The sequence below is a fragment of the Poeciliopsis prolifica genome, unplaced genomic scaffold (assembly GCF_027474105.1).
Source record: "Poeciliopsis prolifica strain line A6 unplaced genomic scaffold, Auburn_PproV2 SCAFFOLD059, whole genome shotgun sequence".
In the NCBI taxonomy this organism is placed as follows: Eukaryota; Metazoa; Chordata; class Actinopteri; order Cyprinodontiformes; family Poeciliidae; genus Poeciliopsis; species Poeciliopsis prolifica.
The window spans coordinates 2729919-2874097 of record NW_026562434.1 but is presented as its reverse complement, the minus strand read 5'-3'; the positions used below and the strand labels follow the sequence as shown (position 1 = coordinate 2874097).

At 40.1% G+C, this 144179-nt stretch overlaps 1 protein-coding gene and 1 long non-coding RNA gene across 2 annotated transcripts; both read right to left on the bottom strand.

Annotated features, from left to right (window-relative positions):
• Window positions 1-30668: 30668 nt before the first annotated feature.
• LOC129379652 (NACHT, LRR and PYD domains-containing protein 12-like) lies at window positions 30669-125115 on the bottom strand (the record flags this gene model as incomplete). The annotated part of the gene is made up of 11 exons (XM_055060448.1): window positions 30669-30879; window positions 30967-31467; window positions 53713-53759; window positions 55104-55277; window positions 60098-60193; window positions 83265-83345; window positions 117751-117924; window positions 121501-121674; window positions 122780-124571; window positions 124693-124918; window positions 125080-125115. Coding segments are annotated over 11 exons (3342 nt in total), but the record flags the coding sequence as incomplete, so codon positions are not given.
• A 5266-nt stretch (window positions 125116-130381) lies between these two features.
• LOC129379655 (uncharacterized) lies at window positions 130382-131501 on the bottom strand. Its single transcript, XR_008608221.1, has 3 exons — window positions 131351-131501; window positions 131158-131272; window positions 130382-130507 (listed from the first exon to the last, which is right to left on the bottom strand). It is a non-coding gene; the product is annotated as an uncharacterized LOC129379655 (long non-coding RNA).
• Between the last annotated feature and the right edge of the window lie 12678 nt (window positions 131502-144179).

The following is a 144179-nucleotide window of genomic DNA, read 5'->3' as shown; positions in this document are numbered from 1 at the left end:
AGATACAGCTCACCTCTCTGATGGTGAAGATCCAGGGGATTTAAAGTTAAAGGGAGGACCCATTGACACATCGCTGCTGGTTCCTGATTCTTCCTCTTGTGTGAATCTCTGATGGATTCTGCCAAAAAAAGAAACTCATTAAAATCTTTCCTTGGAGTTTTGCTTTGAATATATTTTTAATGTGGTTCATTGTAAAATAAAAAGCTGTAAACCAAAATCAGAACCAGACAGATCATCGACCTGATGTTCTAAATGATTCCTATCAGAACCGGTCCAATCCTCCAACATGTTCCTGATCATTGATCCTCCTGAATAATGTCCAGCCTTCTTTAAAGAGCAGAAAGATTTGTTTCTGAGACCAACATATTGGTTTGAAATGACTGAGAGAACAGTTTGGTGATCTTAGTGTTGAGCTCTGACATGGAGCAGAACCAGGAATCATTTCCACTTTGACCATCCAAGGAGGATCTGATGGAGCTTCAATCAGAACCAGATGGTCCATTAGAGACACTGAAGCCCACTGCTCAATCAGATCCTCTAAATATTTAGTTTCACTGTAGAAATGGTTGATAATCTGCCATGTTGGATGATGTTTGAACTTCAGATGTGGAATCATGAAAATAATTCATAGAAAATGTTTTATTTCAGAATGAATCTGTTTTTTGTCAGATTTTAGAGAAAGATGCAAATATCATCCTAGAAATAAAATTAATTTCTATTTGTTCTTGTGTTGATATTAATATCAGACTAAATAAATGAGTGTTTCATCTGGAAAAATTAGGCTTAAACAAAACAGAATAAAGCAGAGTTAAATGTTTCTGGTCCAAATGTCATGTCAACATAATAGTTTATAAGAGTGAGTCCTGACTGAGGACTTATAAGATTCTTTCTGTATGGAGTCAATAACTGTCCAATGAATGATGGTTAAATTGATGTCAGGTAAACATCAGATCAGATTTAGAGATTCTGTTAACTAGTGAAGCTCTGGGTAGAGACTGTGGATCCAAACGGACCTGTTTGATTTTTATACAAAGGATCCAGTTGAACTTTATTGTTTTCATAGTAACATGTTCATTATTGGAACATGTTTCCATGGAGACATCATACGTATTACATCTTTGACGTATGAAAAGAAAAATAACCTGAAATTCAGTCCAATGTTTTCATGACAACAGAACCCAACAGAACTTATCATCACATGGCCACAACAAAAGATATAAACAGAAGTTACAGCAGTTAGAAACAGCTCACCTCTCTGATGGTGGAGATCCAGGAGATTTAAAGTGAATGGGTTTTTCCTTTGACCTGTCGCTGTTAAAGGACACACAGCTGGGTTCTGGTCCTGGTTCTGGTTTGAGTCTCTGATGGATCCTGACAGAAACATGATGATTAAAACTTAATCATCAAAGAGGAGCAGCAGAAGCTTCATCACCACGTCTGTTCTGGCCTGATATAGTGAACGCTGTGTGAAAAGGGCTGTGGACAGTTAGAGATGGTGACCTCACCTCTGACCTTTGCTCTGGCTCTCATCTTCCCCACAAAGAGTGGTTTTAGAGGGAGGGACTCCCTCCTCTCTGTCCTCACACTGATCCATGCTGCTGAATCCACATCAGCTCACACACACTTTCTAGCTTCACCTGCAGAGGAAACACACATCATTCATCTGCACATCAACTCTGATCATCCTTTACATCATTAGTGCTGGAAAAAGATCAGCTGCTCCTCCTCTGATTGGCTCTTCTTCTCTGCTTCATATCAGTGTCAGGTGAATGCAGTCAGACAGCAGAGAGGCAGAGGAAGCTGCCATCAGCTGCTGCACTTCTACTATCAGTCCACTAGATGGAGACATGGAGCAACATTTACATTCACTGATTCAACCTGAACAGGAAGGATTTTAGTTAATTATTAAACTGTACAAGTGGATTAAATGTGCCACTAACAATAAACTATTTAGTAATTTGACTGAATTGAACACATTTTACTGTTACAGCATTTATTTCTGAAAGAAAGCAGGACAAACTTGTTGTGTCTGACTTTAATGGTGTCAGACATATAGACCAGAATTTGATAAAAGGAAATAAAAATCATGAATCAATTTGTTCAGAGAAGAAAAAAACATCACGTTCATCGCATTTGATTCTAGTTCATCAATAATCCTGTAGATTAACCTTCAAACAGCAGAGATTAAAGGTTGATCTGAAATTAGAGGTGAACATTTTCTCCAAACTTTTGAGTGAAAAAAACCCCCCAGATATTAATATTCTTGAAGACAATGTTTGAGTAGAAAACAAAGCAAACTTACAGTTTGTTCAAATGATCCAAGGAGTTGAACAAGAATATGTGATCAACAAACTGAGACCCAGCAGAACCAGACTGGTGCCAAACCTGAACAGGTGAGTTTAATCAGAAACTATTCTGAGTAGAAATGAGGCCAAACTGGTTTGACTGGTTTACTGAGAACTGTCAGATGAAAGTTTATCTCTTGACGTCTGAGGACATAAATCTACTCATAACTCTCAGTTTGAACACAAATGTTCTGCTGCTGTTATTCTACTGATCCAGGTTCTGTTCACCTCCAATGGAACCAGAATCTGTTTTGACTTGGAACCAACTGGACTCTTCATTGGTGGGGAAACTACAACCTGAATGACGTCTGATTATTAATTATTGATGAAGGGTTTTAAATGATCCAAATAATTTTTTAAAAAAAGTGACCAGAACCAGAACCAGTTCTGCTGTTCATTGACCAGCACATGAATAAAATATCATTTGTTCCTCAGCAGGTCTTAAAATGAAGTTAAAACAACAGCAGTAAAGATTATATTGAGTTATTATTAATTGACCTTGAACCAAAAGACTGAGTGAAAAACTAAGTCCATTCTTTCTGCTTCCACAGCAGGTCAAAGGTCAGCATCTGCTGATCTGATAGAATATCAACTTTAACAACTTTTCTCCTTAGCACTAAAAATCAATTATTATCGGGTTTGTGGAATTATGGCAAACAAAAGAAAAACTAAGAAACAAGAACAAGGGTTGGCAGCTTGTTGGATGTTTGGAGGAGAGAAGCTGAAAGTTCAACCTCCAGGTTTTACAGCTGGATTCTGACATCAGCAGCAGAAACAACGACACACATGAAACCAGTGACTCCTGGAAAATGGGATTTTGGATCTGAGCAGGTCTGCAGATTCCATTGCAAATCAAGGTAGAAACTTTACACTGATGATGTAAAATCTGATCATCTTTACATCAGTAGTGATTAGTGAAAGATCAGCTGCTCCTCCTCTGATTGGCTCTTCTTCTCTGCTTCATATCAGTGTCAGGTGAATGCAGTCAGACAGCAGAGAGGCAGAGGAAGCTGCCATCAGCTGCTGCACTTCTACTATCAGTCCACTAGATGGAGACATGGAGCAACATTTACATTCACTGATTCAACCTGAACAACAGGAAGTATTTTGGTTTATATTTATTGATCTTCCAACTCCATCAAAGATTAATTATTTATAATCTGACTGAATTAAACACATATTTAGAAAAATATTTTACTTTTAAACTTGTTTGTTTAACTTTAATGATGAAGACTAGAATTTGACTCCAGGAAATAAAAACACAAAACAATTTTTTCAGAGAAGAACATTCAGCTCTTCATCAAGAGCTGTTGGATTCCAGTTTATCAGTAATCTAATAATCCCTTAGATTAACCTTCAAACAGCAGAGATTAAACTTTGAGTTCTAGTCACTAGCTTTCTGTTCTCTAAACATCAGAGATAAAAATAAGAAACAGTAAAATTCCTGAAGTCAAAGTTCAAGTAAAAATCAAATAAAACTTACAGTTTGTTCAAATGATCCAAACAGCTGAATGAGAATTTATGAACAACAATTAGAGACCCAACAGAACCGCAGTAGAACCAGACTGGTACCACATCTGAACAGGTGAGTTTAAACTGAAAGTCTTAAGAGGAGAAATGAACCCAAACTGGTTTAACTGGTCAGACTGGGAGTCAGAGGAAAGTTTACCTGCAGACGACTGAAGACATGAATTCTTCTCATAACTCCCAGTTTGAACACAAACACTTTGCTCCTCTTATTTTTCTGATCCAGGTTCTGTTCAGCTCTAATGGAACCAGAACTTTTTTAAACTTGGAACCAACTGGACTCTTCAATGGTGGGAAATTTATCTCCCTCTGGTGGTGAAACTACAACCTGCATGATGTCTGATTATTAAACCCAGAAGCAGCATTTTTAAATGATCCAAACATGTCAGTGATGGTAAAAACGGATCAGAACCAGAACCAGTTCTAATGTTTCAATGATCAGGATGTGAATAAAAGATCATCTGTTCCTCTGCAGCTTTTGAAATGAGCTCAATGCAACAGCAGTAAACATGATATTCAATCATAATTTATTGAAATGAATCAGAACCAAAGTTCTGAAGCATTGAGAGAAAAACTAAGTCCATCCTTTCTGCTTCCACAGCAGGTCAAAGGTCATCAGCTTCAAGAAGCTGCTGGTCAGATGGAAATCTAACTATTTTTATCCCTTTGACACTAAATAACTAAAAGTTTATGGTTTAATGCAATTATGGCATCAAAAAAATAATCTAAACAAAAATAAGAAACAAGAATCTATTAAAAATATAAACTAACAGAAAATAATCTGAAAACTGGAACAAAGGAATAAACTCAACTGTATCCTTAATATCACCACACGACTGCTGCTGGACCCACAGAAAAGAACCGTCGCCTAGCAACCGCTCAGCCAATAGGATCCAAGCGTTACATTAGATTCTATAACTCTTGGATTATAGACGTGTTATAGACGGGCTGAAAGAAAACCCATTGTTTCCTTCTAGTGAGTGTGTCTGTGTGGTGATGAATCTGTCTAGATAGAGAGATTCTGTCTATTCTAACAATACAGGAACAATCTAGATAGATAAATGTTAGAAAAGCTGATAAAAATCAACATCCATTCTTTTGATAGAATCCTGTGACTCTTTAAAGTGTAACTAACCTCTGAAATCTAAACCAACCCATTGCAAATATTCTGTTCCATGATGGATCCGAAAATGATTCGCAGGAAGGCAGAGAGTTTTGCAAGGGGAGATTTGATCCAAGGAGAGAAACGTTTTGAGGGTAAGAAAAACGATTTAAGGATAAAAGAGCAAATACTTCAAAGAGAGCAGAAGTTTTGAGTTCAAGCATTAAAAGTTTTGAGAGGAAAGACACGACTTCCTGCTGTCAAACTGAATATTTCATCATAGACTGGAACAGAATGTCCCTGAGTCATAACCTGGACATTCAGACTGGATGAACCGGTCGCTGTTTTAGTTTATATTTCCTTGTTTCTTCTTTTCTCCTCAGCTGTCATGTCTGGTGAATAGCCAGTAGGTGGCGCTAGAGTCAGGAGGAGCAGCCTGGAGAAAAGGCTGTTCCTCCTGATCTGTTTCCAAGCAGTCAGAGTAGAAGTTGAGATCTGGAGAAGTTTCCTCCTGTTGCTGCAGCAGCAGAGATGTTCTGCTTCATGGACTAAATCAGGTTGGAAAGAGGAGAGATCTTTACTGAGCTGCTGGATAAAAGCTTCTGAAACATTTCAACTTTTTCTGGAAACTAATGAGACAGAAAAACAATGGATGTTTTTACCATCCAGACCTTTAGAACCAGTTCAGCTCAATAATTCAGTTGTATCTGTGGAAGATGAACAGATTTGATGTGAAATGATGAAATTCTTCATTTCTATCTGATGTTCCAGCAGATCTGTAGAAATGGAGCTGCAGCTCTCAGATATTTCAGTCGTCATGTTTTCTATCAATGAATCCACTGATTAAAGCAGGAATCTCATCTCCATGTTCTCCTCCAGAGGTTCCCAAGGTTTGTCTGTCAAGTATCTGAGGAAACGCCTGTGAAAGAACATGAACAAGAATCATCTGTAGTTCATACTGACCATAATCTTTCTCCAACTGAACCAATTTCACAACAGCAAAAGAAAAACCAATCTGCAGATGCAATAGAAATGGAAAAATGACACATTTTGCAGCAGATGTCCTCGACTTTACAGGCATGTAGAAGCAGACATGATGCAGATAGTGATGCTGCTTTGAAGATCAGGAAGCTGAGGAGCTGCAATCCTTTACAAACCCTTTGGTAAAAACAAGACAAGAGGAAAATAATGAATTCCATATATGAAGCTCAGGAACAAGACAATTTAAACACACACACACATCTTGGCCACTGCCAGCCACATTCCCTGCACATATGCCAAACATACACCCAGCTCCATTACACACATCTTCACAAGCTGCACCTCATAATGTTCCTGCACCTTTAGCAGAGACACAGATGCAACTAATTCAATAGCATCTTCAAAATAACAGCCACAGATTAGCCTGCAGCAGAATGTATGAAGAAAATAATAAAACATATTGATAAGGGCTGATCATCATCATCAGTCGTGTTCCTACAATGTCACTGCTAGTGTTTTTGTGCTCAAATAAAGCTGAGGACAACAATATCTGTTTAGGTAAATACATTTTAATATCTTACAGGATGCAGCATTTATTTTTGATCAATTATTCTCCAACAATCATTTTTACAAATACATGTAACCCATTTAGAAAGGAAAGAGAAGAAAAATGTTGATCTTGAAATGTTTCTATGCAGATGATGGAGAGAGAGAGGAGCAGAGCTGCAGAGAGGGTTGAGACGAGGCTTTATTCACAAGATCCATCTAATGGCCTTTACCACACAAAATGGGGAACATTTAGGCATCATGGCTGAAAATGGCCCACAGAAAGTTTCTGATGGCCCAAATCCAAGACCAGAGGAGAGTAACAGGTGTTTTCCCAAAGCTTACTGTTTTGGTTTACTGTCTAATGGAGAGAAAGTTGAAGGAGATTGGTTACTGTATTCCAGAAATACTAACAAAGTCTATTGTTTTGCATAAAAGCTCTTTGGAGAAGCTAAAGTTCCTGCCACGTGGCTTGTGGAGGGTATAATAACTGGCCATGTCTTTCAAAAACACTGAAGCCCCATGAAACCAGTAGTTGTCACATAAACGCTTCTCTGATGTGGAAAATACATTTTAATATCTTACAGTGTGCAGCATTTATTTTTCATCAATTTCATCTCCAACAATCATTTTTACAAATACATGTAACCCATTTAGAAAGAAAAGAGAACATTTTTTTTATTTAAAACATATGAAGAAAAACTGCAGCAAATTTACAAAAGATTTAATATTCAAATCTGACATGTTGAGAAAAATAGGAGCCGATAGAAACAGAAAATGATCAGATTGAGAAAAACTGATCAATATTTCAATGAAATCTGATGAATGAAAGAAAAAATAAGAGAAACAACATCTTGATATTCAGTGTGAAGCTTTGACTGGAAACAGACAGAAAAACATGAGGATCCTGGAATAATCCTGGAATAATCCCAGCTTCCATCTTTAAAGGACTGGAAGAAGAAAAAGTTTCCAAGGACTCAATCAGAATCGTTTCACCAAGAAATATATTGTAGAGACTGAACTATCTGTTCAACAGTGAGAGAGTTTTCTCTGACAGGAGGAAAAACTTTAGACTCTTTAGACTCAAATCAGCTCAGAAACACTGAAGAGGAACCAGAACTGAACCAGAACCCAAACCCAGGAATCAGAGGTTCAGTGAATGTGGTGTTGAAGGTGTGGAGGAGGATCAGTGAGTCGAGGAGACTCTGTAGAAGGACAGAATGCCAGCAGGACAGTCCACATACACTGCTACTCTGTTAGAGACAAAGGAGGAGGAGAGAGGAGTTTCTATGTTATTGTGCCAGACAGAGTAACCACCAATATCAGAGCATCTCAGACTCCAGGAATGATCATTATATCCAAACATAGAGTCTATACTGTTTCCGTTCCTCCTGATTCTTCTGTAACTCACTGATATATAAACTCCTACTCTCCACTCGACCTCCCAGTAACAGCGACCAGTCAGACCAGTTCTACACAGCAGCTGAAGATAATTATCAAATCTGTCTGGATGATCAGGATATGACTGAAGCTCCTCCACAAGTGTCACCTTCCAGTTGTCTTCAGACAGTTTGAGTTTTCTGTTCACTGTGTTTGTGTCGATGGTGAGTTGACAGGAATCTGATGGAGAGAACAAACACAATCCAGCTGCAGTTATTGATCATTTATTGACACTTTGACTCCTGAATGAGTGATGTGACAGTTTGAAGATGGTTGAATGTGAGCTGCTTTGTTGTGATGAATCAGATGAAAAACACACTTACATTTCCTCACACCTAGAGTCAAGAATCGGCCTCCAGCAGGCTCCACCCTGAAAGGAGGAGGGGGGTCAGACCATCAGTCTCTTTCAGCAGCAAACATGGACATTACATGTCTCTCAGACACACATTGTCCTCCACTGAGACAGGAACAGTCCAACATCTGGATTACAAACTGCAGTGGATGTAGGAAGGACAGTTGGTGCTGCTGCAGCACAACTCATTTCTCCAAACACAGGAAAAGCTCCAACAGAGAGGAGAAAGGAAATCCCTCAGTAACAACCTGAAGAAACTCACTGAAGCCTAAAAGGACATCAGGAAAATAAGGAACATTTCTGGAAGCTCAACCTGATTTAATAATCAGCATTAAAATACAATCAATCTAAACTCTGATCAACACCTGGATAGATACCTGATCCATCCACACTCCCACACACAGATGAAGGAATGAAACACTAAACAGCCCTGCTGCTGAAAACCTGCTGTGGCCTCACTGTAATATCCAGAAATACAAACATTAAAAAGGAGAAGCTGCATCACATTCAACAAAGATTCAACAAGAATCAAAGATTTGATCTCTGAGCTCAGACTCACAAACCAGGGAGAGGCTTCCATCATCACACACCTCTGACAAACACCTCCAACCTTTCAGCACTTCCTCTACCAACCAGCACCACCAGGTGGCGCTGCACACATTTACAATGAGCCCAAGAAGAAGAAGCAGCATCCTGAATCCAGCAGCTGCAGTAATGGCTTGTGAAAGTGTCCAAGGAGCATCTGGAACCAGAACCAGCAGATCCAACAGTCCAGAGAGTTTTTGTTTGCATCTTTCCTCTCAGATTTCCAAGCTGCTCTGAGAGGGAAATGACATCATCACTCTACTGATGATGTCACATTCTGATGTCACTGATCAGGAGCTGCTGGACTTCTACATTTCCAGCATGGAGGGCAGAGAAGATCTCAGCTCTGATGAGGAGCTGGCCTGCCTTCACACTGATTGAGGGTCAAAGAAATATTTCCAGATGAAGTCAGACTAAAATTTTGGATTGTCCTGCTGTTGCAATCAGAGGCCAAGAAGAAGCTTCAAGTTCTTCTCTTGTTCAGCTCCACGTTCCTGTCAGAGACTTCAGCTCCTCATGAGGAGAACAACTAAAGCCTGGAACAGACTGACACCAACATCCTGACATCTCATCCCTGAACAAAGCTTTGCAGCATCAAGGTGACTCTTAGCGCCATATATGGACAGATTTCCTCTAAAGGGGCGGAGCCTGAATTTGAGGAACCAGCAGCAGCTTCCAGGAACAAACCTTGAGAAAACCAGCAGACTGACTAAAGACATTTTTCCCTCTTCCTCCTCTATCAGACCTTCTCTGCTCCTGCAGCAGGTTCCTCCATACCTGAGAGCTTCCAGTCTCCAGTGTGGATCCTTCAGTCCAGCCGACAGCAGCTTCACTCCTGAGTCTCCTGGATGATTGTAGCTCAGGTCCAACTCTTTCAGATGGGAGGGGTTGGAGGTCAGAGCTGAGGCCAGAGAAGCACAGCCTTCCTCTGAGACCAAACAGCCTGATAAGCTGCAGACACACAATTCATCACATGATGAGAAAATGAGAACATTGAGGTAGAGACCAAGGTCTGAACTGGTGGGTGGGTGGGTGGGTGGATGGATGGTTGGATGGATGGATGGATGGATGGATGGATGGATGGATGGATCTGTAATTATGCTTCTTTTCGCACCCCAGATGCAGCAATTTGTCAAGAGCCCAGAGTTACCTGAGAGTTTCCAGGTTGCAGTTTGGACTCTTCAGTCCAGCAGAGAGAATCTTCACTGAATCCTGCAGGTTGTTGTTACTCAGGTCCAGTTCTCTGAGACTGGAGGACTGGGAGCTGAGAACTGAGGACAGAGCTTTACAGCTTCTCTTTGAGAGGTTACAGCCACTCAGTCTGAGGAGACAGGGAGGAAAATCTGTCATTAAATAATTCATAAAAATATTTTACTTTCCAATCAATTATATATATATTTGGAAAGATTGAAGGAACTATCTATTGTTGCACATATTTATGTTGCATTTTGTTGTGAATTGATTTAGTCAATGGTTGAGTCACAATCTTTGAAGGTCTGATGTAAAAAACAAGGAGGCTGGAAACAAAACTTTTGAATTCCACAATAAAACTAAATTCATCCAGTCTCAGTTTTTTAGCAGAAATCTGAGGTTTGCGTCTTTAATAATGTATAATGATGAAGGGGTTGTTATGGTTATAATGTTACATATTAATAGACTTTCTTCCCAATGTATCCCTGTGGGCAACATCTGGGAGACAATGGATCAATAAATAAACTAAAACCACATGAATCAATATTTAGCACAACATTAAATGTTTTCACTTGATCAACAATAACTGCAGTAACAATCTATGTCCTTACAGAGCTTTGTTGGAGGCTTTAACCACTGGCAGCAGCCTCAGAAGAACCTCCTCTGAAGCAGAGTATTTCTTCAGGTCAAACACATCCAGATCTTTTCCTGATGACTCTAAGATGAAACCCAGAGCTGACCACTGAGAGCAGGAGACAGTATATCTGTGGGGAGACTTCCTGAACTCAGAGACTGTTGGATCTCCTCCACTAGAGAACGATCATTCAGTTCATTCAGACAGTGGAACAGATTGATGCTTTTCTCTGCAGACACATTTTCACTGATCTTCTCCTTGATGTACTGAACTGTTTCCTGATTGGTCTGTGAGCTACTTCCTGTCTTTGTCAGCAGACCTTGTAGGAGTCTCTGATTGGTCTGCAGTGAAAGTCCCAGGAGGAAACGGAGGAACAAGTCCAGGTGTCCATTTGGACTCTGTAAGGCCTGGTCAACAGCTCTCTGATGGAGAGACTTTAGGTCAGATTTATTAAATGATGAAGATTTCTTAGATCTTTGTGTTTTTTCCATCAGGTTGACCCCAGAGTTGATGAAGGTCAGATGAACATGAAGAGCAGCCAGAAACTCCTGAACACTCAGATGGACGAAGCAGAACCATGTCCTGGTACAGACCTCTCTCCTCTTTAAAGATCTGTGTGAACACTCCTGAGTACACTGAGGCTGCTCTGATATCGATGCCACACTCTGTCAGGTCTGATTCATAGAAGATCAGGTTCCTTTCTGCAGCTGATCAAAAGCCAGTTTTCCCAGAGACTTGATAATCTTTCTGCTCTCTGGACTCCAGTGTGGATCTGTTTCAGCTCCTCCATCATACTTGACCTTCTTCACTTTGGTCTGAACCACCAGGAAGTGGATGTACATCTCAGTCAGGGTTCTGGGCAGCTCTCCTCCCTCTCTGGTCTCCAACACATCCTCCAGAACTGTAGCAGTGATCCAGCAGAAGACTGGGATGTGGCACATGATGTGGAGGCTTCGTGATGTCTTCATGTGGGAGATGATCCTGCTGAACTGTTCCTCATCTCTGAATCTCTTCCTGAAGTACTCCTCCTTCTGAGGGTCATTGAACCCTCTGACCTCTGTCACCATGCCAACACACTGAGGAGGGATCTGATTGGCTGCTGCAGGTCGTGTGGTTATCCAGAGGAGAGCAGAGGGAAGCAGTTTCCCCCTGATGAGGTTTGTCAGCAGAACATCCACTGAGCTGGACTGTGTAGCATCAGGCAGGATCTCCTTGTTGTGGAAGTTCAGTGGAAGTCGACTCTAATACAAGCCATCAAAGATGAACAGAACCTGGAAGTGTTCAAAGCTGCAGATTTCTTTGGTTTCACTAAAGAAATGATGAACAAGTTCCACCAAGCTGAACCTTTTCTCTTTCAGCATTCAGCTCTCTGAACGTGAATGGAAATATGAACTGGATGTTCTGGTGGGCTTTGTCTTCAGCCCAGTCCAGAGTGAACTTCTGTGTTAGGACTGTCTTCCCAATGCCAGCCACTCCCTTTGTCATCACTGTTCTGATTGGTTGATCTCTTCCAGGTGGGACTTTAAAGATGTCTTCTTGTCTGATTATTGTTTCTGGTCTGTGTGGTTTCCTGGATGCTGTTTCAATCTGTCTGACCTCATGTTCATCATTGACCTCTCCAGTCCCTCCCTCTGTGATGTAGAGCTCTGTAGATCTGGTTCAGAAGGGTTGGACTTCCTGCTTTAGCAATTCCCTCAACACAGACTGGAACTTCTTCTTCAGACCAGATTTAAGTTTATGTTCACAAACTGGAGCAAAATGTCCTAAAATAACAATATAAATAAGAAGTGAAAGAAAATCATCTTTTGAATTTTATTACATCACTTCAGCAACTGTGTAATTTATCTATCATTTCAAATCTCTTTAGAAATCCTCTTACTGGTCTGCAGACGGTCAGCCAGCTTTTCCTGCTTCATCTTCCTCAGGAAGTTCAGTGTGATCTTCATCACTGCCTCTCTGCTCCTCCTCTGCTCTTCATCATCACCTTCCAACACCTCATCATCTCTCTGACTCTCTAAATGCTCTGGGTAATCTGGACTCAGAACTTTCTGGATCTTCTTCAATTCTTTCTTCACAAAAGTAACAATGTTGTCCTCCAGCAGCTGGAACAGAATAATAGATGAAGGAAACATCAGAGACACCAAACATCAGATGGATGTTGGACAGACTGACAGACCTCTGGTCTACAAAGTGCAGCATGAAGGTAATTTTGAACAGAACTCATGGAAAAGTAGTTGTTGTTCATATACAGACCATAAATATGGAGTCCAGCTGTGTTTGATGCTGCTGGGCAGATGGACCCCTGGGAACCTCTGAGCTCTGCTGGTCCACTCTGTGGAGGAACCAGGAACAATTAGGAAGTCAGGAAATATTCATCCAGCAGTGAGCTCACATTGTATCTGTCCTCACAGAGACAATCTGAAGGTAAAGGTCCATGAAGTGATATCTGGATGTGAGCAGTGAACCAGGTGATCTAAGTAGTTGTAAAGATTTAATGTTCCTGCTGATCCCATTCAGAACCAGCAGAACCTCTGATGGTCCACATCAGCTCAGTTTGGTTGAGTTCCAGCAGATCTCACCAACCACATCATGAAGCTTTCCTTCCCTGCTGAACTGCTCTCACAATGCACACAGGAACCAAGTCCTGATGGACCAGAATGGCTTTACCAGGTATTTCCCAGTGGAAATGTGATCCACTGTTAGCTGACATGGAGCCAGGAAGCAACAGAACATCATCATCAACATCCAGAGATAAAGATATGAAGGTGTTTTCATGAGAACAGAGCAGCTGATTTCTGTAGATAATGGATCAAACCTCTGGAAATATAACTGGAAACATCTGAGTTCTTACTGGTTCAGTTTCCAAAGTTACAGCAATTAGATACAGCTCACCTCTCTGATGGTGGAGATCCAGGAGATTTAAAGTTAGTGAGATATTCCATTGACCTTTTGATCTTAAAGGACACACAGCTGGGTTCTGGTTCTGGTTCTGGTTTGAATCCCTGATGAATCCTGAAAGACAAACTCTCATTAGAAACTTTCTGTAATTTGTTTTCAAGATAATTTTTTATGTGACTGTAAACCAAAATCAGAACCAGACAGATCATCAACCTGATGTTCTAAATGATTCCTATCAGAACTGGTCCAATCCTCCAACATGTTCCTGATCATTGATCCTTCTGAATAATGTCCAGCCTTCTTTAAAGAGCAGAAAGATTTGTTTCTGAGACCAACATGTTGGTTTGGAATGACTGAGAGAACAGTTTGGTGACCTTAGTGTTGAGCTCTGACATGGAGCAGAACCAGGAATCATTTCCACTCTGACCATCCAAGGAGGATCTGATGGAGCTTCAATCAGAACTGAATGTTAAGTTGGAGAACATCTCATTCTGAGTTTGATTCACAGGAGACATTATTTAGAAGATAATCCACCATGTTCAATGATGCTTTAATCTCAGAGATGCAACATGAATCATAAAATTCAGTCATAGAAACTTTTTCTTTCAGCATTAATATGTTTAATCGGACTAAGTTGAGCTCTCCCTTTGAGATAGGGTGAGAAGCTCAGTCATCCAGGAGGGGCTCAGATTAGAGCCGCTGCTCCTTCATGTCGAGAGGAGCCAGTGGAGGCTCGGGCATCTGGACAGGAAGCCTCCTGGACGCCTCTCTGGTGAGCTGTTTCGGGCACCTCCCACTGGGAGGAGGCCCTGGGTAAGACCCAGGACATGCTGGAGGAGTATGTTTCCCGGCTGGCCTGGGAACGCCTTGGGATTCCCACGGAAGAGCTGGAAGAACTGGCTGAGGAAAGGGAAGTCTGGGCCTCCCTTCTGAAGCTGCTACCCCAGCGAGCTGACCCCAGATAAGCAGCAATTAATGGATGGATGAGTGGATAATCAACTTAAACACTAATCCAAATTTAAACCAAGAAATGAAATTGGTACAATTCTGTTTTGTTATCACTCTTACATTAGTAGTTTGCTAAATTGTTTAACATTTAAATGTTTACTGGTCTCACTCCCGAGAGGAGGAATTTTTTAAACTGTGTGAAAGACAAAATTTGCTTTTTTGCCTTAACCTTGAACATGTTTTCTGCAGCTGTTTTCCTATCTACCAGTAAACTCCTTACTTTTGAAACTGCCTGTGTGTAGAATGTAGTTTCTGTGTTCCTCCTTCTTTGTTATCAGAATAGATTCCTCCTGTTAAGATCACTCTCCCACATTGCATTCGCTTCTTCCCTGTGCTAATAAAAAGACTAGCGGTGAAGCAGCACAGAGAGCGGCTTAAAGAAGCAGTTTGCTGTGATTTTACCCCTTTTGAAAAAGCTTGGTTGAAAACTAATAAACTCTCTTTTATGTAGGTTGAGAAAATACCCATCAGAAATTTACTTCTGTCTTTTTGTTTCTGTATTAATATTAATATTTTATTAAATAAATTAGTCTGTTTCGTTTGGAAAAATTAATTTGATGCTAAAAAGAAGAAAATGCAGTTAAATGTTTGTGACTCAATAGTTATATCAACATGATAGTTTATATGTCTTGATTGAAAAGTGAGTTCATTATGGGTCATTTTTGTCCCTGTTATTCATCAGCAGTAATTGGGTGATTCTCTGAATTTGGTACATTTTGGGGTCTCAGGTTACTTACAAATATGCCACAAAAAATGTGTTTTGAACACTGAATCTACTGAAGGACTCTTTAAACCTCCAAGAAAATACGTCTTTCCACCTTATTCATAAAATCCCAAACAGTCTTACAAATTTCTTTGTTACTTAAGTTGCTATAAATTCAACACTGTAACGGGACAATTTCATTCCTCTGTGAGTATAACGCTATAATATAATTAAACTAATTCTCTTAGATGACCTTTCCCTAGATTAAAATATCTAAATGTAAGTATATTTTTATTTGATTCTGAGTCATAATAATTAGATTGAAAAGTAGATAATGGCAATTTGATGTAAAACCGCTTTTCATAAATCATGCAAACATACTTTAAAATAGACATTATATCAGACTTTTTATGTATTTGAATCATTCTTTAAACTTTGCATACAGTCCAACAAATAGTCTAATATTTGCTGTTACTATAAAAATATGTAACAAGTAAAGTGTTTGAACTCATTGTAACAGTTGACCAGACTGTAATGGGGTTGAAGATTTTCACTAAACAAGAAATTAATGTGTTTCAAAGGCGATTCTTTACTTTTCCTAAACAATAATTAATATCATTTACATGCCTAATGTTGAAAGGTTGAGCTTGACGATAACAATGTTTGGATAAAAAAATAATCAAATATAGGTAAGAAATTATATTAACACTTTAATCTCTTTACAGTGTGAGCAGGAAAAGACTGAAGTGATGTCACTTCCAGGATGCTGAGGAAATTGGACCGAGCCATTATTTATAAATAAAGGAGGGATTGGTTTACTGTTACAGGGTTAAACAAAACTGGAGGGACATGATTAAAAATTTATATAAATAATTTATGTATTTTTCATCATATTACTTTTATTTACATTTAAGTAAACCTAAAATGTTTAAAATGGTACAAATAACTTGCAGTTACTGGATATTTTCATTTGTTTTATATTTAGTGAAAACGTAACATTGGTCAGTGGGGACATGTTCACTTGGCTGACCTCTACGCTTCAAAAACCATCAAATCTTTCAAAATGTAACTTTTAAAATATATTTGTAGGTTATATCACCAAGACATGGATATTTCCATTACTTGATTTTTGTCAAAAAATGTGGGTTTATCTAATATAAAAATATTTTAGATAAACTTGAATGGTGTCAGTTAGAGATGATCTGGTTCTGAAAAATATCCCCATGAGATATTTATTTAGCTTAACTGTAAAAATGGTCAATAATCCACCATGTTAGATGATGTTTGAACCACAGGAATGAAACTGGAATCATAAAATTAATTCATAAAAGCTTTTTTCTTTCAGCATTACTCTGGAAAATAAATTAAATTTAGATTTAGAGAACAATCCAAATACCAATTTATAAATTAAAGTCATTTCTGCCTTTTGTGTTTGTGTGTTAAATTAATATTGGATGGCAAAAATAACAGATATAAACAGAAGTTACAGCAGTTAGAAACAGCTCACCTCTCTGATGGTGGAGATCCAGGAGATTTAAAGTCAATGAACTCATCCTTTGACTTGTTGCTCTTAAAGGACACACAGCTGGGTTCTGGTTCTGGTTCTGGTTTACGTTTCTGATGGATCCTGACAGAAACATGATGATTAAAACTTAATCAGCAAAGAGGAGCAGCAGCAGCTTCATCACCACGTCTGTTCTGGCCTGATATAGTGAACGCTGTGTGAAAAGGGCTGTGGACAGTTAGAGATGGTGACCTCACCTCTGACCTTTGCTCTGGCTCTCATCTTCCCCACACAGAGTGGTTTTAGAGGGAGGGACTCCCTCCTCTCTGTCCTCACACTGATCCATGCTGCTGAATCCACATCAGCTCACACACACTTTCTAGCTTCACCTGCAGAGGAAACACACATCATTCATCTGCACATCAACTCTGATCATCCTTTACATCATTAGTGCTGGAAAAAGATCAGCTGCTCCTCCTCTGATTGGCTCTTCTTCTCTGCTTCATATCAGTGTCAGGTGAATGCAGTCAGACAGCAGAGAGGCAGAGGAAGCTGCCATCAGCTGCTGCACTTCTACTATCAGTCCACTAGATGGAGACATGGAGCTACATTTACATTCACTGATTCAACCTGAACAGGAAGGATTTTAGATAATTAATTATTAAACTCTACAAGTGGATTATCTGCTCCATCAAAGTTCAACTATTTAATAATCTGACTGAATTAAACACATATTAAAAAATATTTTACTTTAAAACTTGTTTGTTTAACTTTAATGATGGAGACTAGAATTTGACTCCAGAAAATAAAAACACAAAACAATTTGTTCAGAGAAGAACATTCAGCTCTTCATCAAGAGCTGTTGGATTTCAGTTTATCAGTAATCTAATAATCCCTTAGATTAACCTTCAAACAGCAGAGATTAACCTTTGAGTTCTTGTCACTAGTTTTCTGTTCTCTAAACATCAGAGAGAAAAATAAGAAACAGTAAAATTCCTGAAGACAAAGTTCAAGTAAAAATCAAATAAAACTTACAGTTTGTTCAAATGATCCAAACAGCTGAATAAGAATTTATGAACAACAATCAGAGACCCAACATAACATCAGTAGAACCAGACTGGTGCCAAACCTGAACAGGTGAGTTTAAACTGAAAGTCTTAAGAGGAGAAACAAACCCAAACTGGTTTAACTGGTCAGACTGGGAGTCAGAGGAAAGTTTACCTGCTGATGACTGAAGACATGAACCCTTCTCATAACTCTCAGTTTGAACACAAAGACTTTGCTCCTCTTATTTTGCTGATCCAGGTTCTGTTCAGCTCTAATGGAACCAGAACCAGTTTAAACTTGGAACCAACTGGACTCTTCAATGGTGGGAAATTTATCTCCCTCTGGTGGTGAAACTACAACCTGCATGATGTCTGATTATTAAACCCAGAAGCAGCATTTTTAAATGATCCAAACATGTCAGTGATGGTAAAAACGGATCAGAACCAGAACCAGTTCTAATGTTTCAATGATCAGGATGTGAATAAAAGATCATCTGTTCCTCTGCAGCTTTTGAAATGAACTCAATGCAACAGCAGTAAACATGATATTCAATCATAATTTATTTAAATGAATCAGAACCAAAGTTCTGAAGCATTGAGAGAAAAACTAAGTCCATTCTTTCTGCTTCCACAGCAGGTCAAAGGTCATCAGCTTCAAGAAGCTGCTGGTCAGATGGAAATCTAACTATTTTTATCCCTTTGACACTAAATAACTAAAGGTTTATAGTTTAATGCAATTATGGCAAAACAAACAAACTTCAAAACAAAAATAAGAAACAAGAATCTATTAAAAATATAAACTAACAGAAAATAATCTGAAAACTGAAACAAAGGAACAAACTCAACTGTATCCTTAATATCACCACACGACTGCTGCTGGACCCACAGAAAAGAACCGTCGCCTTGCAACCGCTCAGCCAATAGGATCCAAGCGTTACATTAGATTCTATAACTCTTGGATTATAGACGTGTTATAGACGGGCTGAAAGAAAACCCATTGTTTCCTTCTAGTGAGTGTGTCTGTGTGGTGATGAATCTGTCTAGATAGAGAGATTCTGTCTATTCTAACAATACAGGAACAATCTAGATAGATAAATGTTAGAAAAGCTGATAAAAATCAACATCCATTCTTTTGATAGAATCCTGTGACTCTTTAAAGTGTAACTAACCTCTGAAATCTAAACCAACCCATTGCAAATATTCTGTTCCATGATGGATCCGAAAATGATTCGCAGGAAGGCAGAGAGTTTTGCAAGGGGAGATTTGATCCAAGGAGAGAAAAGTTTTGAGCGTAAGAAAAACGGTTTGAGGAAAAAACAGTAAATACTTGAAAGAGAGCAGAAGTTTTGAGTTCAAGCATTAAAAGTTTTGAGAGGAAAGACACGACTTCCTGCTTTCAAACTGAATATTCCCTCATAGACTGGAACAGAATGTCCCTGAGTCATAACCTGGACATTCAGACTGGATGAACCGGTCGCTGTTTTAGTTTTTATTTCCTTGTTTCTTCTTTTCTCCTCAGCTGTCATGTCTGGTGAACAGCCAGTAGGTGGCGCTAGAGTCAGGAGGAGCAGCCTGGAGAAAAGGCTGTTCCTCCCTGATCTGTTTCCAAGCAGTCAGAGTGTAGAAGTTGAGAGCTGGAGAAGTTTCCTCCTGTTGCTGCAGCAGCAGAGATGTTCTGCTTCATGGACTAAATCAGGTTGGAAAGAGGAGAGATCTTTACTGAGCTGCTGGATAAAAGCTTCTGAAACATTTCAACTCTTTCTGGAAACTAATGAGACACAAAAACAATGGATGCTTTTACCATCCAGACCTTTAGATCCAGTTCACCTCAATAATTCAGTTGTATCTGTGGAAGATGAACAGATTTGATGTGAAATGATGAAATTCTTCATTTCTATCTGATGTTCCAGCAGATCTGTAGAAAATGGAGCTGCAGCTCTCAGATATTTCAGTCGTCATGTTTTCTATCAATGAATCCACTGATTAAAGCAGGAATCTCATCTCCATGTTCTCCTCCAGAGGTTCCCAAGGTTTGTCTGTCAAGTATCTGAGGAAACGCCTGTGAAAGAACATGAACAAGAATCATCTGTAGTTCATACTGACCATAATCTTTCTCCAACTGAACCAATTTCACAACAACAAAAGAAAAACCAATCTGCAGATGCAGTAGAAATGGAAAAACGAAACATTTTGCAGCAGATGTCCTCGACTTTACAGGCAGGTAGAAGCAGACATGATGCAGATAGTGATGCTGCTTTGGAGATCAGGAAGCTGAGGAGCTGCAATCCTTTACAAACCCTTTGGTAAAAGCAAGACTTAAGAGGAAAATAAAGAATGCCATATATGAAGCTCAGGAACAAGACAATTTAAACACACACACATACATCTTAGCCGCTGCCAGCCACAATCCTGCACATATGCCAAACATACACCCAGCCCCATTACACACATCTTCACAAGCTGCACCTCATAATGTTCCTGCACCTTTAGCAGAGACACAGATGCAACCAATTCAATAGCATCTTCAAAATAACAGCCACAGATTCACCTGCAGAAAATAATCAAACATATTGATAAGGGCTGATCATGATCATCAGTCGTGTTCCTACAATGTCACTGCTAGTGCATGTTTTTGTGCTCAAATAAAGCTGAGGACAATAATATCTGTTTATACATTTTAATATCTTACAGGATGCAGCATTTATTTTTGATCAATTATTCTCCAACAATCATGTTTACAAATACATGTAACCCATTTAGAAAGGAAAGAGAAGAAAAATGTTGATCTTGAAATGTTTCTATGCAGATGATGGAGAGAGAGAGGAGCAAAGCTGCAGAGAGGGTTGAGACGAGGCTTTATTCACAAGATCCATCTAATGGCCTTTACCACACAAAACGGGCCACATTTAGGCATCATGGCTGAAAATGGCCCACAGAAAGTTTCTGATGGCCCAAATCCAAGACCAGAGGAGAGTAACAGGTGTTTTCCCAAAGCTTACTGTTTTGATTTACTCTCTAATGGAGAGAAAGTTGAAGGAGATTGGTTACTGTATTCCAGAAATACTAACAAAGTCTATTGTTTTGCATGAAAGCTCTTTGGAGAAGCTAAAGTTCCTGCCACGTGGCTTGTGGAGGGAATAATAACTGGCCATGTCTTTCAAAAACACTGAAGCCCCATGAAACCAGTAGTTGTCACATAAACGCTTCTCTGATGTGGAAAGAAATGTGGCTTACGCCTCGGTAAGACTATTGATAGTGAACTGCAGAGAACCAGCAGCTGGAAAAGCAACTGGAGAAGTGTGTTGGCTCCAGTTATTGACTACATCCTCTTCCTTGCAGAGAGAAACTTGCCACTAAAGGGGAAAATTGTCAGCTAGGAAATCCTAAAACTGGAGCTTTTCTGTGAATCCTAGAGCTCAGAGCACGATCTGATGTCACACTGGCAGAACATGTTAGAAAGGCTGCAAACTCCAAACAAACCCCTGGATATCTGACATGGTGCTCAGAATGAACTGCTGGATTCAATATCAGAGAGTTTGGGCTAAATATCTGCCCAGACCAAAGCCTCCAAGGACTTTGCAGTGGAACTGGAATATTTCAAAGCAAGAGCAGGCCTCAGTCATCATTCCATATATTGATACAGATGAGAAGAAAAAGTCACTATTGCAGAGTCTTTTGTGGGTTTCACTGCTGTGATGGACACAACTGGGAAAGGCCTCACACTAACAGGGTACTGGAGAGTTTGGGCTTGGATTTGGCTGATTGTAGAGGGCAAAGTTACCATAATGGCTCTAATATGAGGGCAATAAACAAGGTTGCTGAAGCTTTAATACAACAAAGATGTCCAGAGGCTCCATTCATCCCCTGCTGTAGCCACAGCCTGAACCTTTTGTTATGTGATGCAGCCTCATCTAGCAGAGAGTCTAACTGTCTTTGGCACTGTCCAAAGATTGGACACCATCTTTGGGTCTTCTGTGAAGAGGCGGGACGTTCTCTCAGAGTTTGTCGCCGTCACACTGAAGCCTCTGAGTGACACCCGGTGGGAAGCAAAGCTAGACTGTCAAAGCTCCACGTTTCCAGATGGGGAGAGTTTTAGATGCACTGCAAACACTTGGAGAAGTGGCAGGAGACAGCAAAACTGTCTCAGAGGCAAAGTCACTGTCTGATCACATTGTTAGGATGGAGCTCCTTGTGTGCCTCACAGTTTGCTATGACTTATTATGTGAGATCAAGTTTGCAAGCAAGGCACTACAAGAAGCAGATGTGTGTGAATGGACACAGCCATTAGGCTGATGGAGTCTCTGAAAGAGGTTTTGCTCCAGTATAGAGAAGAGGGCTTTCAGAAGACACTTGGCATTGCAGGCAAGATGGCCGTGGAAATGGATGCTTCTCCTGAACTCAAAGAGAAACGAGTCAGGAAGCAAAACAAGTTCCCAGATGGCAATTCATGCACTGCTCATCATGAAAAGGAGCCACAAGCCACTTCAGGTTTTCAATGTTGTTGTTGACACACTCCTGCAAGAGCTGTCTGAGAGCTTTTCCAACTGGTGTCTGAGGAATTGAAATTCACCATTAAAATGGAGCAAAAGCTGAGCTGCAGGAATCAGTGACCACATTTGCCCTGACCAGCTGTGATGTGTCAAGAGATATCATTCAAGAAATCCAGCCAGCAAGCCGTCTACTGACAGGTTCAAGGCTCTAGAAAAGGGACATTTCCTCATGACTCAGCAGAATCTGGATTTGGTATTTCCCAATGTGACAGTAGCCCTAAGAGTATTTTAACCAGGCCTCTGACAGCGGCATCTGCAGAGAGATCATTTAGCTGAAGCTCATCCAAACACACCTTGGTTCAAACATGAGCAACGACGGCCTGTCTCAGTTAGCATGGACCTCTATTGGACCCAGTGTGGCCCGGTCCATTTCATCTGATGCTGCACTTGACAAATGGGCGAGTGCAAAGTCACGGGTTGTAACGGTTCAAAGGTCATACATGTTAAAACTCTGACATGGAGTCCAGACAGTTAAGATTTCATATTTCCGCTGCAGGAAATGTTGAGCACTGAGTTCCATCACTGTTATATATTTGTTCTTTGTTAAACTTCTGATTGGATCCAATTGATCACCAGATATAATATGGAGCATTAAAAAAGGTTCCATAATATGTATTTTCTAAGTGCATGACAAAAGGAGGAAAGCTGCATGAGACAGCAGGTGGCGCTGTTCTTCAGTTTATGTCCGGGGGGAGGGATGTTGGCACCCACCTCAAAAACCTGTAGTTGCGCCCCTGATCCCTGGTGGCAGCGAGAGCCGCCAGGCATCATGGCTGCCGGCTGCCGTCCATCACCACCTTATCGTTCCTCCTTAAAATAAAAGCAGCAGCTTGGTTTGGACCAGAAGCTGCAGGAAGAGCAGCGACGTTCTGGATCCTGCTGCTGCAGGTTCTGTCCTGCAGGGCGGCACCGCTGGAGGCGTTTGGAGCTGATCACCAGGTTTGTTGGTCATGAAGTATTTGGAGGGCAGAGTCCAAACCGTCGTCCATCTGATACCAGAACAAAGTGTCTCCAGTAGTGGGACACATAAGGTGCAGCAGCAACGTCCTTCTGAAATCAGGATCTTATATTCCTGGTTCTGCTGGAGGGTTTAGAGGAGAAACTCATTTCACCCACAGCAGATTCACAAGCAGAATAATGTCTGTCTGCAGCTCTGTCCTCCCCAGAACCACGACGCCCTTAAAGAAAGGAGAACGTCTTTGGGAACGGTGTCCAGAACAAGAGCAAATTCCCTGGAGGGAACTGGGATCCAGTAGCTGGATAGAAATTCCCAGTAAGGCTTTAGGCAGCGTCAGAGTTTAGTCATTGTTTTACTAAAGTTCTCTGATTGTAAAACCAGTTGGGGACAAACAGAGTTTGGTTTTTGTCAAGAATATTCTGGTTATTCCAGAGAAATGTGTGAGGAGAGAAATAATGTTTATAAATTAGAGACCAAGCAGAAGCATCTGATAATGGGCTGGTTTTAGTTAGACTAACTAGTACTATAGGTTAGTTAACTATATTATAGTCAGACTTTAGTAACAATGAAAGGCCACCCAGTTTAAATCTAATTATTGATCAAATTCCACAAAGAGTGGAGGTTCAATAAAAACCTTCTGGTCCAGTTGATTTGAAATGTTTGATTCAAAGATGATAAATGTAAAAAGTTTAGAGCTCCTAGTCTCCAGGGTTCAGGAGCTCAGAGTCTTTGATGTCATGAGTTTTATTCTCCAGGTAAAACTGTGGAGCATTTTATCAATAGTTTGACTGATATGGACATTTAATGCTAGTGCAGCACAAGTTAGTCTGGATCTCCCTGCAGCTTTAGATCACAGTTTTCTTCCTCTTAAATCTCAACTAAAAATGCACCTGTTTAGAATTGTATTTGAAACATAATATGTAACAATGTATTATTTATTCTGTGTTGCATGACTTTGTGTTTTATTTTTATGATTTAAAGCACTTCTGAATGCCTTGCTGCTGAAATGTGCTACAAATAAAATTTTATTGATTGATTGATCTGAAAATTGTTGTCAAGTCAGGTTTATTTGTATAACACATGTTGGCTGCAAGACAATTGAAAGTGCTTTACATAAAAAACCCACAGAACTAAAGTCATAAATTAACACATTTACCTTAAAATAGAAAAACAAAGAAATTTAATTCAAAGTAAAATCAAAATTAAAATCAAACATTAAATATCTTGATACATGTGCCATTGATTAAATTTCAGAAACAACTGTAAATAGGTGTGTTTTTAGTCTTGAGTCTGGAAGTTTATTCAAGATTTTGTGTGCATTGAAGCTAAATTCTGGTTTAAAATGCTTGGTTCTGGCTCTGCGGATGCAGAGGAGACCAGAATCAACTAGATGTTAATAGTGGAGTGCAAAACTAGATTGGTGAAAAATGGCTTTCTTCAAGTTTATATTTCTTTTAATCCATGCTCATATTCCACACATTTATTATTCATAATATTTCAAATTAACAATATTTGATCAAAATATATATTAATTTCTGCATATTTTTATGTGCCACATATATTCCAAGGTTGGTCAAAAGGTTGGGTTTAGCAATCCAACTACCTTTTATAAAATATTCAGCCTTACACCACAAAGTAATCATATTGCCAACTCATCCCCAGTGTAATGAGCAAACACATGAAATAGAAGGACATTGTAATAATTAGGAGGACCTTCTGGTATACAACTAATCAGAATAAGACCTTGTGTGAATATTCATGAGGTCTTGCTATTACACAAACCTGCCAAAGGGGGCACTGTGGTGATACACAGATTATACACAAAATCAGGTTAATCTGAATTAGACGTACATCAAATTTTTTGTCATTTTTGGGATTAATGGATCAATAGAAACCTTTCTACGTTTTTCGATTTTTGTCAAAATTAGCAGCACACGGCTCATGTCCTGTTAATTCAAAATGTCCTTTTAGTGTTGGCTGTATTCTAACGAAATGTCCTTCTAAACAACATTTACCAACACTTACACACACACACACTGCGTCTGCATGAAGACTGCTGGCTTATTAACCCCGTTCATATTTATAAATTCCTTAGTGAGAAAAGAATCCCTTCAATAGATTTTATGCTCAATAAAAAGAGAAACTTTTTCAATAGATCCTGTTAATTGTAAGTCCTGATCAGAAGGACCAACACTAATGATCGTCTAAGGGTCAATGAACCACTGATTGAGAAACTGTGAAGGGAAAATGCAATCACTTTAGTTCTGCAATAAAATAACAAAATTGACCCTCAGATGGTTGAGATTTATTTTTGTTTTCCTTGTTGAAGATCTATGCTGTAGTTACATATTAGTATGGGAATAAACAAAACATCTTTCAGGGTTAAGAATCAGAGATCATTAATACTGCAGTGTTTATAACATTTTGGTAAACCAGATAATATTTGTGGCATTTAAATTGAATAGAAGAAAATTCTTATAAAATAGAGCTGTGATACATTTGAACTAAGATGTGAAAAAGACCTTCGGTTTTCCTGGAACTATTTGTTATAACAAAACCTAAAATTAGTGAAGCTTCAGCAGAAACTTGATCAATTTTTTCTGTAATCCTAAATTATATTGAGATTTCTGCTTTGACTGTGAAAACATCACTTAAAAAAATATCCTGTAGATTAGAGTTCAGTACAAACATTAAAATATATTGTTAAAAGGAGAAAAATCAGACAATCTTGAAGCTTCAGTCAATTTGATAATTACAATCTGAGAAAATAGACAAAATGAGGACTGATTGGAAATTATTGACTGGGATTAAATTTTGACTGATTTCAAATTCTGACTATTTGTTTGTCTGTTTCATGTTGGAGTGAATGTTTGTGTGTTTTGTGTTTGATAACTATTGTTCACTAAACTAAAATTAGTTAGTGTTTGATTAAGCAGCTTAAGTGTCTAAAGGAATATTGCATGAGATGATCTGAGATCTTAGTTTGTCTTCAGGATGGTAATTTTTATTTTTCATACTTTGTCAACCAAAATTATATTTTGCTCTGTTTATTCTAACAGTGTAAGGAGGAAGTAGGATTGCCTACATTCGACCTTTGACCTGTCTGAGACTGACACCTCCTAGCTCCTCCCACCTGCTGGATTTGTTCCCGCCTTCAGTTTCCATAGCAATGCTCATCGTTATCACCCCTCCCTTTGAGTTTCACAGAGTTTAGGAAGAAAGAAAAAACCTGCCATGCTTGATAGAATAAATGGATGTTTATATAATAACAGAGCATTAATTTTTATTGTTAGTATTTACATATTAAAGATTAATAAAACAGTTTAAATGGGTTTTAAATATTTTATTTACTTTGTAGAATAATAAGGGATTTATTTGTAGAAATTACTTTTCATATTGACATAAAACATTTTGAATAAAACCAACAATTTAGCTGCTTTACATTCCATTCCTTGCTCTTTACTTAAAAAACAAAACTATCAAACTCAAATCTTCTGAAGCTTTTAAATTCTTTCTTTGGAAATTACTGAATAGAAATAGCAAATGGCGTCTATTATGACATAATGCACAATATAATGTATGAACATTTTGATGAAATGCATCATGGGATGCTTTGCTGATTGATTCGCAATGTCACATAATATGTTACACAATGTTTTGGATTAATTAAATCCATTGGAAACAGATTTTAAACTAAACTTAAAATTGGACTTTACAATAAACTTAAACATTTACTAGGCTTCCTTTAATTGGAGTTTTACCACAAAAATAAATCTGGACCAAATTCAGTTGATTCACCATCATTCTCACATATCTTAGACTTAGACTTAGACTTAGACTTGACTTTATTGATCCCTTGGGAAGACTCCCTCAGGAAATTATAGTTACCAGCAGCTCACAGGCAAAAATGTGGCACACAGTAAGCATACACAAAAGAATACAAAAAAATACAAATTAAATACAAAACAAAGAATATAAATACAACACAAAAGGAAATTATAGCAATTTGGTGGATAGATTGACCAATGATATGGTGATATGGTATTGCACTATGTTATAATTTATAGTGTAGATGGGTAAAATAATGAATGGAGGTTCTGTTTGGTAATAGGATGCTGGATGACTCGGTTGCCAATGGCGATGCAAGAGCTGATGCTGCTGCTAAGCTAGCTGCCCAGAGGCCTCAGGCAGTAACTGCCCCTTCTTTCACACATGCTGACGTTGAGATGCTTCAATCCTTTGCACTTTCTCTACCTGACTCACATTTTGACCACTTAATGTTGGATTTTTGTCAAATCTCACCAACTAAGGTTGAAAATGAAAGTAGATAAAAGATAGTTCCTGTGTTGTCGTGTGTGTGTATGTTGGTAAATATGGATTACAAGGACATTTTGTCAGAATACAGACCACACTAGAAGGACATTTTGAATTAACAGGACATGAGCCGTGTCCTGCTAATTTTGACAAAAATCTAAAAACGTAGAAAGGTTTCTATTGGTCCATTAAGCCCAAAAATGCAAAAAATAAAAATACAAAATGAGATGTCCGTTTAATTCACATAAACCTGATTTTGTGTATAATCTGTGTATCACCACATTGCCCACTTTGGCAGGTTTGTGTAATAGCAAGACCTCATGAATATTCATACAAGGTCTCATTCTGATATAGTTGTTTCTGAATCTTAATTAATGGCACATGTATCAATATATTTAATGTATGATTTTATATTTGATTTTACTTTGAATTTAATTTCTTTGTTTTTCCTTTTTAAGTAAATGTGTTATTTTATGACTTTAGTTGTGTTTTGTTATGTAAAGCCCTTTTAATTGCTTTGCAGCTGAAATGTGCTATACAAATAAACTTGACTTGATAGCAGTTTTCAGATCAATCAATCAATCAAAGTTCATTTGTATAGCACATTTCAGCAGCAAGGCATTTCAAAGTGCTTTCCATCATGAACACAAAACACAAAACCATGCAACATTGAATAAATAATACATTGTTACATATTATGTTTCAAATATAATTCTAAACAGGTGCGTTTTTAGTTGAGATTTAAAGGAAGTCGGGGGTTCCGCTGTTTTACAGTTTTCTGGAAGTTTGTTCCAAATTTTTGGTGCATAGATGCTTTGGTTCTGGTTGGGTTTGGTTCTAGGGATGCAGAGCAGACCAGAACCAGAAGACCTGCGAGGTTGGGAAGGTTGATACAACAGCAGATCTTTGATGTATTGTTTCAAATATAAACCGTTCAGTGATGTGTAAACTAACAACAGTATTTTAAAGTCTATTCTTTGAGCTACAGGGAGCCAGTGGAGGGACTTTAAAACTGGTGTTATTTTCCTGGTTTTAATGAGAACGCGAGCAGCAGCGTTCTGGATCAGCTGCAGCAGTTTGATTGATTTGTTGGACAGGCCTGTGAAGATGCTGTTGATCCAGAACGCTGCTGCTCGTGTTCTCATTAAAACTAGAAAGATAGAGCACATAACACCAGTTTTAAAGTCCCTCCACTGGCTCCCTGTAGCTCAAAGAATAGACTTTAAAATACTGTTAAAATATTGTGGTGCTAAATCACTGAACGGTTTAGCACCACAATACATCAAAGATCTGCTGTTGTATCAACCTTCCCAACCTCTCAGGTCTTCTGGTTCTGGTCTGCTCTGCATTTCCAGTTTGGTTCCTGTTGATTAAACAGAGTTAATCTGTTTAATCTGAGAGATTAGCTCCAGTCTAACACTGCAGTGAGGATTAAAAGAGGTCAGATAAGCTGAGGGACGGAAGAGAGGTCACCATCAGGAAGTTTGAACCTCTGCAACAAACTGCATTTTAATCACAACCTGCTGTTTATTTTACTGTGTTTTGGGATTTCCAATTAAATCCTTTATTTTCCACGTTGGGTTGAATCAGGTGTGGCCCACATTGGCGCTGTGGCGGGTCATATTCATGTTAATTTATTCTCAGCTAAAAACAGGTTTACTTTTTGTTATCAGATGTAAAATATAGCAGAGATGCAGCGATCAGACCTTTTCTGTCCAACACTGATCTCCAGTTTTCGTTCTGCTCTGATCTTCCAGTTCCTGAGATTTTTCTCCAAAGAGAAAAATGTTCTGCAGGTTCTGAGTTTCAGGTAGAAGTTCTGAATGAAACAGAAAATATTAAGATTTTCCCACTTTATGCTTCAAAGCATTGACCTCTGACCTTCATGGGATGGGAATGTTTTACTTTAATTAGGACTTTCTGAAAGGCAGAGTTGATGAAAAAATGTTTTAATGCAAATATTTAAATTTGAACAGGAAAAGAACAAAATGAGCAGCAAATGAACCAAATGCTGAAGAAAAATGTTTTTATTTAAAACACATGAAGAAAAACTGCAGCAAATTTACAAAAGGAAGATTTAATATTCAAATCTGACATGTTGAGAAAGATAGGAGCCGATAGAAACAGAAAATGATCAGATTGAGAAAAACTGATCAATATTTCAATGAAAACTGATGAATAAAAGGACAAAATAAGAGAAAAAACATCTTGATATTCAGTGTGAAGCTTCGACTGGAAACAAATCCTGGAATAATCCTGCAATAATCTCAGCTTCCATCTTTAAAGGACTGGAAGGAGAAAAAGTTTCCAAGGACTCAATCAGAATGTTCTACCTTGTGAAATTTGACAAAACGTTATGATAGGTAGCAATTCTTTGAAGACACCAGGTTAATTGATCAAATATAAAAACAGTAACAATAGTAGCGAAACTAAGGTGTTGGATGTAGAAAAATAAACTATCATGTATAAAAGATACCTGGAACAGTGAAATGGAGAAAGAAAACTTAGCATTGAATACTAAGGATTTGTTTGAAGGTACAATGATGAATCTGTTCCATCTGAATTTTTATTTGCAGTAGTGGACTTTGATTGATGTATTTCCATATAGAAAATACTTCAAAAAGGGGGAATTGTTGAGATTATATTGAAACTTATGAAACATAGAAAACATTTTTAAGAAAGAAAGAAAAAATAACTAAATATTTATTTTAAAATGTTTCAATATGGGAATGTTTAAATGTAAATTACAAGTCAGAGTTGAAATTGAAAAATAATCTACTGACATTTAAACAGGAACAGAAGAGGATGAGCAGCAAATAAATAAAATGTTCATTGTTCAATAAAACACATGAAGTACAACTGCAGTAAATATACAAAAATAACATTTGAATCCAAGATGAATTTAAAAATATAGGAGATAACAGAAACAAAAAATATTCAGTAATTGAGAAAAACTGCAGTACATTCAAAGAGTCTGATGATAAATGAAAGGTAAAAAATCAAGAGAGAAAAAAAAACATCCTGAGATTCATTGTGAATTTTTGACTGGAAAATGATAAAACATGTTGATCCAGTTATAATCCTGGAATAATCCTGGAATAATCCCCGGGTTGTGTAGAAAAGTTTAACCAAGAAACAGATTGGATCCATGAAATTATGTTTCTGAATGAAACAGACATATAGAGACTGAACTATCTTTTAATCAGTGAGATTTTCTAGCAGGATGAAAATCTTTAGACTCTTTAGACTCAAATCAGCTCAGAAACACTGAGGAACCAGAACTGAACCAGACTCCAAATCCAGGAATCAGAGGTTCAGTGAATGTGGTGTTGAAGGTGTGGAGGAGGATCAGTGAGTCAGAGGAGACTCTGTAGAAGGACAGAATGCCAGCAGGACAGTCCACATACACTGCTACTCTGTTAGAGTCAGAGGAGGAGGAGAGACCAGTTGAACAGTTATTGTGCCAGACAAAGTAACCATGACGATCAGAGCAGCTCAGACTCCAGGAATTATCATTATGTCCAAACCAACAGTCTCCACTGATTCCTTTCCTCTTGATTCTTCTGTAACTCACTGATATATCAACTCTTCCTCTCCACTCGACCTCCCAGTAACAGCGACCAGTCAGACCAGTTCTACACAGCAGCTGAGGCCAGTTATCAAATCTGTCTGGATGATCAGGATATGACTGAAGCTCCTCCACCCATGTCACCTTCCTGTTGTCTTCAGACAGTTTGAGTTTTCTGTTCACTGTGTTTGTGTCGATGGTGAGTTGACAGGAATCTGATGGAGAACAAACACAATCCAGCTGCAGTTATTGATCATTTATTGACACTTTGACTGCTGAATGAGTGATGTGACAGTTTGAAAGATGGTTGAATGTGAGCTGATTTGTTGTCATGAATCAGATGAAAAACACACTTACATCTCTTCAGTCTCCATGGACCTGGAGTCAAGAATGGGCCTCCAGCAGGCTCCACCCTGAAAGGAGGAGGGGGTCAGACCATCAATCTCTTTCAGCACGTCCTCTACCAACCAGCACCACCAGGTGGCGCTGCACACATTTACAATGAGCCCAAGAAGAAGAAGAAGCATCCTGAATCCAGCAGCTGCAGTAATGGATTGTGAAAGTAATCCTCCCTCCACTGCAGAAGTTCTGGATGAGCTGATCTTGTCTTTTTATCTTTCCTAGTAAATTTATCAGAACTTTGGATCTGAACCAGTTTCTGCTCTCATTTTTACATTTTCTACTTTTTCCTCATCATTCACTTCAATTCTTCCTTCCTTCTGGAAAACAAGGGATTTCTTATATTCCCTGATTTTATTCATACTTTTGATCATTTTCCAGATGTCGCCCCCTGGTGGACATAAACTGTCACATAGATGGATCTACTAAACTTCTAAATCTCTTTGCCTTATGAATAGTTTTCTTTACTTTTTCATGTGTTTTATATTTTAAGGTTTGCTTTAAATCTGAATGTATTTATTTCACTCTGAGATCTTTAAACATCCATCTGATCACCATGGAGCTGCTTTTCTTCTCCTCTTTGCTTCTGGGGGCTGATTGGTCTGAAGCTCCATCCAACATGGTTTTAATGTTTCTATCCTCAGTAAATCATCACAGGAATCTAACAGCTGAACTCCTTAGACTCCTGAATGAGTGATGTGACAGTTTGAAGAAGTTGAATCAGAATAAATTCATTATTATTTCCAGTTCCTATTTAGCCAGGCTCTCCTCACGTTCTTAGTCAGAAGAATTTTCCACAATCAGCTGAATCTTCCTAAACACGAGTGTTAAATCAAGAACTGATCCGTTTCCTTCATCAACATCTTTTGTCTCTTTTCCATCATTCAAACATCATCAGTTCGTATCTCTAAATGTTCTTCTGCTCTTTCAGTTACTTTCAGTTTTCTGTTTCCATCCCATTATATTCCATATGCATTAAAGTTACTACATGTTATTGCTAATAATTATATCTTTCTTGATCAGTTCCTCTATTTATGTTTCTTGTTTCTTTCTTTCTGTCACTGAAACATTTAATCTTATTCTAAAATCTATATTTGCTCTCAGCCATGTCTCTTTATTACTAATTATTTCCCTCAATATCATCAAAGATCCAGAACATCAGTGGAAAACAGATATTTGTGTCCAAAAGCATTAAAACCAGATTAACAGGTTTAAACAAAGATCAGAGATAAAAACATAAAAGCTTAAAGTGATCAGTAAAAACTAAACCTCCTCCATCATCACTGACTAAAGTCACCAGGTGAGCAACAGCTGATCTATAATCACTAATAACACCATGTGATCCAGCACTACATCTATACACAACACCAATAATATCTGATCTATGATGTTATTAATCTTCATATTTTAACTTCCTGTCCATCAGCCAATCAGCTTCTAGTATTTCCTCAGTAGATCCATCAGTGGAAGCCCCGCCCAGCCCATGATGCTCCTGGTTTGTGAAGACAGAGAGACAAACTGAACTCTGATAGGAAACAGTTTCAACTGATTTTCTCTCTCCAACCTCTTGGTTCCACATGGAGCTATATTTGGCCCCCTGCTGCTCTGAATACCATGTTATTGTGGTTCCAGTAGATGGGTTGGTTTCCCAGGTTCATTCAGAACCATGTGAAATATTCTTCTAGTTTCTAATTGGATGTAGTTTGCAAACTTACAAAGCCAAAATTACCAGCGATATTTATAATTTAACTGAAATAAATACAAGACAAATACTGAATTAGCATAATCAATTTTAATCTTCAAACTAAATATTTCCCAGCAGACTGACTAAAGACATTTCTCCCTCTTCCTCCTCTATCAGACCTTCTCTGCTCCTGCAGCAGGTTCCTCCATACCTGAGAGCTTCCAGTCTCCAGTGTGGAAACTTCAGTCCAGCCGACAGCAGCTTCACTCCTGAGTCTCCTGGATGATTGTAGCTCAGGTCCAACTCTTTCAGATGGGAGGGGTTGGAGGTCAGAGCTGAGGCCAGATAAGCACAGCCTTCCTCTGAGACCAAACAGCCTGATAAGCTGCAGACAAACAATTCATCACATGATGAGAAAATGAGAACATTGAGGTAGAACCCAAGGTCTGAACTGGATATTTTCACAGGATGAAAACACTCAAGAAATTGGAGTTGCACCTGTTAATAAAAAGTAATAAGAAATAAAACTGTATTTCCTTCTGTAGGTAATAAAAATCGAAAAAATTTATTTGTAAAATGGATGATAAAGTCCAACAACTGGTTGGAGGAAGAATCTGCATTAATGCTTCTTTGTACTCTGAGGATGCAACAATCTATCAAGTGTCCAGCGTTACACTAACAGGTAAAGCCTGATCTCCATCTTTCTACATTCCTCTCTTCTTGGTTCTTTCAGCCTGGAATAAATGAAAACCAGCTGAGTTTATGTGTCAAGACTTAGCATGATTAGCTTCATCACAGTCAGACATCTACTGATGTTATAATCTGATACTGAAATAAAATGTTCATAATATCTTATAGCAGGTAATGGACAGAAATCTGGTTTCACCAGGATTGAGAACATTTTACCTGAGAGTTTCCAGGTTGCAGTTTGGACTCTTCAGTCCAGCAGAGAGAAGCTTCACTCCTGAATCCTGCAGGTTGTTGTTACTCAGGTCCAGTTCTCTGAGACTGGAGGACTGGGAGCTGAGAACTGAGGACAGAGCTTCACAGCTTCTCTCTGAGAGGTTACAGACACTCAGTCTGAGGAGACAGGGAGGAAAATCTGTTATTAATCCATCAAATGTTTGTGTTGCTTTGCAGTAAATATATTCTTCTTGGATTTATTGAAGAATAGGTCATATTTTTCAAAACTTTATGATATCTTTATTTTGAACTAATTTATTCTATAGTTGGGACTCAAGACTTGAAGAACTGAACTACAGGCAACAAGGACACTGGCAAGAGAAATATTAAAATCTACAATAAACTGCATTAATTCAGTGACAATTTCAATAGAAAGTAGAGAATTTCTGCTGCTTCAACATGTAACATCATAAATAGTTGCATATGAGAGTCTCTCTCTTTTTCTCATCACCTGCTAGCAGCAGACTAGGAAACAATGTACCGATAAATAATTAGTAAATATCAGTAGATGGTTTGGTTTCCTAGGTACATTAAGCACCAGGTGAAAGAATCCTAGAACCCATTAAAAGAACCCTTTTAATGGGCTGCTGTTTGCAAAGTTGTACAGTCCATTTAATCCCAAAGTTTGTTCTGCAAAATAAGAGCATGCCATCCTTAGACCTTCCTAACATGATATTTATGAATTAATTAGAGGTCAGTTGATTGATCGGTTACCTATCATAATCAGCTGATTTCTGTAAAAAAGTGTCTCATCGCTGATCACTGATCACTGTCTCCTGTTGCTGATCACCTGTATCTCACTTCTCAGCCTGCATGTGCAGCTCATCTCATCTTTCCTTCTCACTGCACAGCAACAAATCCTGACATGAATAACTATAACACTCTGATAGTGAGTGGGGAAGTTTGTGTATTGCAGCGGGAAATTACCTCGGAGGTGAAGCATGTTAAAATGCATCAATACAATTAATCTAATATGGTATTTAAAAACATGCAGTTGACAGAGTTTGGCTACATTGAGGCTCAATGCAGGAACAAAATGACATCCTGAACGACCAGACAGCAGGTAAAACAGCTCAACTACCAACAGTCACCTGGATTAGGATCACGGTCAGAAATAACTAGAAAAAGTCTTCAAGCTGGCAGTGAAAGATGCTGGTTCTCCTCTCGCTGTTGAACCTTCACTATTCATTACTGGTAGTTATATTTCACAGACATGGTGCTGCTAAACCTCCACCTGCAGTGAACTCACTGCTTAAAGCTGCAGCAGGTAATGTAAAAAATGACAACAACAACAAAAATTCACATATTAAAACTGTCGCTATGCCCAAATATAAAAGATAATTTAGGACAAAGAAATAAATATAATGATAATCAATCTCCTCTCCCTCCTCCTTTGTTCTGCAGAATTACTCAACTATGTCAGAACCAGCCAATCAGAATCAGCCAATCAGAACCAGCCAATCAGAATCAGCATTAATCAACAAGCTGCTCTCAGAAAGTTTAGATTTAGAAACTCAGGATTGTTGATTTTGATGCAATCTGAAAGTGACTTTGAATGAATGTTTCCCTCTTTTACTGGACATTATTGACATAATAAGTGTTATGAGATTTATTAACTAATCTATAGTTTAGGGTACAGAGAACATGACTGTTAAATATTGCTCAACTGGTTGGTTTTTCAGTTGTACTTTAGACTGAGTAGCTGCTCTATTGTCTCTGAAAGTATGAGAAGCACAGCCTTCCTCTGAGACCAAACAGCCTGATAAACTACAGACACACAATTCATCACATGATGAGAAAATGACAACATTGAGGTAGAGACCAAGATCTGAACTGGATATTTTCATGAGAGGAAAACTCTCAAGAAACTGGAGATTCACCTGTTAATAACATTAAAAAGTAATAAAACTTTACTTCATTCTGTAGTTAATAAAAATCTGAATTTGTCACTTATAAAATGGGTGAGAAAGTCTAACAACTGGTTGGAGGAAGAATCTGCAATAATGCTTCTTTGTACTCTGATGATGCAACAATCTGTCAAGTGTCCAGCGTTACACTAACAGTTAAAGCCTGATCTCCATCTTTCTACATTCCTCTCTTCTTGGTTCTTTCACCCTGGAATAAATGAAAACCAGCTGAGTTTAAGTGTCAAGACTTAGCATGATTAGCCTCGTCACAGTCAGACATCTACAGATGTTATAATCTGATATTGGAATAAAATTTACTTTATATTTTATAGCAGGTAATGGACAGAAATCTGGTTACATCAGGACTGAGAACATTTTACCTGAGAGTTTCCAGGTTGCAGTTTGGACTCTTCAGTCCAGCAGAGAGAAGCTTCACTCCTGAATCCTTCAGGTTGTTGTTACTCAGGTCCAGTTCTCTGAGACTGGAGGACTGGGAGCTGAGAACTGAGGACAGAGCTTCACAGCTTCTCTCTGAGAGGTTACAGACACTCAGTCTGAGGAGACAACGAGGAAAATATGTTATTAATCCATCAAATGTTTGTGTTACTTTACAGTCAACAATATTCTTCTTGGACTGATTGAAGGTAATATTTTTCAAAACTTTATAATATCTTTATTATAAACTGGTTTATTCTATAGTTGGGACTCAAGACTTGAAGAACTGACCTACAGGCAACAAGGACACTGAAGAGAGAAATATTAAAATCTACAAGAAACTGCATAAATTCAGTGACATTTTCAATAGAAAGTAGAGTATTTCTGCTGCTTCAACTTGTAACATTATGAATAGTCGCATATGAGAGTCTGTCTCTCTTTTACTCATCACCTGATAGCAGCAGACTAGGAAACAATGTACCTACAATTTTTAATTGGATTTTGATTGCAAACTTACATAGCCAAAAATACCAGCAATATTTATTATTTAAATGTAATAAAAACAAGACAGATACTGAATTAGCATAATACATTTTAAACTTCAAACTAAATGTTTCCCAGCAGACTGACTAAAGACATTTCTCCCTCTTCCTCCTCTATCAGACCTTCTCTGCTCCTGCAGCAGGTTCCTCCATACCTGAGAGCTTCCAGTCTCCAGTGTGGATCCTTCAGTCCAGCCGACAGCAGCTTCACTCCTGAGTCTCCTGGATGATTGTAGCTCAGGTCCAACTCTTTCAGATGGGAGGGGTTGGAGGTCAGAGCTGAGGCCAGAGAAGCACAGCCTTCCTCTGAGACCAAACAGCCTGATAAGCTGCAGACACACAATTCATCACATGGTGAGAAAATGAGAACATTGAGGTAGAACCCAAGGTCTGAACTGGATATTTTCACAGGATGAAAACACTCAAGAAATTGGAGTTGCACCTGTTAATAAAAAGTAATAAGAAATAAAACTGTATTTCCTTCTGTAGGTAATAAAAATCAAAATTTTTTCTTTGTAAAATAAATGAGAAAGTCCAACAACTGGTTGGAGGAAGAATCTGCAATAATGCTTCTTTGTACTCTGAGGATGCAACAATCTATCAAGTGTCCAGCGTTACACTAACAGGTAAAGCCTGATCTCCATCTTTCTACATTCCTCTCTTCTTGGTTCTTTCAGCCTGGAATAAATGAAAACCAGCTGAGTTTATGTGTCAAGACTTAGCATGATTAGCCTCATCACAGTCAGACGTCTACTGATGTTATAATCTGATACTGAAATAAAATGTACATAATATCTTATAGCAGGTAATGGACAGAAATCTGGTTTCACCAGGATTGAGAACATTTACCTGAGAGTTTCCAGGTTGCAGTTTGGACTCTTCAGTCCAGCAAAGAGAAGCTTCACTCCTGAATCCTGCAGGTTGTTGTTACTCAGGTCCAGTTCTCTGAGACTGCAGGACTGGGAGCTGAGAACTGAGGACAGAGCTTCACAGCTTCTCTCTGAGAGGTTACAGTAACTCAGTCTGAGGAGACAGGGAGGAAAATCTGTTATTAAACAATTCATAAAACAAAAAATGTATGATCTTTCAAAACAACAATGTTTTCATTGGACAGAAAAGGAACTATCTTATTTTACACAACCTTTGCATTTGTTATGAACTCGTTCATTCTACAGTTATTCTACCTCCAGCCTTAAAGGGCTGAATTGCAGGTAACAAAGAGGTTAGAAAGAGCATCATAAAATTCCAGAATTAACTACATTAATCCAATTTCAATTTTTACAGTGGAGGACTTTTGCTGCTTTAATATGTAACACTATGTCAAGCTGCTGTAGGAAGTCTGTTTCTTTTTTGCACAACCGCCCAATGGGACACTTTGAAGAGATGATGCAGCAATACTTAAATTAAAACATGAATGTTTAACTCATAATTAGCATATTTCTATCAAAATAACTGCATTAACAATGTGTGTCCTTACAGAGCTTTGTTGGAGGCTTTAACCACTGGCAGCAGCCTCAGAAGAACCTCCTCTGAAGCAGAGTATTTCTTCAGGTCAAACACATCCAGATCTTTTCCTGATGACACTAAGATGAAACCCAGAGCTGACCACTGAGCAGGAGACACTTTATCTGTGGAGAGACTTCCTGAACTCAGAGACTGTTGGATCTCCTCCACTAGAGAACGATCATTCAGTTCATTCAGACAGTGGAACAGATTGATGCTTTTCTCTGCAGACACATTCTCACTGATTTTCTCTTTGATGTACTGAACTGTTTCCTGATTGGTCTGTGAGCTACTTCCTGTTTGTGTCACCAGACCTTGTAAGAGTCTCTGATTGGTCTGCAGTGAAAGTCCCAGGAGGAAACGAAGGAACAAGTCCAGATGTCCCTTTGGACTCTGTAAGGCCTGGTCAACAGCTCTCTGGTGGAGAGATTTGAGGTCAGATTTATTAACTGATGAAGATTTCTTAGATGTTTGTGTTTCTTCCATCAGGTTGACTCCAGAGTTGATGAAGGTCAGATGAACATGAAGAGCAGCCAGAAACTCCTGAACACTCAGATGGACGAAGCAGAACACCTTGTCCTGGTACAGACGTCTCTCCTCTTTAAAGATCTGTGTGAACACTCCTGAGTACACTGAGGCTGCTCTGATTTCGATGCCACACTCTGTCAGGTCTGATTCATAGAAGATCAGGTTTCCTTTCTGCAGCTGATCAAAAGCCAGTTTTCCCAGAGACTCAATCATCTTCCTGCTCTCTGGACTCCAGTGTGGATCTGTTTCAGCTCCTCCATCATACTTGACCTTCTTCACTTTGGTCTGAACCACCAGGAAGTGGATGTACATCTCAGTCAGGGTTCTGGGCAGCTCTCCTCCCTCTCTGGTCTCCAACACATCCTCCAGAACTGTAGCAGTGATCCAGCAGAAGACTGGGATGTGGCACATGATGTGGAGACTTTGTGATGTCTTCATGTGGGAGATGATCCTGCTGGCCTGGTTCTCATCTCTGAATCTCTTCCTGAAGTACTCCTCCTTCTGAGGGTCATTGAATCCTCTGACCTCTGTCACCATGCCAACACACTGAGGAGGAATCTGATTGGCTGCTGCAGGTCGTGTGGTTATCCAGAGGAGCAGAGGGAAGCAGTTTCCCCCTGATGAGGTTTGTCAGCAGAACATCCACTGAGGTGGACTCTGTAGCATCAGTCAGGATCTCCTTGTTGTGGAAGTCCAGTGGAAGTCGACTCTCATCCAAGCCATCAAAGATGAACAGAACCTGGAAGTTCAAAGCTGCAGATTTCTTTGGTTTCACTAAAGAAATGATGAACAAGTTCCATCAAGCTGAACTTTTTCTCTTTCAGCACATTCAGCTCTCTGAACGTGAATGGAAATATGAACTGGATGTTCTGGTGGGCTTTGTCTTCAGCCCAGTCCAGAGTGAACTTCTGTGTTAGGACTGTTTTCCCAATGCCAGCCACTCCCTTTGTCATCACTGTTCTGATTGGTTGATCTCTTCCAGGTGGGACTTTAAAGATGTCTTCTTGTCTGACTGTTGTTTCTGGTCTGTGTGGTTTCCTGGATGCTGTTTCAATCTGTCTGACCTCATGTTCATCATTGATCTCTCCAGTTCCTGCCTCTGTGATGTAGAGCTCTGTGTAGATCTGGTTCAGAAGGGTTGGACTTCCTGCTTTAGCAATCCCCTCAAACACAGACTGGAACTTCTTCTTCAGACCAGATTTAAGTTGATGTTGACAAACTGCAGCAAAATGTTCTAAAATAAGATAAATAATAAAATCAGTAACTAAACAAAATTATTTTCAGAAGATGATGTTATAAACATTATTCCATCTCTTCAAACATCAGTAAATGTGTGATTTATTCATCAGGTCAAATCTTCATAGAAATCCTCTTACTGCTCTCCAGGCGGTCTGCCAGCTTTTCCTCCTTCATCCTACTCAGGAAGTTCAGTGTGATCTTCATCACTGCCTCTCTGCTGCTCCTCCTCTGCTCTTCATCATCACCTTCCAACACCTCATCATCTCTCTGACTCTCTGAATGTTCTGGATAATTTAGACTCAGAACTTTTTGGATCTTCTTCAGTTCTTTCTTCACAAAAGTAACAATGTTGTCCTCCAGCAGCTGGAACAGAATAATAGATAAAGGAAACATCAGAGTGAAATCATGGAGCCAAACACCAGATGGATGTTGGACAGACTGACAGTCCTCTGGTCTACAAAGTGCAGCGTGAAGGTGACTTTGAACAGAACTCATGGAAAGTATTTGTTGTTCATATACAGACCATAAATATGGAGTCCAACTGTGTTCGATGCTGCTGGGCAGATGGACCCCTGGGAACCTCTGAGCTCTGCTGGTCCACTCTGTGGAGGTACCAGGAACAATGAGGAAGTTAGGAAATATTCATCCAACAGGTAACATTAAATCATCAAACGTTTCACAATAAAAGCCCTTAAGGCAGAAAAACAGACCGTCACTTAAACACAATACAAAGACTTAAGAAAGAGGAAAATGAACTACAAAGATGAAGAAAAGTAACACTAGAATAAACCAGTAGACATTTTAAAAAGTTGATTTTGAAGTTGGACTTCAAACAGTCCAAACTGTCAACAGATCTGATGCTGGTGGAGACAGTTTCCCAGAGCTTGGGGACAGTGGAAGTGAAGGCTCTGTTCACACAAGTCTTCAGGACAGTGTGGGACATCCATCAGGTTCTGATGACTAGATCTGAGGTGATGTGGACATGGAGGAGGTCTGAAATATGTGGGTATGTCCATGTGGGATTTTGAAATGGATCCAGTAGATCCCTGGAAGCCAGTGAGCTCACATTGTATCTGTCCACACAGAGACAATCAGAAGGTAAAGGTCCATGAAGTGAGTCAGCTCAGTTTGGTTGAGTTCCAGCAGATCTCACCAACCACATCATGAAGCTTTCCTTCCCTGCTGAACTGCTCTCACAATGCACACAGGAACCAAGTCCTGATGGACCAGAATGGCTTTACCAGGTATTTTCCAGTGGAAATGTGATCCACTGTTAGTCTGACATGGAACCAGGAAGCAACCGAACATCATCATCAACATGCAGAGATAAAGATATGAAGGTGTTTTTATGAGAACAGAGCAGCTGATTTCTGTAGATAATGGATCAAACCTCTGGAAATATAACTGGAACCATCTGAGTTCTTACTGGTTCAGTTTCCAGAGTTACAGCAATTAGATACAGCTCACCTCTCTGATGATGGAGATCCAGGAGATTTAAAGTGAATGGGATGATTCATTGACCAGTCGCTCTTAAAGGAGACACAGCTGGGTTCTGGTTCTGGTTCTGGTTCTGGTTTTGGTTTCAGTCTATGATGGATCCTGATAGAAAAACATCCACTATGAATTTTCTGTGGAGGTTTGATTTAAAAATCATTTTTATTTTGACTCCTTGTAAAATAAAGAGGTTTGAGACACAACAGAACTTCATCAACTTCATGTTCTAAATGATTCCCATCAGAACCAGTTTAATCCTCCAACACGTTCCTGATCATTGATCCTCCTTAATAATGTCCATCTTGTTTAAAGAGCAGAAATATCTGTTTGTGAGATTTTGGGTGATGTTTGAAATAGGAATCACAAAATACATGTTAATATTTTTCTTTCAACATTAATCATTCATCAGATTTAGACAACAATATTAATATCAACCTAGACATTAAATTCACTTCTGCCTTTTTGTTTGTGTGTTAATAATATTTGATTAAATAAATGGGACTGTTTCATTTGGAAAAATTAAGTTGATGCAAAATAGAATAAAATTCAGTTAAATGTGTGGTTCAAAGGTCATGTCAACATTATAGTTTATGTCCTGATTGAGGATTTTCCTTGTTCTTTATATTTTATATTTTAGAGGTTAAAACAAAAAAGTGAGTTTATTCTGGTTGGATATTTTGTTTCCTGTTATTCATCAGCAGTAATGTTTTAGTTCTGGTTGCCTATAGAGAGGATTATCACTACATGAATGATTGTTTATTTGATATCAAGGAAAACATCTGGAAATCAGATGGGATTTCTAGACCTATGTTAACTAGATGGACCTGGAAAAGCTATGGATAGAGACTGTGGATCTAAACAGACATGATTAACACTCCAAAGATCTTTTATTAATTCACCAACAATCCAGTTGAACTTCATTGCAGCCATTGGAGACTGTAGTAGCCAGTTTAATACTGAGCTAGTTAATTGTTGCTGTTTTGTTAAGACGTGCTGAGCAGCTAATTTTATACCTGTTGATTGCATGTAAAGTTAATCCCAGAGATCTTCTTTGTTGTTCAGATTCTAAATTTATTCCAGTCAAATGAAACCATTTGTGAACAAAATCCAATTAATCCAGTAAACATGACAACAGCGTTAAGAATGTCTCCACCACAGCAGTCAATAACTTGTATGCTTTTCAAGGTTCAACACCTGTCACTTCTTGGTTCTTATACTGGAGGCCATTGTCCCATCTAGTCACCAAAAACCCAAAATACACATATTTGGTTCTGATAGAGACCAATAAAGTTCATGATACAAAGTTCCTAAGTTGATTATTGGACCATGTAAATATAGAGACATCAATGTATTGATGTGACATATTAAAAGAAAATAACCTGATACTCAATCTAATGTTCCTATTACAACAGAACCCAACAGAACTTATCATCACATGGCCACAATAACAGATATAAACAGAAGTTACAGCAGTTAGAAACAGCTCACCTCTCTGATGGTGGAGATCCAGGAGATTTAAAGTCAGGGGGTTTATTCTTTGACCAGTTGCTCTTAAAGGAGACACAGCTGGGTTCTGGTTCTGGTTCTGGTTTGAGTCTCTGATGGATCCTGACAGAAACATGATGATTAAAACTTAATCAGCAAAGAGGAGCAGCAGCAGCTTCATCACCACGTCTGTTCTGGCCTGATATAGTGAACGCTGTGTGAAAAGGGCTGTGGACAGTTAGAGATGGTGACCTCACCTCTGACCTTTGCTCTGACTCTCATCTTCCCCACACAGAGTGGTTTTAGAGGGAGGGACTCCCTCCTCTCTGTCCTCACACTGATCCATGCTGCTGAATCCACATCAGCTCACACACACTTTCTAGCTTCACCAGCAGAAGAAACACACATCATTCATCTGCACATCAACTCTGATCATCCTTTACATCATTAGTGCTGGAAAAAGATCAGCTGCTCCTCCTCTGATTGGCTCTTCTTCTCTGCTTCATATCAGTGTCAGGTGAATGCAGTCAGACAGCAGAGAGGCAGAGGAAGCTGCCATCAGCTGCTGCACTTCTACTATCAGTCCATAGAGACGTATTCAAGCCTTTATCACGTCTGATGGGAATTAGAGGAATTTGAATTATTTAGTAGGTTGCCCAAGACATTGTCTCATGGTTTTAATGACATAGTGGGTGTAAAATATTGAATAAAAATATTTTATAAAATGCTCCATGACTGGCTTAATTTTTTTAGTATATTTAACTTTATGACACAAAGTTACAAGTGGATCATCCATATTGTATCCAAGTGTATTCTGGGTGAAGCTTCTTTCCAGCCGTCCACCAACATCATCATGATTCACTTGGCAACAGATGGCTAACTAGCTAGAACATTTTTATGGACTACGTTGATATGAGTGGAGCTCCATGGAGCGTCAAAGTGAAAACGATGGAAAAAAAGAGAGCAAGGAAAAATGAAAAACTGGACGCATATTTTGTGTGTTTTTGTTGGCAGTGATTCAGGCCCGCACAAAACTGCCAATCCAGTGAAGGAGTTGGATTAAATATTTTATATTGAAAGGAAGCAGCAGGAAACTGTTGCATATGAATTTAATGGTGGAGAGCTCTTTTACAAAAGTCTGATTCAGAAATCCAGGATGAGAGATAAAGCCAAGCTTGACACAACGCCATCAGTTCATTCTAATTTTATCCATTTCATAAAAACAAACCAAACTAAGGAGGTGTGACTCACTTAGTTTGAGCCCGGCCTAAATAAATCAGATGACTCTATGTTAACAAATGTCTTAAAGAAACCATGAGTTCGCTCACAGGCTCACTGATGCTATAATAGATCATTTCCATTCACCAAACCTCACACCAAACCAATAACATCTTTTGATGGAAGATTATGAGGAATTGAAGAACATCAGACTCAAGACAAAACAAGTGTTGGTACAGTAGTAACCAATAGTGGATTGAATGATTGAAGGCATAATTTGCTCAAAATGTACATTTTCAAACAATTTCCTATTAAAAATCATCATAATCATGCCAGCCATTTGCTCAATTTAACAACTTTAAATTTATAAATCAGTAGTGAAGGTCAATATTATAATGTGGGGGCCTGATAGTGTTTATTTATTTGTCTTTTATGCTTTTATTCTCCTATTATCTTCTTCATCTGCTGTGCGTTTTGCTCTGTGTTTTGCACTATCACTTATGGATCCTCTTTCATATCTTCCAAATTGTAAACAATGGATCTGGGTTTGATGAGGAGAATTTGCAAAGGAGAGCCTTTTTTACCCAACAGGATTTATACATAATGAATCCCTGGGGGAAGTGGAAAACCCTCCGTCTGTCCATATTGTTGGTTGAGGATTTTAAGATAAAACTCAGTTTTTCATGACAGGATTTCTGCTTTTTGGGCTTGTCAGTTATCTGGTATATCATACAATTCAGAAAACATTGGCAGCTGTTCTGCCCATTGAGAGGCTGCCTGTCTTATACAAGGAAATGCCTTGCTGTGAACATTCAGACTCAGATGCTGTGTGAGCAGAACCACAAACAAGAACTGGTTCTTTCTGAGACGAACAGTTCAGTTGCAGTTCCTGAAACCTCAGGAACTGACACCGATCATAAGTTTGTCTGTCTGGAGTTGGCATTGAGGTGTAATAGTGAGAACAATTATTGTCATCTGAGTCTGGCTCCCCACTGAGATGCTGGCGTCGCCGACTCCCCTCCCTCATCCCCCACAGAACAACCCAGGTTGCTGCAATGAACCAGGTTGCTGCAATGAACCAGGTTGCTGCAATGTACCAGGTTGCTGCAACGCACCAGGTTGCTGCAACACACCAGGTTGCTGCAACGCACCAGGTTGCTGCAATGTACCAGGTTGCTGCAATGTACCAGGTTGCTGCAATGTACCAGGTTGCTGCAAAGCACCAGGTTGCTGCAAAGCACCAGGTTGCTGCGTTGCTCACCTCATATCTCCATCATTTCTCCCTCTTTCATACCACATGTCCTGTTTTTTATATTGTCAACATGTTGCTTTTCATATGTAGAGGTTTTTTACAACCTCACTGTGTAATTAGACAAAGTTAGAACATCAGTCTTCAGAAACAAACTGTGACATAAATCTTTTTAAGCTTGATAATAGTATTTTCTACCATCATAATGTTAAAAATTATAATAGTACATGACTGAATATCAACATAAATTTGCAGCATTTTATTTTAGGAGGGAAAAAAGACCAAAACATGCAGACAAGATGGTGAATCACTGATAACACTTTGGTTTCTGATGGGTTTGGGGAACCAGGATGAACTAAGAACAGCAATTTATCCTCTGCCAGGTTATTGGCAGAGGATAAATTGTCACATAAGTGGATAATTGGATAAATGCAACATATGTGTTATTGCTTTTGAGAAACCAAATCAAGGTGTAATTAAGTCAGGATATCTGATAAATCATGGTTTAATCTTCTATCTTTTTTTGGGAAACAACTCAAAGTTTGAATCCAGGAAATAGAAACATGAAATAATTTGTTCAGAGAAAACAAAGAAACATCAGCTCTTCATCACTAATCTAATAATCCTGAAGATTAAACTTTAAAAGGAAGAGAGATGAAACTTTGACCAGAAATCAGAAGCGGATGTTTTCTAAAAACATGAGAGAGAAAAAACAAAGAAGAAAATCAAAGTTGAATTAGAAAAAAACAAGAAAACTTACAGTTTGATCAAATGATCCAAAGAGTTGATGAAGAATATATGAACAACAGTCTGACTCTAAAACTGAAAGTAAATGTGAGGGATGTGGTGGGACTGATGACATCACAACTCACATGATTTTTAGTTTCTTCTTTCAGAGCAGCAGAAAATCTGCAGTGAAATTAGAGACGTGTTGATAAAACCTTCATGAGGAAAAGAGAAGTTCTGATGAAAATGTTTCATGATGGAATCATGAGGAGAAAAAAGTCCAGAGAAAAATAACAGCTGATTCCTGCAGCAGTAACTGAACTGACTATAAATACAAACTGAAAATAATCAGAAAGATCCAACAAAATAATCAGTAGTTCCTGATATCACCAAACTACTGCAGCTGAAATAACATTATTATAATACAGATTATTACTATAGCTCATATAAACTGTCTCCAATATATATTTATATAATTATTCTCTTATTTCTGAATCATGATTCATTTCACATTCCTGGGTAAAAGTTACTCAAAACATCAAAATGTACAAATAACATGAATTATAATTTACTAGAAGTTACCTGTGGAAAACCACAAGGGTCAGAACTGGATCCTAAACTTTATTACTTTACATAAATGATTTATGCAATGAATCTAATTTGTTAACATTTACTTTATTTGCTGATTCATTTTGGTCAGTTTGGAGCAGCAACAGTTTAATGGAAGGAGAATTACAAATATTAATGATGTGACAAAAATAGATTAACACTAAATTATGGAAACATTTTAATATTTAGTAACAAGGAAATAAATAAATGAAAGTGCAAACTTTAAAATGTTCTGATTTAGTAGAGATCAGAACAACATTGATTATTTACAAAGTCTATAATAAACTTTCATGATGTAAAGAAACATTGTTAGAAATGAAAGAAACTATAAAATAATAGAAAATGATTTATTTAGGATGAATATTAAAACAATGGTAGTTCAGTTAGAGGGATTTCTAGTTTGCAATAATTTAGTGAGGAGATAAAAGTGTTTTTCTCTCTTTAAAATATTTGCTAAACAAATAAAATAAGATTTATGATGTTTTTTTAGTTTCTCTACAAACTTAGCTGGAAATCCTTGAAGATGTTTTAGAAAAATAAACAGGAAATATTTTGCTGCTTTGATTTGGATGATTTGTAGAAAAGAGTGAAAGTTTGAAAAGTTTGTTTTCTATCTGAACTTTTTTCAGTCTACACTTTGTATTCTTGCCATTAACAGTAATTTGAACTATTTCTATAATAAAATTGCCCCTCCCTCTGCTTTTTGGACAGCTGGCTAAAACCCTTGATCCACCGACTCTCTTTTTAATTTCTGCTGCTCCAAGTCGTTAAGATGAGTCTCTTGCAATAGAGATATCGAACTTTTAAGCCATTTTAATTCAGCTAATATTTTCTTCCTCTTTATCGGATGACCCAGTCCTCTCACATGATAACACACAATATTTAAATCACTCATAATATATAAATGTTTTAATCATGTCAACCTCGACCTCTACTTTTTGACCCTTTGACCTTAATTCTGGATGTTGCATCTGATCTGTTTCTGCCTCCTGTTGGTCACTCAGTGTGGCCACAAACATGTCAAGGAACAAGAACATAGTAACACAGAAATAGTTTGAACACATGAAGCCCCAAGGACTCCCATCAACCCGCCTGGTTCTATTAAGACCACATATAATCTGTGGTGGCCTCCTGACCAGCCCCCGATGTAACCAAGGCAGAGCGCCGTGTGCCCGTAGTCGCTCAGGGGAAAAAGCACTAAGTGCTTCCAGATCACAAAGAACAGCAATAATTCCCTGCTGAGATCTCCACCCAATTGGGAGAACGATAGTAACCAGGTGATATTGGCGACCCGTGAGATCAGAACCATTTAAATACAGATTCACTATATAACTATGTAACATTGGCTGTTTCCATAACGTCTTCTTCTCCCCTAATAATTGTTGCTAAAACATCCCTTATATCCTCCAGAGTTCCTCTGTTTATCAACATTTTGTTCTCCTCAGTCTTCAATGTAAACTTTTAGATGTGCATCAGGTTGTCCCCCTTTTCCATGTCTCCTGTTGTTGACTCTCGGAGTCCAGGCCTCTCTGGAGGCTCCGCTTCCATCCTCTCTCTCTCACTCATCTGCACCGAGACGTCCAACCTCTCCAACGTCGGTCCGCGTCCACAAGAGGAGGGAAGCTTTTCGTTCCCAAGTCCATTCTGAGTTGCGCCGGAAAACCACATTTTGCCTGTTTTCCTTTAAGTTGCTTGATGAAGCTCCGCAGTCTCACTCTCTTCTTTTGGAGCTCTGGAGAGAAGTCCTAGTCAAAGTATATTGTTTTCCCTTGGAGAACGATGTGTTTTAGTGACCCGGCCCGTTGCAGCAGCGCTTCTTTTCTGGTGTAATCCATGAAGCGGCCAATGATGGAGCGAGGCGGGTTGGTGTCAGCGGGCCTCGGTCCCGGCGCTCGGTCTGCTCTTTCAATGCGGAAATCCTCCTGCAAAGAAGCGAGGTTCTGATTCATTCCTTTACGAAGCCGATCATGTCCTGTTTCTCTTGAACTTTTTCACCCCAGGCAGACCAACTATGCAGAATTCAAAGAAAAGAAAAGTGTCAGATGAAAACAGGACGTTCAATGCTACGTGGGAAAATTCATTTGCTTTCACTGCTGATGAGACTGGTTTACCAGTGTGCTTAATATGTAAAGAGAAACTAGCTAACAACAAAAAGTCAAATGTTGCAAGACATTTCCAGAATAAACATGCAGCCTTTGCTCAAAAATATCCGGATGGAGAGGAAAGAAAAAAAGCTGTTTCTGAACTGATACGGAAGGCTGATCTGATCAAAAATCACTTCAAGAAGTGGATGAAGGCAGCAAATTCAAGTGCATATGCTAGTTTTGTTGCCGCTCAGGAAATAGTGAGGCACGGGAAACCGTTCACAGATGGAGAATATATAAAAGAGTCTTTCATTAAGATTTCAGAACATCTATTCACAGACTTTAATAACAAGAGTGAAATTGTGCAGAAAATCAGGGATATGCCCCTCTCTGCAAAGACTGTCAAAGACAGAACCATAAAAATGGCAGAAGGCATCACCACACAGCAAATTTAAGACATCAATTCAGCTGTGGCCAACTCAATGGCCTGTGATGAATCTAAAGACAAAGGTGATATTGAACAAATAGCACTGTTCTGCCGGTATGTAAACTCTACTGGGCCACAAGAAGAAATGATGGAGTTGATGCCACTAAAAGGCCAAACACGGGGGGAGGATGTCTGTGAGGCTGTCTTGAATTGTTTAAGAGCAAAAGGAATAAAACCACCCACCTGGTGTCAGTGGCTACAGACGGGCACCGAGTCTGACAGGAGCGCACAAGGGCTTTGTGGCTTTATTGCAGAAGTCGCTGGACAGAAAGTTGCTGACTTTTCACTGCATCCTGCACCAAGAGGCACTGTGTGCTCAAACATTTCCTCCGGAACGCACAGAAGTGACGAATGTTGTCATTCAGATTGTGAACAAAATAATGGCAAAAGGTTTGAATCACCGTCAGTTCCATTCATTACTGGACGAGCTGGAAAGCACAAACTCTGACCTCTTGCTGCACAACAAAGTCCGGTGGCTGTCCAGAGGCGAGGCGCTGAAACGATTTACGGCGTGTCTGGAAGAAGTGAAAACCTTCCTGGGCAGCAAAGGGCTCAATTTCCTGAGCTGGAACAGCCAGAGTGGCTGGAAAAGCTGCACTTCTTGGTAGACATGACGGCGCAGCTGAACACGGTGAACACAGCTCTTCAGGGGAAAGAACGCACAGCCCTGCACATGTTGGAGGAGGTTTTGGCATCCAGCGCAAGTTGACAGTGCTTGCCAGAGATTTACAGAAAGGTTCACTGTCACACTTCCCCAGTTTGAGAGAGTTCAGGGAAGCTCACATGATGAATTTGGAGTATTTACATTCTGCAGTCATCGCAATGCAAACATTGTTTGGGAAACGATTCAGTGAGTTCAGAGAGGAAAAAAACACATTATCCTTCCCTGTCTCTCCCCTACGCCTCGATCCATCCCTGTTGAATATGACAGCATCTCCAGGGGAGAGTCCACCGGATCTTGAGATGGAACTGGCTGACATGGCCCACAAAGAAATGTGGGTGTCCTAGTTCAAGCGCTGGACAGCGGACCTTGAAGATGTTTCATGTCAGAAGGCTGTTTTTGCTCAGAATCACAAATGGCGTGATATTGAAAACCTCCCCAAACCAGACAAACTTGTGTTTGAAACTTGGAATGCTCTCCCCGACATTTATGTCAACATGAAAACAAATTCTGCCTGTTATTTAGTTTGCCATAGAACTTAAATGAATCTGGACACAAACCAGATTACTCTGATACGTCGTCATTTAACATGACCAACAGACTTTTATTCCTTTAAAGTAAATTAAATACATTCAACTGCTCTGCTTAAATTAAACATAGTTTTATTCTGCTTTACATTTACAACTGCTTCAGTGCGTCCTCAACATCTCAGAAAAAACAAAAGTTGAAATGTAAAACTAGTTGGGCCTGTCGTATCAAGCAGTGAGATGGTGGGAGGCAAAAAAATCCACAGACACTTGGAGTCCGGTCCATCTTTGGATCCACATATGTGTGTGAAACTGCAGGTTTTCTCCAACATGAACTTCATTAAAAACAAACAGCCTCACAGATGACAGCTTACAATCCTGTGAGAAGATGAAGGTGACGGCATACAGCCCCGATGTGCAGACGGTTCAGGAGCAGAAATCACATTGACCAAGTATGATCAGTATTTTAATTGACTATTATTTTGCATTTATTCATATTTTGTCATTGTTCGCTAAAATAGACATTTCATCAGTGGCATCAATTCAACCAAAGCTGAGGTATGGCCAGGTTACTCATCACATGACAGAATCAATCAATATACATGCAGAAATGACATCATAGAAACGTTACTTCCAGCGAGTCCAATGCAACACTGATGACTGTTTTATAAAATAACAGTATTTTATAAAACAAGGTCTGGGTATGCCATACCTTGCTATACCCAATTGACGGCCTGCATGTTATTCTGCAGGTTGAGGCTGACTGCACGGCGCCAGTAAAAGGATGACGCCATTTTTGTTGCTGCAACTGGATCATTTAAGTTCTGCGTCATTTTTATTTCATTACTACAAGGACTCAAATAGACATTGAGTATTTTACTTAACCTTCAACGCAACGTCTTTTTTTCGGAGTTAAAATGTTTTAACATGTTAAAACATGTGCAGAAATGTTCATTCATTTTCTCTGCAGTCGTTCATTGATTTCATGAATGTAACACAGTATAGTTTGTTTATACATAGAACAAAGACAACAAACCCTGTTATATGCAGTGTTATTTCATTTAAAACTTCAAAGGGTTTTGTGGCTTGTATTTCTTTATTGTGTGAAACGGGTCCAAATGGCTCTTTGAGTGGTAAAGGTTGCAGACTCCTGGGTTACTGTAAGGACCGAAGCACTCTCTCGTTTCTCTGACTAACTCCTTCCGCCGAGCCGGTCCTACTTTCTGCTTCTCCCATTTGTTGCTCTAACGTGTCCAAGATGTTTCCAGTCTTGTTAGAGCAGGGTTTTTCCTGCCGGTTCTGATCACCATCAGGTCAGATCACTGCTGATCACAGATATTGATCACATGGATTGGCTGTTAATGTTTCGCTTTAGGTAGAAATGCTACTATATGATCTGGCAAAATGGAGCCATAAAATCACCTACTTTAGACAAAAACATGTACAACACTTGCAGCTAATGGCTGATTGCTCTGGTTCTGATGGGTTGGTTCTGACCCAGTAGATTAACTCAGCAGAACACAGAGAGGAGGCAGAGGAACTCCATTTGTTGTCTCAGATTATCTCATGTTAGGACGTAGAGAAAGTTACATTAAACTGTTTTAAAGTTTCCTCCTCAGTACCATGTAGCGGATGTCCAACAAAGAATTATTGGGTTAGGGTTAGGGTTAAGGTTTAATCATGTTAAAAATTGGCTCATTCTGAAAATTTTTCATTTAACCATTTACACCTTTTTATATAGATTTCAACATTAAGACATAAAAATCAGATGATTTAATCACTTGTTAGAATATATTGACAAAATTTTTTCCATCTATTTTAAACTTTCTAACAGAAAACGGTGAGTATCCTGGAATAATCCTGGAATGATCTCAGTTCCATTTTTAAAGGTTGGAAGAAGAAAAAGTTCCAAGGACTCAATCAGAATCGTTTCACCAAGAAATAGATTGTAGAGACTGAACTATCTGTTCAACAGTGAGAGAGTTTCTCTGACAGGAGGAAAAACTTTAGACTCTTTAGACTCAAATCAGCACAAAAACACTGAGGAACCATAACCGAGACACAATAGAACAGATTTGGACCAGAACCCAAATCTGGGAATCAGAGGTTCAGTGAATGTGGTGTTGAAGGTGTGGAGGAGGATCAGTGAGTCAGAGGAGACTCTGTAGAAGGACAGAATGCCAGCAGGACAGTCCACATACACTGCTACTCTGTTAGAGACAGAGGAGGAGGAGAGACGAGTTTCTATGTTATTGTGGCAGACAGAGTAACCATGATGACGAGAGCATCTAAGACTCCAGGAATGATCATTATATCCAAGCAAACAGACTCTACTGAATCCTTTCCTCCTAATTCTTCTGTAACTCACTGATATATAAACTTCTCCTCTCCACTCGACCTCCCAGTAACAGCGACCAGTCAGACCAGTTCTACACAGCAGCTGAGGCAAGTAATCAAATCTGTCTGGATGATCAGGATATGACTGAAGCTCCTCCACAAATGTCACCTTCCTTTTGTCTTCAGACAGTTTGAGTTTTCTGTTCACTGTGTTTGTGTCGATGGTGAGTTGACAGGAATCTGATGGAGAGAACAAACACAATCCAGCTGCAGTTATTGATCATTTATTGACACTTTGACTCCTGAATGAGTGATGTGACAGTTTGAAGATGGTTGAATGTGAGCTGCTTTGTTGTCATGAATCAGATGAAAAACACACTTACATTTCCTCAGACCTGGAGTCAAGAATTGGTCTCCAGCAGGCTCCACCCTGAAAGGAGGAGGGGGGTCAGACCATCAGTCTCTTTCAGCAGCAAACATAGACATTACATGTCTCTCAGACACACATTGTCCTCCACTGAGACAGGAACAGTCCAACATCTGGATTGCAAACTGCAGTGGATGTAGGAAGGACAGTTGGTGCTGCTGCAGCACAACTCATTTCTCCAAACACAGGAAAAGCTCCAACAGAGAGGAGAAAGGAAATCCCTCAGTAACAACCTGAAGAAACTCACTGAAGCCTAAAAGGACATCAGGAAACTAAGGAAACATTTCTGGAAGCTCAACCTGATTTAATAATCAGCATTAAAATACAATCAATCTAAACTCTGATCAACACCTGGATACCTGATCCATCCACACTCCCACACACAGATGAAGGAATGAAACACTAAACAGCCCTGCTGCTGAAAACCTGCTGTGGCCTCACTGTAATATCCAGAAATACAAACATTAAAAAGGAGAAGCTGCATCACATTCAACAAAGATTCAACAAGAATCAAAGATTTGATCTCTGCTCAGCTCAGACTCACAAACCAGGGAGAGGCTTCCATCATCACACACCTCTGACAAACACCTCCAACCTTTCAGCACTTCCTCTACCAACCAGCACCACCAGGTGGCGCTGCATACATTTACAATGAGCCCAAGAAGAAGAAGCAGCATCCTGAATCCAACAGCTGCAGTAATGGCTTGTGAAAGTGTCCAAGGAGCATCTGGAACCAGAACCAGCAGATCCAACAGTCCAGAGAGTCTTTGTTTGCATCTTTCCTCTCAGATTTCCAAGCTGCTCTGAGAGGAAATGACATCATCGCTCTTCTGATGATGTCACACTCTGATGTCACTGATCAGGAGCTGCTGGACTTCTACATTTCCAGCATGTAGGTCAGAGAAGTTCTCAGCTCTGATGAGGAGCTGGCCTGCCTTCACACTGATTGAGGGTCAAAGAAATATTTCCAGATGAAGTCAGACTAAGATGTTGGATTGTCCTGCTGTTGCAATCAGAGGCCAAGAAGAAGCTTCAAGTTCTTCTCCTGTTCAGCTCCACGTTCCTGTCAGAGACTTCAGCTCCTCATGAGGAGAACAACTAAAGCCTGGAACAGACTGACACCAACATCCTGACATCTCATCCCTGAACAAAGCTTTGCAGCATCAAGGTGACTCTTAGCACCATATATGGACAGATTTCCTCTAAAGGGGGCGGAGCCTGGATTGGAGGAACCAGCAGCAGCTTCCAGGAACAAACCTTGGGAAAACCAGCAGACTGACTAAAGACATTTCTCCCTCTTCCTCCTCTATCAGACCTTCTCTGCTCCTGCAGCAGGTTCCTCCATACCTGAGAGCTTCCAGTCTCCAGTGTGGATCCTTCAGTCCAGCCGACAGCAGCTTCACTCCTGAGTCTCCTGGATGATTGTAGCTCAGGTCCAACTCTTTAAGATGGGAGGGGTTGGAGGTCAGAGCTGAGGCCAGAGAAGCACAGCCTTCCTCTGAGACCAAACAGCCTGATAAGCTGCAGACACACAATTCATCACATGATGAGAAAATGACAACATTGAGGTAGAGACCAAGGTCTGAACTGATGGATGGATGGATGGATGGATGGATGGATGGATGGATGGATGGATGGATGGATGGATGGATGGATGGATGGATGGATGGATGGATGGATGGATGGATGGATGGATGGATGGATGGATGGATGGATGGATGGATGGATGGATGGATGGATGGATGGATGGATGGATGGATGGATGGATGGATGGATGGATGGATGGATGGATCTGTAATTATGCTTCTTTTTGCACCTAAGATGCAGCAATTTGTCAAGAGCCCAGAGTTACCTGAGAGTTTCCAGGTTGCAGTTTGGACTCTTCAGTCCAGCAGAGAGAAGCTTCACTCCTGAATCCTGCAGGTTGTTGTTACTCAGGTCCAGTTCTCTGAGACTGGAGGACTGGGAGCTGAGAACTGAGGACAGAGCTTCACAGCTTCTCTCTGAGAGATTACAGCCACTCAGTCTGAGGAGACAGGGAGGAAAATATGTTATTAAACAATTCATAAAAATGTTTTACTTTCCAATCAATTATATTCTTTTTTGAATGATTGAAGGAACTATCTATTGTTACACATATTTATGTTGCCTTTTGTTGTGAACTGGTTCAGTCTATATTTTGGTCTCCAGCCATGAAGGACTGAACTAAAGGCAACATGGAGGCTGGCAAGAGAAATATTAAATTCCTCTATGAACTAAATGAATCCATGTCAGTTTTAACAGAAAGAGTCCAATGAAGCCTGAGAATCAAGGCTGGGCTGAAGATCAGCATCAGACTCAGTTTGAGGATCAGCATCAGAGCTGGTTTGAGGGAAAACAGCAGCTTGAATCAAAGCAGAGCAAATCTCCAGTTTCATCTTTACATTTTTATCTGTTGGATACAGAGATGGAAAACTGAGCAGCAACTGACAAAAACTATTTTGAACAAGAATCAAATCGCTCAATAAAATGATTGTATAAAGAACTCTTTTTTTTGATTGAGGAAAAAATTACAACGAAACTAATGTTGGAAAAAAACAAAAACAAATAGAAACAAATTCGCTCCTAAAACAATCCAAAAACAAGCATTAGCCAAAATTAAATATAGGAAAATTTATCCCAGTATTTAAATTGAACAGTTGTGAAACTGAACTCTGATAGGAAACAGTTTAAACTGATTTTCTCTCTCCAACCTCTTGGTTCCACATGGAGCTATATTTGGCCCCCTGCTGCTCTGACCACCATGTCATTGTGGTTCCAGTAGATGGGTTGGTTTTCCAGGTTTATTCAGAACCATGTAAAAATTATGCTATATGGTAATAGGATGTTCTTTGCAAAGTTACACAGTCAAAATCAACATAAATAATTTTAGTTATTCAACTGTCATAAGAGACAAAACGATGTTCAGAATATCAAGTTAAAGTTGTGGTCAAAAGTTTACATACACTTATATAAAACATAATGTCATGGCTGTCTTGAGTTCCCAATAAGTTCTACAACTCTTATTTTTCTGTGATAGAATGATCGGAACACATATCTGTTTGTCACAAAAAAGTCATAAAGTTTGGTTCTTTCATAAATTTATTATGGGTCTGCTGAAAATGTCACCAAATCTGCTGGGTCAAAAATATACATACAGCAACATAAATTGTCAATTTTGGTGATGTAGAGAGTTGTCTCAATCAAATTAGCTTCATGTCATGGCCTCTTCACTTCTTGTAAGTGATTCTGATTGACTACAGCTGTTCACTTCTCATGAGCCCATTTAAATAGGTCTCATTTGACCCAGTGATCAGACTCAGCCACAAAAGCTACAATGGGAAAGTCAAAGGAACTCAGTGTGGATCTGAAAAAGCGAATTATTGACTTGAACAAGTCAGAGAAGTAAGTTGGAGCCATTTCAAAGCAGCTACAGGTCCCCAGAGCAACTGTGCAGACAATTATTTGCAAGTATAAAGTGCATTGAACAGTTGTGTCACTGCCACGATCAGGAAGAAAACGCAAGCTATCACATGCTGCCGAGAGGAGATTGGTCAGGATGGTCAAGAGTCAACCAAGAATCACCAAAAAGCAGGTCTGCAAGGATTTGGAAGCTGATGAAACGAAGATGTCAGTCTCCACAGTCTAGCGTGTTTTACATCGCCATGGACTGAGAGGCTGCCGTGCAAGAAAGAAGCCCTTGCTCCAGAAAAGGCACCTTAAGACTCGGCTGAAGTTTGCTGCTGATCACATGGACAAAGATAAAACCTTCTGGAGGAAAGTTCTGTGGTCAGACGAAACAAAAATTGAGCTGTTTGGCCACAACACCCAGCAATATGTTTGGAGGAGAAAAGGTGAGGCCTTTAATCCCAGGAACACCATGCTTACTGTCAAGCATGGTGGGTGATAGTATTATGCTGTGGGGCTGTTTTGCTGCCAGTGGAACTGGTTCTTTGCAGAAAGTAAGTGGGATAATGAAGAAGGAGGATTACCTCCAAATTCTGCAGGAAAACTTAAGACCATCAGCCCGAAGGTTGGGTCTTGGGCGCAGTTGGGTGTTCCAACAGGACAATGACCCAAAACACACATCAAAAGTGGTAAAGAATGGATAAACCAGGCTAGAATTAAGGTTTTAGAATGGCCTTCCCAAAGTCCTGACTTAAACCCCATTGAGAACATGTGGACAGTGCTGAAGAAACAGGTTCATGCAAGAAAACCATCACATTTAGCTGAACTGCACCAATTCTGTCAAAAGAGTGGTCAAACATTCGACCTGAAGCTTGCCAGGAGCTTGTGGATGGCTACCAAAAGTCCCTAGTTGCTGTGAAAATGGCCAAGGGACATGTAACCAAATACTAAGGTTGCTGTATGTATATTTTTGACCCAGCAGATTTGGTGACCTTTCAGCAGACCCATAATAAATTTATGAAAGAACCAAACCTTATGACTGTTTTTTATGACAAACAAGTATGTGTTCCGATCACTCTATCACAGAAAAATAAGAGTTGTAGAACTTATTGGGAACTCAAGACAGCCATGACATCATGTTTTTTACAAGTGTATGTAAACTTTTGACCACAAATGTATATTTTCACCATATTATTCATTCACTAATAAATCCCATCGTTCCAAACTAAATAATTAATTATGAAACTACAAATTTAGCTTCTAACTAAATGTTTCCCAGCAGACTGACTAAAGACATTTCTCTCTCTTCCTCCTCTATCAGACCTTCTCTGCTCCTGCAGCAGGTTCCTCCATACCTGAGAGCTTCCAGTTCAGTAGTTCATAAAAATCAACATTAGTCACATCTACAATGGATGAGGAAGTCTAACCACTGCTGGGAGGAAGGATCTGCAATAATGCTCCTTGTGCACCAGGATGCAGCAACCTGTCAAATATCCAGAGCTTCACTACCAATGTTAGCCTGAACCAAACCTTTCTAAATTTCTCTCTTTTTGGTTCATTCAGGCTGCAGGGAAGAAAAACAAGCCATGTTTGTTGAGACTTAGCATGATTACCCATCTCACAGTAAGACATTTATTATTATTTTACTCTATTACTGAAAAAAACATTTGCATCATACCTGACAGAATACAATGGACAGAAATCTGTTTTCACCAGGATTGAGAACATTTTACCTGAGAGTTTCCAGGTTGCAGTTTGGACTCTTCAGTCCAGCAGAGAGAAGCTTCACTCCTGAATCCTGCAGGTTGTTGTTACTCAGGTCCAGTTCTCTGAGACTGGAGGACTGGGAGCTGAGAACTGAGGACAGAGCTTCACAGCTTCTCTCTGAGAGGTTACAGCCACTCAGTCTGAGGAGACAGGGAGGAAAATATGTTATTCTGCAAATCAAAAATATTTATTTCTGAATTTCCAGTCAAAGATGTTGTTCTAGGAAAAACTGAAAGGACTTTTTACTTGTCGTAGTTTTATGTTCAAGTTTATTGTGAACTGGCTCATTTTATAGATGATCCTACTGTCTTGAAGGATTGAACAACGGACAACAATGAGGCAAGAGAAATATTACAATCCACTATGAACTGAATTAATCCAGTATCAGTTTAAACAGAAAGAGTCTGCCTAGTCTGAGTAACAGCATCAGAGCTGTTTTGAGGGAAAACACCAGCTTCAAGGAAAGCAGAGAGAATCTCATATTTCATCTTTCCATTTTTAACTGTTGGATTCAGAGATGGAAAAGTGAGCAGCAACTGACAAAAACTGTTCCTTTGAGCAACAAGTTAACTATTCAGCTTCATACTAAATGTTTCCCAGCAGACTGACTAAAGACATTTCTCCCTCTTCCTCCTCTATCAGACCTTCTCTGCTCCTGCAGCAGGTTCCTCCATACCTGAGAGCTTCCAGTCTCCAGTGTGGATCCTTCAGTCCAGCCAACAGCAGCTTCACTCCTGAGTCTCCTGGATGATTGTAGCTCAGGTCCAACTCTTTCAGATGGGAGGGGTTGGAGGTCAGAGCTGAGGCCAGAGAAGCACAGCCTTCCTCTGAGACCAAACAGCCTGATAAGCTGCAGACACACAATTCATCACATGATGAGAAAATGAGAACATTGAGGTAGAGACCAAAGTCTGAACGATGGATGGATGGATGGATGGATGGATGGATGGATGGATGGATGGATGGATGGATGGATGGATGGATGGATGGATGGATGGATGGATGGATGGATGGATGGATGGATGGATGGATGGATGGATGGATGGATGGATGGATGGATGGATGGATGGATGGATGGATGGATGGATCTGTAATTATGCTTCTTTTTGTAACTAAGATGCAGCAATTTGTCAAGAGCCCAGAGTTACCTGAGAGTTTCCAGGTTGCAGTTTGGACTCTTCAGTCCAGCAGAGAGAAGCTTCACTCCTGAATCCTGCAGGTTGTTGTTACTCAGGTCCAGTTCTCTGAGACTGGAGGACTGGGAGCTGAGAACTGAGGACAGAACTTCACAGCTTCTCTCTGAGAGGTTACAACCACTCAGTCTGAGGAGAAAGGGAGGAAAATATGTTGTTAAACAGTCCACAACATTTATCCTTTCAGATTAACTATGTATTTATTGGACGAAGAAGGAACTATCTTATTTAATACAACATTTGAATTTGTTGTGAACAGGTTCTTTCTACAGTTGGACCTTGAGCCTTGAAGAACTAAACTACAGATAACAAGGAGGTTGGAAAGAGTATCATAAAATTCCACAATTAACTATATTAAGCTAATTTCAATTTTAAAACTGGAGGTGTTTTTCTGCATTAATATGTAGTATTATGTCCAGCAGCTGAAGGAAGTCTGTTTCTTTTTTGCACACCCCGCCCCAATGGGACACTTTAAACAGACAATGCACCAAAAATCAAACTGAAACAAGAATATTTACCTCATAATTAACAAATCTCTATCTATCTAACTTCATTAACAATGTGTGTCCTTACAGAGCTTTGTTGGAGGCTTTAACCACTGGCAGCAGCCTCAGAAGAACCTCCTCTGAAGCAGAGTATTTCTTCAGGTCAAACACATCCAGATCTTTTCCTGATGACACTAAGATGAAACCCAGAGCTGACCACTGAGCAGGAGACAGTTTATCTGTGGAGAGACTTCCTGAACTCAGAGACTGTTGGATCTCCTCCACTAGAGAACGATCATTCAGTTCATTCAGACAGTGGAACAGATTGATGCTTTTCTCTGCAGACACATTCTCATTAATCGTCTCCTTGATGTATTGAACTGTTTTCTGATTGGTCTGTGATCTACTTCCTGTCTTTGTCAGCAGACCTTGTAGGAGTCTCTGATTGGTCTGCAGTGAAAGTCCCAGGAGGAAACGGAGGAACAAGTCCAGGTGTCCATTTGGACTCTGTAAGGCCTGGTCAACAGCTCTCTGATGGAGAGACTTTAGTTTAGATTTACTAAGAAATGAAGATTTCTTAGATCTTTGTGTTTCTTCTATCAGGTTAACACCAGAGTTGATGAAGGTCAAATGGACATGTAGAGCTGCCAGAAACTCCTGAACACTCAGATGGACAAAGCAGAAAACCTTCTCCTGGTACAGACCTCTCTCCTCTTTAAAGATCTGTGTGAACACTCCTGAGTACACTGAGCTGCTCTGATATCAATGCCACACTCTGTCAGGTCTGATTCATAGAAGATCAGGTTTCCTTCCTGCAGCTGATCAAAAGCCAGTTTTCCCAGAGACTTGATCATCTTCCTGCTCTCTGGACTCCAGTGTGGATCTGTTTCAGCTCCTCCATCATACTTGACCTTCTTCACTTTGGTCTGAACCACCAGGAATGGACTACATCTCAGTCAGGGTTCTGGGCAGCTCTCCTCCTTCTCTGGTCTCCAACACATCCTCCAGAACTGTAGCAGTGATCCAGCAGAAGACTGGGATGTGGCACATGATGTGGAGGCTTTGTGATGTCTTCATTTGGGAGATGATCCTGCTGGCCTGTTTCTCATCTCTGAATCTCTTCCTGAAGTACTCCTCCTTCTGAGGGTCATTGAACCCTCTGACCTCTGTCACCATGCCAACACACTGAGGAGGGATCTGATTGGCTGCTGCAGGTCGTGTGGTTATCCAGAGGAGAGCAGAGGGAAGCAGTTTCCCCCTGATGAGGTTTGTCAGCAGACATCCACTGAGGTGGACTCTGTAGCATCAGTCAGGATCTCCTTGTTGTGGAAGTCCAGTGGAAGTCGACTCTCATCCAAGCCATCAAAGATGAACAGAACCTGGAAGTGTTCAAAGCTGCAGATTTCTTTGGTTTCAGTAAAGAAGTGATGAACAAGTTCCACCAAGCTGAACTTTTTCTCTTTCAGCACATTCAGCTCTCTGAAGGTGAATGGAAATATGAACTGGATGTTCTGGTGGCTTTGTCTTCAGCCCAGTCCAGAGTGAACTTCTGTGTTAGGACTGTTTTCCCAATGCCAGCCACTCCCTTTGTCATCACTGTTCTGATTGGTTGATCTCTTCCAGGTGGGACTTTAAAGATGTCTTCTTGTCTGATTATTGTTTCTGGTCTGTCTGGTTTCCTGGATGCTGTTCAATCTGTCTGACCTCATGTTCATCATTGACCTCTCCAGTCCCTCCCTCTGTGATGTAGAGCTCTGTGTAGATCTGGTTCAGAAGGGTTGGACTTCCTGCTTTAGCAATTCCCTCAAACACAGACTGGAACTTCTTCTTCAGACCAGATTTAAGTTGATATTGACAAATTGGTGCAAAATATCCTAAATTAACACAATGAGAATCAGACATAAAAGAAAAATCAAATTTTGAATGTGATTACATCACTTCAGCAAATGTGTAATTTATCTATCATTTCAAATCTCTGCAGAAATTCTCTTACTGATCTGCAGATGGTCAGCCAGCTTTTCCTCCTTCATCTTCCTCAGGAAGTTCAGTGTGATCTTCATCACTGCCTCTCTGCTGCTCCTCCTCTGTTCTTCATCATCACCTTCCAAAACCTCATCATCTCTCTGACTCTCTGAATGTTCTGGGTAATCTGGACTCAAAACTTTCTGGATGTTCTTCAGTTCTTTCTTCACAAAGTGACAATGTTGTCCTCCAGCAGCTGGAACAGAATAATAGATGACGGAAACATCAGAGTGACATCATGGATCTAAACACCAGATGGATGTTGGACAGACTGACAGTCCTCTGGTCTACAAAGTGAACAGAACTTTGAACAGACTCATGGAAAATAGTTGTTGTTCATATACAGACCATAAATATGGAGTCCAGCTGTGTTTGATGCAGCTGGGCAGATGGACCCCTGGGGACCTCTGAGCTCTGCTGGTCCACTCTGTGGAGGAACCAGGAACAATTAGGAAGTCAAGAAATATTCATCCAGCAGTATTCACAGAGAAAATTACCAGGAGTTACGCATTAAAAGTCCTTGATATATAAAAACAGAGCATCACATGAACACAATTCATTCAGAAAGAGGAAGATGATCTACACTGATGAATACCATTAACACCAAAATAATCCAGTTGCCATTTAAAAAGTTGATTTTGAACTTGGACTTCCAACAGTCCAAACCATCAGCAGATCTGATGCTGGTGGAGACAGTTTCCCAGAGCTTGGGGACAGTGGAAGTGAAGGATCTGTCCACACAGGTCTTCAGGATAGTGTGGGACATCAATCAGGTTCTGATGACTAGATCTGAGGTGTTGTGGACATGGAGGAGGTCTGAAATATGTGGGTGGTGTGTCCATGTGGGATCCTCTTCTTGATGTTAAAGTGGGGATTTTAAAATGGATCCTGTAGATCCTTGGAAGCCAGTGAGCTCACATTGTATCTGTCCTCACAGAGACAATCAGAAGGTAAAGGTCCATGAAGTGATATCTGGATGTGAGCAGTGAACCAGGTGATCTAAGGAGTTGTAAAGATTTAATGTTCCTGCTGATCCCATTAAGAACCAGCAGAACCTCTGATGGTCCACATCAGCTCATTTTGGTTGAGTTCCAGCAGATCTCACCAACCACATCATGAAGCTTTCCTTCCCTGCTGAACTGCTCTCACAATGCACACAGGAACCAAGTCCTGATGGACCAGAATGGCTTTACCAGGTATTTCCCAGTGGAAATGTGATCCACTGTCAGTCTGACATGGAGCCAGGAAGCAACAGAACATCATCATCAACATCCAGAGATAAAGATATGAAGGTGTTTTCATGAGAACAGAGCATCTGATTTCTGTAGATAATGGATCAAACCTCTGGAAATATAACTGGAAACATCTGAGTTCTTACTGGTTCAGTTTCCAGAGTTACAGCAATTAAATACAGCTCACCTCTCTGATGATGGAGATCCAGGAGATATAAAGTGAATGGGACGATCCATTGACCCATCACTCTTAAAGGAGACACAACTGGGTTCTGGTTCTGGTTTGAATCTCTGATTGATCCTGAAGAAAAACTCTCATTAGAAACTTTCTGTTTACTTTCAAAATAATTTTTATGTGACTGTAAAATAAAATCAGAACCAGTCCGATCATCAACCTGATGTTCTAAATGATTCCTATCAGAACCGGTCCAATCCTCCAACATGTTCCTGATCATTGACCCTCCTGAATAATGTCCAGCCTTCTTTAAAGAGCAGAAAGATTTGTTTCTGAGACCAACATGTTGGTTTGAAATGACTGAGAGAACAGTTTGGTGATCTTAGTGTTGAGCTCTGACAAGGAGCAGAACCAGGAATCATTTCCACTCTGACCATCCAAGGAGGATCTGATGGAGCTTCAATCAGAACCAGATGGTCCGTTAGAGACACTGCTCAATCAGATCCACTAAATATTTACATTTAGATGAATTGGTGCAGTTCAGCTAAATGTGATGGTTTTCTTGCATGAACCTGTTTCTTTAGTACTGTCCACATGTTCTCAATGGGGTTTAAGTCAGGACTTTGGAAAGGCCATTCTAAAAGCTTAATTCTAGCCTGGTTTATCCATCCTTTACCACTTTTGATGTGTTTTGGGTCATTGTCCTGTTGGAACACCCAACTGCGCCCAAGACCCCAACTGTCGGGCTGATGGTTTTAAGTTTTTCTGCAGAATTTGGAGGCAATCCTCCTTCTTCATTATCCCATTTACTTTCTGCAAAGAACCAGTTCCACTGGCAGCAAAACAGCCCCACAGCATAATAATACCACCATGCTTGACAGTAAGCATGGTGTTCCTGGGAATAAAGGCCTCACCTTTTCTCCTCCAAACATATTGCTGGGTGTTGTGGCCAAACAGCTCAATTTTTGTTTCGTCTGACCACAGAACTTTCCTCCAGAAGGTTTTATCTTTGTCCATGTGATCAGCAGCAAACTTCAGCCGAGTCTTAAGGTGCCTTTTCTGGAGCAAGGGCTTCTTTCTTGCACGGCAGCCTCTCAGTCCATGGCGATGTAAAACACGCTTGACTGTGGAGACTGACACCTTCGTTCCATCAGCTTCCAAATCCTTGCAGACCTGCTTTTTGGTGATTCTTGGTTGAGTCTTGACCATCCTGACCAATCTCTCTCGGCAGCATGCGATAGCTTGCATTTTCTTCCTGATCGTGGCAGTGACACAACTGTTCCATGCACTTTATACTTGCGAATAATTGCTGCACAGTTGCTCTGGGGACCTGTAGCTGCTTTGAAATGGCTCCAACTTACTTCTCTGACTTGTTCAAGTCAACAATTCGCTTTTTCAGATCCACACTGAGTTTCTTTGACTTTCCCATTGTAGCTTTTGTGGCTGAGTCTGATCACTGGGTCAAATGAGCCCTATTTAAATGGGCTCATGAGAAGTGAACAACTGTAGTCAATCAGAATCACTTATAAGAAGTGAAGAGGCCATGACATTAAGCTAATTTGATTGACACAACTCTCTACATCACCAAAATTGACAATTCATGTTGCTGTATGTATATTTTTGACCCAGCAGATTTGATGACATTTTCAGCAGACCCCATAATAAATTTATGAAAGAACCAAACTTTATGACTGTTTTTTGTGACAAACAAGTATGTGTTCCGATCACTCTATCACAGAAAAATAAGAGTTGTAGAACTTATTGGGAACTCAAGACAGCCATGACATTATGTTTTATAAAGTGTATGTAAACTTTTGACCTCAACTGTAATTTCACTGTAGAAATGGTTGATAATCTGCCATGTTGGATGATGTTTGAACTTCAGAGGTGGAATCATAAAAATAATTCATAGAAAATGTTTTATTTCAGAATGAATCTGTCTTTTGTCAGATTTTAGAGAAAGATGCAAATATCAACCTAGAAATAAAATTCACTTCTGTCTATTTGTTATTGTGTTAATATTAATATCAGACAAAATAAATGAATGTGTCATTTGGAAAAATTAGGCTAAAACAAAACAGAATAAAAGACAGTTAAATGTTTCTGGTCCAAATGTCATGTCAACATAATAGTTTATAAGAGTGAGTCCTGACTGAGGATTTATAAGATTCTTTCTGTATGGAGTCAATAACTGTCCAATGAATGATGGTTAAATTGATGTCAGGTAAACATCAGATCAGATTTAGAGATTCTGTTAACTAGTGAAGCTCTGGGTAGAGACTGTGGATCCAAACGGACCTGTTTTTGATTTTTGTACAAAGGATCCAGTTGAACTTTATTGTGTTCATAGTAACATGTTCATTATTGGAACATGTTTCATGGAGACATCATACGTATTACATTTTTGACGTATGGAAAGAAAAATAACCTGAAATTCAGTCCAATGTTTTCATGACAACAGAACCCAACAGAACTTATCATCCCATGGCCACAATAACAGATATAAACAGAAGTTACAGCAGTTAGAAACAGCTCACCTCTCTGATGGTGGAGATCCAGGAGATTTAAAATTAATAGGAGGAGTCTTTGACCTGTTGCTCTTAATGGACACACAGCTGGGTTCTGGTTCTGGTTCTGGTTTGAGTCTCTGATGGATCCTGACAGAAACATGATGATTAAATCTTAATCAGCAAAGAGGAGCAGCAGCAGCTTCATCACCACGTCTGTTCTGGCCTGATATAGTGAACGCTGTGTGAAAAGGGCTGTGGACAGTTAGAGATGGTGACCTCACCTCTGACCTTTGCTCTGGCTCTCATCTTCCCCACACAGAGTGGTTTTAGAGGGAGGGACTCCCTCCTCTCTGTCCTCACACTGATCCATGCTGCTGAATCCACATCAGCTCACACACACTTTCTAGCTTCACCTGCAGAGGAAACACACATCATTCATCTGCACATCAACTCTGATCATCCTTTACATCATTAGTGCTGGAAAAAGATCAGCTGCTCCTCCTCTGATTGGCTCTTCTTCTCTGCTTCATATCAGTGTCAGGTGAATGCAGTCAGACAGCAGAGAGGCAGAGGAAGCTGCCATCAGCTGCTGCACTTCTACTATCAGTCCACTAGATGGAGACATGGAGCAACATTTACATTCACTGATTCAACCTGAACAGGAAGGATTTTAGTTAATTATTAAACTCTACACGTGGATTATCTTCTCTATCTAATATTAACTAATTAATAATAATCCATCTGAATTAAACATATTTTAAAATTAACATTATTTTATTTTGAAATGAAGTACCAGGACTTTCTAACTTTAATGCTGGAGACCAGAGTTTGATTCCAGGAAATAAAACCAAAAATCATTTTGTTCAGAGAAGAAAATAAAGAAAACCAGATGTTCAGCAGAGAACTTCAAACAGCAGAGATTTTAGTTTTTTAGGTGAAATCAGAAGTGAACATTTTGTCCAAACATTAGAGCAGAAACAAGCTGGAATATCCTGATGACAAAGTTCAAGTAGGAAACAAATCAAACTTACAGTTTGTTCAAATGATCCAAAGAGTTGATGAAGAATCTGAACAACAATCTGAGACCCAACAGAACCACGGTAGATCCAGACTGGTGTCACAAATAAACAGGTTAGTTTAAACTGAAAGTGTTATGAGGAGAAAAGAGCCCAGACTGGTCTGACTGGGAGTCAGAGGCAAGGCAACTTTATTTATATAGCACCTTTAAGTCAAAGACAACTCAACGTGCTTGTATAAGAAAAATAAGGAATACATACTGTTAAAAAAATAAAATAAATAAATAAATAAATAAAATAAAATAAAGAAAATATAGACAAGTAAACATTAAACTGCAATTATAGTAAATGAGTGGGATTAAAAAATTTAAGAATAGACAACTTCAAATAAGAAGGTTTTTAACTTTGTTTTAAATAAACTCAAGATAGGCGCAGACTTACAATGAGCAGGAAGTTTATTCCATAGTGTTGGAGCATAAAAACTAAAAGCTTCTTCTCCGTGTTTACTTCTGACTCTCTGTATAGTCAATAGGTTTGATTCTGATGATCTTAACAATCTGAGTGGTACATAGGGTTGCAGAAGACCAGAAATGTAGTTTGGATTTCTATTATGAAGTGCTTTATAAACTATTAAGGAAATTTTAAAGTCAATTCTTTGAACAACAGGCAGCCAGTGCAGAGATCTGAGAACTCTGCACTGTGCTGGTCTCTTTTTGTGTTAGTAAGAACTCTTCCAGTAGCATTCTGGAGGAGCTGGAGCTGTCTTAATGCTTTTTTAGGTAATCCAGTAAAAATGGCATTGCAATAATCAATTCTGCTAAAAACAAAGGCATGAACTAGTCTCTCAGAATCCTGTACGGACATGAGTCGTCTGATTTTAGCAATATTTGTGAGGTGATAGTATGATTTTTTTATAATAGATTTGAAGTGATAATTGAAATTCAGATCAGGATCCATGATCACCCCCAGATTATTGGCTTTATCAGAGCATTTTAATCCAACAGATTGAAGGTAGGTGATTATTTTCAATCTGTGCTCTTTTGGTCCTAATACTAATATTTCAGTTTTTGTTTTGATTTAGTTGAAGAAAGTTATGGCTCATCCAGACATTAATCTGCTCAATACATTTAGTGAGCACTTGAACCTGATTGTAATCTCCTGGTGAAAGACTAATGTACAGTTGTGTATCGTCGGCATAGTTGTGGTATTCTATATTTTTATTTCTTATAATTTGAATTAATGGGAGCATGTAAATATTAAAAAGAAGTGGCCCCAGGATGGACCCTTGGAGAACTCCATAGATAATTGTATTTACCTTGGATTTAAAGCTGCCTATGGAAACACAAAAGGTTCTACTGGACAGGTAGGATTTAAGCCAGCTGAGTACCACCCCGGAAATGCCAACCCAATTTTCTAATCGAGATAATAGAATGTTATGATAAACTGTGTCGAATGCAGCACTCAAGTCAAGTAGAACTAGTATTGAGATTTTATTACGGTCATTGTTTAGACGGAGGTCAATGGCTATTTTCATAAGAGCAGTTTTTGTGCTATGATGTTGACGGAAGCCTGATTAATGGACATCAAAACAGTTGTTCAGAGCTAAAAAGCCATTAATCTGTTGGAAACCAATTTTTTCTAATATTTTAGCCAAAAAAGGTAAATTTGATATTGGTCGATAATTGCTTAGAATAGATGAGTCCAGATTATGTTTTTTGAGAAGTGGTTTAACTACCACAGTCTTTAAAGCCTGAGGGAAAACTCCAGAGGAGAGTGAATTATTAATTATTTGTAAAAGATCAGGAGTAAGAACATCTGACACCTTTAGGAACAACCTAGTAGGAATGATGTCAAGGGAACAGGTGGATGAATTCATATAAATTGTAACTCTAATGTTTTTGAGTGACCAGGTTAAAGTGGGTCATCATAGGTAAGTCCTGTTCGATGTAAAACATAGTAAGTTGTTTCCTAACAGCAGAGGAGTTTACTTTCTCCCTTATTGTCACCGTTTTATTTATGAAAAATGCAGCAAATGTGTCACAGGCCTCAGAGGAGAGAAATTCACGGTTAACCGAAGAAGGTGGATTTGTCAATCTGTCAACAATTGAGAACAGAGCATGAGAGTTGTTAATAGAGGTAGAAATGATATTAGAGAAAAAACTCTCTCGCATTTCTCAATTCAAGATTAAACATTTTGAGTTTATTTTTGTAAATATCTAAATGTGTTTGCAGTTTAGTTTTACGCCACTGACGTTCTGCTTTCCTTCATTCTTTTTTTACTTTTCTAACCGACTCAAAATTTCTCCAAGGTGGTTTACGTTTTCCAGAGATTACTTTTGTAGTAATAGAAGCAATGGTATCAATGACCTTCTCAATTTTAAAATTAAAGTTGTCTACTAGATCACTCAGAGAAGTACAAGAGTGTATAGTGGTTGACGAAAAAGCCTGAGTAAATTGTTCGGCAGTAGTTTCTGTAATGAATCTCTTTGAAACTACTTTTTGCACAGGGAGAAAACTGTCCCAAAAAATACAAAAGTGATCTGAAAGTGCTACATCAAACACTAAAATGTTAGATATAATGAGTCCTTTAGAAATAATAAGGTCCAAAGTATGCCCATGATTATGTGTGGGCTCCAGGACATGTTGGAGCAGTCCGTAGTTGTTCAGGATCTGACGTAGCTCTTTACTGCCTCGATCCAGGGGATTATCAATATGAAAGTTAAAATCACCAACAATAAGAACAAAATCAAAATCAACCAAAATTAGGGACAATAATTCAGTGAAATCATCAAAGAAATTTGCACAAAGTTTCGGAGGTCTGTAAATATTTAGCAGCATAATACGAGAAGACGAGTTTAGTTGCACTGCGACATATTCAAAAGATAAAAAGTTAATGTAAGTTATTTGCTTACAAGTGAAGGCAGAATTAAACAATACTGCAACTCCACCTCCCTTTTTGTCTATTTTAGTCTGGCTTATAAAGCTGAAATTTAGAGGACATGATTCAATAAGAGTAGATGAGCTGTTATTTTGATTGAGCCAAGTTTTGGTCAGGAACAAAAAATCAAGATGATCAATAATAAAGTCTAGAATTAAATTTGATTTTCCTGCCAAAGATCTAATATTTAATAAAGCCACTTTTAATATGCTGCATGGAGCTTTAAGATTTCTGTTTGGTTTCAACATTGGTAGAAGTGGAATAGATAGTAAATTTTGCAATTTACTATCTAGGAAAGGCAAATTTATTTATATAGCACCTTTCAGCCCCAAAAAATTTTTTACAAGAAAGTTTAAAAGAAATAGAACAAGAAGATAGTAAGAAAAATAATAATAAATAAAAAAATTATGCAGATTAAAAATAGACAAATTAAACATTAAAATTTTAAATATAGTTCATTAATTAACTGTTAATTAAATGTTTAAGAATAGGCAACTTCAAATAACAAAGTTTTTAACCTTGTTTAAAATCAACTCAAGGTAGGCGCAGTCTTACAATGAGCAGGAAGTTTTTCTAAAGTGTTGGAATAAACTAAATGCTGCTTCACCAAGTTTATGTCTGACTGTTGGTTTAGTTAATAGGTCTGAAAAATACACCGGAAATGCCAACCCAATTTTCTCATCAACATAATAAAATATCGTGATCGTTTGTGTCGAATGCAGCACTAAAGTCAAGTAGAAGTAATATTGACATTTTATTAGGGTCGGTGTTTAGAATTTCCAGAATAAACACGCAGCATTTGCTCAAAAATATCCAGATGGAGAGGAAAGAAAAAAAGTTGTTTGGGAATAGATACGGAAGGCTGATCTGATCAAAAATCACTTCAAGAAGTGGATGAAGGCAGCAAATTCAAGTGCATATGCTAGTTTTGTTGCTGCTCAGGAAATAGTGAGGCACGGGAAACCGTTCACAGATGGAGAATATATAAAAGAATCTTTCATTAAGATTTCAGAACATCTATTCACGGACTTTAAAAACAAGAGTGAAATTGTGCAGAAAATCAGGGATATGCCCCTCTCTGCAAAGACTGTCAAAGACAGAACCATAAAAATGACAGAAGGCATCACCACACAGCAAATTAAAGACATCAGTTCAGCTGTGGCCAACTCAATGGCCTGTGATGAATCTAAAGACAAAGGTGATATTGAACAAATAGCGCTGTTCTGCCGGTAAGTAAACTCTACTGGGCCACAAGAAGAAATGATGGAGTTGATGCCACTAAAAGGTCAAACATGGGGGGAGGATGTCTGTGAGGCTGTCTTGAATTGTTTCAGAGCAAAAGGAATAAAACCACCCACCTGGTGTCAGTGGCTACAGACGGGGCACCGAGTCTGACAGGAGCGCACAAGGGCTTTGTGGCTTTATTGCAGAAGTCGCTGGACAGAAAGTTGCTGACTTTTCACTGCATCCTGCACCAAGAGGCACTGTGTGCTCAAACATTTCCTCCGGAACGCACAGAAGTAACAAATGTTGTCATTCAGATTGTGAACAAAATAATGGCGAAAGGTTTGAATCACCGTCAGTTCCGTTCATTACTGGACGAGCTGGAAAGCACGAACTCTGACCTCTTGCTGCACAGCAAAGTCCGGTGGCTGTCCAGAGGCGAGGCGCTGAAACAATTTACGGCGTCTGGAAGAAGTGAAAACCTTCCTGGGCAGCAAAGGGCTCAATTTCCTGAGCTGGAACAGCCAGAGTGGCTGGAAAAGCTGCACTTCTTGGTAGACATGACGGCGCAGCTGAACACGCTGAACACAGCTCTTCAGGGGAAAGAACGCACAGCCCTGCACATGTTGGAGGAGGTTTTGGCATCCAGCGCAAGTTGACAGTGCTTGCCAGAGATTTACAGAAAGGTTCACTGTCACACTTCCCCAGTTTGAGAGAGTTCAGGGAAGTTCACATGATGAATTTGGAGTATTTACATTCTGCAGTCATCGCAATGCAAACATCATTTGGGAAATGATTCAGTGAGTTCAGAGAGGAAAAAACACATTATCCTTCCCTGTCACTCCCCTAAGCCTCGATCCATCCCTGTTGAATATGACAGCATCTCCAGGGGTGAGTCCACCGGATCTTGAGATGGAACTGGCTGACATGGCCCACAAAGAAATGTGGGTGTCCTAGTTCAAGCGCTGGACAGCAGACCTTGAAGATGTTTCACGTCAGAAGGCTGTTCTTGCTCAGAATCACAAATGGCGTGATATTGAAAACCTCCCCAAACCAGACAAACTTGTGTTTGAAACTTGGAACGCTCTCCCCGACATTTATGTCAACATGAAAAAAAATTCTGCCTTTTATTTAGTTTGCCATAGAACTTAAATGAACCTGGACACAAACCAGATTACTCTGATACGTAGTCATTTAACATGACCAACAGACTTTTATTTCTTTAAAGTAAATTAAATAACTTTCAACTCCTCTGCTTAAATTAAACATAGTTTTATTCTGCTTTACATTTACAACTGCTTCAGTGCGTCCTCAACATCTCGGAAAAACAAAAGTTGAAATGTAAAAATAGTTGGGCCTGTCGTATCAAGCAGTGAGATGGTGGGAGGCAAACAGTAAAAAGATCCACTTGGAGTCCCGTCCATCTTTGGATCCACATAAAAGGATGACGCCATTTTTGTTGCTGCCACTGGATCATTTAAGTTCTGCGTCATTTTTATTTCATTACTACAAGGACTCAAATAGACATTGAGTATTTTACTTAACCTTCAACGCAACATTTTCTTTTCAGAGTTAAAATGTTTAACATGTTAAAACATTTCTGACAGAAAGAGCCAGAAATGGTTCTTTCATTTCTGGCTCTTTTTGACTCTTTTTGTTGACCAAAAAGAGTCAACAAAGTGACTCTTTTTGGTCACTTTGTTGCTCACCAACGGTGTTTCTTGTCGGCATCATTTTATTATTGGCGGTTTCTCTTAAGGGGGAATCCAGAAAATGAGAGAATTTGCCAACCAATCATCAATCTCACGGGAGCGTGGCGCCACCGGAAGTCCCACCACATGATTTACAAAATAAAAGTCGGCAAGTAAACGAGTCAAAATCCTTTAAAAAATAAAAATTGTTTAACATCCAGTGACAGTACATTACAACAAACACTAATTAAACACAACAATTTAATTCACATAAAGATGTTGCTTCTTTCAAAAGGGAAAAGATTTCAATGAACTTCTAAACCATCATATTAATCAATCAATCAGTCAATCAATCAAATTTTATTTGCATAGTACATTTCAGCAGCAAGGCATTTCAAAGTGCTTTATATCTTAACAAACACAAAAACACAAAGTCATGCAACAAAGAATCAACAATCAAAACATTACATTCAGTCAAGTTCCATCATTAAATTCATAATTGATTACATTTCAAATACTTCTCTAAACAGTTGAGTTTTTAGTCTAGATTTAAAGGAAGTTAGTGTTTCAGCTTGTTAGGTTTGAATTACCGAGCATAATAAAATACAGACACAAGAAAGAACAAGAGAGGGTTAGTTTCTTTTATCTTGCAAGAAGAACAGACAGAGAATTGCTTCAGTCACAATCTCCACCTCCTCTGAAAGCACATCTTTGTTGCATCTCTTGTTATTAAAAATCATCCCCCTGATTACAATGCAGGTTTCAGCTCTAATCAAAACAGTCAGCTGCAATGTGATTCACCTTTTATAAGATAAACTAGAACATTTACTACAAACAGTATAACTATCAACACCATCATTGTATAAACATGAAGAATCGGATGTTCTTCTGCTGAGCAGCCGTCTGATTAGAACTGGTGCCGGCTCATGGATGAGTTTCTCTAGATCTAACTGAGACATTAGTCCTCTAATCCTGGAGATGTTCTTCAGGTGATAGAAGGCTGACTTTGTAACTGTCTTTAAGTGACTCTGAATGTTCAAGTCCGAGTCCATCACTACTCCCAGGTTTCAGGCTGATCGCTAGTTTTTAGTTGTAATAACTGAAGCTGTGCATTGACTCTAGATCTTTAATTGTAGATCTGTAACTCTAGATCTATAGATCTAGATTTCCTGTTATAACCTGAGCTAGTGGGATAATATAAATACTGTTAAGAATTAAAAAGAGGATTAACTTGATTTAGCTCTTTAATTAATTCTCTGTCCTAGGTTCTTGTGTCTGTATACGTGTGGAGGGAGAAAGACCAATCATACGACGTCAGACTTCAGATATTCAGAGTTTTATCCAGAGAAATTCAATCCAAGAAGAATGTTACAATAAGCATCTCACCTAGATTATCAAAAGTCCAAGACATGTCAAAACAGAAACAAAGAACTGAGTAAAAAGGGAAAAAATTAACAGAAGATGCATCCTCCGGGAAACTCTCACTCAGCACAAAGAGATTCGAACTTCTGCTGTGAAACAACCCATTTTATGAGAATGTGTATTCTCCTCATTTGAATATATGCATTAGGAGGTGTGTTTCTTCCTTTGTGTGGGCTGTCTTAAATGTTAATTTTATTACCTCCTGCTAAAGAGCCCCAAAGGCAGATATATGGATTGTCAAACTGGGTCTTTGCCGTACCAGGCATCTCCTGCAAACTCTCCCTGAGCTAAATTTATGACCTCTGTCTGTTTTAGTTGTCTGCCTCAAATGATTCCACAAGAAAGTAGTTTGTAATTTTAACCAAGCTTGCACAAAATGTAATGCTAAATAATGACGATAAGTTGGATCGAAAACTAACTAATTAAAAACATGCTTTTTAATGCTTAAAGAAATATACCAATATGTTTGATTATATGTTATAATGGACTTCTATAGTTTTTAATGTTTGCCTGAACTATTCAACCCTGAGTAAATAATTTATTGCCCTGATAGCCAATACACTCCCTATCTGAAATGTTCCGTAAGGAGTATAAGACTGCTTTCTGATTAGAAATTTATCTAAGTTCAGAGAGTCACCAGTTGTCTTAGTTTGGATTTGTATCTAAGTTTATCTTAACCTAAAAGTTAACTTATGTACTATTGTACTACTTTAAAATTCTATTTCAACAATACCAAAGAAGAGCGGTCCTAGGATTGACCCTTGGGGTACCCCACATGTGACTTTTGACCTCTTTGATGAGAAGTTTCCAATTGAAACAAAGAAATCCCTGTTCTTTATGTATGATTCAAACCAGTCAAGCACCGAACTGGAGAGTCCGACCCAACTCTCCAATCGATTCAGTAATATGTCATGGTCGACACTGAGGTCCAACAGAACCAGCACTGTGGTTCTCCGACAGTCCGTATTGATATGGATATCATTGAATACTTTGACTAGGCCAGTCTCTGTGCTGTGGTGAGAATAAAAACCAGATTGGAAAGAGTCAAAGCAGTTGGTCATCATGAGGAAACTATTTAATTGTTTACACACAGTTTTTTCAATAACTTTGCTGATGAATGGGAGGTCAGAGGTCAGAGGTCGGCCTGTAATTCTGCAGTAGTGATTTGTCCAGATTGTTCTTTTTTTAGCAGTGGTTTGATGCCTGCTGTTTTCAAATATTAGAGCTTTTTTGCTCCTCTGTCTTCGGGTTTGTCCACATGAATGTTGAAATCACCAACAATTATTAAACAATCATAATCAATGCATATGAGAGAAAGAAGATCATTCAAGTCAGTAAAGAAATTTTCCACATTGTTGGAGTTTTGTATAAAGTTAGTGTCAAAGTTCATTTGTAGCCTTTAACCTGAATTCCAAGATACTCAAAATGTAAAATGACCCAAAGACATTTTACTACAATTTATGGTTTTCTTAAATATAGAAGCCACACCTCCTCCTTTATTTTTTCTGTTCTCACTTTAAAAATTGTAGTCAGGAGGCGCTGATTCAATTAGGACAATTTGGGTCATTATCGTCATTCAACCATGTTTCTGTCAGAAACATCAACATTATACTCAGTGATGAAATCATTAATTAATAGAGCTTTAGCACAGAGTGATCTGGTATTTAAAAGTCTGAGGTTTGAATTAGGACCGCTGTATTTCATATTTCTGGTTTTTGTAAATTTTCTTGTAGTGATCCGGACAGGTAATGTCCTGTTCTGCAGAACCCGGGGCCCAGATACATTCTGGAGGAAGACAGGTGTAAGATAATATCTGGTCCCTGGCCTCAGACCTCGGAAAAACGCACAGTGATGGATCCTCTGGAAAGTCAGGGGCAGGTTGCTTAAATGAAGTGAGGTCTGCTACGTGAGTACTAAGGAGAGACGTGCCGAGGAGAACCTGTTGATTCATTCCATCTGTAAATTTAAGAAACTTTAAAGAAAATGTATCTGACAGGAGGAAAAAGTTTAGACCAGGGGTCACCAACCCAGTCGCCCGCGGAGCTACTTCTGAAAATAGCCATCATTATTAGGGAGCACTAACAAAAAAAAATTAAATATTTTTACATTGAAGTAATGACATTTTTTAATATTTAGAGTTCAAAAGAGGGAAATGATAAAAACGTTTCAAATAAATTGCTTTATGTATAAAACTCTTTCCAGCTGTTAAAGTTCAGAACTGCGCAGGCGCCTCAGGAAACTGTTGGAGCGCAGCAGCACCTGCAGCTGCACTCTGCATACCTTGACATTTCCTTTAAGTAAAGAAAGAAAATAATAACTTCTGGAATTTTTAATATTTAACCCTATTTACTATTAACAAAATTGTGAAGAAAAAAATAAATAAATTGTGCCAAAACATCTTATTCGTAGTGCACATCTGGGAATCAACACCAACCTCTTGTGGTTTAGGTTTGTGCCGATTTTTGCGCATTGGAGAGGTGCTTGTGCTCTTGCAGGTCAGGTGCAGTGATAGTTTTGTGTCGGATCTTTATTTTTCCACATCTGCTGGTGTCAGCCAGCAGGTGACCCGTCAGCTGCTCGGTTCACGAAACCACGAAAAAAGCGAATAAACCGGCGACCCGCCAAAACCGCGCAGACTGTCAGAAGCTCAGGCTGAATGTAGAAAAACAGGAGGTTCAAACCCAACTCGTTCATTTTTAGCTTACAGAAAAACGAAAAGCCGTCAAATAAATAAAAGCAAACTGACCAATAAGACTGAGGCTTTGGCGTTCCCCACCTCACGCATCAGACTGACAGCTGTGTGTGTATAATATGTTTTGACACAAAAGATATTTTATTTTCCACAATTTTACTAATAGAACAGATGGTTAGATAATAAAACTATAACTCTTCTTTTCTTTTTTATTTAAAGGAAAATTTCAAGGTACTCAGTGCTGTACAGCTGCAGGTGTTACTACAACAATCCATCAGTTTGCTTTTGTTTATTTCAGTCACTTGTGGCCAATTTAGAATCACAGAGAAAAACTCCAAAGGGAATCAAACTTAAAACTCTGTGAGCTAAAAACTTCTAATCACATAATAGCAATTAACCATAGCTGCCATAGTAAATTATTACTGATAACTATTGTTAGTGGTCCTGACATTAATATGATCAGGCAGTATTATAATATATATATTAAAAAAAAAATTCCCTTCTCACCCACCGCGGGTGGTTCTTATCCTCTGAGCTCGGGTCCTCTACCAGAGGCCTGGGAGCTTGAGGGTTCTGCAGTATCTTGGCTGTGCCAAGGACTGCACATTTCTGGACTGAGATGTCTGATGTTGTTCCTGGGATCTGTTGTAGCCACTGCTCCAGTTTGGGGGTTACTGCCCCGAGGGCTCCGATGACCACAGGCACCACTATGGTCTTCACCTTCCAGGCCCTCTCCAGTTCTTTCCTGAGGCCCTGGTATTTCTCCAGTTTCTCGTGCTCCTTTTTCCTGATGTTGCAGTCACTTGGTATTGCTACATCAACCACAACGGCTTTCCTCTGATGTTTATCCACTACGACAATGTCTGGTTGTTTGCCATTACCATTTTGTCTGTCTGGATCTGGAAGTCCCACAGGATCTTAGCTCTGGCGTTCTCCACCACCTTTGGGGGTGTTTCCCACTTTGATCTCGGGGTTTCCAGTCCATATTCTGCACAGATGTTTCTGTACACTATACCTGCCACTTGGTTATGTCGCTCCATGTACGCTTTCCCTGCCAGTATCTTGCACCCTGCTGTGATGTGCTGGACTGTCTCAGGGCCTCCTTGCACAACCTACACCTTGGGTCTTGTCTGGTGTGGTAGATCTGGGCCTCTATTGCTCTGGTGTTTAGGGCCTGTTCCTGGGCGGCCAGGATGAGGGCCTCTGTGCTGTCCTTGAGTCCAGCTTTTTTTCAGCCATTGGTAGGATTTACTGATATCAGCCACTTGGGTTATTTGCTGGTGGTACATCCCATGTAGGGGCTTGTCCTCCCATGATGGTGTCTCTGGCACCTCAACCTCCGTTCCCTGTTGTCTGAGACATTCACTGAGCACATTGTCTGTTGAGGCTTTGTCCCTGATGTATTTATGGATCTTAGTTGTTTCGTCCTGGACAGTGGTTCTCACACTCACTAGTCCTCTGCCTCCGTCCTTGCGGCTCGTGTACAGTCTCAGGGTGCTGGATTTGGGATGGAACCCTCCATGCATGGTTAGTAGCTTTCTAGTCTTAATATCTGTGGCTTTTATCTCCTCCTTTGGCCAGCTAATTATTCCAGCAGGGTATCTGATTACTGGCAGGGCATAGCTGTTTATCGCATGGATTTTGTTCTTGCCATTGAGCTGGCTTCTCAGGACTTGCCTTATTCGTTGGAGGTATTTAGCTGTGGCTCCTTTCCTTGTGGCCTCATCGAGGTCGCCATTTGCTTGTGGTATACCTAGGTACTTGTAACTGTTCTCTATGTCTGCTATTGTTCCTTGTGGGAGTGAGACTCCTTCTGTGCGGATCACCTTCCCCCTCTTTGTGATCAGCCGACCACACTTCTCTAGTCCGAATGACATCCCAATGTCAGTGCTGTAGATCCTGGTGGTGTGGATCAGTGAGTCGATGTCTCGCTCACTCTTGGCATACAGCTTGATGTCATCCATGTAGAGTAGGTGACTGATGTTGGCCCCATTTTTGAGTCGGTATCCGTAGCCAGTCTTGTTGATAATTTGGCTGAGGGGGTTCAGGCCTATGCAGAACAGTAGCGGGGACAGAGCATCTCCTTGGTATATGCCACATTTGATGGACACTTGTGCAAGTTGTTTGCAGTTGGCTTCAAGGGTGGTTTTCCACAGCCTCATCGAGTTTGCAATGAAGGCTCTCAGAATCCTGTTGATGTTATACATCTCTAGGCATTCAAAGATCCAAGTATGCGGCATTGAGTCATAGGCTTTCTTGTAATCGATCCAAGCTATGCACAGGTTGGTGTGTCGGGTTTTGCAGTCTCGGACAACTGTGCGGTCTACGAGGAGTTGGTGTTTGGCTCCTCTGGTATTTACACCGATACCCTTCTGTGCCGTGCTCATGTGTTTATCCATGTGTTTGCTTATCTTGGCCGCTATGATGCCTGACATGAGCTTCCAGGTTGTGGAGAGGCAGGTTATTGGGTCGGTAGTTGGGTGGACTGGATTGATGGATCCTTCTGGATTAGGATTGTCCGCCCTTCAGTTAACCATTCAGGGTGAGTCCTACTTTGTAGTATCTGGTTCATTTGGGTTGACATTCGCGCATGGAGAGCAGTGGGTTTCTTTAGCTAGTAGGCATGTATCATGTTAGGCCCTGGTGCTGTCCAATTTTTCATGCCTGAAAGTCTTTCTTGGACATCTGTCACAGTGATGGTTACCGGGGCTTGCTCAGGGAGGTTGTTGTGGTCTTCTCGTAGAGAGACGCCTCCCTTTCCCATATGCCTTTCCAGTATTGTTCAGTCTCCAGCCTTGGTGGGTCTGCTCTGTTGTTATTACCCTGCCATTGAGAGTACACCTTAGCTGGTTGAGTGGAGAAGAGCCGTTTAATCCTTCTGGATTCATTCTCCCTTGTGTATCTCTTTAGGCGGCTGGCCAAGGCTTGGAGCCTCTGTTTGGCAGTTTCAAGTGCTTCAGGTATGGGCATCTGCCTGTACTTTCTGGGTACTGGTCTTTTCATTGTACCCTTGTGGAGTTCTGACAGTTGGCTCACTTCCCTCCTTGTTACCTTGATTTTAGCCTCTAACCGTCTTGGGTCTCATGGTTGCTCTTATAGCCAAGTATCTCAAGGATCACTGATGCTGAGTTGTAGATCAGCTCATTGGTTTCTGTTATGGTGTTGGTAGGGATCGTTCTCAATGCTGCATTCACATTCTCAATGAGACTTTCTGATGGTACTTCACTCAGCCTTTGTAATTGGCGCCGAGGAGGCCTGGTTGTCATTTGGGTCATGATTCTCTCTCTCAGGTCAGCAGCTGTCTCGTTCAGCTCTGTTTCGTTCATTGGGGCCGTGTATCCCCTCACTGGGTGGGGACTTGTAGTTAAGTCCCCACAGTCCTGACATCCTGGTTCCTCCCTTTTGCCGTAGCATTTGTGTTGTATCTCGTCAATCTCAAGTTGTGATAGCAGTTGCCGTTTGCGGATGTTGGAACACTGAGCTACTAGTTGTTTAGCACTTAGTGTTGACTGGGGATGTCGAAGTAACCATTCCTTCCCCAGTCTTTACATGTAACCTCTCTGACTAGGGTTACTTGAGTAGTAGCATTCCAACAGATCCACATTTTCATCTCTCGCCCATTTCCGTCTTGTTCCAGTAGCCCATTTGTCATCAAGGTGCTCTGGTTCCCCAACACCTGACGCAGACCTTGTTTGGCCGGCATGTTACGCAACTTAGTATCTCTCATGGTATGAGGTAGGCAGTAGCTTGAAGGGTCTTGCCTAAGGACCCAGACTGGATTCAAACCCCGCCCTGTCGGGTGATATACTGATGCCTTCTCTATTGAGCTATCCAGTCAGCTATACACATATATATATATATATATATATATATATATATATATATATATATATATATATGTGTGTGTGTGTGTGTGTGTGTGTGTGTGTGTGTGTGTGTGTGTGTGTGTGTATATATATGCACTTATAAAGACTGTATCAAACAAGTAGCCCTTCGTGTTGCTCTGTACCCGTGAAGTAGCTTCCAGTCTCAAAAATGTTGGTGACCCTGCTTTAGACTCTTTAGACTCAAATCAGCTCAGAAACACTGAAGAACCAGAACTGGACCAGAGCCCATATCCAGGAATCAGAGGTTCAGTGAATCTGGTGTTGAAGGTGTGGAGGAGGATCAGTGAGTCAAAGGAGACTCTGTAGAAGGACAGAATGCCAGCAGGACAGTCCACATACACTGCTACTCTGTTAGAGACAGAGGAGGAGGAGAGACGAGTTTCTATGTTATTGTGTCTGACAGAATAACCAACATCAGAGCATCTCAGACTCCAGGAATGATCATTATATCCAAACATACAGTCTATACTGTCTCCTTTCCTCCTGATTCTTCTGTAACTCACTGATATATAAACATCTCCTTTCCACTCGACCTCCCAGTAACAGCGACCAGTCAGACCAGTTCTACAGCAGCTGATACCAGTAATCAAATCTGTCCGGATGATCAGGATATGACTGAAGCTTCTCCACATGTGTCACCTTCCTGTTGTCTTCAGACAGTTTGAGTTTTCTGTTCACTGTGTTTGTGTCGACGGTGAGTTGACAGGAATCTGATGGAGAGAACAAACACAATCCAGCTGCAGTTATTGATCATTTATTGACACTTTGACTCCTGAATGAGTGATGTGACAGTTTGAAGATGGTTGAATGTGAGCTGCTTTGTTGTTATGAATCAGATGAAAAACACACTTGCATTTCCTCAGACCTGGAGTCAAGAATCGGCCTCCAGCAGGCTCCACCTGAAAGGAGGAGGGGGGTCAGAACATCAGTCTCTTTCAGCAGCAAACATGGACATTACATGTCTCTCAGACACACATTGTCCTCCACTGAGACAGGAACAGTCCAACATCTGGATTGCAAACTGCAGTGGATGTAGGAAGGACAGTTGGTGCTGCTGCAGCACAACTCATTTCTCCAAACACAGGAAAAGCTCCAACAGAGAGGAGAAAGGAAATCCCTCAGTAACAACCTGAAGAAACTCACTGAAGCCTAAAAGGACATCAGGAAACTAAGGAAACATTTCTGGAAGCTCAACCTGATTTAATAATCAGCATTAAAATACAATCAATCTAAACTCTGATCAACACCTGGATACCTGATCCATCCACACTCCCACACACAGATGACAGAGAAGATCTCAGCTCTGATGAGGAGCTGGCCTGCCTTCACACTGATTGAGGGTCAAAGAAATATTTCCAGATGAAGTCAGACTAAAATGTTGGATTGTCCTGCTGTTGCAATCAGAGGCCAAGAAGAAGCTTCAAGTTCTTCTCCTGTTCAGCTCCACATTCCTGTCAGAGACTTCAGCTCCTCATGAGGAGAACAACTAACGCCTGGAACAGACTGACACCAACATCCTGACATCTCATCCCTGAACAAAGTTTTGCAGCATCAAGGTGACTCTTAGCGCCATATATGGACAGATTTCCTCTAAAGGGGGCGGAGCCTGGATTGGAGGAACCAGCAGCAGCTTCCAGGAACAAACCTTGGGAAAACCAGCAGACTGACTAAAGACATTTCTCCCTCTTCCTCCTCTATCAGACCTTCTCTGCTCCTGCAGCAGGTTCCTCCATACCTGAGAGCTTCCAGTCTCCAGTGTGGATCCTTCAGTCCAGCCGACAGGAGCTTCACTCCTGAGTCTCCTGGATGATTGTAGCTCAGGTCCAACTCTTTCAGATGGGAGGGGTTGGAGGTCAGAGCTGAGGCCAGAGAAGCACAGCCTTCCTCTGAGACCAAACAGCCTGATAATCTGCAGACACACAATTCATCACATGATGAGAAAATGAGAACATGGAGGTAGAAACCAAGGTCTGAACGGACGGACGGACGGATGGATGTGTAATTTTGCACCTTAGATGCATCAATTTGTCAAGAGTCCAGAGTTACCTGAGAGTTTCCAGGTTGCAGTTTGGACTCTTCAGTCCAGCAGAGAGAAGCTTCACTCCTGAATCCTGCAGGTTGTTGTTACTCAGGTCCAGTTCTCTGAGACTGGAGGACTGGGAGCTGAGAACTGAGGACAGAGCTTCACAGCTTCTCTCTGAGAGGTTACAGACACTCAGTCTGAGGAGACAGAGAGGACAATCTGTTATTTCATCATGTTAAATCTTGTTGGTGTTCTTGCTGATTACCTGTTGTGGGCGGGGATTTACACAGGTGTGTGAAATCTGTTAATAAAAGGCCACAGGCTGCACCGCACAGCACTGCACTGCATTCAGGCCAAATGAAGCTAAAGGCTGTGTTGTTTTTCCTCCGTCTCTACCCGCCATTTCCAGCCCTTTAAAGATGGCAGCGTCAACAGGTTAGGGGCCCAGGAAGGAGTTTGGAAGCCAATGGAACTGATTATGCTTTGATGGAGATGAAAAGAAGTATGAGTTGTGGGAAACCAAGTTTTTGGCCCACTTACGTCTGCTTGAACTGAAAAACACCATATTATTGAAGGACGAACCCGATGATGCAGAAAAACGCTACAAAAATGAAGAGGCGTGTGCAGAACTAATTCAAGTCTTGGACGATAAGAGTCTTTTGCTTGTCATGAGAGATGCTGTGGATGACGGCAGAAAAGCCTTGAAGATCCTCAGAGATCACTATGCTGGTTCGGGTAAGCCACGAGTGATTAGTCTGTATACGGAGCTGACGTCACTTCAGAAAGGTGTCAATGAGAACGTCACTGACTATATTATCCAAGCAGAAATTTTACAGCGCTGCGAAATGCAGGAGAAGTTTTAAGTGATGGCCTGCTGATGGCAATGATTTTAAAAGGCCTGCCTGATGAGTTTAAACCATTCTCTGTTTATGTTACACAGAGTGATGAAGAGTTAACTTTTTCCCAATTTAAAACGAAGCTAAGAAGCTATGAGAGCACAGAAAAGTTATGTGTTGCTGGCTCAGTGGAAGATAGCGTGATGAAAGTTAAAGGAAGAGACAATTGGAGTATGAAACTCACCTGTTACAAATGCGGCCAGAGAGGGCACAAAGCCCTGGATTGTACTTCAACCTCAGGAGAGCGCAGAGAGCCGAAACAGTGGTGTAGTTTTTGCAAGAGCGCCACGTATAAGGACGCAAATTGTCGGTGGAAAAGGAGAGACAAGATCCAGCAAGCAATGGATGAGGAGGACCATACGTTCACTTTCAAGGTGAAGCAGATCACTGACACCCAGATCAATGGCATGAAGGTGAAAGGCCTTATGGTCTACTCGGGTGCAACAAAGCACATTGTGACAGACGCTGCTAAATTCAAGAATTTTGACTTGACTTTTAAGCCTCAGAGCCATATTTTGGAGTTGGCTGACGGCGTGAGGACCAGTGGCATCGCACTGAAGAAGGGCACCGCCAGAGTTCATTTGAGAGACAGCAACGGTCAAATTGTGGAGATAATGTTGATGGACACCTTATAAGTGCCATCATTTTCTCAGGACATCTTTTCGGTTAAAGCCGCAACTGCCCAAGGAGCGACAGTCATCTTCAAAGATGGACAGAACAGGCTCAGCCATAAAAATGGTATGGTTTTTGATATTGATGTTTATGATAGAATGTTTTATTTAAATACTGTTGCAGATGATGTTGATGAGTGCAATGGCTGCTATGACATCCAAACGTGGCATGAAATTTTAGGTCACTGTAACTATGATGATGTGTCAAAGTTATAAAGTGTTGTAGATGGAATTAAAATTAGAGGTAAAAATGAAAAACCTGATCTGAAATGTGAAGTATGCATAAAAGGTAAATTTGCTCAGACCAGAAATAGAGATCCTGATGAAAAAAGTAAAGGTTCATTATCTTGTACAGGCAGATCTGGCTGGACCAATAGAACCAGCTGCTAAAGATGGGTTTAGATATACCTTAGCTTTTACAGATGATTTTTCAGGTGCTATCTTTATCTATTTTCTGAAAGCTAAGAGTGATGCTGTTAAAGGAACAGAGAAGTTTTATTGCAGATGTGGCACCTCATGGAAAAATTAAATGTATAAGATCCGATAATGGAACTGAATTTATGTCCAGAGAGTTCCAATCATTGCTTAGTCAAAATGCCATTAGACACGAAACTTCAGCCCCTTATTCTCCCCATCAAAATGGGACAGCTGAGAGAACATGGAGAACTATTTTTGAAATGGCAAGATAAATGCTAATTGAAAGTAATCTGCCTAAAGATTTATGGACATATGCAGTTCAGATGGCTGCTATTATCCGTAATAGATGTTACAACAGACGTAACTCCGTATTACATGTTAACTGAAAAGAAACCAGACCTTTCAAAAATGAGAACGTTTGGATCTGAATGTTATGCATATAAATATGACAAGAAAAAGTTGGATCCATGTTGTGAAAAAGGAATTTTTGTTGGTTATGACAAAAATAGTCCTGCATATCATAAGAGACAAAAGGATGTTCAGAATATCAAGTTATATTTTCACCATGTTATTCATTCACTTATAAATCCCATCGTTCCAAACTAAATCTTTTATTATCAAACTAAACATTGATCCTTAAACTAAATGTTTTAAAAGAAAGAGTCCAGTGGAAATCAAGTCTGAATAACAGCATCAGGGCTGGTTTGAGGGAAAACACCAGCTTCAAGCAAAGCAGAGAGAATCTCAGATTTTATCTTTCCCTTTTTAACTGATGGATACAGAGATGGAAAACTGAGCAGCAAGTTAACTATTCAGCTTCAAACTAAATGTTTCCCAGCAGACTGACTAAAGACATTTCTCCCTCTTCCTCCTCTATCAGACCTTCTCTGCTCCTGCAGCAGGTTCCTCCATACCTGAGAGCTTCCAGTCTCCAGTGTGGATCCTTCAGTCCAGCCGACAGCAGCTTCACTCCTGAGTCTCCTGGATGATTGTAGCTCAGGTCCAACTCTTTCAGATGGGAGGGGTTGGAGGTCAGAGCTGAGGCCAGAGAAGCACAGCCTTCCTCTGAGACCAAACAGCCTGGTAAGCTGCAGACACACAATTCATCACATGATGAGAAAATGAGAACATTGAGGTAGAGACCAAGGTCTGAACGGATGGATGGATGGACGGACGGACGGACGGACGGATGGATGGATGGATTTATAACATGTGGAATAAATAAGAAAGCCAAGCAACTTCTGGTATCTGTAATTATGCTCCTTTTGCACCTTAGATGCAACAATTTGTCAAGGGCCCAGAGTTACCTGAGAGCTTCCAGGTTGCAGTTTGGACTCTTCAGTCCAGCAGAGAGAAGCTTCACTCCTGAATCCTGCAGGTTGTTGTTACTCAGGTCCAGTTCTCTGAGACTGGAGGACTGGGAGCTGAGAACTGAGGACAGAGCTTCACAGCTTCTCTCTGAGAGGTTACAGTAACTCAGTCTGAGGAGACGGGAAGGAAAATCTGTTAAACAATTCATAAAAATATATGTTCATTCAAATCAACAATGTTTTTATTGGAGAGAGAAAGAACTATGTTATTTTACACAACCTTTCCATTTGTTGTCAATTCTATAGTTTTTCTACCTCCAGCCTAAAAGGACTGAACTACAGGTAACAAAGAGGTTGGAAAGAGCATTATGCATTTCCACAATTAACTTTATTAATCCAATTTAAATTTTAACAGTGGAGGAGTTATGCTGCTTTGATATGTAACACTCTTCCAGGTGCTGAAGGAAGTCTGTTTCCTTTTTGCGTAACCCCCCAATGGGACAATTTGAAAAGACAATGCACCAATATATAACTGAAACATGAAAGTATGTTCATGTCATCATCAGCAGATTTCTCTCTCTCAAAATAAATGCATTAACAATCTGTGTCCTTACAGAGCTTTGTTGGAGGCTTTAACCACTGGCAGCAGCCTCAGAAGAACCTTCTCTGAAGCAGAGTATTTCTTCAGGTCAAACACATCAAGATCTTTTCCTGATGACACTGAGATGAAACCCAGAGCTGACCACTGAGCAGGAGACAGTTTATCTGTGGAGAGACTTCCTGAACTCAGAGACTGTTGGATCTCCTCCACTAGAGAATGATCATTCAGTTCATTCAGACAGTGGAACAGATTGATGCTTTTCTCTGCAGAAACATTCTCATTAATCTTCTTCTTGATGTACTGAACTGTTTCCTGATTGGTCTGTGAGCTACTTCCTGTCTTTGTCAGCAGACCTTGTAGGAGTCTCTGATTGGTCTGCAGTGAAAGTCCCAGGAGGAAGCGGAGGAACAAGTCCAGGTGTCCATTTGGACTCTGTAAGGCCTGGTCAACAGCTCTCAGATGGAGAGACTTTAGTTTAGGTTTATTAAGTAATGAAGATTTCTTAGTTCTTTGTGTTTCTTCCATCAGGTTGACACCAGAGTTGATGAAGGTAAGATGAACATGAAGAGCAGCCAGAAACTCCTGAACACTCAGATGGACGAAGCAGAACACCTTGTCCTGGTACAGACCTCTCTCCCCTTTAAAGATCTGTGTGAACACTCCTGAGTACACTGAGGCTGTTCTGATATCGATGCCACACTCTGTCAGGTCTGATTCATAGAAGATCAGGTTTCCTTTCTGCAGCTGATCAAAAGCCAGTTTTCCCAGAGACTCAATCATCATCCTGCTCTCTGGACTCCAGTGTGGATCTGTTTCAGCTCCTCCATCATACTTGACCTTCTTCACTTTGGTCTGAACCACCAGGAAGTGGATGGACATCTCAGTCAGGGTTCTGGGCAGCTCTCCTCCCTCTCTGGTCTCCAACACATCCTCCAGAACTGTAGCAGTGATCCAGCAGAAGACTGGGATGTGGCACATGATGTGGAGGCTTCGTGATGTCTTTATGTGGGAGATGATCCTGCTGGCCTGTTCCTTATCTCTGAATCTCTTCCTGAAGTACTCCTCCTTCTGAGGGTCATTGAACCCTCTGACCTCTGTCACCATGTCAACACACTGAGGAGGGATCTGATTGGCTGCTGCAGGTCGTGTGGTTATCCAGAGGAGAGCAGAGGGAAGCAGTTTCCCCCTGATGAGGTTTGTCAGCAGAACGTCCACTGAGGTGGACTCTGTAGCATCAGTCAGGATCTCCTTGTTGTGGAAGTCCAGTGGAAGTCGACTCTCATCCAAGCCATCAAAGATGAACAGAACCTGGAAGTGTTCAAAGCTGCAGATTTCTTTGGTTTCACTAAAGAAATAATGAACAAGTTCCACCAAGCTGAACTTTTTCTCTTTCAGCACATTCAGCTCTCTGAAGGTGAATGGAAATATGAACTGGATGTTCTGGTGGGCTTTGTCTTCAGCCCAGTCCAGAGTGAACTTCTGTGTTAGGACTGTTTTCCCAATGCCAGCCACTCCCTTTGTCATCACTGTCCTGATTGGTTGATCTCTTCCAGGTGGGACTTTAAAGATGTCTTCTTGTCTGATTGTTGTTTCAATCTGTCTGACCTCATGTTCATCATTGACCTCTCCAGTCCCTCCCTCTGTGATGTAGAGCTCTGTGTAGATCTGGTTCAGAAGCTTTTGACTTCCTGCTTTAGCAATTCCCTCAAACACAGACTGGAACTTCTTCTTCAGACCAGATTTAAGTTTATGTTGACAAACTGCAGCAATATGTCCTAAATTAACACAATAATGAAAATCAGACATGAAAGAAAAATCATCTTTCGAATTTGATTACACCACTTCAGCAAATGTGTGATTTATCTATCATTTCAAATCTCTTTAGAAATCCTCTTACTGATCTGCAGATGGTCAGCCAGCTTTTCCTGCTTCATCCTCCTCAGGAAGTTCAGTGTGATCTTCATCACTGCCTCTCTGCTGCTCCTCCTCTGTTCTTCATCATCACCTTCCAACACCTCATCATCTCTCTGACTCTCTGAATATTCTGGATAATCTGGACTCAGAACTTTCTGGATCTTCTTCAGTTTCTTTCTTCACAAAGTAACAATGTTGTCCTCCAGCAGCTGGAACAGAATAATAGATGAAGGAAACATCAGAGTGAAATCATGGAGCCAAACACCAAATGGATGTTGGACAGACTGACAGTCCTCTGGTCTACAAAGTGCAGCATGAAGGTGACTTTGAACAGAACTCATGGAAAAGTATTTGTTGTTTCATATACGGACCATAAATAGGGAGTCCAGCTGTGTTTGATGCTGCTGGGCAGATGGACCACTGGGAACCTTTGAGCTCTGCTGGTCCACTCTGTGGAGGAACCAGGAACAATTTGGAAGTCAAGAAATATTAATCTGGATGTGAGCAGTGAACCAGGTGATCTAAATAGTTGTAAAGATTTAATGTTCCTGCTGATCCCACTAAGAACCAGCAGAACCTCTGATGGTCCATATCAGCTCAGTTTGGTTGAGTTCCAGCAGATCTCACCAACCACATCATGAAGCTTTCCTTCCCTGCTGAACTGCTCTCACAATGCACACAGGAACCAAGTCCTGATGGACCAGAATGGCTTTACCAGGTATTTCCCAGTGGAAATGTGATCCACTGTTAGTCTGACATGGAGCCAGGAAGCAACAGAACATCATCATCAACATCCAGAGATAAAGATATGAAGGTGTTTTCATGAGAACAGAGCAGCTGATTTCTGTAGATAATGGATCAAACCTCTGGAAATATAACTGGAAACATCTGAGTTCTTACTGGTTCAGTTTCCAGAGTTACAGTAATTAGATACAGCTCACCTCTCTGATGATGGAGATCCAGGGGATTTAAAGTCAATTAAACCATGCTTTGACTTATTGCTCTTAAAGGACACACAGCTGGGATCTGGTTCTGATTCTGGTTTGTGTTTCTGATGGATCCTGACAGAAACATGATGATTAAAACTTCATCAGCAAAGAGGAGCAGCAGCAGCTTCATCACCACGTCTGTTCTGGCCTGATATAGTGAACGCTGTGTGAAAAGGGCTGTGGACAGTTAGAGATGGTGACCTCACCTCTGACCTTTGCTCTGGCTCTCATCTTCCCCACACAGAGTGGTTTTAGAGGGAGGGACTCCCTCCTCTCTGTCCTCACACTGATCCATGCTGCTGAATTGACATCAGCTCACACACTTTCTAGCTTCACCTGCAGAGGAAACACACATCATTCATCTGCACATCAACTCTGATCATCCTTTACATCATTAGTGCTGGAAAAAGATCAGCTGCTCCTCCTCTGATTGGCTCTTCTTCTCTGCTTCATATCAGTGTCAGGTGAATGCAGTCAGACAGCAGAGAGGCAGAGGAAGCTGCCATCAGCTGCTGCACTTCTACTATCAGTCCACTAGATGGAGACATGGAGCAACATTTACATTCACTGATACAATCTGAACAGGAAGGATTTTGGTTCGTATTTATTGATCTTCCAACTCCATCAATGTTCAACTATTTAATCATTTGAATGAATTAAACACATTTTAAGAACAATATTTTACATTGAAACTTGTTTGTTTTACTTTAATGGTGAAGAGTAGAATTTGACTCCACAAAATAAAATCATAAAGCAGTTTTCTCAGAGAACATTCAGCTCTTCATCAAGAGCTGTTGGATTCCAGTTTATCAGTAATCTAATAATCCCTTAGATTAACCTTCGAACAGCAGAGATTAAACTTTGAGTTCTAGTCACTAGTTTTCTGTTCTCTAAACATCAGAGAGATAAATAAGAATCAGTAAAATTCCTGAAGTCAAATTTCAAGTAAAAATCAAATAAAACTTACAGTTTGTTCAAATGATCCAAACAGCTGAATAAGAATTTATGAACAACAAAAAAGACCCAACAGAACTGCAGTAGAACCAAACTGGTACCACATCTGAACAGGTGAGTTTAAACTGAAAGTCTTAAGAGGAGAAATGAAACCAAACTGGTTTAACTGGTCAGACTGGGAGTCAGAGGAAAGTTTACCTGCAGACGACTAAAGACATGAATTCTTCTCATAACTCCCAGTTTGAACACAAACACTTTGCTCCTCTTATTTTTCTGATCCAGGTTCTCTTCAGCTCTAATGGAACCAGAACCAGTTTAAACTTGGAACCAACTGGACTCTTCAATGGTGGGAAATTTATCTCCCCCTGGTGGTGAAACTACAACCTGCATGATGTCTGATTATTAAACCCAGAAGCAGCATTTTTAAATAATCCAAACATGTCAGTGATGGTAAAAACAGATCAGAACCAGAACCAGTTCTAATGTTTCAATGATCAGGATGTGAATAAAAGATCTGTTCCTCTGCAGCTTTTGAAATGAGCTCAATGCAACAGCAGTAAACATGATATTCAATCATAATTTATTTAAATGAATCAGAACCAAAGTTCTGAAGCACTGAGAGAAAAACTAAGTCCATCCTTTCTGCTTCCACAGCAGGTCAAAGGTCATCAGCTTCAAGAAGCTGCTGGTCAGATGGAAATCTAACTATTTTTATCCCTTTGACACTAAATAACTAAAAGTTTATGATTTAATGCAATTATGGCATCAAAAAATAATCTAAACAAAAATAAGAAACAAGAATCTATTAAAAATATAAACTAACAGAAAATAATCTGAAAACTGGAACAAAGGAACAAACTCAACTGTATCCTTAATATCACCACACGACTGCTGCTGGACCCACAGAAAAGAACCGTCGCCTAGCAACCGCTCAGCCAATAGGATCCAAGCGTTACATTAGATTCTATAACTCTTGGATTATAGACGTGTTATAGACGGGCTGAAAGAAAACCCATTGTTTCCTACTAGTGAGTGTGTCTGTGTGGTGATGAATCTGTCTAGATAGAGAGGTTCTGTCTATTCTAACAATACAGGAACAATCTAGATAGATAAATGTTAGAAAAGCTGATAAAAATCAACATCCATTCTTTTGATAGAATCCTGTGACTCTTAAAAGTTTAACTGACCTCTGAAATCTAAACCAACCCATTGCAAATATTCTGTTCCAAGATGGATCAGAAAATGATTTGCAGGAAGGCAGAGAGTTTTGCAAGGGGAGATTTGATCCAAGGAGAGAAAAGTTTGAGGAAAAGAAAAAAGATTTGAGGAAAAAACTGTAAATATTTGAAAAAGAGCAGAAGTTTTGAGTTCAAGTATTAAAAGTTTTAAGAGGAAAGACACGACTTCCTGCTTTCAAACTGAATATTCCCTCATAGACTGGAACAGAATGTCCCTGAGTCATAACCTGGACATTCAGACTGGATGAACCGGTTGCAATTTTAGTTTATATTTCCTTGTTTCTTCTTTTCTCCTCAGCTGTCATGTCTGCTGAACAGCCAGTAGGTGGCGCTAGAGTCAGGAGGAACAGCCTGGAGAAAAGGCTGTTCCTCCCTGATCTGTTTCCAAGCAGTCAGAGTGTAGAAGTTGAGAGCTGGAGAAGTTTCCTCCTGTTTGCTGCAGCAGCAGAGATGTTCTGCTTCATGGACTAAATCAGGTTGGAAAGAGGAGAGATCTTTACTGAGCTGCTGGATAAAAGCTTCTGAAACATTTCAACTCTTTCTGGAAACTAATGAGACAGAAAAACAATGGATGTTTTTACCATCCAGACCTTTAGAACCAGTTCAGCTCAATAATTCAGTTGTATCTGTGGAAGATGAACAGATTTGATGTGAAATGATGAAATTCTTCATTTCTATCTGATGTTCCAGCAGATCTGTAGAAAATGGAGCTGCAGCTCTCAGATATTTCATGTTTTCTATCAATGAATCCACTGATTAAAGCAGGAATCTCATCTCCATGTTCTCCTCCAGAGGTTCCCAAGGTTTGTCTATCAAGTATCTGAGGAAACGCCTGTGAAAGAACATGAATAAGAATCATCTGTAGTTCATACTGACCATAATCTTTCTCCAACTGAACCAATTTCAAAACAACAAAAGAAAAACCAATCTGCAGATGCCATAGAAATGGAAAAATGAAACATTTTGCAGCAGATGTCCTCGACTTTACAGGCAGGTAGAAGCAGACATGATGCAGATAGTGATGCTGCTTTGAAGATCAGGAAGCTGAGGAGCTGCAATCCTTTACAAACCCTTTGGTAAAAACAAGACAAGAGGAAAATAATGAATGCCATATATGAAGCTCAGGAAAAAGACAATTTAAATGCACACACACATCTTAGCTGCTGCCAGCCACATTCCTGCACATATGCCAAACATACACCCAGCCCCATTACACACATCTTCACAAGCTGCACCTCATCATGTTCCTGCACCTTTAGCAGAGACACAGATGCAACCAATTCAATAGCATCTTCAAAATAACAGCCACAGATTCACCTGCAGCAGAATGTATGAAGAAAATAATAAAACATATTGATAAGGGCTGATCATGATCATCAGTCGTGTTCCTACAATGTCACTGCTAGTGCATGTTTTTGTGCTCAAATAAAGCTGAGGACAATAATATCTGTTTAGGTAAATACATTTTAATATCTTACAGGATGCAGCATTCATTTTTGATCAATTATTCTCCAACAATCATTTTTACAAATACATGTAACCCATTTAGAAAGGAAAGAGAAGAAAAATGTTGATCTTGAAATGTTTCTATGCAGATGATGGAGAGAGAGGAGCAGAGCTGCAGAGAGGGTTGAGACGAGGCTTTATTCACAAGATCCATCTAATGGCCTTTACCACACAAAACGGGCCACATTTAGGCATCATGGCTGAAAATGGCCCACAGAAAGTTTCTGATGGCCCATATCCAAGACCAGAGGAGAGTAACAGGTGTTTTCCCAAAGCTTCCTGTTTCGGTTTACTGTCTAATGGAGAGAAAGTTGAAGGATATTGGTTACTGTATTCCAGAAATACTAACAAAGTCTATTGTTTTGCATGAAAGCTCTTTGGAGAAGCTAAAGTTCCTGCCACGTGGCTTGTGGAGGGGATAATAACTGGCCATGTCTTTCAAAAACACTGAAGCCCCATGAAACCAGTAGTTGTCACATAAACGCTTCTCTGATGTGGAAAGAAATGTGGCTTATGCCTCGGTAAGACTATTGATGGTGAACTGCAGAGAACCAGCAGCTGGAAAAGCTCACTGGAGAAGTGTGTTGACTCCAGTTATTGACTGCATCCTCTTCCTTGCAGAGAGAAACTTGCCACTAAGGGGGAAAATTGTCAGCTAGGAAATCCTAAAACTGGAGCTTTTTTGTGAATCCTGGAGCTCAGAGCACGATCTGATGTCACACTGGCAGAACATGTTAGAAAGGCTGCAAACTCCAAACAAACCCCTGGATATCTGACATGGTGCTCAGAATGAACTGCTGGATTCAATATCAGAGTGTTTGGGCTAAATATCTGCCCAGACCAAAGCCTCCAAGGACTTTGCAGTGGAACTGGAATATTTCAAAGCAAGAGCAGGCCTCAGTCATCATTCCATATATTGATACAGATGAGAAGAAAAAAGTCACTATTGCAGAGTCTTTTGTGGGTTTCACTGCTGTGAAGGACACAACTGGGAAAGGCCTCACACTAACAGGGTACTGGAGAGTTTGGGCTTGGCTGATTGTAGAGGGCAAAGTTACCATAATGGCTCTAATATGAGGGCAATAAACAAGGGTGCTGAAGCTTTAATACAACAAAGATGTCCAGAGGCTCCATTCATCCTCTGCTGTAGCCACAGCCTGAACCTTTTGTTATGTGATGCAGCCTCATCTAGCAGAGAGTCTAACTGTCTTTGGCACTGTCCAAAGATTGGACACCATCTTTGGGTCTTCTGTGAAGAGGCGGGACGTTCTCACAGAGTTTGTCGCCGTCACACTGAAGCCTCTGAGTGACACCCGGTGGGAAGCAAAGCTAGACTCTGTCAAAGCTCCACGTTTCCAGATGGGGGGAGTTTTAGATGCACTGCAAACACTTGGAGAAGTGGCAGGAGACAGCAAAACTGTCTCAGAGGCAAAGTCACTATCTGATCACATTGTTAGGATGGAGCTCCTTGTGTGCCTCACAGTTTGCTATGACTTATTATGTGAGATCAAGTTTGCAAGCAAGGCACTACAAGCAGCAGATGTGTGAATGGACACAGCCATTAGGCTGATGGAGTCTCTGAAAGAGGTTTTGCTCAAGTATAGAGAAGAGGCTTTCAGAACACTTGGCATTGCAGGCAAGATGGCCGTGGAAATGGATGCTTCTCCTGAACTCAAAGAGAAACGAGTCAGGAAGCAAAACAAGTTCCCAGATGGCAATTCATGCACTGCTCATCATGAAAAGGAGCCACAAGCCACTTCAGGTTTTCAATGTTGTTGTTGACACACTCCTGCAAGAGCTGAGAGCTTTTCCAACTGGTGTCTGAGGAATTGAAATTCACCATTAAAATGGAGCAAAAGCTGCAGGAATCAGTGACCACATTTGCCCTGACCAGCTGTGATGTGTCAAGAGACATCATTCAAGAAATCCAGCCAGCAAGCCGTCTACTGACAGGTTCAAGGCTTTAGAAAAGGGACATTTCCTCATGACTCAGCAGAATCTGGATTTGGTATTTCCAAATGTGACAGTAGCCCTAAGAGTATTTTAACCAGGCCTCTGACAGCGGCATCTGCAGAGAGATCATTTAGCTGAAGCTCATCCAAACACACCTTGGTTCAAACATGAGCAACGACGGCCTGTCTCAGTTAGCAGGGACCTCTATTGGACCCAGTGTGGCCGGTCCATTTCATCTGATGCTGCACTTGACAAATGGGTGAGTGCAAAGTCACGAGATGTAACGGTTCAAAGGTCATACATGTTAAAACTCTGACATGGAGTCCAGACAGTTAAGATTTCATATTTCCGCTGCAGGAAATGTTGAGCACTGAGTTCCATCACTGTTACATATTTGTTCTTTGTTAAACTTCTGATTGGATCCAATTGATCACCAGATATAATATGAAGCATTAAAAAAGGTTCCATAATATGTATTTTCTAAGAGCATGACTAAGGGTGGAAAGCTGCATGAGACAGCAGGTGGCGCTGTTCTTCAGTTTATGTCCGGGGGGGGGGGGCATGTTGTCACCCACCTCAACAATCTGTAGTTGCGCCCCTGATCCCTGGTGGCAGCGAGAGCCACCAGGCATCATGGCTGCCGGCTGCCGTCCATCACCACCTTATCGTTCCTCCTTAAAATAAAAGCAGCAGCTCGGTTTGGACCAGAAGCTGCAGGAAGAGCAGCGACGTTCTGGATCCTGCTGCTGCAGGTTCTGTCCTGCAGGGCGGCGCCACTGGAGGCGTTTGAAGCTCATCACCAGGTTTTTGGTCATGAAGTATTTGGAGGGCAGAGTCCAAACCGTCGTCCATCTGATACCAGAACAAAGTGTCTCCAGTAGTGGGACACATAAGGTGCAGCAGCAACGTCCTTCTGAAATAAGGTTCTTATGTTCCTGGTTCTGCTGGAGGGTTTAGAGGAGAAACTCATTTCACCCACAGCAGATTCACAAGCAGAATAATGTCTGTCTGCAGCTCTGTCCTCCCCAGAACCACGACGCCCTTAAAGAAAGGAGAACGTCTTTAGGAACGGCGTCCAGAACAAGAGCAAATTCCCTGGAGGGAACTGGGATCCAGTAGCTGGATAGAAATTCCCAGTAAGACTTTAGGCAGCGTCAGAGTTTAGTCATTGTTTTACTAAAGTTCTCTGATTGTAAAACCAGTCGGGGAAACAAAGTTTGGTTTTTGTCAAGAATATTCTGGTTATTCCAGATGAGAAATGTGTGAGGAGAGAAATAATGTTTATAAATTAGAGACCAAGCAAGAAGCTTCTGATAATGGGCTGGTTTAATTAGACTAACTAGTACTATAGGTTAGTTAACTATATTATAGTCAGACTTTAGTAACAATGAAAGGCCACCCAGTTTAAATCTAATTATTGATCAAATTCCACAAAGAGTGGAGGTTCAATAAAAACCTTCTGGTCCAGTTGATTGAAATGTTTGATTTAAAGATGATAAATGTAAAAAGTTTAGAGCTCCTGAGTCTCCAGGGTTCAGGAGCTCAGAGTCTTTGATGTCATGAGTTTTATTCTCCAGGTAAAACTGTGGAGCATTTTATCAATAGTTTTACTGATATGGACATTTAATGCTAGTGCAGCACAAGTTAGTCTGGATCTTCCTGCAGCTTTAGATCACAGTTTTCTTCCTCTTAAACATGAATCTCTTTGAAGCCACTGCTTTCATTTCTTGTTGCTTTCATCGGCTGGAGGGTCAAAGGTCAAGCTGGCGTCTTTCTTTGGCATCTTTTGTGATAATTACAGCAAGATAAGAAACTTGTGTTTCAGCAGCAGGAATGTTGTAAAGATGGGATTGGCGACAGGATGACATGGGAAGCGATTCACATGAGTTTAAATGGAGTTTGAGGCCTGAAGCATCAGAGAAAGTTTGGATGAGACGGATAACAGGAATTTGGTCGGCATCTCTCAGAAACAGAGTCGTGTCATCAGCAACTGGACTGATACACATTTCTCCATCAGCAACTGGATGCGTCGCATTTTGTTTCCCAGAATAAATGTTGCAAGAAGTTGGGCTGCCATCAGGAATAAATAGGGGAAACTGGGCGGCCCAGTCTCTCTCCTCTGGATACTGGGAATCTGGGACAGGAACCAGTTTAACACAGCAGTTACCTTCTTGTAAAGAGGCTGGATATGAAATATGGCCTGAAAGCAAATGTTTCTAAGCTCCCATACGTAAAGTCCTCTAGAGAGTCAGAAGCCTCATAAAAGTCCAACAAGCAAATCAAGCTGTTATCATTGATTGGTTCTGAAGGGTCCAGTAGATCCAGCACAAGCCTCAGGTTGTTTGTGTCTGTGGGACATGAAGCCTGATTGAGATTCATCAGTAATAGAACTGAGGGTTTGTTTCATTCTTCTGGCCAAATCCAAACTTTCCAGTCATTGTTCAGTCAGCAAATAGGTCTCCAGTTGTCAATGGGTAACTTGTCTTTGCCAGCCTTTGGGATCAGAGTAATAAGGCCTTGTGTTAAAGTAGGAGGCAATTCTCCACCATCAATACTTTCTGAAAGAGCCTGAGAATAAAGGGACTCACATCTTTGACACATTTCTCATAAAGCTACTTGACAGCCCATCACTACCTGCTGATTGGTTGTTTTAAGGCTTCAAATATCCTCTTCTACTTCCTGTAGCGTGAGGTTAGCATCACACATTTTGTTCTCAGATCAACTTCACAATGTTTCATGGAGTCAATCAGAAAAGAAGCTTTTTCATGGGAGTCTTCAGAGGAGTAGAGGTTGTTGTAGGAACTGGAACCAAATGAACCAAGAGTTTTATGGTCTGATACAATCTTGTCATGAACTTTAAGTGAGTCTAAAGTCTCATGAAGTTTAGATTGTTCTAAACCAAAACAGTAGGAAGAACACTGCTCCCCTTCCTCCAACCATCTGGCTCCAGACCTGACAAACGCGCCTCCAGCTTCTGTTTCTATATTTCATCCAGTTTAGTTTGACCTTCACTAAGGAGAGAAAGGTCATCCTCATGAAGGTCATCATGGCTGATCCTGGATAAAGAAGCTGTCTGAGAGCAAAGACTTTCTTCCTCTTGCCTTCTCTTTTCTGCAAGGTTCCTGCTGAAGGATCTGCTGGATTTTCCTCTGTCATATTTGAACAGTTCCCAAAAAGGACTAAAGAAGTTTTGTCTCCAGGCTTTTCCTCCCAGCGGGATTTAATCAGGGATCTGATGCTTTCAGTAACATCCTCATATGAGAGAAGACTGTTGTTCCTCTTCCAACAGACGGCTCTAGGAATGCCGGGCGTCCAGAGCCAAAGACTTAACGGGATTATTTCACGGTCAGAGAAAGGAGCAGGGTGCGTATCAATATTAACAGCAGCAGAACCGACTGGCTTTGATACCAGCCAAAAGTCAATATGGACTTTTTAGAAAGGTCTTTGGTAGGGAGGAAAAGATGCGGTTTATTGCTGCCGATTCCGATACCGATCACCATGAAGCCCATCTTTGCTGATCGCCTGGATCCGCTGATTATTTTTCATCTTAGTTAGAAATGATACTATGTGATGTGGCAAAATTAAAAATGGATCTGCTTATAAATCCACCTCATTAATGTAAACATGCAACAAATTTGCAGGCACAAAACAGCAGCTACTGAGTCAAAAGAAGTGAAAACCTGCAACCAGTTCAACAACATGAACAGTAAAGTTCTCTGTAGCATAAATTATTCATGAGCCAATAATCTCACAACATTATTATATCAAATAATGTCCAGTAAAACAGGGAAACATTCATTCAAAGTAAAAATGCAGCTTGAACCAAAATCAACAATCCAAAGTTAATGAATCAAAACTTCCTGAGAGCAGCTAATGATTAATGCTGGTTCTGATTGGCTTTTGGATTTTTTCTCCAAAGACAAAAATGTTCTGCAGGTTCTGAGTTTCAGGTAGAAGTTCTGAATGAAACAGAAAATATTACGATTTTCTCACTTTATGCTTCAAAACATTGACCTCTGACCTTTATGGGATGGGAATGTTTTACTTTAATTAGGACTTTCTGAAAGGCAGAGTTGATGAAAAAATGTTTTTAATGCAAATATTTAAATTTAAGAGGAAAGCAAATGAGCAGCAAATGAGCAAATGCAGAAGAAAAATGTTTTTATTTAAAACACATGAAGAAAAACTGCAGCAAATTTACAAAAGGAAGATTTAATATTCAAATCTGATGTTGAGAAAAATAGGAGCCAATAGAAACAGAAAATGATCAAATTGAGAAAAACTGATCAATACTTCAATGAAATCTGATGAATGAAACGGAAAAAAATAAGACAAACAACATCTTGATATTCAGTATGAAGCTTTGACTGGAAACAATCAGAAAAACATGAGGAGCCTGAATAATACTGAAATAGTCCTGGAATAATCCTGAAATAATCCCAGCTTCCATCTTTAAAGGACTGGAAGAAGAAAAAGTTTACAAGGACTCAATCAGAATCGTTTCACCAAGAAATAGATTGTAGAGACTGAACTATCTGTTCAACAGTGAGAGAGTTTCTCTGACAGGAGGAAAAACTTTAGACTCTTTAGACTCAAATCAGCTCAGAAACACTGAGGAACCAGATCTGGACCTCCAGAACCCAAATCCAGGAATCAGAGGTTCAGTGAATGTGGTGTTGAAGGTGTGAAGGAGGATCAGTGAGTCAGAGGAGACTCTGTAGAAGGACAGAATGCCAGCAGGACAGTCCACATACACTGCTACTCTGTTAGAGACAGAGGAGGAGGAGAGACGAGTTTCCCAGTTATTGTGCCAAACAGAGTAACCATCACGATCAGAGCATCTCAGACTCCAGGAATGATCATTATGTCCAAACCAAAAGTCTGCACTGTGGCCTTTCCTCCTGATTCTTCTGTAACTCACTGATATATAAACTTCTCCTCTCCACTCGACCTCCAGTAACAGCGACCAGTCAGACCAGTTCTACACAGCAGCTGAAAAGCATCAAATCTGTCTGGATGTTCAGGATATGACTGAAGCTCCTTCACAAGTGTCACCTTCCTGTTGTCTTCAGAGTTTGAGGAATCTGTTCACTGTGTTTGTGTCGATGGTGAGTTGACAGGAATCTGATGAAGAGAACAAACACAATCCAGCTGCAGTTATTGATCATTTATTGACACTTTGACTCCTGAATGAGTGATGTGACAGTTTGAAGATGGTTGAATGTGAGCTGCTTTGTTGTCATGAATCAGATGAAAAACACACTTACATTTCCTCAGACCTGGAGTCAAGAATCGGCCTCCAGCAGGCTCCACCCTGAAAGGAGGAGGGGGGTCAGACCATCAGTCTCTTTCAGCAGCAAACATGGACATTACATGTCTCTCAGACACACATTGTCCTCCACTGAGACAGGAACAGTCAGTAATGAACAAATTGCAGATAAATCATGTTTTATTGTGTTTTCTCTCTGTAACAGTTTAGATTAAATTTGTGATTCTATGCATCAGAATTTCAGGATGACCTGCGTCTCTCTAGCATCCTTAACTACAATCATTTTCAATAAATTATAATATTTATGAAAACTATTTCAGTAACTCGGCTCACAAGTTAAACACATCATACAGATTAATTTCCCACAAACTGTTTTAAAGCTTTTATTTGTTAATGATGATGATTTATTGCTTACAGCTCATGAAAACATTTCTGATCAGATTACAGATCAATAAAAACAATTGATGCAGAAATGTGAGTCTAATGAAAAATATATTTAATATCTGCTGAAGTTATTTTAAAACCTGACAAACGAGCCTCATGGGAACCATATTCTAATTTATTGAATATGACTGTAAATATGAGATTATTGACATTAATCCAGTAACAGGATGTGGAGGAGTTTAACGTTACTGGGACATTCATGGCAGGAGACGCTGCGCTCCATGCAGATCAACTTGTGCTGTGATAAATAACTGAGGTGGAATTGGTGACTGTGGAACCGTAAAACTAAACTGGATCTGGTTCAGACTGAAACTGTGAGCTTTTAAGTCCCCAATCCATCCAAAGCTATTACAATCAGATTTATGATGTTCCCAACAGTCCTGCAGCTCAGCCTTAGTTGGATGATGGTAATTATGTCCCTGTAGATTTACCCAATACACATTCATCAGCTTCAGTCTTCTTAATCTTAAAGGAAGCTCACCAGTTTCAACTTGCAAAGCAGCTAAAGGAGATGATCTGAAAGCTCCACAACATGTCCGTAACCCTTGTGTTTGTTCGCTATCAAGTTTTCTCCACTGACTGTCAGCAGCTGCCATATATGCTACACACCTGTAATCTAAGGAAGATGTCATGAGAGCCTCATAAACTCCCAAAAACACACTTCTTGAAGCTCCCCATTCCTGTCCAGAAAGACAACAAATTATTCACTTTTTACATTTATTTTGAACTAATTCTATTTACTGTCTCCAGGTTAATTTTTCATCAAAAATGACGCCTAAAAATCTCATTTTATTCACTTGATCAAGCTTCTGATTATAGAGTTTTAAATTAACCCTCTTCTATAAAAACATCACTTGAGACTTTAACACTGACATCCTAAATCCCCATTTATTTGCCCAACTTTCCACTTTCAAAATGGCCTCCTGCATCTTTTTCTGTAAACATATGAAATTATGCACCCAGAGAGCCCCATCATCAGCAAATAAAGATTTCCCTATACTTCTATCTATCCCATCAAAAATATCATTTACCATAATATTAAAAAGAATTGGACTACACACACGACCTTGTGAGGTAGTGTGTGTATCTAGAGGAAAAAGCAACTCTAACTTCCATTTCTCTACCAAACAAAAATCTAAAACAGTTAAAAACCTTCCCCTAAAACCAAGTTTTTCTGGTTTAATCAATAATCCGTCTTTCCATAACATATCATATGCCTTTTCTATATCAAAGAACACAGCTATCACCATTTCTTTATTTGTTTGAGCTTTCCTTACTTCTGACTCCAGGCACAGTTTCGCATCCATCGTATTTCTTCCTGCACGAAAACCACTTTGATATGGACAGAATACATTTTTATTTTCAAGAAAATATGATAGCCTTTCTGTTACTATCATCTCCATTATTTTACCAAATTGAGATGTAGGAGCTAAAGGTCTATAGTTTGAAGGGTCTGTAGGATTTTTATCTGGTTTCAACACAGGAATTATAACTGACTGTTTCCATACAGCAGGAATTATTTCTGTCTCCCAAATCAGATGAAAACATTTTAAAATAACAGTAAGCGACATATCATTTAAATGTTTAAGCATTATATAACTAACTCCATCCACCAGATCAAACTACTAAATGGATGAAACTTAAAATTCTCACTTTTTTGCCTCATGAATTATCTTCACTTTTATGTAATTTATATTGTATTAAATACTGAAAGTTGTGAGTTTAGTTTAAAATCTAAAGTTGTTTATTTTTCTCTCCCAGAACTTTAAACATCCATCTGACCAACATGGAGTTACTTTTCTTCTCATCTTTGCTTCTTGGGGCTGATAGGTCTAGAGCTCCATCAAATATTGTTTTAAAGTCTTTCTGCCATCAGTAGATCATCATGGAAATCTAACTGAACTTCTTTTATTAATTTAGTCAGAGTCCCTATTAAACTATTAAACCATCTCACTCTTTAATTTTCCTTGTGATCCGTTCTTAGTCTGGAGAATATTCCAGAAAACTGGGTGATGATCTCTGCCTCCAGATGAGGTGTCTAAATATTTAATTATCAAATTAAACATTCAGCTTCAAACTAAATGTTTCTGTTGGAGAAACTGTGATATAATTAATCAAATATTTGTTATTCGCATTGATCTTTATTATGTATCTTTATTTTATGCTTTCCTTTAAGTTAATCTCATTATAGAATTAAGAATGTTTCTTGTATTGTTGATTTGCTCTGATTCCTTTCTCAGAAGGCCTCACTGATGGAAAGCAGAGATAGTGTTTTCCTTAAGGGTTATCTTTTGGTGAAGAGCTTTGGTTCGCTGAGTTGCTGGAATGCTATAAAACTGTCACTGTGAAGAATCACAGTATATTCTGCTAGACTTTGTGTCAGGAACGAGATTATCTAGTCCACGATAATTTGTGTATTAGTTAGTAAATGACAACTGGTGCTGTAGCTATGTGATGAATTGTTTTCCCCTCCCGTTGCAGCTGCAGCATCCTTGTGATTAGGGATTCTGAAACAATAAAATGAGAGGAGTGGACAAATGTGCTTCAGAGCGGTAGGAGATTGTGACTGAAGCACATCTCTGTCCGTTCTCCTCGCAAGTAGCAAGAATACCGACTCTGTTTGTCTTTTCTGTCTTTATGAAGTATGTTCAACAGGTTTTAACCTTAACATTTTGGTCCTTTGAGCCGGATGTCAACATACCGGACGGATTCTGGCAGGTATGGCGGACCCCAGTAAAGACCGTGCGCATGGCAAGAGAACATGTTAAAGGGCTGGGCTTGGCCTGCAAGCTGGGATCTGAAGGTTGACGACACTCCAGGGAAAGACAAGAGAGGGTAAGTGATTCTTCTTTAATAGTGGCGAATGACTGAGGGTCGTTGCGCGCACAAGTGAAAACCCTGTCAATTCTAGACTAAAAGTAGTGCACAAAATCCGTGGATAGGCTGCCGGAACCTGGTGCTGCAAGGCTGGAGGCCTTGTCCTGTTGTGGGCAATAACAGCGGCTCAACTACTAATTGTACTATTGTGAGCAGTAACAGCAGCTCAACTAGTACCTGCAGGCTAAACGGACGGCGAAAACAGGCGCTTAAGTTCCGTAATAGTATGTGAGTGATAAAAATAAAAAATAAAAGACAAAAAAAAATACTAATAAAAAACTAGAAAATAAGGGTTTGTAAACCTTACCTAGCTGGAGGTCTTGTAAAACCTTACTGGGACGAGGACTTGCAAACCTCACCTGCTTCGGTATTTTGCAACCTCACGTGGTTTGAGATCTTACGAACCCCACCTGTTGTGGGAACGAGGCCCAACTAATACCCGTGTTTAAATGGACGGCGGAGTCCAGCGAAACAGGCGCTTAAATTCCGTGACAAAAAACAGTGTGTGTATGTGAGTGTGATTGGAGGTATAAATACCACTTGGTATTTTACCTCATATAAAACAGTAGGATTGCAAGCAGCAAACCTCTTGTGGATGCACAGGCAAGAACTCTCCACTGGAAAGAGTTGAAGTGAGGGTTATCACAACAGGTTCTTTCAATTGCTGGCCTACTGAATCAGATCTCCAGTTTCTAGGACTCCATAGGAGTCGGTAAAACTGGTCCAAATTTTATTTAAAAAAAAAATAGGGAAAGGGATAAGTAAAACTAAGCCAACAGACAGTCTAAAATCAAATGACTGGAAGTTTATTAAAGATCAGGATAAACACTTAGATAAATAAAAAACTATTTGAAAGCTGGAATAAAAGTTGAAGAGGCAGACAGAAACATAAAAAGAGGGGAATAAGAATGTTTTATAAAAGATGATAAACACTCAAAGTCTCATAAAAATAAATAATAAAAATTTAATGAAACTAATAACTCATGGTTTGCATGAATTGATAAAATGAGTTGAAGATTTTGAAAATAGGTCTTTGCAATAACTTAGTTAAAAGGAAAACAAGTAAGTGAGAAAGCAAAAAGCATGATTTCAAAATGATAAAATTAGAATTATAATTGCATTTAAAGTTTATCTCATAGCAGTTTGGAAGAAATTAATGATTGGAAACAGAAAATAGATCTCATAGAAAAATAACTAAAATGCTAAGGATGTTTATAGTGATATGAATAATGATTGTATAGATTTGAGAATTAAAATATTAAGAATGTTAATTATTCCTGTTAAGCTAAGGAGGAATAAAATAAAAAAACAAAAATTACAATAGGGACATTTTATGAATTGATTATAAAAAAAAGAGCAGAGCTTTAGGGAGAGAAGCCCTTGACAAATAACATTCTTTTAACAATGAACAAAACTCTATTAAAATGGATCAATATTATTAGATCTACAGGACTTATTGATAATTAAAGTACAGGATAAACTAGAGGTAACTCTCTTGATAAATAGAAATTGATTAAATACAGGAAAGTTTGCTAAAATTTACAGGATTTGATGTCAGAAGGGTATTAAAATTTGAAATAACTTATTGATTAATTGGAAAAACAGTATTTGAAACAAATGAAGATATCAAAATGTAGTGACATGATTACAAGTGATTATAAATTAGGTATATAATAAACAAAAATGAAACTAATAGAAAAGTCAGGAGGAAAACAGATGTCCTCAAAAGAGTAGGATAACTGTTTTGTGATTATTCATTAGATTGCCCAAATAAACCCCCACGCAGCTCTGATTCAGCATTGATTGCAGACTGGAGAAATGCTGTATTTAGAGTTTAGGATAACTCTGTGTTTCAAAACAATTTCAGGATGAGGGAAAAAATTATGAACTAGAATTTAATAAATTGACCCCAATAAAAGGATATTTTGGCCTTGTTTGAAATATTTAGCTAAAGAAAACTACAAAGTTAGCAAAAAAAAAACTCCAAATGTTCAGATGAAAGATGAAATATTTGGAACACAAATGATTGATGGAAAAGTTAATGCTATGATCTCAGTGTTATGGATAAACATAAAAATACAAAATAAACAGGAGACAATGTTGAAAATAAAGTAAGCGGGACAAAGCAACAGGTCTGTTCAGGAGAACAACAGGCAATAGGAACAATAGAAACTACAATAGGCAGAAGTTGTAGCTGTGCCTTATTCCCCTGATCTTGCAGCTGGTTCAACAGAAAGAAAATAGTTTGAATAGCAGATCTAAACAGCAGTTCAACATCTTAAGCTGTCTTATTGTTCTGGTGAACTGCCAAGAAGCCACTCCCCTCTTGTTGCTTCTTTGTGCTCTGCCTGCTACAGATGAGAACCAGGTGGAGTCAATCTCCTGGCAATTGGAAAAGTATTTTAGGTGTGGCTGACCTCTCACTCTTGTTTGAGAGAGTGGCATAGCATGTGTGACAAACAGTGCTGATCACATGCAAGAAACAAACTGTGCAAATCTTTAAAAAACTGTGAAGGACAGCCGGTAAGCTCCTAATACTGTTTTACATGGACTTTAACTTTTGATTGTTTTCATGAGAAAAAAAAGGAAATGTATATATATTTATATGCACTTGGTGTTTATTAGTTAAAGCAGAAAATATTGATAGAAAAGTTAATTTATTATACTGTAGAATTAAATGATTTAAATCAGTGGAAATTTATTTTGAGTTTTCACAGTGTATTTGTCCTGTTGAGTTCACGATGTAATTTAGATGTTTCTGTTTCTTTTGAGGGTTTTCACCTGTATGATTGGAGCATCATATAAAAATAAATATAACTAAAATGAAGACTCCTTGAGTGAACCCCAGTTATATTTCACAAAAAAGATCATCCTTTTCAAGTTGGGAATGCACAGTGAAATCAAACCAGGAGAAACTTGACACATATAAAGGTGAGAACAAGTCCTGATGATAAAACATCAGTGCATAATAAAAGGTTAAAGAATGTAAACAAAATTACCCCAAACAATTTAAGTGAAACGATAAATTTGAGATATAAATGCTAAAATCTGAATGAAACAGCAGATTTCTCCTGCTGCCATGAAATACTTCCTTTCACAAGGTGAGGGAAAGTTCATGGAGGAGGTGTGAAATTGTCATATGGCCCATCTAATTTCAAAGAACCATTTTCTTTTAGAGTGGATTGTTTAAGCAAGCAAATTAATTGTGACTAATGAAGTAATATGGAAATGTTAAATGTAAATTTTTAGCATCAAAACGCTGGGTCTAAAAATTGGTAAACATACCTTGTCAAACATTAGTTAAAATTCGTTAGGACAGTTTGTAAAAATAAATATACTTTTATATTAATGTACAACTGTAAAGAAAATACTAATTTGGTACTGTGATCTTTTGAGAGGACATTATCTAGCTTAATGTCTCAATTTATGCTTTGACAAGAAAAAGACTGTTTTGTTAGTTCCAGTGATAAAATCAGAATAACTTAGGAATGCGCTGGTTATGAATCTCCTGTGGGGAGGTTGCAAGTTGGTGAGAAAGGACAAATGCAGCAATAAAGCTGATAGCTAAAAGTAAATTAAGAACTATACAAAAACAAGGGAAAAGTATATAAAAATATATTAAGGGTAATATATTTTATGCACATTGTGATCACAGCCAAGACTGTTTGCTTGCTAATCTGTTCATATAAGAATTATCAAATAAACAAAGAACGCATTAATAGATGTTTTTAATGATTCTACAATGCAGAAACTCTGAAAAGTTGTTCTAGTGATCCCTGAATATTGAGAACAAAAGATCAAGAAAGTTTAGAAGAGAATCTATAACATTTACATTTTGCAAGGGAGTTAATACATCATGAAATTCTACAAATAAAAAATTATTAATGAGTAAGATGATGTGAACTTTAAAACTATAATGTGAAGTGTTTTGGAAAAAAAATAGTCATCTTGAAGGTTTAAATCTTCCTAAAAAATAAATATGTTTGTTGTGAAAGTTTTCTTTTAAGAAAAGGGCAGTGATCTTTAACAAAATAGTAAACAAATTAATAAAGATAAACATTAACAACAACAAATTTATTAGAATAATTCTGAAAATAAAATAAAGAAATTAAGAGGTCTTTAAACTATTTAGTTATGGAAGTAAGTTAAAACTTAAGGAATTTCCTTAATGAAGGAATTTGTTGAGATCTTAAATTGTTGAAAATTGTAGGGACAGTAGTATTTAAGTATTTTGATGCATCTAAAATGGAATAGATCATTCTAAAATTAAGGAAATGAATCTATATTTTATTGAAACTGACAACATGTTTCAACAGCAGTAAATTACTAATTGTTGTCAGGCCCTAATTGTCATGTCCACGAAGCGGTGCTGTGAGTGTGTTGTCGTCTACCCTCTTTCCTGCAGGGCGTGTCGGACAGGAGCGGCCAGCTGGAGCTCGTCTATCCATCAGGAGGAGCAGTTAAATAGAAGCCGGATCCTGATAGCGCTGCCAGATGGTTCTACGCTTCCAGTGAGTCCTCGTTCCTGGTCTAAGAGTCCTCGGTCTGAAGTAATCCTCGTCCCTGGTCTGCAAGAGGGTCTGATTTGGCTTCTCGTCTAGCTCCACGCGGCTCCTGCTCACAGCCGTTCCCCGTCTCCTGCCTGGCTCCGTTTCTTGTCCTTCCGCCTTCGTTGCGGAATCACCCCGCTCTACGCGCTCGCCTGCCTGTCCACCCATCTTCCCCCTGTGGATGCTCCGGCTCTCCCTCCCGGGACCTCCCCCGCCGCCCCCCACCGCCTCCTACAAGCAAACCCCCAACGGGTCCTTACCCGCTGCCTGCTGCTGCTCCGTCCACCTGTCTGCCCCCCCCCGCTGCTGGTCACAAATAAATTCGAACTTACCTTTTGCTGGTGTGGCATTTGTAGTTGTTTCTGCTCTAGAGTCTAGCGAACAATCATGTCAGAACCATCTGGCCATGTTGACTCTGCAGCGCAACTACGAAATGCATTAACAGAGCAAGGAGTTCTGTTAGGCCGCCATAACAACGCGCTTCAGGCTATGCAGCAGCAGCAGTCTGAGCTAACGCAGAGCCTCTCCGAACTGTCACAGCAGCTGAAGGAGATAAGCGCTAAAATCGAGCCGTCTGCTGCTAGAACCAGTACTCCTGCCGCCTCGCCAGCTCCCAGCACTACTTCCCCTTCATCCAGCTTCCGCGAGGTTGTTTCCCCTCCACCGGAGCCGTTTTCCGGGGAGCAGGGTAAGTGCAGGGGTTTCCTGCTCCAGTGCGCTCTGGTTTTTGGCCGATCGCCTCAATCCTTCCGCGATGACGCCAGTAAGATTTCATATGTCATTGGTCTTTTAAGGGGCGAGGCCCTGAAATGGGCTGAGGCTGTAATTAACGAGTCAAGCATGCATCTTTACTCGTATGATGACTTTATTGAGTCCTTCAAGCAGGTTTTTGATATGGCAGCCAGTAGGGAGGACGCTAGTAAGAGACTTTGGGAGTTACGACAGGGTAACCGGCCTGTTTTTGAACTCGTAGTGGAGTTCCGCATTCTGGCTGCTGAGACGGGGTGGAATAGTGCGGCTCTTAAAGGAGCTTTCCGCAACGCTCTCTCCGAGAGGATGAAAGATGAACTCTCTTACCGGGACGAATCTAAGACTCTCGAGGAGCTAATTAATCTAGCAGTTCGTATTGATAACCGAATACGGGAGAGGTCCAGACAACGATCCGGAACCTCCGCAGTCCCGTCTAGGGCCGAGGTTCCCAGAGTCACATCTCCGACCCCGAATCCTCCTCCGTCCCCATTACCACCGCCTGAACCTATGGAGATTGGTCGGGCCCGGCTCACTCCCGAGGAGCGTCAACGGAGGAGAGACGCCGGATGCTGCTTGTACTGCGGGGTTCCCGCCCACTTCATCGCCAACTGCCCTGTTCGCCCAAAAGCCGGGGCCCGTCAGTAAGCGTGGGGGTACTGGCGGGCAAACTCACCACCAAACCTCATGTGAGTATCCCTTCCCTTCTTTGTATCCGTCGAGAGACGCACCCCATACTAGCATTTATTGATTCAGGGGCCGAGCAAAACCTAATCAGTCCAGAGGTTGTTAAGGAGTATGACATCCCGATCCACACTCTCTCTGCCCCCATTCCAGTGTCGGCGTTGGACGGAGGCCCATTAACTACCATAACCTGCCGCACTGACCCACTCTCGTTAGTGGTTTCAGGAAATCACCATGAACAGATTTCATTTTTTGTATTTCCGACCAAGTCCGCCCCCCTGGTTCTTGGTTACCCTTGGTTACAGACTCACAACCCGCACATTAACTGGTCCACTGGTCTCATTGAGTCGTGGAGCGAACACTGTCATAGTTGCTGTTTACAATCTGCCGTCCCCAGGGGGCCCCCCAGTCCTACTGCAGAACCTGAACCCCCAGACTTATCATCAGTTCCCACCGAGTATCATGATCTTAAGAGAGTTTTCAATAAAACATTAGCTCTATCTCTCCCTGCACACCGCCCTTATGATTGTGCCATTGAATTACTCCCTGGAGCCCCCCTGCCTTCAGGCAGATTTTACAATCTGTCAAGACCCGAACATGAAGCCATGGAGAGATACATTTCTGAGTCTGTTTCCGCGGGCATAATCCGTCCATCCTCTTCCCCTATGGGGGCGGGGTTTTTCTTTGTCCAAAAGAAAGACAAGTCACTCCGTCCCTGCATTGATTATCGGGGGCTTAATCAAATTACCGTCAAGAACAAATACTCTCTCCCTCTCATCTCTTCATCCTTTGAGTCAGTCCAAAGGGCCACCATTTTCTCCAAATTAGATCTGCGCAATGCTTACCACTTAGTGCGAATAAGAGAGGGAGACGAATGGAAGACTGCTTTCAAGACCCACATCGGACATTATGAATACTTGGTTATGCCTTTTGGACTTTGCAACGCTCCAGCAGTTTTCCAGGCCCTAGTAAATGATGTCCTTCGGGATTACTTGAATGTTTTTGTGTTTGTCTATTTGGATGACATTCTAATCTTCTCCAACAGTCTCACCGAACACCGGACCCACGTAAGGAAGGTTCTTCAACGTTTACTGGAGAACAACCTGTTTGTGAAAGCAGAGAAATGTGAGTTTCATAAACCATCCTTGACCTTTCTGGGTTTTGTGTTTGAGGGAGGACAGGTGAGGCCCAGCCCTGAGAAGACTCAGGCTGTCCAGGAGTGGCCAGTCCCAACTTCCAGGAAGCAGCTGCAGCGCTTCCTAGGTTTCTCGAACTTCTACAGGCGGTTCATCAGAGGCTTCAGTTTGGTGGCTGCCCCCCTCACGGCTCTTACCTCTATCAAGAGACCTTTTTCCTGGACCCAAGAAGCTGACCGGGCCTTCTCAGAGCTCAAGAAGAGGTTTGTTAATGCACCCATTCTGATTCACCCAGACCCATCTACTCAGTTTGTATTAGAGGTGGATGCATCCGACACCGGGGTAGGGGCTGTTCTGTCCCAACGTTCTCACCTCGATAATAAGCTTCACCCGTGCGCCTTTTTCTCTAAACGTTTCACTCCTCCCGAACGCAATTATAACATTGGCGACAAGGAGCTCCTAGCCATCAAGTTGGCTTTGGAGGAATGGCGACACTGGCTTGAAGGCACAGAGCAGCCCATCCTGGTCTGGACAGACCATAAAAACTTAGCCTACCTGCAGTCTGCTAAGCGCCTGAACCCTAGACAGGCCCGCTGGACGCTGTTCTTTTCCCGTTTCAACCTGACTATCACATACCGCCCCGGGTCCAAAAATTCCAAACCAGACGCCCTCTCCAGACAGCATTCCCCTGACAGCTTGGACGACTCCTCCAGGAGTATCCTCCCGCCCACCTGTATGGTCGGTTCCATCACATGGGAGCTGGAGAGTTCCCTCAAAGCTGCCCAAGCAGGAGAACCGGACCCTGGAGGAGGTCCCCCCAATCGAACCTTTGTCCCCACCTCTGTGCGAGGTCAAGTGATCCATTGGGGTCACGCATCAAGGTTCTCCTGTCACTCTGGGGTTAGCCGCACTATTGGACTCCTCCGACGCTATTTCTGGTGGCCATCCCTTAACCAGGATGTGCAAGAATATGTCAGGGCCTGCAGCACATGTGCTAGGGGTAAATCGTCCTACCGTCCCCCTGCCGGCCTGCTTCAGCCTCTCGAAGTCCCTTCACGTCCCTGGTCTCACATTGCCCTGGACTTCATCACTGGTCTTCCCCCCTCCCATAATAAATCAGTGATTCTCACCATCATTGACAGGTTCTCCAAGGCATGCCACCTAGTGGCATTGGCCAAGCTCCCGTCGGCCCCCAAGACAGCCAGACTCCTTTTGCAGCATGTCTTCCGCCTGCACGGCATCCCATCTGAGATTGTCTCTGATAGAGGGCCTCAGTTTGTCTCACATGTGTGGAAGGATTTTTGCTCCGCGCTAGGGGCCAAGCCCTGTCTATCTTCTGGCTTCCACCCTCAGACCAACGGGCAATGTGAGAGACTTAATCAGGAGTTGGAGAATACCCTGCGTTGTGTTTGTGCATCTAATCCTGGTTCTTGGAGCACCCACCTACCTTGGGTGGAGTATGCACACAACACACATGTCTCGGCCGCTACAGGCTTTTCCCCATTTGAAGCCTCTATTGGCTACCAGCCACCTCTCCTACCATCCGCTTTTCCAGAATCAGCCACCCCTTCTGTTAAAACTCACCTCAGAAGGTGTCAGAGAGTGTGGGGGCAAACTAAAGCTGCCCTGCAACGTACCTCCTTTCAGAATAAAAGGATAGCAGACAGACGACGTATGCCAGCTCCCCAGTACACCCCTGGTCAAGAGGTTTGGCTCTCTTCAAAGGATTTTCCCCTTAAGTCCACCTCTAAGAAACTGTCTCCTAGGTTCCTTGGCCCTTTTACCATCATTTCGGTCATTAGCCCCTCTACAGTGCGCCTCAAACTCCCTTCTCACCTCCGGGTTCACCCGGTTTTTCATGTTTCTCAGATCAAGCCTGTTTTTTCCAGTCCCTTGTGCCCTCCTCCGGACCCCCCTCCACCCTCCCGGCTAGTGGATGGTCATCCTGCCTTTTCTGTCCAGCGCATTCTGGCGGTCCGCCCTCGTGGACGTGGCCGTCAATATCTGGTGGACTGGGAGGGGTATGGCCCAGAACATCGGTCCTGGATTCCCCGTTCCTTTATTTTGGACCCTGATCTCATCTCTTCGTTTGAGAGGTCATCCGCTTCTACCTCTAGTTGTCCGCCAAGAGGCGTCCATTAAGGGGGAGGGTACTGTCATGTCTACGAAGCGGTGCTGTGAGTGTGTTGTCGTCTACCCTCTTTCCTGCAGGGCGTGTCGGACAGGAGCGGCCAGCTGGAGCTCGTCTATCCATCAGGAGGAGCAGTTAAATAGAAGCCGGATCCTGATAGCGCTGCCAGATGGTTCTACGCTTCCAGTGAGTCCTCGTTCCTGGTCTAAGAGTCCTCGGTCTGAAGTAATCCTCGTCCCTGGTCTGCAAGAGGGTCTGATTTGGCTTCTCGTCTAGCTCCACGCGGCTCCTGCTCACAGCCGTTCCCCGTCTCCTGCCTGGCTCCGTTTCTTGTCCTTCCGCCTTCGTTGCGGAATCACCCCGCTCTACACGCTCGCCTGCCTGTCCACCCATCTTCCCCCTGTGGATGCTCCGGCTCTCCCTCCGGGACCTCCCCCGCCGCCCCCCACCGCCTCCTACAAGCAAACCCCCAACGGGTCCTTACCCGCTGCCTGCTGCTGCTCCGTCCACCTGTCTGCCCCCCCCCCCGCTGCTGGTCACAAATAAATTCGAACTTACCTTTTGCTGGTGTGGCGTTTGTAGTTGTTTCTGCTCTAGAGTCTAGCGAACAAACATGTCACTAATAAAGTTAGTGATCTTTTTAGAATGTGCACATGGTAATTACAATATTGAAGACTAAATTAAAAAACAGGAAAATATAAAAAATGCTAAAACATTTGGAAAATACTTGAAGCTTCAACAAATTTTTGAACAAATTTGAGCAAAAGAAAAATGTAGATAATAGACTGACTGTGACTGACCACGACGAGACTAAATGTTTTATGTTTGTTTGTTGTGTTATTGTTTGTTTGTGATTACATAGTATGACTTTGTATAATTAGAATAGAAACAGAAAATAAAATTAAAATAGCAAACAAATTGTACACAGAAGTTGAGAAACTGATCAAATTAATCATTTGATATTAACCTACCCTACCCTATCAAATGTAACTAATTACTTTGATATAAAAAGAAAAAACGTGTGGATAAAGTAACCTGGTTTCTGACTGAGGCTTAGAAATTTTAAATCCGGGATTAATTGATTAATGGACGTTAAATTGACACATTTTTGGAAATAGTGCAATTTGGGATTTTTATTTAATTTTGGAAAGGCTAATTTTCATTAAAAGTGAGAACAGTATTTTGGAGAAGAACCGACTAGAAACATCTTTTGGGGGATAAAAGGGAAATGTTCTACCTTGTGAAATTTGACAAAAGGTTATAATAGGTTATAATAGGTAGCAATTCTTTGAAGACACTAGGTTAATTGATCAAATTTAAAAACAGTAACAATAGTAGCGAAACTAAAGGTGTTGGATGTAAAACTATCATGCATACAAGATACCTGGAACAATAAAATAGAGAAAGAAAACTTAGCATTGAATACTAAGGATTTGTTTTAAGGTACAATAATGAATCTGTTCCATCAGAATTTTTGTTTGCAGTAGTGGACTTTGATTGATGTATTTCCATATAGAAAATACTTCAATAATATTGAAACTTATGAAACATATTGAAACTTATGAAACATAAAAACATTAATAAAAAATAAAAATTAAAACATTTAAGAACATGTTTGATTTGTGCTGAAATGACACAATAACAAGCATAACTCATTGAGAAATTTAAGTTCAAGTAGAAGAGGAAGATTTTCAGAACTTGTATGTCTTTTTAAATTATGTTAATGGATTTTGTTAGGATTACATTTTTAAAAAATTAAAGAAAAGACATGTTTTTGGTGAAGATGGATATTGATGAATTTGAATTTGTGCTCCATTGAAAGGTGTTCTAACAATGTCTAAAGTATTTTGAAAGTAATAATTCCTAGATATGGTGTAATTGAATAAATTTATATTGATAATAAAACACATTTTGGTTAAATAATTGGAGGAAAAAAAATTAAAGGAATTATAGTTCATACTAATTTGAATATTACTACTATAGCCATTTTCAGAACACTAATTTATGGATTAAAATTAATGGATTGAAGAAATGTGTTGAAGACAACAGACAAGCTGTAGACAAAATATCTGTTATTGATTAACAGTAAAAGCATTCAGGAATACCTTTTTCACTTTTTGGGAATTTATTATTTGAAATAAACAACAAGTAAGATTTGGTTAATTCTGTAAAGGTAATTTAGACTGAACTGAGTTTATAGTTTTTGTGAAGCAGGTGGTTACTAGGTTTCTGAATTTTCCATATGTTGGTATGTACTAGAAAATAATAGAAACGTAAATTGAATAAATTTCATCCACCATAAATGTGCAGATGTGTGGTGGTGGTGCAGTGGTGACAAAATTTTTAATAGATTACCTAGGAAGATAACAGGGATGTGTGCATTAATTTATCTATTATTGCCTGTTTCTGTTTATGCAATGACTGCTGATCATTTAATTCATGTTTAACTGATGTTGTGACTCAGCAGTGGCGTAGTTGCAGAAACGAGACCTGACCTGGAGGAACAATGATCCTTTATACATCGATGCCATTGGTGTTCCCCGTGGTGTACCTGACAAATATAAATTGGCCAATCTAATTACAGCAGGTTTTGAATCTTCAATTTGTTGGTGGTGCACATTAAACAAAAACGTTGACAGAATCAAATACATCCATTACAATGTACAAAAACTGGGCAACTGGACACAAGCAGGCGTCGAGGCGGTGCATGAGCAGCTGGCCTCTACATCACTGATGGCTTTCCAGAACCGCATTGCACTTGACATGGTGCTGGCTGAACGAGGGGGAGTGTGTGCAGTCTTTGGTGAAAGATGCTGCACTTTTTACCCAACAATATAGCAGCTGGTGGCAGCCTGACGAAGGCCACTGAGGGGCTCCGTACCCTTAATGGTAAGATGAGGGAGTTCTCTGGAGTGAATACTTCCAGGTGGGAAGACTAGATGAATGTTTTTGGAAAGTACCGAACCATTGTGTCCTCTGCTTTAGTGTCGATGGCAGTCTTTGCTGCCATTCTAACCTTGTGTGGATGCTGTTGTATTCCTTGCCTGCGTTCTTTGTTTAATCGTCTCATCACTACAGCAATTTCGCCCATTGGGAACCAGATGACACCGATGTATCCTTTACTGGTGAACGATCCTGAGTCTGACAGAGAAAGCTCTGATGAGGACTCTTTTGATATGTATCCTGATTCTAAGTTTTGGACTGAGTATAAACCTTGAGTGTAAACATGTTTGCTTTTTTAAAAAATGAACTCCTAGTTGAAAATTGTTTGAAGTGGCTGTTTAGGAGGGATATGAGAATTAGAACAAATATGTGATAAACAGGGGGGAAATGTTGGAGAAATTGTGATATTATTAATCCATTATTTGTTATTCTCATTGATCTTTATTATGTATCTTTATTTTATGCTTTCCTTTAAGTTAATCTCATTATAGAATTATACAATTAAGAATGTTTCTTGTATTGTTGATTTACTCTGATTCCTTTCTCAGAAGGCCTCACTGACAGAGAGCAGAAATAGTGTTTTCCTGAAGGGTTATCTTTTGGTGAAGAGCTCTGCTTTGTTGAGTTGCTGGAATGCTATAAAACTGTCACTGAAGAATCACGGTATATTCTGCTAGACTTTGTGTCAGGAACGAGATTATCTAGTCCACGATAATTTGTGTATTAGTTAGTAAATGACAACTGGTGCTGTAGCTATATGATGAATCGTTTTCCCCTCCCTTTGGAGCTACAGCGTCCTTGTGATTAGGGATCCTGAAACAATAAAATGAGAGGAGTGGACAAATGTGCTTCAGAGCGGTAGGAGATTGTGACTGAAGCACATCTCTGTCCGTTCTCCTCGCAAGTAGCAAGAATACTGACTCTGTTTGTCTTTTCTGTCTTTATGAAGTATGTTCAACAGGTTTTAACCTTAACAGTTTCCCAGCAGACTGACTAAAGACATTTCTCCCTCTTCCTCCTCTATCAGACCTTCTCTGCTCCTGCAGCAGGTTCCTCCATACCTGAGAGCTTCCAGTCTCCAGTGTGGATCCTTCAGTCCAGCCGACAGCAGCTTCACTCCTGAGTCTCGTGGATGATTGTAGCTCAGGTTCAACACTTTCAGATGGGAGGGGTTGGAGGTCAGAGCTGAGGCCAGAGAAGCACAGCCTTCCTCTGAGACCAAACAGCCTGATAAGCTGCAGACACACAATTCATCACATGATGAGAAAATGAGAACATTGAGGTAGAACCCAAGGTCTGAACTGATGGATGGATGGATGGATGGATGGATGGATGGATGGATGGATGTGTAATTATGTTTTTTTTTTGGCACCTAAGATGCAGCAATCTGTCAAGAGCCCAGAGTTACCTGAGAGTTTCCAGGTTGCAGTTTGGACTCTTCAGTCCAGCAGAGAGAAGTTTCACTCCTGAATCCTGCAGGTTGTTGTTACTCAGGTCCAGTTCTTTGAGACTGGAGGACTGGGAGCTGAGAACTGAGGACAGAGCTTCACAGCTTCTCTCTGAGAGGTTACAGCCACTCAGTCTGAGGAGACAGGGAGGAAAATATGTTATTAAATGATTCTTCAAAATGTCTATTTTCCAGTCAACAATGTTCCTCTTTACTGATTTAATGGACTGTTTTATATATAATCATGTTTCCTTTTGTTGTGAACTGGTTCAGTCTATATTTGGGTCTCCAGTCATGAAGGACTGAACTAAAGGCAACAAGGAGGCTGGCAAGAGAAATATTAAATTCCTCTATGAACTAAATGAATCCATGTCAGTTTTAACAGAAAGAGTCCAATGAAGCCTGAGAATCAAGGCTGGGCTGAAGATCAGCATCAGGCTCAGTTTGAGGATCAGCATCAGAGCTGGTTTGAGGGAAAACAGCAGCTTGAATCAAAGCAGAGCAAATCTCCAGTTTCATCTTTACATGTTTTAACTGTTGGATACAGAGCTGGAAAACTAAGCAGCAACTCACAAAAACAATGTTTCGAATAAGAATCAAATTGCTCAATAAAGGGAATGAAAAATATCTGTGTGTGTAAAACTGGATTTGTAAACCTTAATAAAATAAATCTTGTTTGCACAAGTCACCAAAACTGCATTTACACACAGATCCGGTTCTGAGTGCAGAAGTATTTCTGAGACTCACTTCAGCTTCAGCAGATCCCAGATTTGTGTGTAGATGGTGCGTTTACATGCTAGTAGAAAGCTGGGTCATCTGAGTTTTACTCTGAGTCCAATGTTTTTATCCACTGAACCAGATGTGCTCAAATCCAGTCCTGGAGAGATACCATCCTGCAGCTTTTAGAAGCATTTTTGCTCCAACAGACCAGGATCAGCTCTGAACAGGTCTGGTCACGAGTCATTCATCTGATTCAGGTGTTTCCAGGACTGGACTTGATCAGCCCTGCTCTAAACATTTCACTGTGCTTGTGGCAAATACCTTAGTTCAGTGGAAAACATAACTCTCAGAACTTCCTTATAATATCCCAAATTATTGATAGACATATTGTGCATTTTTGAGTGTTACAGGCAAGGATGTAACTTTGTGTTGCAAGTTGGTGGGATGAAGAGGAGAAGGGGTCAGAAGGTCAGGGGGGGTTGGGCTGCAGATGCAACTAATGTCACTGGACGACTTTTTCTTTAATGCTAAGAATAAAGAAAAAAACTTACATGTGAATATGAGACACTCTTATTCAATAAATTAGGATAAACGTCCTGATCAGGCTTATCAGATTAATAGAAGATTTTGAAAATAATCTTACAGGATTATTTTAGGATTATACTACAAAATATAAATATGTTAAAACATACGTAATATAATTAATCTATATAATGTTTTTCACTTGCTGATGGAATTACTAATAAAGTGACTTTTCAGTCATACTCTAATTTATGGAATGAGTCTGTATATTTGCTTCATTTTTACCTATTGAAAACAGTTTCATAATTCAGTCATATTTTTTGTGAAGATTTATCACATAGTTTCCTTTTATTGTCTGATTTTATCAAGTGCTGAAAACATCAACATGAGATTCTGTAACAATCAAAATGTTATTAAACATATTAAAAGCAGAATAAGTAACTTCTGTGTAACCAAATAAATCCTTGTCAGTTCAAACTTTGTATTTTTAAATGATGTGATTCTGACTCCACAGCTGGTTGGAAAAACCTTTTGTCCTGCTGATTCACACATAGCAGATGAGATATGATGCGTCTTTAATATGGAAAATATTAAAGAAGCAAAACCATGTTGGGTTTGGTTGGAGCAGTTGGTGAGTAGAGAGACCATCGATGTTACTGGATTCTATGAAATGAGGCTTAAAGCCAAACATATTTTACATGTTTGGATATGTAAAATATTTATTCTCGCTGCATATAAATCTATAATTTGGTTTCTGTCAGTTCTAGAAACAAGAGAGAACAAAGTGAATTTATCTTTATAATGGCCCATAAGTGAATTTTACTATGTAGGAGCCAGGACTGTGGCTCTTTATGCTTTATGAAATATTTTATTCTATTTGATGATTGCTCTGAATATCATCCCATTCTACAAACAAATTATACAAATTTGACCAGGGAAAAATGTAGAAAAATTGGTTGTATTATTTTTTTTCTCAGTCTTTCAGTTTCACGTCACATGCAGACTCTTTACCATGGTAATTAATAAACAGCAGCTCTGGGAGCAAAGAGCAAAGATCATGTTCAAAGTGCATCAGGAACTAAAAGAACCACAAAAACATTTCCCACACAAAAACGGAAAAACAAACACCAAATAGAACATTCTGTCTGTTGCAGATTTATGTTTCTGAATTTCCATTTTGCATCATGAGGAAGTGATGCTGAACTCTATTGGTGATTTATTAGCTACTTAAACACCTGAACTTATCATTATCTGTCAGAAAATCTGTGCATCAAATTGTTTTTGTGATGATTGAACCAAAATATTCTGAACTGCGCAGCAAGAGTTCATGTTAATGTGATAAAAGTTAAGCTGTCATAACAAACTTACTTTCTTCATATATTTGTTTTAATTAAAGCGTTTTACTGACCTGTAAAATGTCATCCTCTTGGACCTTGTTATCTACTGTTAACAATTAATATCAAAACTTTGCGTTTCCTTCTCAGATTTTGATTGCGTCATTTTCCTGATTCAATGCAAATCAACAGCGCCTGTTGCGCACAGTGAGTCACGTGATGTCCAGTCCACTAGACCAGTGAACAGACTTAATATTTAATTTCACAAAGAAATTTTAAAAACCACTTAATAAATAGAATACAACATGCAGCTGCTGTCAAGTTAAACAGATGCACATAAAGAAAATCAGTTGCAGCAAATATTGGTGGGGACATGTCCCTTCATGTCCACAGGAGACTAACTGGTCTGAAAAATTAGTTTTATTTATTTTGGATATTGAAAATGTCTACCAGTACGAGTGTTAAATGTTCATTAGAATTCAAAGTATAATGTCCTTTGAGAATGTGTTCTTGCATTATTATTTCTTCATTATCATTATATTACTTTAAAAAATTGCCTTTCCAAAGTCTTTCAGATCAATTTGATTAGCAGCAATGTCGATCATATTTCAAAATTGCTGGTCTTGGTCTTATCATTTATAAATGCTATGATTGTAAACTAAATATTTAATTATCAAATTAAACATTCAGCTTCAAACTAAATGTTTCCCAGCAGACTGACTAAAGACATTTCTTCCTCTTCCTCCTCTATCAGACCTTCTCTGCTCCTGCAGCAGGTTCCTCCATACCTGAGAGCTTCCAGTCTCCAGTGTGGATCCTTCAGTCCAGCCGACAGCAGCTTCACTCCTGAGTCTCCTGGATGATTGTAGCTCAGGTCCAACTCTTTCAGATGGGAGGGGTTGGAGGTCAGAGCTGAGGCCAGAGAAGCACAGCCTTCCTCTGAGACCAAACAGCCTGATAAGCTGCAGACACACAATTCATCACATGATGAGAAAATGAGAACATGGAGGTAGAGACCAAGGTCTGATCTGATGGATGGATGGATGGATGGATGGATGGATGGATGGATGGATGGATGGACGGACGGACGGACGGACGGACGGACGGACGGATGGATGGATGGATGGATGGATGGATGGATGGATGGATGGATGGATGGATGGATGGATGGATGGATGGAATCTGTAATTATGCTTCTTTTTGCACCTAAGATGCAGCAATTTGTCAAGAGCCCAGAGTTACCTGAGAGTTTCCAGGTTGCAGTTTGGACTCTTCAGTCCAGCAGAGAGAAGCTTCACTCCTGAATCCTGCACGTTGTTGTTACTCAGGTCCAGTTCTCTGAGACTGGAGGACTGGGAGCTGAGAACTGAGGACAGAGTTTCACAGCTTCTCTCTGAGAGGTTACAGCCACTCAGTCTGAGGAGACAGGGAGGAAAATATGTTATTAATACAATTCATAAAAATTATGTTCTTTCAAATAAACAATGTTTTCATTGGACAGAGAAGGATCTATCTTATTTTACACAATCTTTGCATTTGTTGTGAACTGGTTCATTCTATAGTTTTTCTACCTCCAGCCTTAAAGGACGGAACTACAGGTTACAAAGAGGTTGGAAAGAGCATCATGAAATTCCATAATCGGCATGCTGTAGTGGCGCAGGGGGTTAGCACGCCCCATGTTTGTAGGCCTCAGTCCTCCACGTGGATGTCGCATGTTCAACTCCCAGTCCCAGCGACCGTTGCCGCATGTCTTCAGCCCTCTTTCTTGTCTGCCTACTGTCGAAAATACGAGTGACTAGTGCCGCAAAAACTCTTCGGATAAAAAAATAAAGTAAAATTCCATAATTTACTATATTAATCCAATTTCAACAGTGGAGGAGTTTTGCTGCCTTAACATGTAGCATTATGTCAAGCTGCTGTAGGAAGTCAGTTTCTTTCTTCACAATCCCCCAATGGGATACTTTGAATAGACAATGCACCAATATTTAAATTGAAATATGAATATTTACCTCATAATTAGCAGATTTCTATCTATAAAATAACTGCAGTAACAATCTGTGTCCTTACAGAGCTTTGTTGGAGGCTTTAACCACTGGCAGCAGCCTCAGAAGAACCTTCTCTGAAGCAGAGTATTTCTTCATGTCAAACACATCCAGATCTTTTACTGATGACACTAAGATGAAACCCAGAGCTGACCACTGAGCAGGAGACAGTTTATCTGTGGAGAGACTTCCTGAACTCAGAGACTGTTGGATCTCCTCCACTAGAAAACGATCATTCAGTTCATTCAGACAGTGAAACAGATTGATGCTTTTCTCTGCAGACACATTCTCACTGATCTTCTCCTTGATGTACTGAACTGTTTCCTGATTGGTCTGTGAGCTACTTCCTGTCTTAGTCAGCAGACCTTTTAGGAGTCTCTGATTGGTCTGCAGTGAAAGTCCCAGGAGGAAGCGGAGGAACAAGTCCAGGTGTCCATTTGGACTCTGTAAGGCCTGGTCAACAGCTCTCTGATGGAGAGACTTCAGGTCAGATTTATTAACTAATGAAAATTTCTCAGATGTTGATGTTTCTTCCATCAGGTTGACACCAGAGTTGATGAAGGTCAGATGAACATGAAGAGCAGCCAGAAACTCCTGAACACTCAGATGGACGAAGCAGAACACCTTGTCCTGGTACAGACCTCTCTCCTCTTTAAAGATCTGTGTGAACACTCCTGAGTACACTGAGGCTGCTCTGATATCCATGCCACACTCTGTCAGGTCTGATTCATAGAAGATCAGGTTTCCTTTCTGCAGCTGATCAAAAGCCAGTTTTCCCAGAGACTCAATCATCTTCCTGCTCTCTGGACTCCAGTGTGGATCTGTTTCAGCTCCTCCATCATACTTGACCTTCTTCACTTTGGACTGAACCACCAGGAAGTGGATGTACATGTCAGTCAGGGTTCTGGGCAGCTCTCCTCCCTCTCTGGTCTCCAACACATCCTCCAGAACTGTAGCAGTGATCCAGCAGAAGACTGGGATGTGGCACATGATGTGGAGGCTTCGTGATGTCTTCATGTGGGAGATGATCCTGCTGGCCTGCTCCTTATCTCTGAATCTCTTCCTGAAGTACTCCTCCTTCTGAGTGTCATTGAACCCTCTGACCTCTGTCACCATGCCAACACACTGAAGAGGGATCTGATTGGCTGCTGCAGGTCGTGTGGTTATCCAGAGGAGAGCAGAGGGAAGCAGTTTCCCCCTGATGAGGTTTGTCAGCAGAACATCCACTGAGGTGGACTCTGTAGCATCAGTCAGGATCTCCTTGTTGTGGAAGTCCAGTGGAAGTCGACTCTCATCCAAGCCATCAAAGATGAACAGAACCTGGAAGTGTTCAAAGTTGCAGATTTCTTTGGTTTCACTAAAGAAATGATGAACAAGTTCCACCAAGCTGAACTTTTTATCCTTCAGCACATTCAGCTCTCTGAACGTGAATGGAAATATGAACTGGATGTTCTGGTGGGCTTTGTCTTCAGCCCAGTCCAGAGTGAACTTCTGTGTTAGGACTGTTTTACCAATGCCAGCCACTCCTTTTGTCATCACTGTTCTGATTGGTTGATCTCTTCCAGGTGGGACTTTAAAGATGTCTTCTTGTCTGATTGTTGTTTCTGGTCTGTGTGGTTTCCTGGATGATGTTTCAATCTGTCTGACCTCATGTTCATCATTGACCTCTCCAGTCCCTCCCTCTGTAATGTAGAGCTCTGTGTAGATCTGGTTCAGAAGGGTTGGACTTCCTGCTTTAGCAATTCCCTCAAACACAGACTGGAACTTCTTCTTCAGACCAGATTTAAGTTGATGTTGACAAACTGGAGCAAAAAGTCCTAAATTAACACAATAATGAAAATCAGATATGAAAGAAAATCATCTTTTGAATTTGATTACATCACTTCAGCAAATGTATAATTTATCTATCATTTCAAATCTCTTTAGAAATCCTCTTACTGATCTGCAGATGGCCAGCCAGCTTTTCCTGCTTCATCCTCCTCAGGAAGTTCAGTGTGATCTTCATCAGTGCCTCTCTGATGCTCCTCCTCTGCTCTTCATCATCACCTTCCAACACCTCATCATCTCTCTGACTCTCTGAATGTTCTGGGTAATCTGGACTCAGAACTTTCTGGATCTTCTTCAGTTCTTTCTTCACAAAAGTAACAATGTTGTCCTCCAGCAGCTGGAACAGAATAATAGATGAAGGAAACATCAGAGTGAAATCATGGAGCCAAACACCAGATGGATGTTGGACAGACTGACAGTCCTCTGATCTACAAAGTTCAGCATGAAGGTGACTTTGAACAGAACTCATGAAAAAGTAGTTGTTGTTCATATACAGACCATAAATATGGAGTCCAGCTGTGTTTGATGCTGCTGGACAGATGGACCCCTGGGAACCTCTGAGCTTTGCTGGTCCACTCTGTGGAGGAACCAGGAACAATTAGGAAGTTAGGAAATATTCATCCAGCAGTATTCACAGAGGAAATCATCTGGAGTTTCAGATTAAAAGTCTTTAATACAGAAAAACAGAGTATCACATGAACACAGTTCAAAGTTAGAAAGAGGAAGATGATCTACACTGATGAATACCAGTAACACCAGAATAATCCAGTGGACATTTTAAAAAGTTGATTTTGAACTTGGACTTCAAACAGTCCAAACTGTCAGCAGATCAGATGCTGGTGGAGACAGTTTCCCAGAGCTTGGGGACAGTGGAAGTGAAGACTCTGTCCACACAGGTCTTCAGGACAGTGTGGGACATCCATCAGGTTCTGATGACTAGATCTGAGGTGATGTGGACATGGAGGAGGTCTGAAATATGTGGGTGTGTTCATGTGGATCCTCTCCTGGATGTTATAGTGAGGATTTTAAAATGGATCCTGTAGATCCTTGGAAGCCAGTGAGCTCACATTGTATCTGTCCACACAGAGACAATCAGAAGGTAAAGGTCCATGCAGTGATATCTGGATGTGAGCAGTGAACCAGGTGATCTAAGTAGTTGTAAAGATTTAATGTTCCTGCTGATCCCATTAAGAACCAGCAGAACCTCTGATGGTCCACATCAGCTCAGTTTGGTTGAGTTCCAGCAGATCTCACCAACCACATCATGAAGCTTTCCTTCCCTGCTGAACTGCTCTCACAATGCACACAGGTACCAAGTCCTGATGGACTAGAATGGCTTTACCAGGTATTTCCCAGTGGAAATATGATCCACTGTTAGTTTGACAAGGAGCCAGGAAGCAACAGAACATCATCATCAACATCCAGAGACAAAGATATGAAGGTGTTTTCATGAGAACAGAGCAGCTGATTTCTGTAGATAATGGATCAAACCTCTGTAAATATAACTGGAAACATCTGAGTTCTTACTGGTTCAGTTTACAGAGTTACAGCTCACCTCTCTGATGATGGAGATCCAGGAGATTTAAAGTCAACGGGAGGAAGATCCATTGACCTGTCACTCTTAAAGGAGACACAGCTGGGTTCTGGTTCTGGTTCTGGTTTGAATCTCTGATGGATCCTGAAAGAAAAACATTTATTAGAAATTTTCTGTTTTTTACTTTCAAGATAATTTTTTTTTATGTGACTATAAAATAAAAAGCTGTAAACTGAAATCAGAACCAGACAGATCATCAACCTGATGTTCTAAATGATTCCTATCAGAACCGGTCCAATCCTCCAACATGTTCCTTATCATTGATCCTCCCATTGAAGGAGGGTCTGATGGAGCTTCAATCAGAACTGAATGTGAATTTGGAGAACATCTCATTCTGAGTTTGATTCACAGGAGACATTATTTAGAAGATAATCCACCACGTTCAATGATGTTTTAATCTCAGAGATGCAACATGAATCATAAAATTCAGTCATAGAAACTTTTTCTTTCAGCATCATGCAAATATACTTTGTTTTATATTCAGTGAATACGTAACAGTGGTCAGTGGGGACATGTTCACTTGGCTGACCTTTACGCTTCAACAACCATCAAATCTTTCAAAATGTAACTTTTAAAATATATTTGCATGTTATATGACCAAGACATGTGGATAATTTCATTACTTGATTTCTGTCAAAAAATTTGGGTTTATCTAAATATGAAAATACTTTAGATAAACCTGAGACTCAAAATGCACTGAATTCAGAGAATGACCCAATTGCTTATGAATGATGTCAGTTAGAGATGATCTGGTTCTGAAAGATATCCACGAGATAGTTTTTAGCTTTATTGTGGAAATTGTTAATAATCCACCATGTTGGATGATGTTTGAACCAGAGAGATGAAAATGGAATCAAAAAATTAATTCATAAAAGGCTTTTTCTTTCAGCATTACTCTGGAAAATAAATTAAATTTAGATTTAGAGAACAATCCAAATACCAATTTATAAATTAAACTAATTTCTGCCTTTTGTGTTTGTGTGTTAAATTAATATTGGATGGCAAAAATAAGAGATATAAACAGAAGTTACAGCAGTTAGAAACAGCTCACCTCTCTGATGGTGGAGATCCAGGAGATTTAAAGTTAATGGCGTCTTCCTTTGACTTGTTGCTCTTAAAGGAGACACAGCTGGGTTTTGGTTCTGGTTCTGGTTTGAGTCTCTGATGGATCCTGAAAGAAACATGATGATTAAAACTTAATCAGCAAAGAGGAGCAGCAGCAGCTTCATCACCACGTCTGTTCTGGCCTGATATAGTGAACGCCCTGAAAAGGGCTGTGGACAGTTAGAGATGGTGACCTCACCTGTGACCTTTGCTCTGGCTCTCATCTTCCCCACACAGAGTAAATGATTAAGAATGATTTCCAGATCATTCTTAACATTTTCCAATGCTATAAAAATGTGTGGAATAAATATTAAATTTCAACATTTCCATGAACAAAGATTTGTGTCATAGCCTGTGATGTTTCCTTCAGCTGGGCAGGACGCAGGCAGGTGGCTGTTGTAAACGAACCGGTGGGTGTGTGGTGGGCCGTAGAGAGCAAAAGGGGGAAAGAGGAAAATAGCCGAGGAGAGATTCTACAATTTATGGACCGAATCATTTGCATTCATTGCCAATGAGGAAGGATTACCTGAATGTTTTCTCTGCAGTGAGAAGTTGTCAAATAACAAAAATAGTACCGTACTGTCCGGACTATAGAGAGCACCTTAATATATGCCACACCTACAAATTTTTTTGAAAACGTATATAAGCTATGCTGAGCTAATAGCCATGTGGTTCAAAGCGTATGGAAAACGTAGTGCCTTATAGTCCTGAAAATACGGCAATGTGGACATTTCCAGGGAAGAGACATTAGTTGCCGCGTCAAGATTAAAGCTCCATCTTACAAGTCTGATGTTGAGAAGCTGTCTAGTGATGTTTGCTAACAGAAGTCACATTAAACACGTAAGAACACAGTCCTGTCTTAGGCACAAATATTAGAAGCCATGTTTTTATCAACTGATTAATGATTTTATCAGTATATATTTAGAATGACTCTCTGCGATATTATTGTGTTTTGTTGCTCAGGTTGCGTGTCAAAAGAGACGAGGATTCTGCTGTTTTGCACTGACTTGCTTGGCATTTGCACAGAAATCAAACTTAAACTGTATTAATTTAATTTTATGTTTAGTCTACTGTTTTATTTTTATAGCTGCAGGTTGTGTTTTATTGATCTCTGTTTGCTAACCAGATAAGGGCATGTCAGGCACGTTTCGTTTTGTTGTTTTTTCATCACTTAAAGCTCCACTGTACAACAGAGTCACGTGGTGCGTCATACAGTCCAGGACCCACTGCAGGGAAAATAAACATTTACTCATCAATGCTAATTATCTTAGTCATTTTGACAGTGGGCTAAAATAGCTAACATAAACACTTAAAACTTGATTTGCCTTCATTATAAGCCTTGTATAAGGCTTTTAGATTTTTGCAGCTTCAGACTGATCTGGTTTTTGTTTATTTTGGTCCAAAATGGCTCTTTCAACATTTTGGGTTGCCGACCCCTGAGTAACCCAAAATGAGCTTTTCTGATCTTTAAAACAGTCTGCAGCCAAGTTGTTATAGAGGTTAAACAGTAATAAGGCTTATTTAGTAAAATAGCAGAACATTTTCTTATTTCATAACTTGCTTCATAAACAGCTAAATTTTCTCATATGGTCTGTTTTAATAACTACAGTCTCAGATAAATTCAGCCCTCCAGCTCTGTCAGCAGCAGAAACATCAACATTTTACCTGTTGGAGAAAACATAGACAATCTTCGCTTTGCATTGTTCCCACATGATGACAATAATACAGTATTATCCAATTAAATATTAGATTTTTGTTTAATATGGGTTGTAGCTATGTTGTTGTTCGGTATTTTAAGATCTGGTTCAATGTGCCTCTTTTTAACCTTGAGCCCCTGTTCCTCCAAATATCTCTTCACGGTCCTGCATGTAAACCTAGAAATGCTATTCATTTCTATCATTCTATCTATCATTCTATCTATCTATCTATTTCTATTATTCTATCTATATCATTTATTGGATCTCAAGGAAAAATCAGATCAAATATTGGGATTCCTGTGAACCACATTGACCTGGAGAAGCTCTGGGTTGAGACTGTGGGTCTAATGGACCGAATTAAAACTCAGAAGTTCTTTCATTAATTTTGCAGAACCAACGATGCAGTTGGACTTTATTGTCTCCATGGTATCATGTTAACATAGAGACATCAATGTCATTGATGTAATGCATATGTGTTGGAGACAATGTGATATTATTAATCAAATATTCGTTATGCTCATGTAACCTTATAATATCTTTATTTTATGCATTTATTGTTTAATCTCATTATAGGATTAAGAATGTTTCTATATTGTTAATTTGCTCTGATTCCTTTCTCAGAAGGCCTCACTGATGGAAAGCAGAGACTGTTTTTCCTGAAGTGTTACCTCTTGGTGAAAAGCTCTGCTTCGTTGAGTTGCTGCATTGCTATAAAACTCTCATTGTGAAGATTCACTACATATTCTGTTAGACTCTGTGTCTGGAACGAGATTATCTAGTGCAAGATAATTGTGTCTTAGTGAGTAAATGAGAACTGGCGCTGTAGTTGTGTGAAGAGTTGTTTCCCCTCCCTTTAGAGCTACAGCGTCCTTGTGATTAGGGATCCTGAAAACAACAAAAAGAGAGGAGCAGACACATGTGCTTCAGAGCGGTAGGAGATTGTAACTGAAGCACATCTCTGTCTGTTCTCCTTGCGAGCAAGAAAGAATCTAACTCTTTTGTCTTTCCTGTCTTTGTTAATATGTGTTTTATAGGTGTTTAACCCTAACAATATGAAAGGAAATTAACTGAAATTCAGTCCAATGTTTTCATGACAACAGAACCCAACAGACTTATCATCACATGGCCACAATAACAGATAGAAACTGAACACTTACAGCAGTTAGAAAACAGCTCACCTCTCTGATGGTGGAGATCCAGGAGATTTAAACTCAATGGGTTCAAACTTTGCCCTGAGGCTCTTAACGGACACACAGCTGGGTTCTGGTTCTGATTCTGGTTCTGGTTTGCATCTCTGATGGATCCTGACAGAAACATGATGATTAAAACTTAATCAGCAAAGAGGAGCAGCAGCAGCTTCATCCACGTCTGTTCTGGCCTGATATAGTGAACGCCTCACCTCTGACCTTTGCTCTGGCTCTCATCTTCCCCACACAGAGTGGTTTTAGAGGGAGGGACTCCCTCCTCTCTGTCCTCACACTGATCCATGCTGCTGAATCCACATCAGCTCACACACACTTTCTAGCTTCACCTGCAGAGGAAACACACATCATTCATCTGCACATCAACTCTGATCATTTACATCATTAGTGCTGGAAAAAGATCAGCTGCTCCTCCTCTGATTGGCTCTTCTTCTCTGCTTCATATCAGTCAGGTGAATGCAGTCAGACAGCAGAGAGGCAGAGGAAGCTGCCATCAGCTGCTGCACTTCTACTATCAGTCCACTAGATGGAGACATGGAGCAACATTTACATTCCCCGATTCAACCTGAACAGGAAGGATTTTAGTTAGTTAATTGTTAAACGATACAAGTGGATTACCTGCTACATCAAAGTTCAACTAATTAATAATCTGACTGAATCAAAGACATTTTAAAAATATTTCATTTGACACAAAGCTGCAAGAAACTGTTGTGTTTGACATTAATAGTTAGTCTGGAGTTTGATTCCTGGGAATAAAATGATAAATTAATTTGTTTAGAAAATAAATAAACATCAAGCTGTTCATCATGTTTTTCTTCAAATTCATCAATAATTTAATAATCCTGTAGATTAACTTTCAAACAGCAGAGATGAAACTTTGAGCTGAATTTAAAAGTGAATATTTTCTCTAAATGTCAGAACAGAAACAAATAGAAACGTTTCTGTAGATAATCTTCAAGCAGAAACAAAACAGACTTACAGTTTGTTCAAACTGTCCAAAGAGTTGAAGACGAACATCTGAACCACAGACAAAACCCCAACAGAACCGCAGGAGAACCAGACTAATGCCACACCTGTACAGAGACTCAACAGAACTGGACTTTTTCCTGAACAACAAGAGTTCAAAGTCAAAGTGTTATTAAAGTTGCATAAGTGATTATATGACGGCTCACCTGGTTTGTAGTTTCTTCTTTCAGAGCAGCAGAAGGTTTGCTGTAAAATCAGAGGCAGGTTGATGAATCTTCATGAGACAGGAGAGAAGTTCTGATGAAAATGTTTCATGATGGAGTCATGAGGAGAAAAGAGTCCAGAGAAAAGAGCAGCTGGTTGATTCCTGCTGTAGTAACTGGTCAGAATATAAATAGAAACAGGAAATAATCAGAAAAACTAAACTAAACTGTAATCCTTAACATCACCACACTACTGCAGCTGAAACCACACATTGTTCTAATGCAGATCATTCCTAAAGCTCCTATATAATCATTGATCATGATGTTAGTGTGGTGAGCAGAGTGAGGACAGTCTCTGGTTAAAACCAGGATCAGCTGAGGAGGTTCTGCTGATCCAGGTTGAAACCCTGATTTCATTTCAATCATCAACCTGAATTTAAAGTCAGAGTCAGATCAAGCAGCAGAGAGGTGGCAGCTTGTTCCAGACTCATTATTTACACATGCAGCTGTTTTCCAGCTGTTCTCCTCCACAGCTGGAGGGAGGGGGATGTTTGGAGGAGAGAACCTGAACATTCAACCTCCAGGTTTTACAGCTGGATTCTGACCTCAGCAGCTGGAACAAAGACAAAGATGAAACCAGTGACTCCTGGAAAATGGGATGTTTGGATCTGCAGGTCTGCAGATTCATTGACTGGGATTTATTCAGAAAATGTCTCAGAGCTGAGAAGAGCTGAGCTTCTTTAGACTGAATGCTGGGAAACCTTCACTCCTCCATTCAGTGATGTTCAGGCTCTGAACTTTCAAAACTAAAATCAGTTAGTGTTTGATTAAGCAGCTTAAGTTTTCTAAAGGAATATTGCATGAGATGATCTGAGATCTTAGTTTGTCTTCAGGATGGTAATTTTCATTTTTCATACTTTGACAACCAAAATGATATTTCGCTCTGTTGATTCTAACAGTGTAAGGAGGAAGTAGGACTGCCTACAGTCGACCTTTGACCTGTCTGAGACTGACACCTCCTAGCTCCTCCCACCTGCTGGATTTGTTCCCGCCTTAAGTTTTTATAGTGATGCTCATCGTTATCACCCCTCCCTTTGAGTTTCACAGAGTTTAGGAAGAAAGAAAAAACCTGCCATGTTTGATAGAATAAATGGATGTTTATATAATAACTGAGCATTAATTTTTATTGTTAGTATTTACATATCAAAGATTAATAAAACTGTTTAAATGGGTTTTAAATATTTTAGTTACATTTTAGAATAATAAGGGATTTATTTGTAGAAATTACTTTCATATTGACATAAAACATTTTTAATAAAACCAACATTTTAGCTGCTTTAGATTCCATTCCTTCCTCTTTACTTAAAAAACAAAACAATCACAATCTAAGCTTCTGAAGCTTTTAAATTCTTTCTTTGGAAATTACTGAATGGAAATAGCAAATGGCTTCTGATATGACATAATGCACAATATAACGTATGAACCTTTTGACCAAATGCATCATGGGATGCTTTGCTGGTTGATCCCCAATGTCACATAATGTGTTACACAATGTTTTGGATTGATTAAATCCATTGAAAACAGATTGATCACTTACTGTTTTAAACTAAACTTAAAACTGCACTTTACAATAAACTTAAACCTTTACTAGGCTTCCTTTAATTGGAGTTTTACCACAAAAACTTGGACCAATTCAGTTGATTCACCATCATTCATGACTGCCGGCTGCCGTCCATCACCACCTTATCATTCCTCCTTAAAATAAAAGGAACAGCTTGGTTTGGACCAGAAGCTGCAGGAAGAGCAGCGACATTCTGGATCCTGCTGCTGCTGCTGCTGCAGGTTCTGTCCTGCAGGGCGGCGCCGCTGGAGGCGTTTGAAGCTCATCACCAGGTTTGTTGGTCATGAAGTATTTGGAGGGCAGAGTCCAAACCGTCGTCCATCTGATACCAGAACAAACTGTCTCCAGTAGTGGGACACATAAGCAGCAACGTCCTTCTGAAATAAGGATCTTATATTCCTGGTTCTGCTGGAGGGTTTAAAGGAGAAACTCATTTCACCCACAGCAGATTCACAAACAGAACAATGTCTGTATGCAGCTCTGTCCTCCCCAGAACCACGACGCCCTTAAAGAAAGGAGAACATCTTTAGGAACGGCGTCCAGAACGAGAGCAAATTCCCTGGAGGGAACTGGGATCCAGTAGCTGGATAGAAATTCCCAGGAAGACTTTAGGTAGCGTCAGAGTTTAGTCATTGTTTTACTAAAGTTCTTGATTGTAAAACCAGTTGGGGACAAACAGAGTTTGGTTTTTGTCAAGAATATTCTGGTTATTCCAGATGAGAAATGTGTGAGGAGAGAAATGTTTATAAATAAGAGACCAAGCAAGAAGCATCTGATAATGGGCTGGTTTTAGTTAGACTAACTAGTACTATAGGTTAGTTAACTATATTATAGTCAGACTTTAGTAACAATGAAAGGCCACGCAGTTTAAATCTAATTATTGATCAGATTCCACAAAGAGTGGAGGTTCAAAAAAAACAAAGATATTAAATTCAAAGTAAAATTAAAATTATACATTAAATATATAGATACATGTGCCATTGATTAAAATTCAGAAACAACTGTAAATAGGTGTGTTTTTAGTCTTGAGTTAAAGGAATTCAGTGTTTCAGCTGTTTTGCAGTTTTCTGGAAGTTTATTTAAGAGTTTGTGTACATTGAAGCTAAATTCTGCTTTAAAATGCTTGGTTTTGGCTCTGGGGATGCAGAGCAGACCAGAATCAACTAAATGTTAGTAGTGAAGTGCAAAAATATTTTGGTGAAAAAATGGCACTCTTATGGTTTATAAGAGAGCCATTCCACACATATTCCACACATTTATTATTCATAATAATTCAAATTAACAATATTTGATCAAAATATATTTTATTTTTTGTATATCTTTAGACCAACGTTTTCCAAGGTTGGTCAAAAGGTTGGGTTTAGCAATCCAACTAATTTTTATAAAATATTCAGTCTTACAGCACAAAGTAATCATATAGCCAACTCATCCCCTGTGTAATGAGCAAACACGTGAATTAGAAGGACATTGTAATAATTAGCAGAACCTTCTGGCAGACAACCAATCAGAATAAGACCTTGTGTTCATTCATGAGGTCTTGCTATTACACAAACCTGCCAAAGGGGGCACTGTGGTGATACACAGATTATCCACAAAATCATGTTTATACGAATTAAACGGGCATCTTGCTTTATTTTTATTTTTTTTTTTTATTTTTTTTTGCATTTTGGGGCTTAATGGACCAATAGAAACCTTTCTAAGTTTTTAGATTTTTGTCAAAATTAGCAGTTTCATGGCTCATGTCCTGTTAATTCAAAATGTCCTTCTAGTGTGGTGTGTATTCTGACGAAATGTCCTACTAAACAATATTTACCAATTCACACACATACACACACGGCCACTGCATGAAGACTGCTGGCTTATTAACCCCGTTCATATTTATAAATTCTTTAGTGAGAAAAGAATGACTTCAATAGATTTTACGCTCAATAAATAGAGAAACTCTTTCAATTGATCCTGTTAATACTAAGTCCTGAACAGAAGGATCAACAACACTAATGATCCTCAAAGGGTCCACGAACCACAGATTGAGAAACTGTGAAGGGGAACTGTAATCACTTGAGTTCTTCAATGAAATAACAAAATTGACCCTCTTTCACACTTGCTGACGTTGAGATGCTTCAATCCTTTGCACTTTCTCTACGTGACTCACATTTTGACCACTTAATATTGGATTTTTGTCAAATCTCACTAACTAAGGTTTAAAATGAAATAGATGAAAGATTGTTCCTGTGTTGTCTTATTGTGAAAACCTGTCCACTAGGCTTTGTCAAGCCTCACAGACAGTGAAAACCTTCCTGCCATTTCCTGCCAAAGGCCTGCTGCCTCCGTCAGACCAGGCAATGGGTCGTGATGAAGGATTTTCAGAGGAAGCTCTGGAGCTCCAAATGCTGGCTGAGTTCAATCCAGAGGCCAATCCAGCTGCTGCTCATGACCAACACAACTGCTAAAGTCCAGGAAGGAACAACCTGAATCCCCAGCAGCCACTGAGGGAGAACCAGAGCCTCTCTGTAACGTCCATCTAGATCAGACCTCCAACTCCACAACAACAGAGTGAGGAGGAAAACTTCACTCTACCAAGTATCAAGTCCTGCAACCTCTTACCCCGAAGAGGACATGGTCCAGTTCCACAACTGGTTCAGATGTTTCTGAAAGGCTCTGCAGCCAAAGACCTGCTGCTGGTCCAGTGGTCAAAGTGGATAGTGAAGATTTGAACCATCACTGTTCTGACAGGAGGCTCAACAATCCTCCTGAGCAGATAGACTGTCAGTGTTCCTGTTTCTACACTTTACCTGCTTTCACATGGAAAATCTGCATTTTCTTGTTGGGTTTTTCAATCATTTACACTACAGACACTTATCTACACCTTCACTGAGTAAATGTAAGATTTTTGAGGGGTTTTCTAGAAAAGACATCATAATAATTTAGCTCTTTCTTAATTGCACATAAATTTACTGGATATAACAAGATAAATGAGCCAAAATCAGTTCAATTAACTGATGCAAAAATCACTTTAATCAGATTAAATGAGATTAAAAAGTGTTTCAGATGAACAAATCACAGCATCATGAAGTTACTTTTCTCTGTGTGACAGATTTCAACATCTCAACATCTTAATCCCAGTTTGTGACATTTGGTCTCCAAGCTGTCAGATTAGTGGAGATTAATCTGCATGGCAGGAAAACTGGGATGATGAATGGATGAATGCAGCTCTAAATAAATCAACTCATCGGCTCTCGTCCGGTCTCGACCCACTATCCTAATGTTTGAAAGGCTTTGCCACGGTGACTCCAGTGGAGACGTGGAGGTTTGGTTTCCTGCAGGAGATTAAAGCCGAACACAGACTGGAGGAAACACTCACAGTTTTTAGTGGAAACAGACTTTACTCAATTAACAGCAGAAGCTTTTGCTTTTATTATTAACACTTTTAATGGACCAAATTCCTGATGAATTTAGACCAAATTTGAAAGTGTAAATATCCGTAATCAGTCAATACATCAATATTTCGGCCCAAATCTTCATATTGATGCATCCCTGTATGTAACATTTAGACTAGATTGTATCAAGTGGGAAAGTAGGAAACCTGCATTCCTGCAGCATGTTTTAAATGTTGATGTTGAGGGTGGAGTGTTTGGTGGGAGACATCAGAACGTGAGACGGCGACACCAGCAGCCGGTCCTCCACCTTTTGGCTCTCGTACTATAAAGGTCATAAATGTCTCTGCTCAGGTTCTGCATGAGGGGAAACATTCATGGGATCAACGTTCAGCTTGGAGGCAACAGGAACAAAACAAACTGCAGTGAAACATTCAAGCTAGCAGAATAACCAGTAAAAACCCCAATTAACTGGTGGAAACTAATTTGGTTAAACAAACCTGTATTTAAATGACCCAATGTTGAAGACAATTAATTGATTATTCTGCTGATTATTCATTTATTGTGACGATTAATCAGATTTAAAATTGGCTCATTATGAAGATTTTTCATTTAACCATTTACACCTTTTTTATACAGTTTTATACATTAAAAGATACAAAAAAACAGAAAATTAAATTACTTGTTAGAATATATTTACAAAGTTTTTTTCATCTATTTTAAACTTTCTAACTTATTTCCTGCAGTTACAGGGTGAGTCTTTCTTCATGATCTTTAAGGAATGAGAAGCTCAATGTTTTTATCCAACCTTGTTATTAATCAGTGAAATAGGTTGGAGGAGAGATGTTTGGTTCCTGTTGCAGCTCAGTTAATCTGTTTAATCTGAGAGATTAGCTCCAGTCTAACACTGCAGTGAGGATTAAAAGCAGCCAGACAAGGTGAGGGACGGAGGAGAGTTCACCATCAGGAAGTTTGAACCTGAGCAACAAACTGCATTTTAATCACAACCAGCTGCTGATTTTACTGTGTTTTGGGATTTCCAATTAAATCCTTTATTTTCCACTTTGGTTTGAATCAGGTGTGGCCCACATTGGCGCTGTGGCGGGTCATATCCATGTTGATTTATTCTCAGCTAAAAAAGTTTTTGTTATCAGATGTAAAATAAAGCAGAGATGCAGCGATCAGACCTTTTCTGTCCATCACTGATCTCCAGTTTTCATTTTGCTCTGATCTTCCAGTTCCTGGAATTTTTTCTCCAAAGAGAAAAATATTCTGCAGGTTCTGAGTTTCAGGTAGAAGTTCTGAATGAAAAAGAAAATATTAAGATTTTCTTGCTTCATGCTTCAAAGCATTGACCTCTGACCTTCATGGGATGGGAATGTTTTACTTTAATTAGGACTTTCTGAAAGGCAGAGTTGATGAAAAAATCTTTTTAATGCAAATATTTAAATTTGAACAGGAAAAGAACAGAATGAGCAGCACATGAACCAAATGCAGAAGAAAAATGTTTTTATATAAAACATATGAAAAAAACTGCAGCAAATTTACAAAAGGAAGATTTAATATTCAAATCTGACATGTTGAGAAAAATAGGAGCCGATAGAAACAGAAAATGATCAGATTGAGAAAAACTGATCAATATTTCAATGAAATCTGATGAATGAAAGGAAAAAATAAGAGAAACAACATCTTGATATTCAGAGTGAGGCTTTGACTGGAAACCAACAGAAAAACATGAGGATCCTGGAATAATCCTGGAATAATCCCAGCTTCCATCTTTAAAGGACTGGAAAAAGAAAAAGTTTCCAAGGACTCAATCAGAATCGTTTCACCAAGAAATAGATTGTAGAGACTGAACTATCTATTCACCAGTGAGAGAGTTTCTCTGACAGGAGGAAAAACTTTAGACTCTTTAGACTCAAATCAGCTCAGAATCACTGAAGAACCATAAACAGGAACCCAAATGCAGGAATCAGAGGTTCAGTGAATGTGGTGTTGAAGGTGTGGAGGAGGATCAGTGAGTCAGAGGAGACTCTGTAGAAGGACAGAATGCCAGCAGGACAGTCCACATACACTGCTACTCTGTGAGACAGAGGAGGAAGAGAGACGAGTTTCTCTTTTATTGTGCCAGACAGAGTAACCATCATCATCAGAGCATCTCAGACTCCAGGAATGATCATTCCATCCAAACCAATAGACTCCAATGTTTCCTTTCCTCCTGATTCTTCTGTAACTCACTGATATATCAACATCTCCTTTCCACTCGACCTCCCAGTAACAGCGACCAGTCAGACCAGTTCTACACAGCAGCTGATTCCAGTTATCAAATCTGTCTGGATGATCAGGATATGACTGAAGCTTCTTAACACATGTCACCTTCCTGTTGTCTTTAGACAGTTTGAGTTTTCTGCTCACTGTTTTGTGTCGATGGTGAGTTGACAGGAATCTGATCCAGAGAACAAACACAATCCAGCTGCAGTTATTGATCATTTATTGACACTTTGACTCCTGAATGAGTGATGTTACAGTTTGAAGATGGTTGAATATGAGCTGCTTTGTTGTCATGAATCAGATGAAAAACACACTTACATTTCCTCAGACCTGGAGTCAAGAATCGGCCTCCAGCAGGCTCCACCCTGAAAGGAGGAGGGGGTCAGACCATCAGTCTCTTTCAGCAGCAAACATGGACATTACATGTCTCTCAGACACACATTGTCCTCCACTGAGACAGGAACAGTCCAACATCTGGATTGCAAACTGCAGTGGATGTAGGAAGGACAGTTGTGCTGCAGCAGCACAACTCATTTCTCCAAACACAGGAAAAGCTCCAACAGAGAGGAGAAAGGAAATCCCTCAGTAACAACCTGAAGAAACTCACTGTAGCCTAAAAGGACATCAGGAAACTAAGGAAACATTTCTGGAAGCTCAACCTGATTTAATAATCAGCATTAAAATACAATCAATCTAAACTCTGATCAACACCTGGATACCTGATCCATCCACACTCCCACACACAGATGAAGGAATGAAACACTAAACAGCCCTGTTGCTGAAAACCCGCTGTGGCCTCACTGTAATATCCAGAAATACAAACATTAAAAGGAGAAGCTGCATCACATTCAACAAAGATTCAACAAGAATCAAAAATTTGATCTCTGAGCTCAGACTCACAAACCAGGGAGAGGCTTCCATCATCACACACCTCTGACAAACACCTCCAACCTTTCAGCACTTCCTCTACCAACCAGCACCACCAGGTGGCGCTGCACACAATTACAATGAGCCCAAGAAGAAGAAGCAGCATCCTGAATCCAGCAGCTGCAGTAATGGCTTGTGAAAGTGTCCAAGGAGCATCTGGAACCAGAACCAGCAGATCCAACAGTTCAGAGAGTCTTTGTTTGCATCTTTCCTCTCAGATTTCCAAGCTGCTCTGAGAAGGAAATGACATCATTACTCTACTGATGATGTCATGCTCTGATGTCACTGATCAGGAGCTGCTGGACTTCTACATTTCCAGCATGGGACAGAGAAGATCTCAGTTCTGATGAGGAGCTGGCCTGCCTTCACACTGATTGAGGGTCAAAGAAATATTTCCAGATGAAGTCAGACTAAAATGTTGGATTGTCCTGCTGTTACAATCAGAGGCCAAGAAGAAGCTTCAAGTTCTTCTCCTGTTCAGCTCCACGTTCCTGTTAGAGACTTCAGCTTCTCATGAGGCGAACAAATAAAGCCTGGAACAGACTGACACCAACATCCTGACATCTCAACCCTGAACAAAGCTTTGCAACATCAAGGTGACTCTTAGCGCCATATATGGACAGATTTCCTCTAAAGGGGGCAGAGCCTGGATTGGAGGAACCAGCAGCAGCTTCCAGGAACAAACCTTGGGAAACCAGCAGACTGACTAAAGACATTTCTCCCTCTTCCTCCTCTATCAGACCTTCTCTGCTCCTGCAGCAGGTTCCTCCATACCTGAGAGCTTCCAGTCTCCAGTGTGGATCCTTCAGTCCAGCCGACAGCAGCTTCACTCCTGAGTCTCCTGGATGATTGTAGCTCAGGTCCAACTCTTTCAGATGGGAGGGGTTGGAGGTCAGAGCTGAGGCCAGAGAAGCACAGCCTTCCTCTGAGACCAAACAGCCTGATAAGCTGCAGACACACAATTCATCACAAGATGAGAAAATGACAACATTGAGGTAGAGACCATGGTCTAAACTGATGGATGGATGGATGGATGGATGGATGGGATGGATGGATGGATGGATGGATGGATGGATGGATGGATGGATGGATGGATGGGTGGGTGGGTGGGTGGATGGATGGATGGATGGATGGATCTGTAATTATGCTTCTTTTTGCACCTTAGATGCAGCAATTTGTCAAGAGCCCAGAGTTACCTGAGAGTTTCCAGGTTGCAGTTTGGACTCTTCAGTCCAGCAGAGAGAAGCTTCACTCCTGACTCCTTCAGGTTGTTGTTACTCAGGTCCAGTTCTCTGACACTGGAGGACTGGGAGCTGAGAACTGAGGACAGAGCTTCACAGCTTCTCTCTGAGAGGTTACAGTAACTCAGTCTGAGGAGACAGGGAGAAAAATCTGTTATTAAACAATTCTTCAAAATGTTTGTCGTTTTTCCAGTCAACAATGTTCCTCTTTACTGATTTAAGGGACTGTTTTATATATAATCATGTTGCCTTTTGTTGTGAACTGGTTCAGTCTATATTTGGGTCTCCAGCCATGAAGGACTGAACTAAAGGCAACAAGGAGGCTGGCAAGAGAAATATTAAATTCCTCTATGAACTAAATGAATCCATGTCAGTTTTAACAGAAAGAGTCAAATGAAGCCTGAGAATCAAGGCTGGGCTGAAGATCAGCATCAGGCTCAGTTTGAGGATCAGCATCAGAGCTGGTTTGAGGAAAAACAGCAGCTTGAATCAAAAAGAGCAAATCTCCAGTTTCATCTTTACATGTTTTAACTGTTGGATACAGAGATGGAAAACTGAGCAGCAACTCAGTTTTTTAAATAAGATATTTGAATAAAAAAGTTCTTATTTTTCTTATTTTTAATAAGAAAAATAAGAAATCGCTCAATAATAGGATTGTATAAAGAACTTTTTGTTTGAGAAAAAATTGCAACAAAACTAATGTGGAAAAAAATAGAGACAAATAGAAACAAATTTTTTCATAAAACAATCCAAAACAATTACTAGCCAGACATTAAATATGGGGAAATTTAACCCAGTAATTAAATTAAAGAGCTCTGAAAACACCAACCTGACACTAAAGGTTACTAAACACATGGAAAACACACTTTCAGAATCACCACAATTAAAATTGCATTCATAAATATCAACATTGAACGAAATTCCAAATATGTTTTCAAACATTTTGTTGCAATAGAATGGGCCACCAATATGTTACCATCCTCATGTCATCACACAGAACTCATTAATACAAAGTCCAGACCAGATGATGTTTTTAACAAAGAGGTTTTATTAAACCCAATCTGGACAAAAAGTGTTTTTTTTTCATATTAATGACTGTTTAGCTTAAAAGATCTCTTGTGGTCTGAATGACATTGAATTTCAAGAAGGTTTTGACTTTATTTTATATATATTCTACATAAATTACTCAACTTGTTTCTCTGAATATAAATGTTTATTTTTAACATGTTATGCATCCTCTTCTTGTTACTGAAACATTTCCACTTATACTAGATTCTACAATTGATCTCAGTCATATCTCTTCAATGCCAATATCGGTTCATGATTGAGAACATTTTACCTGAGAGTTTCCAGGTTGCAGTTTGGACTCTTCAGTCCAGCAGAGAGAAGCTTCACTCCTGAATCCTGCAGCTTGTTGTTACTCAGGTCCAGTTCTCTGAGACTGGAGGACTGGGAGCTGAGAACTGAGGACAGAGCTTCACAGCTTCTCTCTGAGAGGTTACAGACACTCAGTCTGAGGAGACAGGGAGGAAATTCTGTTATTAATACAATTCTTCAAAATGTATGTTATTTCAAATCAACAATGCTGTTATTAGACAGAGAAGGAGCTAGCATATTTTGTGAACTGGTTCATCCTATAGTTGTACCTTAAAGGAATGAATTACAGTTAACAAGGGGGTTGGAAAGACCATTATAAAATTCAACAATTAATTATTTTATATTGATCCAATTTCAATTTTAACAGGGGAGGAGTTTTGCAGCTTAAATATGTAACATTATGTCCACCTGTTGAAGGAAGTTTATTACTTTTTCTTGCAACCTCCCACTGAGACACTTTGAAGAGACGATGCACCAATATATAAACTGAAACATTAATATTTGCTTGTCTCATAATTAGCAGATTCCTATCTATAAAATAACTGCATTAACAATCTGTGTCCTTACAGAGCTTTGTTGGAGGCTTTAACCACTGGCAGCAGCCTCAGAAGAACCTCCTCTGAAGCAGAGTATTTCTTCAGGTCAAATACATCCAGATCTTTTCCTGATGACACTAAGATGAAACCCAGAGCTGACCACTGAGCAGGAGACAGTTTGTCTATGGAGAGACTTCCTGAACTCAGAGACTGTTGGATCTCCTCCACTAGAGAACGATCATTCAGTTCATTCAGACAGTGGAACAGATTGATGCTTTTCTCTGCAGACACATTCTCACTGATTTTTTCTTGATGTACTGAACTGTTTCATGATTGTTCTGTGATCTACTTCCTGTCTTGGTTAGCAGATCTTCTAAGAGTCTCTGATTGGTCTGCAGTGAAAGTCCCAGGAGGAAGCGGAGGAACAAGTCCAGGTGTCCATTTGGACTCTGTAAGGCCTGGTCAACAGCTCTCTGATAGAGAGAGTTTAGGTCAGATTTATTAAGTAATGATAATTTCTTAGATCTTCGTGTTTCTTCCATCAGGTTGACACCAGAGTTGATGAAGGTCAGATGAACATGAAGAGCAGCCAGAAACTCCTGAACACTCAGATGGACGAAGCAGAACACCTTGTCCTGGTACAGACCTCTCTCCTCTTTAAAGATCTGTGTGAACACTCCTGAGTACACTGAGGCTGCTCTGATATCGATGCCACACTCTGTCAGGTCTGATTCATAGAAGATCAGGTTTCCTTTCTGCAGCTGATCAAAAGCCAGTTTTCCCAGAGACTCAATCATCTTCCTGCTCTCTGGACTCCAGTGTGGATCTGTTTCAGCGCCTCCATCATACTTGACCTTCTTCACTTTGGTCTGAACCACCAGGAAGTGGATGTACATCTCAGTCAGGGTTCTGGGCAGCTCTCCTCCCTCTCTGGTCTCCAACACATCCTCCAGAACTGTAGCAGTGATCCAGCAGAAGACTGGGATGTGGCACATGATGTGGAGGCTTCGTGATGTCTTCATGTGGGAGATGACCCTGCTGGCCTGTTTTTCATCTCTGAATCTCTTCCTGAAGTACTCCTCCTTCTGTTGGTCATTGAACCCTCTGACCTCTGTCACCATGCCAACACACTGAGGAGGGATCTGATTGGCTGCTGCAGGTCGTGTGGTTATCCAGAGGAGAGCAGAGGGAAGCAGTTTCCCCCTGATGAGGTTTGTCAGCAGAACATCCACTGAGGTGGACTCTGTAGCATCAGTCAGGATCTCCTTGTTGTGGAAGTCCAGTGGAAGTCGACTCTCATCCAAGCCATCAAAAATGAACAGAACCTGGAAGTGTTCAAAGCTGCTGATTTCTTTGGTTTCACTAAAGAAATGATGAACAAGTTCCACCAAGCTGAACTTTTTCTCTTTCAGCACATTCAGCTCTCTGAAGGTGAATGGAAATATGAACTGGATGTTCTTGTGGGCTTTGTCTTCAGCCCACTCC